The sequence below is a fragment of the Colossoma macropomum genome, unplaced genomic scaffold (assembly GCF_904425465.1).
Source record: "Colossoma macropomum unplaced genomic scaffold, Colossoma_macropomum, whole genome shotgun sequence".
Taxonomy (NCBI): Eukaryota; Metazoa; Chordata; class Actinopteri; order Characiformes; family Serrasalmidae; genus Colossoma; species Colossoma macropomum.
The window spans coordinates 19,973,202-20,104,171 of record NW_023494795.1 but is presented as its reverse complement, the minus strand read 5'-3'; the positions used below and the strand labels follow the sequence as shown (position 1 = coordinate 20,104,171).

At 39.4% G+C, this 130,970-nt stretch overlaps 7 protein-coding genes across 16 annotated transcripts; 4 read left to right on the top strand and 3 right to left on the bottom strand.

The window, feature by feature from the left end:
- Window positions 1-19,064: 19,064 nt before the first annotated feature.
- bmp2b (bone morphogenetic protein 2b) lies at window positions 19,065-24,896 on the bottom strand. 2 transcript variants are annotated; one of them, XM_036581772.1, is made up of 3 exons: window positions 24,433-24,896; window positions 23,137-23,495; window positions 19,065-20,260 (listed from the first exon to the last, which is right to left on the bottom strand). In XM_036581772.1, the coding sequence occupies exons 2-3, from the start codon at window positions 23,480-23,482 to the stop codon at window positions 19,368-19,370; spliced, it is 1,239 nt and encodes a 412-aa protein (XP_036437665.1). In that variant the 5' UTR covers window positions 23,483-23,495; window positions 24,433-24,896; the 3' UTR covers window positions 19,065-19,367. The 2 variants fall into 2 exon arrangements, with proteins under 2 accessions (XP_036437665.1, XP_036437666.1); XM_036581773.1 differs by lacking the exons at window positions 23,137-23,495; window positions 24,433-24,896 and adding an exon at window positions 20,720-21,881.
- A 25,742-nt stretch (window positions 24,897-50,638) lies between these two features.
- Window positions 50,639-64,571, top strand: fermt1 (fermitin family member 1). Its single transcript, XM_036581771.1, has 15 exons — window positions 50,639-50,970; window positions 53,404-53,550; window positions 54,592-54,825; window positions 56,225-56,353; window positions 57,616-57,805; window positions 58,561-58,663; window positions 59,278-59,385; window positions 60,093-60,224; window positions 60,363-60,412; window positions 61,567-61,688; window positions 61,781-61,887; window positions 62,071-62,295; window positions 62,518-62,642; window positions 63,490-63,631; window positions 63,801-64,571. Exons 2-15 carry the CDS (start codon window positions 53,412-53,414, stop codon window positions 63,972-63,974), a joined length of 1,980 nt encoding a protein of 659 aa, XP_036437664.1. The 5' UTR covers window positions 50,639-50,970; window positions 53,404-53,411; the 3' UTR covers window positions 63,975-64,571.
- Window positions 64,572-65,533: 962 nt separating this feature from the next.
- On the top strand, window positions 65,534-75,079 carry trmt6 (tRNA methyltransferase 6). Its single transcript, XM_036581770.1, has 11 exons — window positions 65,534-65,832; window positions 67,268-67,398; window positions 67,496-67,605; window positions 67,716-67,807; window positions 67,898-67,981; window positions 68,215-68,339; window positions 68,533-68,858; window positions 72,182-72,255; window positions 74,056-74,158; window positions 74,262-74,348; window positions 74,606-75,079. The coding sequence occupies exons 1-11, from the start codon at window positions 65,723-65,725 to the stop codon at window positions 74,786-74,788; spliced, it is 1,425 nt and encodes a 474-aa protein (XP_036437663.1). The 5' UTR covers window positions 65,534-65,722; the 3' UTR covers window positions 74,789-75,079.
- Window positions 75,080-75,146: 67 nt separating this feature from the next.
- On the bottom strand, window positions 75,147-80,327 carry chgb (chromogranin B). Its single transcript, XM_036581769.1, has 5 exons — window positions 80,091-80,327; window positions 78,506-78,552; window positions 78,319-78,412; window positions 76,745-78,141; window positions 75,147-75,691 (listed from the first exon to the last, which is right to left on the bottom strand). The coding sequence occupies exons 1-5, from the start codon at window positions 80,134-80,136 to the stop codon at window positions 75,635-75,637; spliced, it is 1,641 nt and encodes a 546-aa protein (XP_036437662.1). The 5' UTR covers window positions 80,137-80,327; the 3' UTR covers window positions 75,147-75,634.
- A 19,732-nt stretch (window positions 80,328-100,059) lies between these two features.
- On the top strand, window positions 100,060-113,995 carry gpcpd1 (glycerophosphocholine phosphodiesterase 1). Of its 8 annotated transcripts, XM_036581763.1 has the most exons (21): window positions 100,696-100,908; window positions 101,041-101,135; window positions 102,259-102,349; window positions 102,455-102,539; window positions 103,946-104,021; window positions 105,091-105,132; window positions 105,253-105,376; window positions 105,505-105,733; window positions 106,018-106,180; window positions 106,642-106,771; window positions 107,523-107,577; window positions 107,677-107,769; window positions 108,019-108,096; window positions 108,246-108,285; window positions 108,388-108,446; window positions 108,693-108,758; window positions 108,850-108,986; window positions 109,320-109,455; window positions 109,823-109,983; window positions 110,828-110,896; window positions 112,428-112,558. In XM_036581763.1, coding segments are annotated over exons 1-21 (1,959 nt in total). In that variant the 5' UTR covers window positions 100,696-100,879; the 3' UTR covers window positions 112,429-112,558. The 8 variants fall into 8 exon arrangements, with proteins under 8 accessions (XP_036437653.1, XP_036437655.1, XP_036437656.1 ...); XM_036581760.1 differs by lacking the exons at window positions 100,696-100,908; window positions 110,828-110,896 and adding an exon at window positions 100,060-100,354 and having other exon boundaries at window positions 112,428-113,995; XM_036581762.1 differs by lacking the exons at window positions 100,696-100,908; window positions 110,828-110,896 and adding an exon at window positions 100,480-100,607 and having other exon boundaries at window positions 112,428-113,995.
- Window positions 113,996-115,922: 1,927 nt separating this feature from the next.
- Window positions 115,923-121,145, top strand: napbb (N-ethylmaleimide-sensitive factor attachment protein, beta b). Of its 2 annotated transcripts, XM_036581757.1 has the most exons (11): window positions 115,941-116,180; window positions 117,455-117,534; window positions 117,731-117,847; window positions 118,192-118,238; window positions 118,691-118,768; window positions 118,889-118,944; window positions 119,053-119,137; window positions 119,229-119,333; window positions 119,418-119,486; window positions 119,578-119,628; window positions 119,830-121,145. In XM_036581757.1, the coding sequence occupies exons 1-11, from the start codon at window positions 116,083-116,085 to the stop codon at window positions 119,929-119,931; spliced, it is 888 nt and encodes a 295-aa protein (XP_036437650.1). In that variant the 5' UTR covers window positions 115,941-116,082; the 3' UTR covers window positions 119,932-121,145. The 2 variants fall into 2 exon arrangements, with proteins under 2 accessions (XP_036437651.1, XP_036437650.1); XM_036581758.1 differs by lacking the exon at window positions 118,192-118,238 and having other exon boundaries at window positions 115,923-116,180.
- A 7-nt stretch (window positions 121,146-121,152) lies between these two features.
- gzf1 (GDNF-inducible zinc finger protein 1) lies at window positions 121,153-129,236 on the bottom strand. The gene is made up of 6 exons (XM_036581756.1): window positions 129,131-129,236; window positions 126,604-127,929; window positions 124,935-125,029; window positions 124,688-124,855; window positions 124,413-124,570; window positions 121,153-123,511 (listed from the first exon to the last, which is right to left on the bottom strand). Exons 2-6 carry the CDS (start codon window positions 127,908-127,910, stop codon window positions 122,801-122,803), a joined length of 2,439 nt encoding a protein of 812 aa, XP_036437649.1. The 5' UTR covers window positions 127,911-127,929; window positions 129,131-129,236; the 3' UTR covers window positions 121,153-122,800.
- Between the last annotated feature and the right edge of the window lie 1,734 nt (window positions 129,237-130,970).

The window sequence follows — 130,970 nt, the reverse complement described above, 5'->3', positions numbered from 1 at the left end:
ATGTTTAGGGTTTCCACTCCGACTCTTCCATTCAGCTATTTATTTACATGGTGCAAAGACATTATTTTCTGTGAAGCCAAGTTTGACAGATGTTGTATTCCACATCATACTTATACTTCAATCCTTTAATCTACTTCTAAACACATGAAATTATGTGTAAGGATCATGACATTTTTAAAGTTCCTAAAATCAACAGCCTTTTGGACCACAGTGATCTTCTGTATATGGATAACACAATCACGTCATCCAACGGCTTTAGGGAACAGAGGGAGGCTTCTTCCTTTGTGAATTTGAGGTTCTTGCCATAAGGCTAAAAAAGTAAAAATGTCACCCAGAGCTATAAACCTGAGCTAAACCCGGTAGTGACTCATGAGGGGAGAGACCAAAAGAGACACTACAAGTGTTCATAAAGTTTCATAGGCCATGGCCATAAACACGGCCAAACCGGCCTTACTCTTCCTTTCTAGGAAGAGAACAGTGAGTCAGCTGCCAGTTGTGTAATGCATAACAGGGTATTGTAGGAGCCTCTTCCTTGTTGGGATGACTGGCAACTTTGCATTAATTGTGACCACAACGTACATTTCATTTTTTCCCCCATAGTCCTTTCAAAATGTGTGTGGTTTTGTGTACCCAAATGGCCATGATTCATTTTGTACATGACCAGTTTCCAACCTGTTTCCCTTGTTCAATTCCCTTAGAATGAAACAAGGTGTTTTTGGGACTCTGCCTTTAACACTGATCTGTAACTGATTGGCTCCTCTGTATTGTGCTTCGTTCAAAAAAGCAGGCCTGGCTGAAATGTACGGAACAAACTGTTCGGACAGAAGTTCTTAGGCTTGTCAGGAAAAAATAATCTTCATCCATTTCTTTCAGATGCGTGAAATCTTTGGAAAGCTGCAATGATGCATTTGCTTTTCAACAGCTAGGAGCAGCACGAATCCTCCACTCTAATAGCTCTTAGACAATCTGCTACAGGCTGCCTGCAGTAACAACACTGTATATCACTTCAGAATAAACTGCTGTTGGCTGAATGGTATGTATGTGATGTCACAACCATGATGAATTCAAAACTGTTTTAGCAGCTTAAGTGACATGCAATTGTATGGTCAAATGTCAAATTCCACGTTTTGTTGATTTTCTAAGTAAAAATACACTATATGGACAAAAGTATTGGGACACATTAATCATTGAATTCAGTTGTATTGAAGTCCCATTGCCACAGGTATATAAAATCAAGCACCTAGCCACACAGTCTGCCTTTACAAACATTTGTGAAAAAGGGTAGTTCTAAAAAGCTCAGTGAATTTGAGTGTGGTACTGTAATAGGATGCCACTGTTGCAACAAGTCAGTTCGCAAAATGTCTTCCCTTCTAGATATTCCAGTGCTCTGCTGACTCAATAACTGCAGAGTTCCAAACCTTCTCTGGCATTAACGTCAGCACCAAAACTGTGTGGTGGGAGCTCCATGGCATGGGTTACCATGGCTGGGCAGCTGCATTGAAGGCTTACATCACCAAGCATAATGCCAAGTGTCAGATGGAGTGGTGTAAAGCATGCCGTCACTGGACTCTGGAGCAGTGGAAACGTATTCCGTGGAGTGACGAATCACTATATCTAATCACTATATACCAATATCTGGCAGTCTGATAAACCAGTCTGGGTTTGGCAAACACCAGGAGAGCGTTACCTGTCTGACTGCACTGTGCCAACTGTAAAGTTTGGAGGAGGAGGAATAATGCTATGGTTGTTTTTCAGGGGTCGGCCTAGACCCCTCAGTTCCAGTGAAGGGAAATCTTAATGCTTCAGCAGACCAAGACATTTTGGACAATTGTATGCTTCTAACTTTGTGGGAACAGTTTGGGGAAGGACCTTTTCTGTTCCAGCATGACTGAGCACCAGTGCACAAAGCAAGCTCCATAAAGGCAAGGCTGGGTGAGTTTGGTGTGGAAGAACTTGACTGGCCCACACGAAGCCCTGACCTCATCCCCTCAAACCTCTTTGGGATGAAGTAGAACAGAGACTGTGAGTCAGGCCCTCTCGTCCAACATCAGTGTCTGACCTCACAAATGCTCTTCTGGATGAATGGGCAGAAATTCCCACAGATACTCCAAAATCTTATAGAAAGCTTCCCACAAGAGTGGAAGCTGCTTTAGCTGCAAAGGGGGACCAACTCCATATTAATGCCTATGGATTTAGAATGGGATGTCATAAAAGCTCCTGTAGGTGTAATGCATAGGTGTTCCCATACTTTTGTCCATTTAGTGTAAGTTAACACATGTTCTACACAGAACTGCATATTTTAATGCAGAATTTGTGCTTATTTTCTGAATTTAAAATAAAAACTTAAAAATGGTCTGTGCAAAAGTTACATCATTTTTGTTTTATTTTTTCCAATATGTTAAACTCAGCAAATAAACAGAAAGTGTGCACTAAAATTTGCAGAAAATGCCATAATCAAGTTTCTTCCCTGTTATCTTATTTTCACTAAGAAAATGGAACAAAACCTCATATCTTCAAACTTTACAGGAGAAGGCAAAAACTTTCTTAGCCTGATATGTGAGTTAATATAAATATATTTTATTCTAGTTAATTTTGGACCATTTCTTTTGATCCATTCATCATAAAATATTCACACAATGTAAAAGACTTTTAAAATTTTGAAAAAAAAACAACAAAAGTCGAGATACAAGGTTTTGTTTTGACAGTGATCTGTTTACATATTGCATCATTTCATTAACAAAAAGCAAGATAAGTCAATTCAGTTTTGTAGTCAGATTTGCTTGTTTATAAAAGAAACAACTAAGCATATGTGGGCATCTTTATTCATTCACGTCAGCTCTCAAACAGGGCAGATAAATAATTTCAGAAACCAAAAGCAACATCATGCAAAAGACTTTTGCTTTAGAGCATTTGCTCGTCTAATTCTCTCTCTTTCTTTTTGATGCTGTCGTTCTAATGTGTTTGTTTTCTGGAATGCGTCCCTGCTCCTCTGGTCAGACAAAAGTGCCATGTTGAGCAAAACCTCCTCTCACTTTTTATGGCTTGTGTGGGTCAGCCTATTTGTACGCGCTTAAACAAATGAGAGGCGCAGCTGTGCAGGCCTGGTGTATCCGTGTTGGCGTTCAGTGATAAAAATATGCTTGGGTAAAAACCAGCCTCTCCGCTCCAGAAATATGAGACCATTTCTCTGGCTTTGAGGAGCATGCAGTATTTACAATCAACTGTTCCTCCTCCTTGACCCTGGAGGGGTAGAGAGAGAGAGAGAGAGAGAGAGAGAGAGAGAAAGAGAGAGAGGTGGAGAGAGAGAGAGAGAGAGAGAAAGAGAGAGAGAGAGAGAGAGAGAGTGAGAGACCACCTATGCAGATGTTTTCCAGACATGGAAAAGTCTTCATGCCAATAAGCACCTGTTGAATTGCTTTTTTTTTACCCTCTGATATATAATTGGCCAATGCTGCAAGCTGTTTCTTGGAAACAACATGCAAAAACACTGCAGCATTAACAGTAATAAAGTCAAACATGGTTTCAACATGAAGTCTTTGCACACAGGTCATGTCAGCCTCTTGTAAATTGCTTCTGATATGTGGCGAGCGACGTGACTCTTACCCTGGTGTAAAGTTACATAGACATGTCGTGTAATGACACTCTTTGGCATGACAGGTTTCATGGCATGCTCATGACGCAGTTCTGAATCAGAGTCGGAGGGCGTTTAAGGGTGTGGACTGAGGTGTTTCCCGAGTTTTGCTCAACATTTCCAGATTTACGGCTCGTTTTCAGCAGGAAAGCTGCATTCCCTCAGCACATGAGGCTCTGAGTGCCATTTCGGGCGGCAGGAAAGATACAGCAGGTCTACATCAACACAGTGACAGAAGCCTCCTCTGTGATGGCCAGCTGCACGTCTGGAATAAAACTCTTCAAATTACATGGAAAAGATGGTCGCTGACCGACAGCAAACAAACAGAATCTCTCTCACCTGTCACACGGCTCGCCTGACCTACTTTATGATAGGAAAATGTTACACTGACCTCAAAAAAAAATAAAAAAAGAATAAATTACAGACTGCTGCTTTTATTCCATTCTGTCATGGCTTTGCCTCTTTCATAACTTTACTGTCAGTCAAAAAAATGCTCCTTTTGCCCATGTAAAGGCATCATTAGATTGATAAGATGTACTGTTGTGGCTGTCAGGGTCTACACAGTAGCTAGATTAATCTCACCTTGATTATACTTTGGCCTATTTCTCTGTTGACTGTGCTATTGTTTGGATCTCTTGTATGACCTGCCTGATATTTACTAAAGGTCCGATTAACACTGGGCTGGTTTATGACGCAGGTGTAGGTTAATGCAGGTTATTGGACTTTGACGTTTCAGGAACTTGATGGACCACCTGCTCAAATTCCATTACAAGGGTATGAAAGGCTCCATTTGGGAGGGAATAAAATTTAGTGTCCTTGTAATTTTGGATAGCACTAATGCTGCTGTTCACTGTTTTACTGTAGAGATGGAGGAGCTCCAGCCGTGGCCACTTGGTAGAATAAGAACTGAATAATGTTATGAATGATTTTTGTGAAGCGTTATGCAATTGCATTCAACAAGACTTAATATAGAAAGCAGATCATGATAAACAATGGAACATTTTGCCGCTGTCAGAACAAAACCTTCTATCTCCATTTTTGCTTTTTCAGCTATTTGAAAATGACTGTAGCCCTTTACACTGTAAATTTCATCATGAATGAACCAAAAGAAATGGCCCAAAATGTCTTGGAAAAATGTCTGGTTTCACTGACTTACAGTAAAAGTAAACTATGTTTTTTCTTTTTCTCATAAAGTTATAATTTTGGAGATACATGGTTTTCCTCTGACAGCAGCGATATGCTTAGCTCTGTATATATAATGGAAATATATTAATCATGGAAGCAAAATTTTTTTAACAAGGCATTTGGTCAACGTGTCATCACAGCAAGGTGTCAGGTACAGCGCAGCTGTGCGTCACTACCAAAGTCCTCCAGCCACTACAGCAGGAGCTCTGTGTGAGCACCCACGCTCCAAGCTGCACGCAGCCCAGTGTGGAAATGTGGGCCACGCGGCAAATATTTGGCTTGGATCAAGAAATTGAATTATATTGGCACCGAGAGCTTGGAAATAAAAAACAGCAACCTTGGGAACCATTATGCAAAGTGAATGGAGGCTTAAAACCAAGTGCTACTGATTTTCATTTTTCGACAGGAAAACATCCCTCAGTTGCAAAACCAATCTGCCTAAAGAAACTATCCCCCGGATCTATCTTTGCCTCAAGAGTTCTCTGTCAGGTTCAATGTGCCTTATGTAGATCATGTGGATTGCGCTCTCCATGTCTGACCAGACTGGAGCTACAGTTCACTTATATAGTCTTCTGGCCCACATATTGAGAGCCTCAACATGTTTTTGGTCATAATTTCTTAAAAAATTAATTATAGTAATGTAAAAAAAAAAAAACCTTCCGCAGTTAAACATTAAATGACTTTTAATTTTATAATGAACTGCATTAAAGGAATGGTTTGACAAAAAATCGAATTTCCACTTACCCCAGACGTTGTTGATGAGCCAAGTGTTTAGTGTCTGTATTTGGTTTCTTTAGTTTATCACTGAAACTACAATGCATATGCTGCTAACAAACACTAGAAGTCAATAGTCACCTAAATCTTTTCCATGAATACATGCCCAAAGCTTCTATTAAGCTGCATCCAGCTCTTCATTAAGGTCATACAGATTTGTTGATGTGGTTTTAGGGCAGGGTTTCTCAACTATTGGGCCATGGACTACAAATAGGCGGCAAAACACCCTTTGGTGGTCCTCGGGTCTATATTGAGGGAGAGCCAGTGGTCTGAAGTGGGCCTTCTTATGTCACATTGTAATAAAAATTAGGGAAGAAAATTGACTTGTTAACAAAAATAAAACATAAAATGTTTTCAAATGGCAATCAATATTAATACAAGCCCTGAAACAAAGGCACACAAACCATGTTGTCTCTTAAACATTCCAGAAATATCCAGAAACATCCTGCTTACTTTGCAACCATACAGCCTGATTTCTGGTATAAAACACGCTAATGTTAGCGTAATCTGACAATATTTTATGTTTAGTGATAACCATTGCCTAGTGTGGGGGTAGGCACACAAACAATTTTCCAAAAAAAAAAAAAATGTCCTCCTTTTTTCTTTTTGTGGGGCAAGTGGAAAATGATGTGCATTTGATTTTTCACTGTAGTATTTCTTTAAAAACAGCACATGCCTAAAATGGTAAAAACTATTTTAAGAGACTCCCAGAAAAATGAAATGTATGACACACATACATTTTTTGCTTTTCCATCTAATCATCTGCAATTGGAAAATACATTTCTTAGGTCAGTTGATGGCTTCTTCATGCTGTTTCTTTTAGATAAAGATATCTTTTGATCACCTCTTAGAATGAGTGTATTTACCCTGTGTAATACATGCAAGTTTAAGGTGAATGTTTGCATAGTTTGTGTAATCAATTCTGCATTGCATCTTTGCCATTTGAAAGTTGAATTGCAAAGTAGTTTATTTTGTGTTTTGACAGTATTTTAGTTACATCAGATATTACATTTAAATGCACCTGCAAGCTCTCTGCTTGAGTTGCAATATAACCGCTAACGTAATATTCAATGCACACATTGGCAAATGGTGACTTTTTGTGATTGGCCTTCAGTTCGGGCCGTAAATGTCAAACCTCTGTGAAAAATAAGGATGAAAATCACTTTTACAATAACGCTAACCTCTTCTAGTGCCTCTCTGGGGTTCTAATAGTATATTAGTGCTAAGCTAACAACATAAGTAATTCACAAATATCTTTAGCTATACATTAAACATGGACATTTGATGCTTGTGAAAGACATTCCATGTTTTATTTGAAGCTTGTAACAGACAAATTAACATATATATATATGACTGAAATGCAGACTAAATTGGCCACAGCCATCATAACTCCAAACATATTTGGTTAATTCCACTGTCAGTTCATAATTATGTTGTTAGTTAATCTTACACGTTAGAACTTCAATTCAGGTCCTGAAGCTCTAACCAATGGCTGAATCTACCTAGAAAAAAAACTTGGATTGGACAATTTCCTTCCAGAAATCAATAGGCCTTTTCTGAAGGCCTAGAAGGACCTGGGGATTCCCCGCTGGTAGCACATAGTTTTGTAAATTAAATGTATTCAGGTCATCCAGTTTCTACTCACACTCTACTCGCATTAGTGACAACACATAAGATGAAGTCAAAATGGCATCCCTTGTAATTGCCGTGCATTCCAACATGGCTAGCTGTGTAGCAACACACAGCCTTGGAGCTCGCTTTGTTTGCTCACAGCTGAAGCTCTGAAGAAAGGGAGGACCATCAGGAAAGGGCCAGCTTTGACAATTCCACACAAAGGGTGCACTGTTGCCTAACAGTGTCCAGTCTGTTTCAGTGGAGTTTGCACTGTTCCAGAGGCGCATTTCATGGAACAGTAAGCAAGCATGGCCAAAAACAGGCCCATTGACCAGAGTGATACCACAGCGAAACAAGGCTAAACTAGGGCCTGGTTCTCCTCCGCCTGCTAGGTTCAGAGGTCTCTAATTGCCCAACAAATCTCACTGTGTTTTGCAGGTGTTCATCCACAAAGTCACATGCTTGGTGCTATGAGGAAGGGACCAGGAAAGGCAGCACAGTGTGGGAACAAAGAGCTCTGTGGTGCTGAAGGCTCGCTGTGACTGAGAATCAGCTGCAGGTGTTGCTCTGAAGATTGATATGATTCATAATAAATAGGGTCAAAAGAGTTTGGTAGAACATAGTCTTAAGACCTGTTGTTTTTGACTGAAATGTCAAAGCCCAACAGTATTCTGTCCTATTATGATGTAATTTTGAAAATGAAAGCGTCTTTAAACTCAATGTTTTGCTCCCTTAACCACACTCCTCACATATTAGTTTCATAGAGATGACTGAATAATTCATAGTAATAACTTGAATCTTAAGCCCAAACTTAGAGTATAAAGGGTTAAATTCATTTGGAAAGACTTTGCAGCTTAGCCTACTGAGGAAGTGGGTACATTCACAGCAGTGGGTGTGAATCCTGAGCTTGACACGTCAAATAGAGGGAAATTTCCTTTTAATGGCTAACCCCTGACCTCAACTGCTAAATCATGTGAACATGTAAAATTCTGTCTCATTACACCTATTACGTTTCTCCTAGGTTAAAACAACATGAAGTGCAGTTTGGTTAAAGGTTCCCACCGTACAGGACTAATTCATTTCACTTTTTTCCCATCGCCATATATTCCTAAAGAGGTTCTTCCAAAGGGAAGTGTAGTGATGTCATCAACGGCCACCCATTGGTCTCAGTGGGGACTGGCTGGTGAGAGAAGCAAAGCAGAGCAGTGGAGAGAAGAGGGCCAGGCTTTGCCACATCAGTCACTCTGCTTCTGATAGCTGGTTTCCAATCCCATAATGACAGAGCAACAGATTGGTATTAAAAGACTCTCGTGCCACTTCTGCTCCGAGCATGACGTCAGACTTATAAATACAAAGATGACAGCATTTGGTCGGAGACTCGATCTTAAAATGTCTATTCTTAATGAGTAGGTTGATTCACAGTAACGAGGTGTCCACTTTTCTCTCACCTTATCATTTACTCATTTACACACTTAAGAAATACAGGAAATGGCCGCAGCTGGCAAACATACTTCACGGAAGATCTTTCCTACGATGAACAGGATCTCTTATGTTTGAATTTTGTGAGCTGGGATACTTTTTCAAACAAAAATAACCTCAAGCGTTTTGAAAGACATTTTTAAAACCTAATGTATCCTGTGCACAAACCTTTGAAACCTCGGGGAACAGAAGTCCACCTCAGTATTTAATTTAGGCTGAACCGCAAAATAAAAACAAGACAGGGGTTTATACACACAGGATGATATATTTAGCATATCTTCCCTATGGCTGCCAATATCTCAGGAAGATGACATGTCCGGTTTCACGGAATCAATCAAGTCTGATGCACTTTGAGAACAAACAGAGCCTTGTTTCTCCCCAGTTTGTGACTGGGCTGGACTGTGGACTGTGAGCGCTGGCAGGCCGGGGCTGAATGACCTCATGGCAGCACCTGCACTGCAGCGCGCTGCCTTAAAGAAAATGCCATGGCCTTTAGTGGCCCCTGACCTTTTGTAGTTAACGTAAACTCATTACGCACTCTAGGCCTTGGGGGAGGCCTGTGCTGAGCCTCTGAAAGGGAAAGCACCGCCACGTCACAATGGCCTAATCAGCGCCTAGTGCGTCCATCTGGGGCATGTAATTGGGTGCAGTCCTTCAAAATCCTCCCCTCATTATCTCACATTTTCAAACGAGTGCCGCCGCAAGGCTGGCCCAGCGCAAACCCAGCGCAGGCCACCGGGGGTCTCAGCGTCCCATACGCAGGAAACGTCAGCCGGAGCGCTCAGGCTCACCCGACTAGCCCCGCAGACAAAGGCCGCCTTTGTCTGCCGTCACTTAGCAGCAATTACAGCCCGTCAAAATAGCTTTTTCTGCACTGCAGCAACGTGTTAATGGGCCCAGGGTTGGGTGTGAGGATCTATACACATGAAACAGAGGTCAGAGGTTAATAGGAGCCCCTATGATGTGGCAGATGAGATTTCGGCAAGCTTTCTTCACTGGAGGATGCTGAGAACAAAGATGGGATAATGTGATACAATTAAGCAGACAGCTACCAGGTTCCGGTTTGTCCTAGATGAAAGCAAAGGAACTGGCAGCAAGCTGTGGAGGAGGTTGAGCCATGGCTGTGTGATCAGGTGATATTTTTGGTGGAATTTGCAAGGACGCACGAGCCATATGAGCAGAAAAAAGAAGAGAATGTGGGCGCTGAATATCTTCCAAAAGGAATATAACAGGCTATGCTCTGACTTTGATGTACCATTATTGAGATTATTTCACTTTTGGTCTTTGAAATAGACCCAGCAAAGGAGCCCTCCACTGATGTGTGGACTGTAAAAGAAAACCATTACAGGCTTCAAATTAAAAGCTGGCCTAGTTAAAGTGCACCTGAAAATGCTCCATGATAATGCTCCTCAGAGAGTCACGGTTATAGCTCCTATTTCAAAGCTGTGAAAGACCTAGCAGGAAGATTAATGTGTTACCATATTCTCTATTGATTTAAGCCCCAACACATTAAGGGAAACCTGGAACCTTTCAGAGATGAAAAGAAAATTTGGCTATGTTTACGGCTAAACCGGATGCCCACTCCACATGCAAAATGAATTCTTTATCAGATTGTGAGTAAAGCAGGCCACTAATCATGGGAGAGATTAAATCACTCCTGGTGTGTTCTTTTGTTGGACCAAGGGAGTGTGGAACTAGTTCACTGTTTCTGCTACATTTGCAGGAAACAGCTGAAAACCTTTTTACCCTCTTTAAGACCCAAGCAGCAAAGTTGCCAGCATCGTATTCCCTCACATCAAACAAATCTGACCACACGATCAATTATATGAAAGCATAAAGGATTTATGATTTATGAAATCTAAAGTCTAAACAACCTCTAGACAAGAAGCTCCCTCAGTCCTTCTTGATTGAATGCCATACCTAAATTGGATTTGTTTCATCAGGAACAACAGTGAATGTAGCTCAAGAGGAGCCATCCACAAAAGACAGTTCCTTCATTAGGCCCAGGCTGGTGGAAAGCCAGGGAGCGGCGGAAGTTAAGGAAAGGGTCACGGGGGTTAATTCCGTTTCTGTTGCCTTCATCAGGAATTTTGACAGTGCGTCTCTGGCAACGGAGACAGCAGAGGAGCTGGGGCTGGATGAGGTCGTCTCTGTGCTTTCACTGGCCCTAATGAGTTTGAGCAGGTTGATTTTTCTTTGTGCCTTTCCCCCAAGCAGGGGTCACCTCTTTTCCCTGGGAGATGACAAGCCTGTTTGCCTCAGGCTGGACGGGCGAAGGAGCAGAATCACTCTGGATAGGTTCTCCTCCCCAGCTCTGAAGTCATCCAAGGAGGAGGAGATGGGTGTATATGCTACATGGAGGCACTTTTATTACGTCTGTCATCATGAGGCAGTTCCAGTCAAAATGAATCTTTCGCAGGGCCAAATTACAAGGGCAAATGTGCGTAATGCACATTTCTGTAACTGGCCTCCTCAAAGTAGTCGGTGTAATTTGTTTATGGTTATCCATTTGATGATTTTCCTTTTTTTTGGTATTAAAACCTTCATACTTAAAAGAAAGAACAAAAGAAAAGAATAAAAAATGACAGTGGGAAGACAACAGAGAGAGAGGGGGGAGAAACATACACAGCCTATTCAGAAGGCTGTCCTCGCAAAGCCATGCCAACACACCTGCTACTATTCACTTCAGAGGAAATGGACACTCGGTGGATGAGAGGCTGTTGGCCAGGGGACAAAACCACCACAGCTCCAAATTAGAAACAGGAAGACATGTGGGTAACGGTCCGATTAAAACCGTCCTCCCCACATGGAGTCAATATACTCGAGCCCAGCTCCCTCTCTGGAAACCCAAAACCCAACAGCACTATTTTATGTCGCAGTCAACAAATGCTTCGTGTTTGAACAGTGATGGCACAGGCTTGAAGCCGAGATGGTCAGAATTGTTTATAACCTCTGCAAATACTTGCCGCTGTTATAAATGTCTGTTGTTTACAAGAAGGTCTCAATTGACCTATAGGATTTATGTTCCCTAATGCCATACACAAGCGTGTCACTCTGGTCTAAATGTTTGCGGGAACGTAAGTGGACCTTCTCAGGACATGATGTACAACTGTTTTACTACTGCTTGACTTGTGGGAAGTCCTGGTGCATCCTACTGTTATACTGAGCATGTACATGAGAAGATCTGTTCTAGAATTTTCTCAAGCAGGAGGTGAAATCTATTTAACTATGTTTAGATGACTCTCTTTAACTAAGTAAGATGTAAGCATGCCTAAATCTTAATACACCGCCTGTGTGCTCGACCTAGAAGGCCTGCCGGAACCTTTTAGTGTTTGTCACCCTCCATCCAAAAAGCTTCCGGAACATGCCAAGTTCACAGGGGGTTTGTCTCAAACATTTAGACACAATGTGCAACGACCACACCGAAAAAAACTAGAATGTTTCAGGCAGTTTGAAAGAGAGAGCCGCTTCTAGGCCCTATCCAAACATTCCTGTCCTTTCTCTCGCACGTCTGTACGGATATGTGATCTTTCAACGGTTCTGTCGAATAGATTTCGGTGTGCGGAATGCCCCGGACACAACGCTTACTTTCCCACAGCAGACTATTAGTGCCGCCCTCACTGTCAACAGGCGCCCAGCGGGAACAAATGGGGCGGAACCGAATGAAAGAGGAGAAATGAAAAAGCGATGCTCTGCAAGCTCCGTGGATGAAGTAGAAGGGAAATGAATGTTGAAATGTGCCCATTGCCCCCTCGTGTTCACCTCTGACCTCTAACCTACCGATACTTTCCTGCTTCTCCACTGACGACCGCTCTTCGGCATTTCCTGCCTGCTTCACGTACATACCCATCGAGGTGTCAACTCGGAGATGTCAAGTTTAACCACCACGCGTCCTTTCGGAGAGAATTATACGGTCTTTATCAGGAGGTGCTGCCAAGAAAAAGTAATGAAAGAACCAAATGTCTTTTATTAAATATACGACTGCTTTTAAACCTGAAAAAAGGAAGAGAAAAGAGTGAAAAAGTATGTTTTTTCTCCCATATGATATTTGCATTTGCCTGTGGGCTTGAAAAACTTCAGGCTTGCCTATTTATTGTGTTGTTTTTGGCAAGCTTGCACTTAAACTGCTCCTACAGACGCAGAAGAAGCCCTTGATGTATTTTTGCACCATTCAGTGTTACAGCAGAAGAAGATCTTACAGATGAGGCAGTCACCAACTCAGCGTAAAGTCAATAAATTCAGGACCAGAATGCAGCAGCTCAGTTGGTCATATTTGGTTTGATTGAGGAGACTGGGTTGGCACTCAGGGCTGGCACTCAGCTCAGGCCTATGATGTTATGGCCAGATGTTTGTGTTCCATAGGCAGGAGTGGAAAGCTGCCATGACATCACCCTGAGGACAGCAGGATTCTGGGCCTGGGACAGGAAGTGACTCACAGGAAGTAAGGTGAGGTTAAGCAGGCAGACGGCCATCCATCTCTTACCTTGCACACAAACTCATTCTAACATTTAACAGGTGAAGCAGACTAACATTTGCATGCATACGCACTTTTATAGTTGACGCTAAGTAGAGCTGAATTGGGCACCAGACTCTCCCAGCTCTCATAACTGGAATCTCAGCTTTTCCCACGAGTGTGATGTTCCTGAGATAATGAATTCAACAGATTAACCTTGACACGATTAACACTGACAGCCAGTAGTTCTTCTTATAAACCGGTGATGAACATGCTACTCAGTAGGCTTACTCAGGTCTGTCTACACCACTGCTTCATTGCCAGATTACTAGATTACTGGACTGGTGACGTACATGGTGGAAGCACGCTAATGGCATGATATGGCATGGCGTTACTTATTCATGGAGAAGAGTGATGAAAAAAGACTTCCACTCACACGCAGTGAATGATGCCATGAACCAGGCAGGGCTGGGATGGCGTGTGTCCCTGACCACCACTGCCTAGCGCTTCATATGAAGCCTGTTAGGCTAATGGAAAACTTGTGGGGAGGGAATTAGCACCGTACCACCCAAGGAAACGGATCCCCCCCAATCCTCCCGGCCTTGCAGCTGCCTGCAACCTCATGCTAATCCATTCTAAGCAGCAGGTTCAAGACCAGACTTTGCCGCTAGGCCACCAACGGCGTGCAGTGTGCTTTATTAAAAGGATTTTTTCAACACAAACTGGACCAATTAGCATTAGCCTATATTAAACTTGCTGCCACTTTGGGAAATGTTTAGCAAAGATATAATTGGTGAATATAATGAATATGTATAGATATGGTTATTGTGTATTGATCTTGCACTAACTTTCTGACAATATTACCTATTTTGATGCTACATATTCCACTAGACTGAAGAGCATTGTATCAGAACCTCAGATTTGCATCAAAAGAGGAGATGCTCACTGAGAGAGACTGGTTAATGCCATCTGCTGGTAGGATCTGTTAAAGATGAGGATTTATCAGGACAAGCCAAAAGCATTAAGTCATAAACAGGCTTAGTATTCTTTATCGTCTTTCAAGCATCAGATTTCAAGTGCTTGAGTCACATCATGATTACAGATAGCAGTACTAGACATTTTCCAAAATCATACCTTAGTGGTACGCTAATCTCCAAACAACTATAAACAAGGAAAAGGTGAATCATTCACAGCTCACCTCTCTCACAACTAACGACCTTGAAACATCCATAAGCAAGCGATGCTCATTTGTTGCTATGAACATACATACAAAGTACTTCAAAGATCTTATAAATGGACTCAGATGCAGCGATGGAGAGACTGCACCCAAACTTGAACTTGTTCTTGAGAGTCCACATATATCACCAAAGCTCTTTTAAAGACACAGAACAGACGCACCAGCTAGACCACCAACTGCGTTTAGTACTGCTCTCCAGCTGCCCTGTAGGAACAAACAGCCCAAAAACTGTATTCTCTCTGGCCATCTGTTTGCGCCCTCACTCAGAGGGACTGTCCTAACAGAGACACGCTCCGCACAGCTTTTTACAAGAAAAGTCAAATTGCTTTCATGCACCAACTCACTGCGCTGCCATGGTGACCATAGACCAATAGATTGAAGGAAATGAAACCAGACTTGACTAAATGGGGTTCTTGGGAAGAGGGATGTGGTTTGTTAGAGAGTTAGAGAGGCCTGTGTCCCAACAACACATATTTAGAGGTATGAGTCAAATTGGATTGGCGCAAGATCAAAGAAAACAGTGCATCTGACCATGAGGGCCTGGGAGAGCGCTCTGACTCACCTCCACCAAGGCACCTGCTCTGTGGGTGTATGAGTGCGTGTTTGCTTGTTTGTGTTTGGAGGACAAAATTACTCTGCTCTGGTGATTAGTACAAACGACACATGTTTCATTGGAAGGTAACGGAGAGCCAAAAAAAGCATATTTAAAAACTGTGTACTCCAAAAACTTGGCAAATAGCACATAGAAAAAACATATGCAGATGTCAAGTTCAACTGCTGATTGATACAGGCTTTTGTTTCAGGCAGTCCATCTTTCCTCAGCTCAACCACACCTGTCAGACACTATGAGGTCAATCCTAACTGAAAAAGTCATTTAGAAGGGCTTCCGAAGCAAAAATGCACCAGGTGACTTCGGATTTTCCAATGACAGTGTGCATCGGCTTAAGCGAAGCAAAGAAAAGCTTTGGTGCTGTCCGGCCTCGGCTAGTGGCAATGAATCCGTCACTGTGAGTTTTTGCTAGGTGAACTCTTAATGAGGGGATAATCTGCTGTTCCAGAGGGAGAAGTGGAAAAAAGCACAAACAAACATTAGACTTGATAAATACTACTGAGTCATTTCCTAACATTTCCCCAGCTTGGCCCTCACAAACAGACATAGCCCCCTGCTACCAATCACCCACACACCCACACGCATCATAAAAACTAATAATGTAATAGAATAATGTGTTCTTTAAAGGGATATAAGAATGAGAACTGTCGTTTCTAGGTCTTTCGGTCACTCTGGAAAAGTCATTTGTGTGTGTGAGTGTGTGTGTTTTTCCTCTCTTACCAAAATGTGGATACAAGACTTTTTGATGTGTTTTGAGCTACTTCACAGATGCTGCGTTTCCAAGTATGCTGGACGTCACATTACGGACGCTTCTGAGAAAGGCGAAGTAAACCACATCTCAAATTAGCGCGCCACTGTGGCATAACAAAGGCCTTCCGGTCGACCGCGGGCCTGGGCCGGACTCCGGCATCCCCGTGGCCTGTGGCCAAAAGCCCTATTCTGCCCCGCTTGGGTTCACTTCATCAAAGCTACATGCTGCATAGTTTCCAAACGTCAACCGCCAGAAATCTGGAAATCTGATTCTGCTGCTCTATGAATCTGGTCAGAAGAGCTACAGATACTTTCGGTGTGGTTTGCACTTAGTGAGATGAATCAAATTACAGTTCCTTTCCAAACTGAATCCAACCCCATCCAGCACGCTAAGCCCTACGTGTGGAAACCTTTACGGTTGTATTTCTTGTAGTCCTTTTTTGATGTTTTAAATAGGAAAGTGGGAAAACCCACTCTAAGATACAATGATTGATATACACATACTGTAGTCGAGGCCATTAGAGTTAAGACAAAGAACCGAACAAATCAAGTCTGAGCCAAGATCAAGACTTTGTAGTTGCTGAAACAAGACCAAGACCAGATTAAGATTTTTTTCAGAACATAATGAAAAAAGAACCACATGTTTGTTCTTCATTTTACATTCATGATACATGATGGACACATGGTAGTCTTAGCCTACTTCTGCATTCTTTTGGAAGTAAATATTGGTAAGATTGAAAGGTATTTCTCTGTACCTTCTTCTCAATCTCAAACTTCAAACTATTTAAAATAAAACATAGTCATGAATAGCTGTCAGAGCACTGACCTGCTTTTTTAATTAGATAAAGTATGCTAATGAGTGCAGATTTTATTTGAATCTATTTGAATATGTTGCTGAGATTTAGTTACTATATAAAAAAGTACACAATACCGCCTTATCCTGAGACCAAGACAAGACCAAGTAAATATAATGCTGAGACCGGTGGTTTCAAGGCTTGACTTGATACTGCAACACTACATTCTACCTGAATTCACATTCATAGAGTAAAATATAGTTTTTCAGCAACTCTCTTCAACAAAGGATCCACTGTGGGACAAGATCTCCTTGGAAACAATTCAAGAAACAAGATTTAATAAGACAGTCTAACATTTTTCCTTAAAAAAACATGTGAAATGCATGCTTCTGGAGTACAATATGGTACAAAAATGACCTCCCATAGGCATAGAACAAAACTGCGCTCAGAAGCTCCACTCACACATTTGTGCTATTATTTCCATGGCAGGATCTTGCACAGAACAGAACATGTAATTCTCTTGGGACTATTTTACTGTTCTGTATTTGTTGGAAAGTTGAAGGTGATGCGTTTCTATTCGTCTCTATGTTCTTTCTTCTCTCTCAGGCGGAGGCACACAGGTATCTGAAGCACAGTACAGCCAGGCTATCAAGAACACATGTAAATAGCAGTTACAATGTAAAAGTTTTTAATGAAAACATTAAAATAACCCAAGGACATAATCTTGTTAAACTGTTTTCATGCTTGAAGTCCCAGATAATTTTGAACCCAGAACAGGATGTAGCATGTGGGAGGTCATTTTTGCACTGTCTTACTTTAGAAGCATATATTTCACAAAATACCTACCATAATCATAAAAAAACTGTGAAAACGAGAACAATATGTTTTTTGAGGAAAACCTTTGGACATTCTTTAAGCCACATGCTTCTCAGCTACTGTTACAAGTTATAAGTTTTAGGCCTATGCCCTTTGGGGCTATCTGTTATGACCCTGACCCCTTCTATGGCATTCCCTCTGACCAGAGAGGGCTTGGAGAGCGGAGGCTGGGCCAAGGGAAATGTGCACTAAATGGGAAACATGGCAGGGGAGTCGTATTCCCACACAACTCAATTAAAGCTTTATGGACTTGGTGCAGTAAAGGCCAGCCATTAAATCGAACACTTTCCCAAAGTACGTTTCCCCTCAGAGAGCCCTGGACGGCTTGGAGGAACGTAAGTTTTTACTGTTGCGTGAAATGTAATTTTCATTAAAGACCTTCACTCTGAGGTTTTTCGAGCAAAACAGTTCCTTCTGGCCCTGAAAAAGGAACTGGTGAATGCTGACCACAGAGGACGCAGTTTTTCCCTCCCCAGTGCTGTGGTTGGCTTTATACGATGACAAAGCAACGCAGACAAAAATACCATGTTTCTTGCAAACTTCAGGTTGGCGAGGCATGAGCAAACAGTCAAAATCAAAGATACCCCAGGCTGGAAAGGCCCCGTGATTTAGTCTTTGAAAAATTATTTCAGGGCTGCAAAATACCTTGTGTGAATATTTGAATGTCATATGTAAGTAAACACTGAACCTGCGGCACAAAACTTCAAACATTCATTGCAGTAATTTAGGTAGTGTTTACCATTTTTTTGTATTTTGAACAGACAAATTATAGTTCTCTCCCACTGAGATAAGTTCTTTCAGAAGTTGTATAATTCCATTTTTCTTGATCCAAAATGCTTACGCCAGGCTAGCATCTTACACACTCTGAATTTATATGTTTGTTGTTGCTGCTGTTTTTACTCTTTAATCAATTGTTTTTCTGGCACTCCATGGTAAGCCAAGGATGGTGGTGCCAAAAAATGCAATATGATTAAACAATGACACAGTAAGGCTGCCAAGAGTAAGAGATGAGTCGAATGTGCCTCAGCATGAACAATCACAGCAGGCTCAATCCTCTCCTTTGTTTGTTTCTGTGATTATTAATAAAGTGCTCATTTATGGCATGGCTCAGTCCTTTCATTGTGTCTTTATCAGCTGCTCACATTTCTAACTGTCAGAATGATAGCTCACTCTCACCACAAGATTTTTGAACCGAGACATTTTATGTTGCTCTGACGTGAACATCAAGGAACTCCCTGTACTGGGTGTGGTGTTTGGGGGGTTAATTTCAGCTAGCCTGTAGGGCCAGCTGTTCAGACATATCTTAAGCCTAGTCTTAGACTAAATAGGATTTTAAACGAAGAACCTACAGTGACAATGCAATTTAGTTCAAGACTAGGATTATCTGAGTCTGAAACTACAGCCCCCAGACAAGGCGGGCAAAGGGCAGTGCTAGATTTCACAATCAAAGCTGCTGAAAGGAAGAGAGAGGCATGACAAAGATATCCAAGAACCACTCAGGAAACAATTAAGCATTGCAGAAGCTGTTCTGAAGCTGACGCACCTCTGACTGAAGTCAGTATGTATCTAATTATTATCACACAAAGTGCAGTAATATATTGTGATACAGTACGTGAAAGGAGATCTGAACTTGTTAAAATAATATATCTCCAGAGCCACGATGGGAGAAGATCATATATTTTCCATGATAAATACACATAATTCATTTACAAATAAAGTGGTTATGATGAAATAAATACATATTAAAAATCTGAGCATCATACTTCATGTGCTATTGCACTGAAATGTACATTGGACGAACATCTTCAAAACCACTGAAGAAGCATTAAAATATTTATTTTCCCATTTTTTCAGTCAATATAAATATTATCATATATATATATATATATATACTTTTTTCCCTCCAAAATAGCTCTTTGAATGTTCGTACATATAAATAAAAGTCTTCATTGGGAGTTTGACTCTCACCGGCAGCCGCAGCCCTCAACGACCATGTCCTGATAGTTCTTCAGCACGACTTTTTCATACTCATCCAGGTAGAGTAGAGAGATAGGGCTGAGCTCTGTGGGCACGCAACAAGCCCGAGGAATGTTGGAGTTAACTGAGTTCACCAAAGTCTGGACAATGGCATGGTTTGTAGAGTTTAGGTGGTCTGAGAGTGGAAAGGGGCATTCGCCATGGCAGTAGAAGGCATGGTAGCCAGGCGGTGCCACAATCCACTCGTTCCAGCCCACATCACTGAAGTCCACATAGAGCGGGTGCCGACGGCAGTTGGTGCGCTGGTGCGGTTTCCGCCGCTGCTTTGGCCCCCGCCTCGTCTGCCGCTTCTCTCTGTGAGGCTGAAGGAGGGGTGCCCCCTGACCGTCGTGGCTGTAAGTGACCAGCAGCGGCCGGGCCTGTGGCCATGAGTCCTCGTCCCCGTGCAGGGAGCGGCTCACCCTCACGTGCCTACTCCTGCTCCTCTCAGCCTCTTCCTCTCCGCTGGCCTCCTCAGGGTGAAGCACCTCCACCAGCAGGCCATGGTTGTGGTGTGAGTGTGCGGTCCAGCGTGCCACTGCTGAGCTCACGTCAAAGCTCTCCCAGCGTGAATGTGAGTCCTGCACCAGACGAGTGTCCAGCAGCCTTGTAAGAGGCTCCTCAGATGAGGACTGAGCTGGCCTGAACACTTCAAAAATGTTTATGCGGTGAAAACCTCCAGCAACACTACTGTTGCTCTTTGTAAAGTCACTTAGCACTTGGTCTCTGAAAATACGCAGCTCTGCAGCTGTGATTAGCTCCTCTGCTGGCACAGAGGTGAGGTTAAAGATGAACTGTTGGGTAGTCCTTCCTTTCAGGCTGGACAGGGCCTCTAAAGCCTCTGGAAAAAAAGAACAGCAGTGTTACAAGTGCATCGATGCTGGGCAGCCACAGTCAAAATCTAGCCCAGAGTCAGATACTTATTTTGAGTACATTAAGCTTATAAAGCAAAGATTCCTTTGCATATCAATGACTAGAAACCTTGCCAGGCTGACCTCTCATAAGTTTCCTTCAGTGTTGTCTTTGCTTGCTTTAAGTAATAGTTGGGCCAAGTGTTGAGGCATTTAAAAACGAGGCAGTTAAGTGGGGGACTGTTTTGAGTGGTTGTATTCTAGGAAAATGCAGGTGCTTCAAAAGTTTCCCTTTAAAATTTTTGCAATCATCACATTAAAAGCCATCTTTTTTTTCTTGGATGACTAAAAGTAGACAATCTTACACCAAAGAACCCTTAATCTCTTTTAAAGTGAGACGTTTTGGAAATTCCATTCTCCATAATCCAACCTATCTGCTTCATAATCACCTAAAAAGACAGCATATTTCATTTGATGTGGGAAAGCCCTGCTCCTTCCTTCTTTCTTTCTTTTTTCTTCCTCTTTTCCCTCTCTCTCAGTCAGTCCCTCCAGAGGGGGAGTAACACTGTGAACGTGTTGGGGCATGTCTGAAGTAGTCAGCCACAGTTATGAGTGTATCAACATTCCTAATTTCTGTTTGTGCATTATGCCAAAACAAGGAGGCAACAGCTAATGACAAGTCAAACGTTTCAGGCTATTTGACTCTCAACGTTACTAGGGGTTATAGAGACAAACTTCCCCTGAAGTCTTTGCAAAACATTTTAGACAGAACAAAAACACAAGATGAAGAAGATATGAATCCAATGATTTAGGTAGACATGCATCTAATTACATTTATATTACACGTAATTTCATAATACAATTTGTGAAGACTGTGTCTAAATCATAAAGTAACAGTGTGTTCTACTGCTAAAGTAAGATGACCTCAACTAAACTGCATGACCTGAATGTTCTAATATGAAAACATAAGACATGGGGGGCAATTAAGTTGAGTGGTGGCACAACAGAACTGGATGTCTTGGAAACAAACAAAAAGTGGATTTCTAACAGTGAACAAATATATGCAGCCCACTGCCAAGACACTGACAAATGATCAAAGCTATTGTTTGCACTATGTCAGCACCACCACTGGGTGTCATCCATGCAAGTCCATATCACTGTGTGAGGCCTCCCAGCAGCCGTAATGACTCACTTTTTTGGACACCTCCCTAAAAAAACTCACGTGCCAACTCTTTTTACTACAAACTAGTAATCAACACACCAAAATGATTATTCACTCTGCACTGCAACAAAACACTAATATGTTGCACAAACCTTTAGATCTGAGTTTCTGATTCAAAATAACAGTTCCTTATTGGGATTTACATTTAATTTATACAATGTTTGCCAACAAGAAGTAGACCTACACATGTTACAACAACTTAAGTTGCCCAAGTTACCCCATCACTTAGCAAAAAGGTCACATTAAAACAGAGCAAGAAAAGACTTGTTGCTCATCACATTCAACTTAGACAGACAACAGTTCAGAAGACACTCCACCTTATACACTACTTCATAATGCTATGCATGGTTAGACATCAACTGACAAATTGGGACATAATCACCCATTAACAAACAAATGCCCCCTGGAAACAGATACCCTGGCAGTCTGAGAAGTCATGTAAAGATAAAAACCATATAAAGCCTACCAAAAAAACATGATGCTGTCAGCAACTAAAGGCCTAAGACATTATGCTGAAATGCTTATGTCAGTCAATGTTAATGGAAATGCCATCATGGACTCATGATAGTACTATGAAATGCACAGATTCTTGGGTAATGCCTGTTGCATGTGCACAGATGTGCCTGGAAAATCATTCTTAGTGCAGATGTAAACACTATCAGCTATTTTTTTCCGAGAGGTTGCAGTCAGGATAGCATTTTTTGCCTCTTTTAATAACAGTGAGCACTGGGCGTGGAATGCAGAGCCAGTTTCTCAATGATTGCATCAGAGAGTCAGAGAAAGAGCAGGACCTTTCTGGTGTTATTTCAGACAGAAATGAACTCGATGCAAGAATCTTTTTGAATTAAAGGGAACTTCCATCAGTTTTTCAAAATAAACATACATCACTCCTTAGATGTAATGCACATCATATGGAGCATTTTAAAGAATAACAGTCTATTATAGAGAATTCATTACAACAATAGTAACAGTAACCAGACGTCATGATAAATGTTTTTACATGCAATGTTTGTAAGCCTAAAATGGGGCTAAATGCATAAAAGTCAGCTTTGTGAAGGTATTATTTTTCTCCCTGGATGATACTAGGATACTAGTTTATACAAAACAAAAATAAACTGTACACTCTAGATAGTTCTAGATAGTCTAAATAGTTAGAAGATAGTTCTTCAATGCTTCTTTACTAAAGACAATGGTTCTATTTAGAACCATGAGTTCTATATAGAGCTATTTGATGCTTACATAGCTTTCTGCATGCTTAAAAGGTTCTTCAGATTGATGGAGAATGTGTTGTATAGGGATCTATATAGAACCTTTTTGAAAAGGAAAATTCACTATCAATCTGCAGAACTATTTAAGCATGAAATGGCTCTATATAGAACCATTGCTTCTACTAAAGATCCCTTGAAGAGCCATGTTTTTAGAGAGTGTAGGCCAAATCCTTATCGTAAAACTATCACAAAACAGTTATCAGGCAATATTTTCCTAACCATGTTTTGTCATAACTTCTAGCTCTTTCGGACACCTGGTTCCTCTCACTGCCACTGTGAACAGTTCTGACTCTAAGTTTCTTTGGAATTCCCCTTTAAGCAGTGAAACCCACTACACTGCGGTTGTGCATAAACAATGCTTGAAAAACGCGCTCACCTTCGTGATGGAAGCTCCTGATGGTGTTGGCCCTGCTGGCCGCTCTGTCCGCGCGCCTCCTCCTCGCGCCCTGCTGCTGCTGCTGCTGCTCTCCTCCGCCACCCGCCGCGTGCATGTGGTAGAGCTCAAGCATGTAGTGGGGCACGACAGCCGCGCCGCTGGGCGTGGGTCTGCGCTTCAGGCCGAACATGTTGAGCAGGCGCAGCTCGAACTCGCGCAGGAAGCTCGCGCTCTGCTCGCCGCTCCTGCGCCGCTCCACGTCGGGCACGAGCGCGGCAGCGACGCCTCCCAGCAGCACCTGAGCGAGCAGCAGCAGCGCCGTGACGGAGCGCACCGCGGCCACCATGCTCACGCAGATCCTGAGGAGGGAGGGAGGGAAAGAAGAAGCGGTCAAAAACACTGCCGCCGCTGCCGCTGCTGCTCCAGAGTGCCATGAGCAACAGCAGCAACAGCTGGAGGAGGATCTGCGGGCAGATGAAGAAGACCCGTAGAATCCCCCCACCCCCCCAAACAGGGACAATCACTTCTAAAGGTGTTTCAGAGGTACAAAAAGTCAGAGATAGCTCCCCCACCCCCCACCCGTGTGTGATTAACCGCAGTGGAGAGAGATTGACGTGAATTTTAAAAACGGACAGGGGAGACCAAAGAGGATGTAAAACAAAGAAAGACATGGGGGGAGAAACGCGGGGAAAAGAGAGAGAGAGAATCAAAGAAAGAAAGAAAAATCGAAAGAAAAGGGAGACATGAAGAGAGCAGACACGGAGTCTGCAATTAAGCGAAGATAAGAGGAGGAGGAGGGTGTGCACGCGTGCGTGCGCGCGCAGCGCGGTGTGTCTGCACGCTCTGTCTTTAGATCACGCGCAGGCATGAAAAGAAACTTCCAAAGAGAGAGAGAGAGAGAGAGAGAGAGAGAGAGAGAGAGAGAGAGAGAGAAAGAGAGAGAAAGAGAGAGGACCGGCACAGGGACTGGTTGCGTGGCTAAAAAAGAAATGTGGTGCGGTTTTAGGCCGAGTTTACCGCTGGATAAAGAGAGAGAGAGAGAGAGAGAGAGAGAGAGAGAGAGAGAGAGAGACCTACAGGTGGTAGCCCTGCCTCAAACACCTTAAGTACACAAAGTAAACATAAAGTGTTATCTGATAAGGAAATAATACAATAGTAATAAGAGACATGCTGTTCTTTGTAGCGGTCGAAACTACTGAAAGACTTGAGGGCTTCAGTCAGACAAAAGTCCCTCACTCCTTCATCCACCCCTCCACTAACAAGGAGCCCCAAATAGTAGCCGAAACGTTTCATTACCAAACGAGGAAGCGCTGCGGTCGGTCGTTGCTCCAGCTGTCGTCTCCTTTAAATTCCTCATCAATTCGCGTTAAAATCCACACGGATATTCAACGGACTACACACAGCAGCGGCAGCAGCAGCCCGGCTCTCCTCTCTTCGTCCTCTCCTTCATACCCGTCAAACAGGCTGCGTGAGTCGGTCGAACACACTACTAAAGTTTTTGTTTTGGTGTTTTCTTTACCAGACAAAAATGATTACAAAGGCAAACGGGGGCATCCACGTGAACATGAGCGGAGGCGGTGAAAGTCTCCTCTCTGTAACATCGCTCCTCTGCTGTGTTTCTCTCGTTCAGGTGAGCTGTTGGCCGGCAGCGCTGCGGAGGCTGAAAGTTAGTTTGAAGCTCCTGCGCTCTGTAGCCACTGAGCTCTGAGGAACGTCATCACCGCGTGCGCCGCGCGCTCTGTTTGAGCCGCGCTGATTGGAGGCGGTTTCGCTCCTCGCGCTCACTCTGCTTTTTTTGTTGTTGATGCTTGGTGATGTCACCAGTGTAACGCTCTCACAGAGTGTCCGTTGGAAAAACACGTTGAGAAAGTTGGACAGATAAGATGGACTTTTGTGAAGCATGGAGGAAAAAGCTTTAGATTTGGAATACATGATATAGTTTTTCAGTCGTTCAGTTTTCCTCTGAACCGAACAAAGGAAGGTTTAGGCATCTTCAGATATATTTAACAGCGCTAAATTAAGCTAGTCAGTGTCAGAGGTGGGCAGATCCATCCGCTCGGTCACCCCTATCTTACTGGAATAGAGCTGTGTGTTTGAATGCTGCTTTTCTTAGTTTTACTTGAATTCAAGCATATTTGTGAGAAAAGTTTTCGTCAGTTCTACTTTCTATTTTCTCTAGTTTTCCTCAGTTCTATTTCAGCCCTTCAGTTGCCAGGCTAATTCTAGGCTAAGTTTTATTTCATTCTGTTCTGTTATTTCAGCTCTGGACTGCTTCACTCTCACTTTTCAGCATTGGCATTTTATCACAGACCAAACAGACAAATACATGAGAATAACAAACTTTTATCCTTATTCTGATAAATGTTGTATTCTGCAGTTCTATGAGGAGCTTAAGACTTTAAGTGATGCTTCACTCCTACTCAGGTTTTTGTAGCTACTTTTACTTCAGTCATAATTTCAAAAATAACAATTTCACTTGAGGCTAGTTTTAGGCTACTCTACCCACCACTGCTAACTGCTCTTTTTCATTAGCAAGCCGTGGGTCAGTCTGGGCTGTAAGCATCCCATACTGATAAGATGAAGTGAAGAACTGTTTTTAGGTCATGATTTCTGAGGTAAATGTCTGCCGGGAGCAGGGGAACTTCACCAGTGCGCAGAGAGACATAACATGACTCCAAAGTTGAAGATTAAGCCAATCGGACAAGAGAATGTGAAGAGTTTTATTTGCCAGTGTTACAATGCTGGCTTCTCTCATGCAGTAGGCCTGAAGTGTTGATATTGTTTATAAGTTGATGTAGCTTATTTGAGTCAATTAAAAAAAGAGTAATTGATCTTTATTTATCCATTTCATTTGTTCACCTGTTCTATTTGACTAGCAATTTGATGGAAACATGGCTATCTGTGATCAGTGCAGCATAATTCTCTTGAATGCAACCTACAATTTACATTCACAGAAAGATTTTCAAACTGGATAAAAACGAACTGACACATTGCTGGTCCTTTTAGTCACAAGGATTAAGGGGGATTAAGGGTGTTAGTGACTGGTCTTTTGTAGTCTGACCACTCTCTTCTAAGGCTTCATTCACTTATCGCTGCAAATTTGAAGACAGAGGTGACTAATTTAAGGTCAGATTATGTTGTCAGTTGGCCTCCAGTGAAGAAAGGGAGGCAGGATTATCTCTGGACACTACCCCCACCCCCAATGTAAGAAATATTTAGTAATCTACCACATTATTCAGCAAGGTCAGCTATGTTCTTCTGTGCATTATCAGTACTAAAGTATAGATTCCTTTACTTTAATTTGTCACAAAAAAGTTATGTAACCCAAAGAATAGGCAAACCCAAAGTGCAATGGTTTAGTTACAAAGAGGAAAGTTGGTCTGAAGCCATTCATATTGAAAACGTACATGAGCGTGTGCTTAGTAAACAGCATTTATGTTGGAGGAATCAGCATATGAAAACCCCTCATTGATTACAGGCATTCATTTCAATTACGTGATGATGGCAGGCTTGTTTTGACAAAAGCAGCTGGGCTATTGGGCTGGGAGAGATGGCAGCAGATGAAACTCCATTGAGATCAAAAGATATCTTTGTCTTCTTCTAAGACAATAATGTCTTATGAGGGATAAGCCGGGGATCATCCACTTAGCAATTAAAATACACTGACGCATTCCATTGCTGAGGTGATGCTGCCACACCGTCTCATAAGAAGCTTGTTTAATCAATTGATTGCTTTGAACTGCATTAATGAAATTACCAGAGGACATCAACAGTTTGAGTACTGACTGACCAACAGGTCTAGACTACACTGATAAAAGTGAGGTCAAATTAAAATGTATAAATCAGGGCACGCTTATGGCTTTACTGACACAGCAGCACGGACAGTTTCCAAAATTTGAATTGCAGTTTTCTGCCTGATCTGTTTTCCAGTAAAGCTTTTTGTTTTCTGCTCATCTGCTGGTTGTTGTGAAAACATCAGGTCATGAACTTGGTGCTCTAAACCCTCCAGTGGCCAAAGGTGTTTTAGATTTAGGGATAACAACCCACAATACGTGTTAAGTAGCCTTAATTACCGAAAACAAGAGGATTAGGGAGAGTGAAAAGAATGTTTATCTTCTCTTTATTGTCTGCTGGCGTGGCCCGAGTCCTTAAGAAGAGAATGTGTCCACAGGGCCTACTGGTATGCGTAAGTGTGTGTGTGTGTGGAGGGGTATGTGTTTGCACATGAGTGTGTCTGAGCCTATTTGTGTGTGTGTGTGGGTGTGTGTGTTTTAATACAACTTTGATACCTCATTAAAAAGCTTAAAGACATTATCTAACAAATTTGTACTTGATGTAATTATTTACTGATTGGATGAAATGTTATCTGGTTTGTCTATTATTTTCTCATAGTCCAATCTGTTGACATTCCTTAATGGTGGCAGAGTTCTAGGCAGTATTCAAAGCCAACTCCTTCTCTGTCCTGGATGCAACTCTGTTTCTGTGGCCTAAAAATGTGAAATGGGGCAACTGACCCATGTAGAGGAAAAGGCTTCTGCTTTTGTGCACATTACTTTGCAATACAAGATCTCTGATCCATAGCTGTGAGATCACTGGCCTTTGGTCATCTTTTCCTTTGAACTTTAAAAGACAGCCCAATAAAGGACAGCAAGGAGTGACTGGTGTCAGGGACGAGACTGATATGTCCATATTTTAAAGCTTAAATAAGAATATAAATGAGTGAGTTTATCACTCCAATATTCTGATCCAATGTCTTTTTGGGTTCTAATTATTTTAGTATTTTGTAATATTGTAATTCCTATATAATTCCATGCTGAATTTGGTTGTTATCTTGAAAAAAGAGGCTTCAATCTAATGCTCTGTGAAAGCTGTTTATTTCACCTACCCTCCCTGAAACTTTTTTTTAAAAAAAGGTCAGGCATCTAATCTAGGCACCCATATTTTAAACCGAAGAAGGTCTAGATTAGTAAACTAGGACTATGTAGAGCATGTGTGATATACAGAAATGAGTTTAAACTTTAAAAAAGTAAATCATCTTTCCATATTTAGCAAAGTCTTTTATATGAAATCATTAATTTATCTAGAAACAATACACCAACATAGAAAATACCTCCACAAAGGTACCACTGTACTTACTTGCTCAGTAATGCTTCAGCCTAAATACATAATTAGCAAAACTCTATGTAATTACCAGCAATTTCTTCCTGGTCCTGTGTTCTGCGGGTTTTGCTGGTTTGAGTGGATAAAATTCGTGCAGGGCGGCACTGCCATAGAGCTTCAGCTGACGGTACGAAAAGAAGAGTAACAAATGCAGTGCGGCTATGATGTCTGAAAACCACAGTATCTTTTTTTTTTTTTTAGATCTAAAACAAGCTTATTCCGTGAAACAAGGACATACATGGGACATTCCACTCCCAAACTGCTTAGGCATCCAATCACATGGGTCCTCAGCAATGCCTTCTGTTGGTCACTATGATTTGATTCCATGAGAAAAACTGAGAGTTTGGTTGGCTACCAGTATGTTACCAAAACATGGCACAACCACAAAGGGATTTTGGTTCCTTTGAGTGCAATCACCATGGCTATTTCAACCAACTTTGAGGCTAAGCTATGTGCATGGAAGTAATATGAGATTTCAGCTCCAAACTCTTCTGTCTGAAGCCCAGGTCTCTGTCAGTGGAGAACACAGACTTTTGTCAGTGATCTTTCTCCATGGCTGAATCAAGCACCATGTTATTGTGCAGTGCAGGTAGCTGATGAAGAGTAAGTATCATTATGGAAGTATCTGAGAGCCAGTGCTCCTCTGCTGTATCCTCCAATAGGCTGAGTAGAGCTCCTGTCATCACCTGCATTCCACACGGCTGTCTGGGAACAAGACATGGAGATGACTCTGCAGACTGAGCCCTCTTACACCGTGCTAACAGTTGTTTGGCTGAGTGGTACACACACATTCCACTGTTCATCAAGAAAGCTCGTGCTGCTCAATCTAAAGCTGACCCAGACCTCCCTCTCAGGTCCGATAAGGGAGTGCAGCACTTATCATACATGTGGTGCAAATATTAAACAAGGCCAGCAGATACTAAAAAATGCCTTGCAAAGTCTGGCCAAGAGTAAAGAAATGGAAATAACTGTGGATTCATGCCATGCGGCCCACTTCTTAGGCCCTTATCATTACAACAGCCGAGACACCCTCGTATAACCTAGTCTTTCATAATAACAAGACTAGATGAGACAAGAATGCACTGATTAGGAGAGGTAGTGTAGCTACCCAGTTGGCACTGGTTTATGATGCATGCTCTTCACTTTACATAGGATGCTTAAATATGTTTACATTGTGCTTAAAATTTATATGCAAAACTTATTACACTCAGGAGCTCCTAAGCCTCTAACACTGGGCAGTAAGGACCGGGTTACATCCACTCCACTCTGCCAAGAATGCTGCCAGATATTTCTCCCTTAAGCGCTGTAACCTTCACGTGGCACATATTGGTTTAGTTTGAATTAGAGGATTAAGAGGGGCAAAAACATTCTTCGGGCTTCCTCTGTAAATTCAGCTGCTACACTACAACGAGCTAGATAGCTTTGCTTAAATGTGTCCCTGATTGCTGGTGCATCGCTGCTGCAAAAAGTTTTGGTGCCTCAAGTAAAGCAGCATTTCTAAGAGATTAAGATGAGAGATGCAATGTACTTCTAGTTTGGAGCGAGACTGGTAAATACAGGGATCTGCCCTTTGAATCAAACTGGCCTCGTAAAGACACCACATGTCACTGAATTATACGTTTGCATGATTAGAAGCTTGGGCTGCATAAACATCCCGCGTCAAGATTTACATTTCACCGCTTAAGCACAAGCAGCTGTTTATAGCCTCCCCCGGAGAAGCGAGGAGACTCTGCTATACATAGAGGCGAAAAACCTTAAAACTCCATCCTCAGAGACTCATTTAGATTAATGGACACGATGTCAAATTAAATGTCAATTATGGAAAACATGGCTACCGATCACCCTTGTTAAGACGGAAAGAGCCGTAATGTTCAACATACATCAAAGTGTCAGTGCAAAGAAAGGGCCGTTAATGACCCTGGGTTTTCATATCATAAGAAAAGGCTGGTGGTTTGTGCTTTGAGGACTTACAGGAGTGTTATTCTTTTTTTTCTTTAAAAATTGGCAGTAGACTACACATCCTTTCTTCGTCACTTTGCTAAAATGTCTGTGAGCAACGAGGTGCAGGATGCTGTTCCTGATCTGCAGGTTTACACTTGAGACACAATCTTAAGTGCACATACCACAGATACGCAAAACCTAAACATGGCATTTGAGAGAACGTCAAACAAATTCAAGTGGCCTAATGTGAAAAGGTTGTGTTATTTTATGGAAAGGTACACAATTTACGATCAAATCTTTACAAATGCGCATCATACTTTTGCATTTTGTCTTAAACGTGACTCAAGAATTTGTTTAAGTTTAAACGGGTTTAAAACTTGCTTGAATCCAGTTCGCTCCAGTGAAGGCAGTGCTTAGGCTACAATGGTTCTTTAAAGAAGTGACCTACATGAATAGCTTTAAGAAAGTCCAGCAAAACAGAATGCATTATTACTGAAAGTAAGTGCAGCAGCTGCCTAAAAAAATATGTAGAAAATCTTTTTCTAAAACCATTTCCTTTATTTCTTGAAAAAATAGTTCAATGCACATACTAAAGCCCCTGTCTTGGACATATCCTAAATGCCCTAAGCCTATGTGTGTCAAGGTTTAGCTGTATGTAAGACGGAGAGCAGTTGTGCGAGCTCTGGAGGGAGGTAAAGAGTAGACGTGTTTTGGCATCCACACAGCAACATTAAAAGTGTGTGGTTTCACAATAATAATAATCTCCAGAGCAGCTGTGTAAACATTTAACTGAGCACGCCTCTTGTGGCACGATATGGGATCCTCATGTGGAACTGTGTCTTTTGCTTGATGCAATTGTGTGCGCATATCAACACTTATCTCCATGTGTATACCTTTCATCTGCTATTGACTTAACCCTTGACCATGATGTTTTTACAAAATTGGATTTCGGAGCTGTGATCGACTGACATTCCCTTGCAAATGCATCCTATTTCAGAGGTTTGACCTCCTAAACTCCACTTTCTTGTTGTACATACATAAGGAACTTCAGAGCAAAACGTCATAATGTTTGTTATTAGGCCCTCGGCTCAGGCCTTCATGCCTGTGCCTCATATGAAGTGGTCTGCGTATGTAGTATCACTGGAGATTCAGCGCTAAGTAAACGGCTGTGTGTGCGCCGACCCTCCAGCCTCTTTAACTCATGCGACTTAATTGCCTGTTTCCTCTATTTATCTTCGCGAAAACTGGTGCAGCAGCGCAGAGTGTAATGAATAATCAGCCGGATCAAACGCAGCCTTAAATTACACCAGAGAATCAAATGGAGGCTGATGCTCATTCATTCGCATGGGTAAACACTGTGCCTGTAATTCACTCTCTCTCTCTCTCTCATCACACACTCCATTACCGTGATGTGCCACTACAACTGTCGTAAACAAACACCAGATGCCTCAGTATACACCTCTTTGATCCAGGTTCGGAGACCCCCCCTGCACTGGTGTTCAGTAGTGAGGAATTTTTCATAGAGAAATACCTTGCTACTGGTTAAATCCTTCAAACGAGCTTCAAGCTCATCCAGACTTAAGGGTAAGAGCACTGATACACATTAATAAGTCCCAGGGAATATTAGAAATCTTTGCATGATACTGAAATTGGGTGCTACGTTAAAAATTCAAAAAGCAGGTCAATGAAAAAAATGTATGAAAAAACAGTACAGTAAAAAACATATATATACAATATTATATATATACAATATTATAAAACACAACTTTAAGATCACTTATTAGACCTATCTGAGATCTACCTGGGTGTGGTTCTAATATTCTGATGAGCACCCATAATTGACAGCCCTCTGTCCAATATTCCCATCCTGCAACGCCACTGAACTAAATAAACACAAAAGTGCGAGAAATGAGTGAAACAGGCTCTAAACATGCAGGTCTTACTGTAGACATGATTTGGCTTTTGTATGGTGATGCCTTATTAAAGGTACAGGTATAAAAGGTATAGGAGGTAAAGTTCTTGTTCACTTTACTACTGGATGTGACCATGCTGGTGTGGCCAGTTGAACTAACAAACTGATGAGTAGACAAATGGCAAAGTGAGACAAGCTAACTTGCTAGCTCAGTAAAGTCTGCTAGCTTTGTGATGGGTGATGATACTACTTACGTATACAATGATTAATACAGTTTACATCGAAAGAGGAGAACTTTGGCAAAATAAACTGGCTATTTAAGCAGATATTGGAAAGTTATTCATAAGACATGCATTATACTTGTAGCCTATATTTTGTGCAGACAAAAACAAAATTAACTTAACTAGAAATACAGATTTAGGTTTAAGAAACATATTAAAAAGTTTGCAGATAATCACCAAGTAGTATTTTTGAAATTAGCTTATAAGCATTTTCACATTCTGCACCACATGTGTTGGAGTTTCATTGTTTTTTAAGGAATTATTCAAATGAAGCAAACTGTACACTGTGGAGTCCAATACTGGAGATTGATGAATGACTTGGCTGGCTCAAAGAAAACCACTGTTCCCTGCATTAATCCAATATTTAAACAGAACACAACGCTGTGCAGCAGTTCTGAAAGTACAGGATACACTACATCAGAAGAGACAATTGTGGCTTTTTTAAAACTCTTTAAAAACTCTTTAAAAGAATGGACTCAGAAAACTTTACTCAGAAAAATTAACATTTGCATCTTCCCACAAAATGTTCATTCACATTTAAAAGCTGATCTCTCTACCTCACCCACACAAGCACCCCACCACACACACTGTGAGAGTTATCTCACTGAAGAAAGTGATTTGTTCCTGATTTTTTTGCCGTTCCCCTGCTCTATGCTGAGAAGCAGAAAAGGGGGTTCCTGCTTGGCTTATGTATGGATCTTTGAGGAACACTGGGCTCCTTGTCACCATGTCAAATTTTACCTAAGAATGAAACATTCTATTTTCCTAACCTGGTTAAGTAATCACATTACCTAAGGCTCTGTAAAGTGGAACAAACAGTAGCATAGAACTTCAGCTTCTTTTTATGTGCCTTGAGTGACAGATTGGCTTTCATCAAAGAGGCCAGCGTCGAACTTGTGGAGTCTTTTTGCTACACTAAGAATACTAAATTGATCCTCATATGCGGAACATCTGGTGAAAAGCAATTTCCACCCAAGTGTTTTAGTATTTCCTTATAATTAATTTCATATGTACATGACAAGAGCTACTGGCCTCCCAGAACAGGCTCACAAAAGCCAGCTTTGTTCACTCCTGTCAAAAAGTAAGCTGTGGTTCCTCGTTAAAGCTTGCTCTTGCTTTGACGCTCGAATCGATGATGAAAGGTCCGCCTGGGAGAGGAAAGTCCCATCTTCCACCTCAGAGGCAGTGAGGTCAAGCTTTGTGCGTACATTCATTCTGCTGGTCAGTTATGCATCTACCACAAAGACAAACGAGAAAGGTTTACTGAAATGGTAAAAAATTGCATCGTCACCACCAATGATTCAGGAAGAGTTGTGTGGAGGTCCATTGGATAAATGGTAGCAGTGGGTGAAAGGTAATTTTTCAAGGAAATTCAATGCGTCTAAACCAGTAAATCCTGGCGAGATGATGCATTACCCTGGCAATGATTAACACAACCAGAAACAGTTTGAAACTTATCATCATAATCAATTATTTTATGTTGACCAAGAGCTTAGATTGTGTGCTGATACTTCTCTTATATGTCTGATACATCAGTAATATTTATGAAGCCTTACAAAATTCTGGCACAGGGAACACAGGCCTGTAAGGTGTGAAATATAACAGCACCTGTCGTTACTTGTACTGAGCCTCCTCAGATAAAAGTCAGTCTCCATCAGATTAATCATTAAAGAGAGTGATGTGCCAGCAGCCAATACATCACACTAAACAGCTTGTGTTTCGATCAAACGCTGCTGTTTGGATAGGGTGTCTGGGACCACCTGCAGGTACATATGTACTGTAACCGCCGTTTGGCAAAAAGCTGGTGTTGCTCTATCATCTGAGAATGTTTTCTTTCTAAGCGGACTTCCCCCTTTTCTCTCTTGCCTCAAAGCCAGTGTTTCATCCTCAGCGACTCCTCAGACACCTCATGTAGTGGAACATGAATGGACTGAGGCTGCTATACACAAATGAACAAGAATGGAAAATATGCTCCCGCGTTGATACTGAGCACAGATAAAAGCAGGTGTTTCAAGTGTTTTGGATAACTGCTGTATTTGAAGGTACTGTATGAAACATCCTGTTTGTAGACTGCAGACTCAAAGGCACACCGTCCCTGTGTTCTTCTCAGAATCAAAGTGCCTCATCTCTCCTTATCTTCTCATTTCTTGTGCTCTTCGCTTTGTGTCTGCCAGCTGTTTTCCTAGTTCCACTTTTCTTTCAACTCAAAAAAAAAAGAAAAAACATGACATATTGCCATTCCGAACATACTCCATTTCCCCTCGTTTGACAAACTGTGACAAGAAAATGAAGCAGTGCCTTAAAATAAAAAAGGCTCCCTTTTTAGTCCTTGTACAATTCAGGGGCCCAATTTTGCCAAACTAATCAGGTGACATGTATAGATGTCTATCTTTCTTCCATTTCTTTTATCTTCTGATAGTATTTCAGAAAGAATCACTGAAGAAATGGCATTGATCATTTAACCCTGTTGACCCTGCTCCTGATCTCCGGAAGGGATAGCATGACTGCTGAGTGATGAGCAGACAGCGAAAGAAGGAGCACTACAGTCACCAGGGATTCATGTCACCAAGGGGTCAAAGTCACCATTATCTTGGTGAGCCCTCTTGTTTGTGACTTCAAAAGCATTTAAATACAACAGTAGACGTCCAGAGAACCTTTTGTGACCTGGCTTCTTTGTTTGAGGGTCTGGAGGGTGACTGGCTTCACTCAGGGTTGTGACAGGCCTGATGCGTCGTGCCTTATGAAGGGTCTAACGTTACACTGGCGGCTCCAGTATTAGAGGCTGATGACGAAACAAGAAAAATAGAGAAGCTGCTTCATTTACTTCTAACAAAAACACAAATACGAATAAGTGGAGGAAACAACAGTTAAACAGTCCTCAATCTGAGCCCTTGCTATTGGAAAATAATAGGTTTGAGAAAGAGGAAGTCATCTCAAGGGCCTTTAATCAATTTCCCTCCGAGATGAGCAATCGAGATGAAAGGCTAGAGTCAGGGTCTCGAGCTCCAGACATTGTGGGCTGGTTGGTATATAGGAGAGATGGGCTTTAATTTGTCTTCTCTGGGTGTCCAGGCATCTTTAAAAGCTTAATTGTTACCAAAAGCAGCCTCGGTGCCATGTGTGAATGGAAATGGTTTCAAGACCCGCCGCTGTAAACTCACACATCCACAGTGACCACGAACGTGAAATGATGAAGTTGTAGGTGGCTTCAATCATTCATTCCACGCCCAGAGAACAAATTCACTACAGCCTATCATAAAGTTTCAATTTACAAAAGCCATAGAATTACATTGCCAGAATTACACAGGCAAACCCAAACCAATAGCAAGTAACCCAAAAAATTGTGTGAAGGGAAATGGTTTCAAGACTCATTGCTGTAAACTTATACACCCAAAGTGACCACAAACTTGACGTGATTGAGCACTAGGTAGCCTAAAGCACTCATTCAATGCCAAGTGAACAAATTCAGTAGAGCCTATCATGGGTTTCAGTTTCCACAAGGTTTCAAATAATGTTACACTGGCAAAACCAAAACCATAGTAGTGATCCACAATAAAAGTCTGACATCAGCTTCCTCTGTTACAAAGAAATAAAAATACTAGACCTTAGTAGTGGGTGGTACGGCCAAAAGTTTATATGACAGTAGTAGTGGGCAGTATGGGCAAAACTTTATATCACGGTATAATTAAGATCACTAACTGTTTTGGTATGCATCGCAGTATAGTGTAATTATGTACATGTTTGGATGCTTAAGTAAAACTGTTTTTGTAGATTAACAATGGAGTATTATTCTGGATGTCCCTTCACTTTTAATATGAACCATATTTAACAACTGAAGTCTAAAATATTTTTAATCGGGCGAAACAGTAAAAACAGAAATGAACAACATATAGACAGATGTCAGGATTGCTTTCTAATCCTGATGTGATCAAGATGAGTGTATGTAAAGCCCACAGTGGCTTCTCTAAACGCTGATGAATGTTGTTTCACTTTCGAAAGTCATTTGTCTCATATGTGCGCTTCTCACACTCGAGCTTTAATGTACGAGCATCAGACAATGCTGGAAATTAGTAAATATTACAGCCATTTACACTATCAGTTAAAGCTGAGAAGTTGTGGAGCCTCTCGGCTCAAAGGCCGAGACTGTGGCTTTGCCTGAAGAAGCTGGCTGAGTGAGGAGGGCCATGGGTGGCGCGCACGGAAAAGCCGGCCAGTCTCCACGCTAGGGTAATTAGCTAACAGCTAACCCCAAGAGACTGGCTATTCCTCCCAACCTCTTTTCCCTGTTAACTCGTTAATTCATTACAATCTGACGTCACTCCTTTGACAGTAAACTGGACTAACTGACCTCAGACCTTCTCTTAAAAATAATTCAAGCAATATACTGGATTAACCGGTCTATCGCCCACTACTGTATCACAGTATAATCAAAATTTCATGACAGTTTCTGTATATATCGCTGTATATATTCACATAAAACCATTTTAGATGCTTAATTAAACTTATTTTTGTATTTTATTAGTGGCTTCTTCTTCTGGGATGCCCTTCATTTTTAATATGAAACAATTTTAACAACCAATGTAAATCTGAAATATTTCATTGTGCAAAATAGTAAAAACTAAAGTAGGCATAAATAGAGAAACCTATATCAGTATAGCTTTCTAACACTATCCTTGCAACCCTGGCAAACACTTTGCTGAATGTTTCACATCTGAAGGTCTACAAGGCTAAAGTTGGCTTCTTATTCAGCAGCCTTTTGTCGAATTTTTCGTTCTACCTAGAGCAGCAGTTACATTCTGGCACCTGTACAGGCACCTGAAAATAACTGCACCATTAAAGGTGGAATGGGAAACTTGAATAACTTTGGTTTTGTCGAATTTCTCAGGCCATTTGTCTCCCATGTACTCGTTCATCTGATTTTCAAACACTGCCGGAAATTGGAAAATATTAGTTATTTGGTCTACAGTACCATCTGGTCCATAGATTGTTTTGTGCACAAGGCCCTGACCACAGCATTGTTTGATTCAGCTGACCAAGTTAGGTAGCTCTTCAGGTGACACTAGAGGGAAAAGAAGCATAGCAATCACTCTGGTGACCATGCAAGGCTAAGGCTAGCTCCAAAAGACTGGCTGTTCCTATATGTCCGCCTCCTCAAAAAAAAGACTACTTCAGTTTAAACAGACAAGACAGCGGGAGTTGATCGAAGGTCTGTTGCATTTTTATTTTCATTTGAAACGACCTGAAACGTCCCGGACTAGTGTGGTTTGTACATCACATTATCTGTACTTATTTGTGGCATACTGACATAACAGTTATGACAAAACTTGTACATGTGGAAGAATTTCACTGGAGGAACTGGTATACCGCCCCCTACTACTAGACCTGCCACAATTACTGTATGATAACACTTGATTTCAATTATCTGTTTTCCACTGTTGTAAGCATTCACAATCTTATGCTTATGTTGCAACATAAAAGATGTGAGCTGGGTTTGTTTTCATCCATTAAGTTAAGGTAAATACATGTAAATAAAAGTGAGCTGGGTGTGTTTCCATCTGATAAGTTGAGGTAAATACATGTAAATAAAAGAAAGCAGAAAACATATTTTTTGTGACACTAGGTTCTACTTTCTGACCTGCTATAACACCTTTAGAGGGCAGTGGTGAATAATGTTTGTTTATTTGAACTTGAGCTGTTTCTGTCTTTAATTGACAGCTAGGAAGCAAGATAGCTAATCAGCCAATTTAGCCATGCTAGGCCTGTACTTAAATAGTTGCATACAATGAACAACATCATTTATATGACAAATAATCATCAGCATCAGATAAAATTTAATTATCATGACAGGTCTAGAAAATGCTAATCAAAATGTATTGAACTGATATTAAACATGTCATGAGAGAACCAATCAATTCCCCCTTAACCACAAAATACAAAAGCTGTTAGTCTGTACATGATAACCTTTGGTGTAAAGTCAGTTTAACAGGCATTTTCTTTCATTGTTTACAGGAACATCGTCTCCTTCGTGTGGCCACAATGTAGACTCCCACTATAGGATTTCAGATGCAATGGTGAAACAGGCTATCAAGCGCTTAGGGGGAACTCAGCCCATCTTTGTTCTGCTCACACAGGAGTGGTAATCCCTGCACCTGAGGCCGTTTTTCGGGGAGGTTCCTGTAAGCCGAGAGCTATCCAGGACAATCCTGGAGAAGCAGCTACAATGCAGATATGCCCTCTTAAGATCCATTACCTGCTTGAGCTCTAGCAGGAATGTGAGGAATTCTGCTCTTTCACTGAAAAAGAAGTTCCTTATTCTATTGTCTTCCTTCTGGACTTGGTATGAACATGACCACACTGAGATACAGCATTTTTGGCAGTGTAATTACACCAATGCTTTGCAAACAACAGCATTCTATGACATGATTACTCGACGTAACTGAATAGCAGTCAGTAACAAAGCACTGCACTGAATCTTTCAACATGTGTGGATAGGCGAGATTAAGTCATTTCCCTCCGACAAGCCAAAGACAACATCCCATCATCAGAATATACTGTAGACATATTTCTTCTTAAAAGGACATTCAGAGAAGAAGTAAATTATGAAGTGAAATGGCGCCAAGAGGTGCTAAATCGCTTGAGATGGGTTCAGCTAGAGGACACCTGTACCTTTGCTTTTAATTGTTCTTGAGGTGAGTTTGAGGCAGAGTGAAGCCTGATGGACAGGAGCTAAAAAGAATGAGCAGAAAACAGTAGCTTCTCTGTGCACTTGAGAAACATGGCTTGATCATCACTAATGCGACAGTAATTGCTCCTTGATGCCTGGCCTGCCAAGACCTTGCTGCATTGAGTCAAGGCAAAACAGGCTTGGAAATGGAATGTCAACGGGATAATCCCTGTGTTGCCGCCGACAGATCCTCTTGACCTTTGACTGCTAGATGTAATGTAGAGAGTGGATTTGAACTAACAACTTTGTTAATGATGCTGAATTAAAGTGAATAACTAAAGGCTTTAAGATTTTCACGTAACACATTGAAACACAGGAGGACATGCCGGAGGCACTCAGTTCTTTGCAAATGACCACAAATGGTTCTGGCATGCCAGCCAGCAGAAGCATGTGGGGAGTCTTGCTATAGGGCTGCTCTGAGCATGTGGAGCACACTTGAATATATATATAAATATTTCATCTCAAAACAATGGGAGCCAAGGATCTTTCAATAGTCTGAATTCCTTTTCCATGTGTGAGAAACCAGCCTCCCTTGCCGTGAACTTAAAACTGTAACAAGTTTATTCAGATTAGCCGTAACCATGGCTGGAGACACAGGAAGAAACGGATTTACGGAACTGCAGTGAAACACTGAATTAGATATTTAGAGAAGTCAGCATTGTGGTCTGATATTGAAAAGGCTACTTTTGTAAGTTGCGCGTACATCTGGTTCTTACTGAAATCCTTAACCTTGCCCAAAAGCAAGTGCTGAGATGAAATACCACTCGCAGGCCACACTGCGCTTCATAACACAAGGTTGAGCATAAAAATGCATATCATCGACACTCTTATATACTCTTAAAAAATATAATGCATACATAACCAGCCTTATAATAAAACTTCTCAACACTTATTCTCTATATCTAGGCCTCGGTTTAACCTGCAATAAAACACCTTTTGAGATGCATCACGGCTCAGTACAAGGTAAGCAGGGCACTGGCTGTTAAAACATTATCTTTAGCACATTTATCCAGTATCTCTGAGTTGAGAGGACTCTGTCCAAGTGATCCACATTTCAGCAAGCTGAAGGGGTCAGGGAAGTGGTGCCAAAAAACGTCAGGGGCCTGTCAACAATCCCCCTGGTTTGTCATCGGCCTTATCAGATTCTGCTTTGCCTCGCGCAGTATCTCCTTCCTCGGCGTGAATGGAAAAATGGAATTCATTCAGCCAGGAGAGCGTATGGCGGCTAGCCGTATGTGTGTCTTTGACGCTGGCTAAACAAAAATGGATTCTGAAAAATGCCAGATCTCTTCCAGATGGTTTCACACGCCACCTCACAGTGCCGTTTCAGCACCGCATTTATGACCATCGTGCCTCAATATGGCCTTTCTGTTCACAGAGCTCCCAGGAGATGCAAAAGATAACAAATCATTTTTTCGTGTAAAGAGCTTTTATTAGCACTAACGCGCTACTTGTGTATTTATGTGTTAACTGCGCAAACTTACAACTGAATGCAATAGGTCATATTAAATGCCTGCAAACCCAATAAGCTTATTACTGCACTATAAGCTTATTACTGCACTATTACAAATGGCCATAAAACTTTTGATTTTTAATAGATTAGCATGAAAACTGCATTACTAAATGTTATTGAATCACCCTCTTTCTGGTCCTGTCTGAAATCAGTAGTCATTCTGAAGCACTGAACATTAGATAGTGCCCTCTTTAGCGTTTCAGGAGATGGCCTAGAACCATGTTTGGTGGAAAAGGACAGACTCTTCCCTCTTCCTCTTTTCTTGGGGCAAATTACATGTTTAAATGGACTTAAAGGCTCCAGTGTACATGTGTGCGCAAGTCTTTCCATGCATCTATTCTTATGCATATGTGTAGTAAAACAGCGATATATGACCAGTAAGAAAATGCCTGATATGTTCCAATCTGTAAGCAGGTCATCATTATGTTGGTAGCCTGTTCTTTCTTTCTTTTTTTCTTTTTTTTTAATGGCCTCACTGCTGCACCAACAATTTGGAGGACAAACATGCAATTGGCCCCAGTAACAGACAGCCCCTTTAGTTAAAGCAGTGCAGTGTGAATTATGGCAAAGCTTTGAATTATGGGGGAGCTACAGTGCTTCTTATCTGCAGGGAGTTATTTCTCTGACTTTGTTCCACAGCACTTAGGCATACAGATGAGCAATTGTTAAAGCGGGAAAAATAGCAACCCTTCAAACAAGAAAAAAATGCACATTTGCAAACATTCAAACCATGGTATGTGCCATAATCGAGCCAATGTTGGTTTGGTTGCCTGGGGGCACTGCGTTATACAGTCGGCCTTCGCACGATGCCACCAGGGCATGAGCGCTGTACACACACACACACACGCGTGCACAGACAGCGTTACACACATTCCTTTCTAATTGTACATTTGACGTCTTTCAAAGGGGAAGAAGTGGCAGTCCAGATACAAGGAATCCAGGGATAAGACGATATGGACCACATCCGTCCCGCGTCTCCCGTGGGCTATTTAAAAGTACAGTAGGCTGTATTTTCCGCTGCAAAGCCAAGCACCCACCCTTCCGTCTTCGCTCCATATTGAAAACAGATGCTGCTGGATGCAAGGCCCTGCTAATTTAAGTGGACAGGGCATATGGAGTAGAATCATTGCACACTACCCCCTATTGGCTTTCATTTCAGAAGCTTTCGGAAACTTGCTATATGAACAGGGGTCTGTAGCGCAGCAGTGAAGAGCTTTTTTACTTTTATGAATGTGATCCCACGCAGAAGCGAGTCCAAGCGGGCAGACGGTTCCCCAAATAAGCCCGTCACACGTATGGCCTTTCCACGCAAGTACACTCCTCTCTGAAGGCAAAGTTCACAGCCGGCAAGCTAAACAAACATTATGGATGTGATGATAACAGTATTTCTACAAACACACATGCGCGTGTGCGCATGCACAATATGATTCAGTTCTTCTGAGAAGTAGAACTTTACACAACTATGTTTTGTAAAGATAAAATCTTTTTTCTTTTTTTTTGAAGGAACTCAGTACCCTTGAGACTGAGCTCACGTGGCTGAAACTCAATACTGCTGTGAATTACAATCATGTCGTTCAATGACACACACACTTTTCTGCATGTCGGTGAGTGCATTTGTGCCAAACAGACAGATAAACCACTCAAATTGCTATATGTGGGTGGTTGCGTTGGTGAATATCAGTATTTTTTAGCTAGTGTTTGCAATTTCTGCACTGTGGTAGCTGGAGCTGTGCTTTTTTTCACCCATATTGACTTAGCCAAGCCTGATCAGCACACACAGGTGAGCTGTTGCCTAAGCTATGTTGACACGTTCGAGTTGTTATTTGCATCCAGACTATAACAGAGTGTAGAATACAATAGCAAGAGTAAAATATGTATGAAAAAAGCATTATAATATTTAAAAAAGTACTGTAATCCATTAAAACTGCTTTGTCCTGTTAACTCTCTGAATTGCAATACTCCATATCTGCCTATACTGTGCTGTGAAAAAGTATTTAATTGGGAATTTGGCTACACTGGAGGGTTTTCGAGCACGAACTGCCCAGTTAAGGTCTCGCCACAGCATCTCAATGGGATTCAAGACAGGACTTTGACTCTGCTACTCTAAAACCTTAATTTTGTTTCTTTTGAGCCATTCAGAGCTGGATTTGCTTGTGTGCTTCAGATCATTGTCCTGCTGCATAACCCAGCTGTGCTGGAGCTTTAAAGCACAAACTGACGGGCAGACATTCTCCTTCAGGATTTTCTGATAGAGAGCAGAATTCATGGTTCTATCAATTGTGACAGGTCCAGGTCCTGTGTAAGCAAAGCAGTCCCAGATTGTGACACTACCACCACCATGTTTGACTGTTGGTATGATGGTATGGTGGAATGAGGTGTTAGCTTTAGGCCAGATGTAATGGGACCCAAAAAGTTTCACCTTTGTTTCATCAGTCCACAGAATATTATCCCAAAAATCTTGGGGGTCATCTAGATATTTTTTGGCAAATGCAAGATGAGCCCTTGTGTTCTTTTTAGTCAGCAGTGGTTTGCGCCCTGCAAAATCCCCATGGATGCTTTTTGCCCAGTGTCTTATTGTGAAATTACATTCACTGACCTTAACAAAGGCAAGTGAGGCCTGCAGTGCTTTAGATGTGTATCTGAGTTCTTTTGTGACCTCCTGGATGAGCTGTCTATGTGCTCTTAGAAATTTTGTAGGGAAGGGTTACCACTGTTCCAAGTTTTCTCCATTTATGGATAATGGCTTTTACTGTGGATCACTGGAGTCCCAGCCTTAATATTGGCTTTGTAACCCTTTCCAGACTGGTAGATTTCTATGGCTTAGTTTCGCATATGCATTTGAATCTCTTTAGATTGTGGCATCATGCGCTGCTTTTTGAGACCTTCTAGCCTGCATCACATTGCCAAAAAGGTTTTATTTAAGTGATGTTTAGATTCACCAGGTCTGGCAGTAATCCTGGGTAATGCCTGGGTGTGGCTAATGAAATCAAACCCAACAGTCAACTGAATTTGGTTAACTGGTTGATTTAGTAGCTAAGGGGTCGATTACATTTTCACATAGGGACAGATTTCCTTCAATAAATGAAATCATCATTTAAAAACAACATTTTGTGTTCACTTGGGTTACCTTTGACTAATATTGAAACTAGTTTGATCATCTGAAAGTGTGACAAATATGTAAAAATAGAAGAAATTAGGAAGGGGCAAATACTTTTTCACAGCACTGTATACACAGACCACATGCTTAATATGGCAAAGTTCAACAGTGAATGTTACTGTATGATACTAATATCAGTGTAAATACTTCACTGATGACGGTTTCAGTAAATGAAACTGAAAATATCAGTTAAACATGTTTCCTGTCCAATTGTTTTCACTATTAGAAAGACTTCACTGTACTACTCTGCCTTTACAGTGCTGTGCAAAAGTCAGACAAAACCCTTTCATTTATGTTCCAGTCAAAATGGCCATTAAGTACATATTATTAATTTTTCAGTGACAGGAAAAAGCAGAAATAATATTTAACAGGAAATTACACAGAAACTTGGAACACCTCATAGAATTTTTAACTGTTTCAATATTTAGGGTGTCCACACTTTGCCTTCATTAAAGCTTCCATTCTATTCAGGTAACTTGCTTTCAGTTTTTTCAAAGAAATCTGCAGGGATATTTTTCACACCTCCAAAGTTCAGTCTCAGAAGTTGGTTGCATTTTTTGCTTCTCGTGATTCAAGTAATCCCAAACACATTTAATGAGGTTGAAGTCTGGACTCTGGACCCCGGACAGTCCACTGTTCTGAGAACACCAACAGCTTCTTTGTTTGATTTTCAAATTTCCTTCTTTTTGCCTATTTCCTTTTCTCAATAACAACTTCTTGACAGCTACACATCCTTTCAGACTCACAGTGTTGAGCAGTCTTAGCATGACCTATTCCTTCCTTATGGAAATGGATTATCTTATATCTAATCTCTTAAGAGATACCTCCTGAAAAACGACTTTGCTGACTTTTGCATAGAACTGTAAATTTGACAGATTTTCTAATCTGGAGCAGCATAAAAAAACAAAACTTTCACCAGCAGAAGGCAAAGTCCACAGAGAATTTGATAGGATTCATAACCTAAAGGACACGAGACGTATCCTACACTGAAAAGAAACAGTGCTTCAGGGATCCCAGGTGGTGCAACCGCGGTGCATTCGATCCCCAGCATTGCTACAACCATTCGTGGCCAGAAGTCAAGGAAAGCATAATTGGCCTTGCTCTCTTAGTGCAATGCTAGCCAAAGCCTTTTAGCTAACGTACTGTTAGCAGCAGTTTGAAAAAGATGGGATGGCTGGCCACACATGTCTCAGGGGAAGCATGTGGGCACTGGGTGATGCGAGAGTACTAGTCAGTGGGTGCCAACTTGCTGTCACTGAATTGGGGACAAAAAATGGGCATAAATTACAAAAAAAGTGCTAAATGCTGAATTTTAAGGTTTCAAATGTGTCAACCGGTTGCCCACAAATAAATCTGTCACATCGAAAAAATTATTTGCCAATTTTACTTCTTATGGCAAGAATTGTGTTGATATAACATATTGTAGTTGATAATTATACTCTCAGAAAAAAGGTCCGAAACTGGTACCTGCCAGGGTACACCAAAGTACCTTTAGTCAGAGAACACTGTTCCATAATCCATTGAAATTACATTTTGTAAGATGTATTGACTCCAAACACCCGGTCTCATCTCCAGGCTTCTTATTGTATTGTTTAGTTTTAAAACATCAGGTTATAAAAAGGTACAAATACATACTTTTACACAGGGAAAAAGTATTTCAAGTAATTTGTATGGGAATCTTTACTTATAAACAGCCCTACTTATAAAGAGTATTTACTCATAAATAATAATCTGAGAGGCTTACTTGTGTCTCCGTTTCTTCATTACGTAAGGCACCATTTTTAAATACACCCATTCGACCTCTTCAGATGCATAAGACCACCTTTAGCCACAATCAGAAACTGGCAAAAGCATTTCAAATTTAGTTTCTTGTGCAAGACCACAATGAAAAAAAGTGATGCTCTTATGTTATTTGATTAAAATGTTCACACTCACATTAATAAAATATGTTATGGGTTGGTTTCCTGGACATGGATTAAGCCTGGTCCTGGACTAAACAGCATTCTAAGTGTAAACGACACTAGATGTCCAAAGTTTGTAGACACTTGCTTATCCAACGTTTCTTCTGAAATCTTTTGAAAGGACTTTATAGTAAGTTTGTCCCCTCTTTGCTGCAGTAACAGCCTCTAGTCTCCTGGGAAGACTTTACACTACATGTTCAAACATTGCTGTTAGGATTTGATTGCATTCAGCCACAAGAGCATTAGTGAGGTCAGGTACTGTTCTGACTGTTTGATGATTAGTTCTGGATCACAAACCCCACCCCAACTAATCCCAAAGGTACCTCCACCACTCTAGAGAATGCAGTTCCACTGCTCCACTGCCCAATGCTGGGGGCTTTATACCCCTCTAGCTGACAAGTGGCATTGGGCATGGTGAATTTACTCCTAAGTGTAGCTGCTCCAGAGCATGCCATTCTACTGGGAATGTTTTTCTTTACACTACACACAATGAAATGAATTAGAAGGTGTGTCTGGATACTTTTGAACATATAGTGTACATAAATAAATTACTTTTGACAGTAATTATATTGATGTAATATATTTTTATTCATGTGGAAATTAGTACATTAAAATACGTTAAATAAATAACTTTTTCAGTGATTTTTCAATGACTTATTACTAGCTTGTTTTGTGCTACGTCTACACTTCAACTTTCAGAAATGAGAAAGTTCAGTGATGTTGTGAGCCCTCTGTCGTCCCGAAAATCCCTAAATTTGGCTTTCATTTGCTTCTGTGTTTATGAGTAATAGAAAATGAAACTTTCAGAAGAAGTATTAAATTCCCTGGGACAAAATATCTCTTTAAAGGCCAGAGGAGGAAATCAAAGGGCTGATGTACAAATGGCTTGGCATCCAACAGCCCCTGAACTTTCAGGTTAAGAGGTTGTTTTGTTATCTCCCGCGTGCCCTTTGGGTATGATTAGGCGATGTTTTCCCTGTCCACCTCGTGTACTTGTGCTTAAATGTCAAAACTATGGCAGGAATGCTAGCGAGGGGAGGTCAAATGAGGTCATGTGGAGGATGTAAACAACAATGTTTTCTTTTCTTTTTTCTTAATGGCCTGATCCACTTAAGGAAAAGGCGCACTATGAGCCTAGCCTGATCCCTCTGGCCTCCGTGTGAGGATTTTGAACAGAGATTTAGGTTTTAGATCGCAATCGGACCCGACCTGAGTTTTTACACCAGCTATGGAAGGATCCAATAGTCCACACAATAGACCCTCTATTTTCCGCAAGGATACCGCTGATTGGCTGACTAAAGTATAACAAACATAATAATTGGTTAAGTTCAGGGAAAGGTTCACAAATTCAGTACTGCTTTCCATTTCCCAAGGCTGTATATGAGATTTCACGGTTGCAGTAACTGGCACTGCTGTCGGAATCCTTTAAAAAAAAGGTGTCAATTTTCTACCTGTTTGGGTTGACTATGCAGAATTTGCTCTCCAGCAGAGAAAGTGAATATGGCCATGGATAAGCTAAGCACCTGGTTTGAATTAGCATAAATTTACGGGAACACTTCTCCCATGGGAGTTGCTTTAATGATGCATATTTAGGATCTTTTGACAGAACCCTGACACTTAAAATTTTGGTCAAGTCCACATTCCATGTTACGTTTACCAAAGCGTAAAATGATTTCTTAAGGGACTTTGAGCTGTGAGAGCCTTTGACTGGAGCCCCACCTAGTGCCAAGGGGAAAAAACAACAGCTGCAGAATATGGATGAGAAAGTAAAGAAAAAACTGAACTAGCGAGGTACTGTTCATCTAAAAAAACCTGCTTTCCTCTGGCTACTGCCGTTCTGCTTTAAGACTGACAAACATGTATCCAGAACATATATTTTCTCAGTGTTATTACTACTGAAAAAACAAGCACCCATACAGAGCATCATACAAATGTGTATTGAGTTGACTGAAAAAGTAACTTACTAGCTTATTTACAGTATTAATGGTAATAAAAGGTGACAATGATGATAAATGAAACTGACTTGTGTTGAATAATTGAATAATTCTTATATATTATACAATAAAAATATTTGTTGTGAATGTTTTTGCAATTTGTGTGTTTCTTATGTTTTGAGAATAGTGGTGATGTACAGAAAGAGACAATGCAAGATAAGTGAGCTATAGTGCTCAAATACAGCAATTATAATTAGAGTTTCAGTTACACATGCTGTCAGTCAAGAACAAACATCCAAACCACGACTATTATACTACACATACTACACTAATGAACAGACGTCTATTGGTTCGTGTACTATTTTTGACATACTTTTTAGTACGGTAGTATGCAGCTTTGGATACAGAAGTTTCAGTAAGCCTTTTCTTCTGGTGAATTCTTATCCTTAGCTGCTCTGTTGAATGATTCTACCCTCTAGTGGCCAACACTGGCTACAACACACCCTAATATTTAACACCAGTCACACAAAAATAGCAGACTTATACAGCAACTTACTTTTATACAAAAGCTTGACATACTAATACATATATTTTTTTGTATAAAAAGCTTAGGTGCTGGGGTAAAAGAAAGGACTGCAGGATTTTATAAAAACTTTTGGTCACTACTTTGGTGACATTTTAACATTTGTTCAAAGGGCCTATATCAGGGAAAATTTAATCTTCCTATTTTTTTTTTTAATAAAAAAAGTTTGATATAGTATGCAAACATTTAAGTTTATGTTTCAGTTTCAAAACATACCATTTACTCCCCACTCCACACAGTCCATTTATGCAAACTAAGCTGCATGAACATGTTTTAAATTGTGATGTCACAAAAACCAATACATTTACATACATCCACCTTATCAACCTACAGCAGTTTAGCTTTGCCCATTAATGCTGAAGTTACACGGATTGTTTCAGTTCAGACAGCTTTTTGAATAAGGCACAATACGGAGCAACCAATCAGAATGGAGATCAGTCTTAAAGGCTCAGTAACAAAAACACTCTGTTTAACTGTAAGAGATAAAGAAAGATTGGAAAAGGGTCATATAAAACTAAGTATGACAGACCTCAATGGAAAAGATAAAATGTAAGAAGTAGGATACAGGCCCTTTAAACTCTTGATTTAAGAACTCTATTATGAGAGAGCTCTCTTATAAGCATGTTTATAACACTTCCATTTGACATGATACTGACTTCAGTGTTAAACTGTTTAGATTCCTAACTTGTGGCACAAATCATGTCACAATTTTTCCTATTTTATACAGGCTAATAATATGTTTATAATACATAATTTATAAATTATATATAAATTAATGAATTTATAATTTGTAATGTAGTATAGCTGTTACTGCAACTATTCTTGTTAAAAAGAAACCTCTGCTCAGCCTCTGATTCAAGCATTCTCTTCCCACTGCTGCTGTTGGTTAATTGTTTCTGTAAACATTGAAGGAAATTGTACTTTAACTTAGAATAAAATGATTAAAATTAACATTTAAATGCTCATAAAACACATAAGATGTCTGCATCCACCTTTAATATGGTGATTTTGCACTGTCTTACCCCACTGACGAAATATATTCATTGAACTCTTCCAGTAACCTGATCATTACAATGTTATTTGGTTAATTTTCAAGCAATTTAATGTTAAAAATATTTTTAATTAATTTAAATGAACAAAAAAGTCATTTTAACCTGTGTCCCACATTTTATCTAAAAAAAACTGCACATTCCATTTATTATAATTTATGCAGGAATTTGCATTATCTTCTTGTTTTCTGCAGAATGACCATAAGCCAAGAAGATATTCTTGTTCTATGTTTTCTGACACTTTAAAAATGAATTGGCTGCTAATGTAAAGCATGATCGTAAACTCTGTTACCAATTGTCTTTTTAATTTATGTAAACTATACGGTTAGTAGTATTTAGCGTACTACATGTGCACCCTACCCTGTCATGCTCCTGAACCACTCCTGAAAGCTTATTTTAGGCTAAATTCACAACCCTGTTACCTATTTTTAACCTTTAATTATTTTCAATGAAAATGAAATTAAAATGACTTGAAACTAATATTTTAATGAAAACATTTTGATTAAAATATTTTTTCAACTTTTCCTTCTGCTTCATATTGTATACTTTATGTGTTTTCTACCGCATTAATATAATCTTAATGGGCAACATAATCTGTGTTCGACCCTGTTACTCGCTTCAACTCTCTTAATCAGTTACTTATGGTGAATACAACTCATATATATCTGATTTGACAGCCTGAAGTGGAAATATAACATTTTGTGAAGGTTAAGCACTTACTTTGATTAATACTTTCTCAAAAAAACACCAAAGAAAAAAGTACATTTTTACAGAGTTTCAAGGCAAAATGTACTCTTTTCACAGAAAGTGGCAAAACTTGATTAACTCATGCTGTAAAGATAGCATGGTTACACTTTTTTCTTTTCCTTTCAATACCAATACTGACACTTTTTTTCCAATTCTTTGGCTCCACATTTCAACAAACAATAAAATGAAAAAATAAGTGTTAACCTACCTCAGTATCAAAGTCTGCTACGATTACCTTAGCTAACGTTAGCATGGCCGGTTAAATTCAGAAGGAAGTATCTTAAGTTAGCATATCAGTACTAATACTGATAATACCACTTACATATTTCTCAACTTCAGTTTCACTTCTCTTAAGGTGAGCATCTAACAGTGGGCTACCATGCTCAAACTACTCAAACTCTCCCCTACAGAAAGAAATTCACATTTAACATCACATAATGTGAGTGTGTGCTGTTTCAGCAGAGATTTGTTACAGGACTCGATATCTGGCTCAGCATTTTCTACTGATATAGGTCCGATAGCGATACCGTTACATCATATCTTAAGTTAGCTAGCTAACAGTGCCCATGCTAACAGGACACAACATGTGTGTCTACGTTTAACTTAAGTAACAGTTAGGTGTTTAAAGTACTTCATATCAGACCATCTTTCTGAGCTGAGACTCGATGACAAACAGTGTCTGAAAGCTGACTGTTTGACTAGCAGTGAGTCAGTACGGGTCCCCTGCTACTCCAGCCGTTAGTCACTTCCTCAGCGTGGCCTACCTGACTGGGCGGGTTCTTGTCTGCATACCTCCACCGCGGCTCTGCTGTAATCTTTGTAAACTGGACAAGAAAACGGAGCTTGTGGCGGAGAAGGTTGAACGTCCTCCGGTAAGTAAATTTTAATATTTGATACATTTGATTTTAGGTCCATTTTTATACGTTTTTTTTGGGAAATCCGACATTATAGTCGACATCTTTGTCCGTTTTCTGAAGCGCCCTTCACCTCTTGAGTTCGCCTGCGTTTGAAATGTAGACTCCAGAGTTGGAGCTCAGTGTGGCTCAGTGAGGCGACTGAAGACCCCGAAAAGCGTCCGTTTACATCAGGTTACTGGTGTCTCAATTTAGTCAAAGCAAGAAGTTTTAACTTTAGTAATACATTAAAGGTTTTTGTTGGCCTCAACATTATCTTTAATAACGCTTGTAATTCCATTATGAAAATACCCCGTTTGTTGCCCTTTTCAGGCGGGTTTGTTGGGCTTATATGTGCTAAATTATAACAGACTTAAATCTTTTACCCTGTGAAGTGATATACCTGTTTGCTGAGGGTGAATGCGTCGCAGTAAGGGAGTTTCCTTTTATTTATCCCTGAAGGCAGTATTTACTGGCTCAAACTGTAGTTGTACCCCGTGGCTACAGAATAGATAAGATGTCAGAATAGGTGAGAGTGCTTTACCAAAACTGTGGTGTTGTCAGTTATGTGTAAACTATAGCAAATCCTATAGAGGTTTCAGTTCAGTTATCTTTGTATACATAACCCAGTTCTTGTGGGCTAGTATGAGCCACACAACAGTGGGAGTTTTGATAAGGTAGGATGAGGAAGAAAAAAAACCTCTGCAGTGTTAACTCATCTATAAAACTCAGGCCTTCGTCTCTCATGTTCTTTGGTGCTTTGTTGTTTCCGAATCTGAACCAAATCACATGAGAAGAGAGCATACCTGGTTCATGTATTTGTATTCTCTGCTCTTGGTCATGTCTCTGCTTGTCAGGAATGTCAGGGATGGGGTTGTAATCTTCTTTTTTGACCACCAGCCACCTCCTATAGCTACTTCTCAGACAGTAAAGTCTAATTCTCTGTCTTTTTGATCTCCTTTATTGTAAAATTTCCTAATTAATGAGTGTCTAAGCCAGCGTTTCCCAACCCTGGCCCTGCGCTGTGTAGTTTTGGGTTTTCCATGTTCTAACATGCCTGATTCAGCTCATGAAGGGCTTGATCACTCATGAATGTGACGAATTGTGTGCGTTAGAGCAGGAAAATGTAAAACTGCAATACAGGAGGACCAGTTGTGATTTGAAAACACTGTTGTCGCTGTTCCACAAACAGAAAAAAGTGTATTCGTCTACCATTTCCAAGACACTACCATCTCTCATGCATGATATGTATATGAACACAAATGAAAATACCTAGGTGACACATGGTAATAAAACTTTGGGGTGGGGATCTTTAAGTGCCCCCTGATGCGATGTTATCACAATAAATCATAATAAATCTTTATGATTCTAAAATATTTCTGAAATAAAGATTTGTGATTTACACTAAGTAAATGGCATATTGCGATGTGTTGTGATAACTAGTTTTGTCTGCACATCATTCCACCAAACGAAAACATTGTTTTATCATTGTTTTATCTTTTTATTGAAGTGAAACAGAACTGTGAAGTAAACCAATATCCAAAAAATCTTTGTCCTTATATTCACATATTTAACAGGTTCATTTATTTGTGAAGAAGACAAACAGCATTTAACAGAAGGATTTGTCTTTACATATTGAACAGATGCTCTTACTCAGAGCAGTTTACAGTTGCAGGAGAGTGCAATGTCAGGAGTCTTGATCAGTTTCTCTTATAGATATTTTATAGCAGTGTTTTAATGACTCAGCAGTGGAATTGAATCCCTTTCTACCATGTCCAGACCAACTGTGGTATCCACTACACTGTCTAACCGTTTGTAACAGTGGCTCTGTTGACAGAGGCCTTGGTCTCACTAGAAAGAAATAACTTAATCTCTTGGTTTGTAATGTTACTGTATTAGCTATGAATTAACATAGCAATGAGCTTAATACACATTAAAAGTATTCATGCTTAAATCATAAATATGACTACTTCTTCTTACAGGTCTCAGTGCATTTTTTTAAACCTAAAAGAATTTTATGCTGTATATTTTTTCTCAAACCCCCAAAAACATTACCATTTTAGTAAATAACATTAAACCATATGTTGCAAATACATTTTATAAATGCATAGTTCTATAGTTTTCTTTGCTTCATGATTTTTGAGATCTTTGAAAATAATTTTAGAACTATGAAGGAGCATTCTGATCATACTGATAAGTTCAATGGGCTTCTTTCAGTTTGTCTACTGCCTCTGTATTGCTTCATTTGTAATCTGAGATGGTTTACACAGCTTAAGCATCTTGTGGTTGCTTTAGGGTGAAATCTGCATGAAGAGAGAAAAATGACACTGATCTCAGGGTTCAACTATGGGTAGGCTGAGAAAGGAATGCATTGCCACAGTGTTGAACTGCCCTTTTATTCTGTTGATATAGGTGAAGCCATGGCTGCTACTGAGCACACGTGGGAGCTGTCAGTCCAAGTAGACCAGCAGGAAGGAGAAGAGACCATGAAGTTTAAAATTCGGGTTAAGGGAGACCTTCACGTTGGAGGACTCATGCTCAAACTCGTGGAGAAGATTAGTGAGTGCTTTTATCTTCTTTTTGCCTGAGGGTTCTCTACAGATCAAGGCTCCTCCTTCATATACTGTCCAAAAGCTATTACATCATACAGACAACAAAGAGTGATTCACTGACTGAAGGTTTAAGTCATTTCAAAATGCCAGGAGTCAAACAAACAGCCAAAACAGAAGAAAATAAAGCCATGGCCTCTACCGTTGTTCACACTGACATCAGTGAAGAATACAGAAATCATTTTTGAGGTTCTGACACGGCTCACCTTGGTAGAGCTGTTTCTAAAGGCTAAACGTCTCACTTAAACACTTGGGTGCGCCCATGTTTGCCTTGCATTCCTTTCAATTGCCCCTGGCTCTCTGCCATTGTTCTTCCACCGTAGTATTATTTGCAGCCACAAGGTCTGAAGTTCACCTCATGAGCCAGCCTGAGAGAACAGCTCAGAGGGGTAAAAACCAAACATTATGTGGAAATTAAAAGCAACAAAACATGTTGAATGTCCATTGAGTGTCTTTATAGAAATGTTACCTAAACTTTAATACAATTTGCAGCATAAATGTATTTATTACATAAATTCTCAGATGGATTATATGCATTTCTAATTGGCAGTACTGTTCAATAAGGTGGATTGTTTTTAGAGTTTCAGAGCTGATTGCTGAATGAGTTGGCACTTCCTTTGGGAAGGTTGAGAGATGTGACTAAAGGAAGACTCATCAGTCTGTGCTGTGATATGATGATATGATTTAATAACTTCATCAGAATCATCATTGTGCCACACCTTTTAATCTAGCACCTTATTTATGAGGTTGATGATTTATCTAAGTTGTGCATCCGATGATTGAAAACAGTTATCCATAAATATTGTAAATAAATATTGCATAATGAAATTTAGACATGAAATTATTGCAAGACATGTGGTGTCATTCTTTATTGTACAACGCTGTGACCATCCATGATAGACCAAACATTAACTGCCTGTATTCAGTGTGATCCAGCGGTAAAATATAAATAAAACACAAATCAAACTGAAACTGCTTTTTGCTGTGACAGAGGCCCCTCAGAACTGGTCAGATCATGCCCTGTGGTGGGAACAGAAGAACTGCTGGCTGCTGAAAAACCACTGGACGCTGGATAAATATGGAGTGCAGGCAGACGCTGACCTGCGCTTCACTCCCCAGCATAAGCCACTGTGTCTGCAGCTGCCCAACATGAAGACCATCAAACTGACCATCAGCTTCTCATCAGTGGTCTTCAAGGCCGTAGAAGAAATTTGCAAAGCGCTCAGTAAGTGTGGGAATATCCCATATGGTCTGATTTTACTGTCAGTATTGCTTTGGTGCACTGTAGAAATTATTTACAGAACTCAAAATATCAAGGCAAGGTGATGCATTAAAGGGCCCATATCGTACATTTTTCTTATTTTTTTCTTGAGATTCGGTAGAAATGTTTATATATGAAACATCAGTCATAATTCATTTTTACATGACCCTTTTTCCAACCCCTCTTTATCTCTCAGAGTTGAACAGGCTGTTGTTGTTACTGTGCCATTAAGAACAATATATGTAAATGACCTCTGTTCTGTTTGGCTGCCCTGTATTGTGCCTCATTCAGAAATATATGTACGTTAGTTATTTTTTTGTGACAAGGAATTAAAAATAGTTTTTGCAGCTTAGCTTCCATATGTGCACTGTATGGACTGGGAAGTGAATGATGTGTTTTGAAATGTTAACAGTATTTAAGTACTACATCAAACTGTTTTATTTAAGAAATAATTAGGAAGATGTAGTTTTCAGAGATAGAGGCCCTTTTAGGATTTTTGAGTTTTCTTAAATTTATCAAGGTTAATTTGTTAAACCAACTTAGATTTGTTTGTTCATCCACGGTTAGGCTGAAAATAAAATGTTAATGAAATTAATTAATTAATTTGATTTTTTTTTTCTTGTAGTGCTGAGTGCAGTGCAGGGGAGTCTGCCACAATTATTACATAATTGCCTGATTGCAGTTATTTGAGCTGATCACAATTATTTAAGCTGGCTGCAGTTATTTTCCACACTTGTTAGATTTCACAATAATATGTTTACGTCACAACAAACAGGGTCATATGGGAAACAACAGAATGAAAGAGAACAAACTAACACTGACCGTGCTGTAACATGTTTAGAGGGCAGTGGTGTGTAACGTTTGTTTATTTGAGCCCAAGCTGTGTCTGTCGTCAGTTGGAAGCTAAGAAGTAAGAAAACTAATGAGCCAATTGGGCCACTTTACAACTGGACTATAACATTTGCATACAGTAAATAAGAAAGACAGTTAAATGGTGAATCACATTTGCAATCATTGGCAGTTAAACGTCTGCTAAAATTCCATGATTGTGACAGGCCTAGTAGGAACTTGTTATCTCAGCTAATTTATTTTTGAAACATTGAATTATGGTGGTTCCCAGCTCTTGTCCTGAAGTACCCCTGTCTTGCACACTTTGGTATTTTCCCTGCTCTCACACACCTTCTCCAACTAACCTGCTAATTATCAAGCCCATCGTGAAGCTGCTGTGTTAGCAGTAAAATGTTCAGGATTGTGAACCACTGCGCTTTAAGAAATGTTTTGGTTAAATCTGCTAAATAGTGCATTGTGTATTGAATTAAAGAGTTAAATTCATATGCTGTATAAATTGAATGATTCCTCCTAGACATAAGAAGATCTGAGGAGTTGTCCCTGCTGAAACCACCGGATGATCCAAAAAAGAAAAAGAAAAAAGACAAAGGAAAAGGGCAAGCTGAAGATGACATAATTGACATGGACAGTATCAGTGGCGTGGGTAATGTACCAAGATTAAAATAACCAATTTCTACAGCTTTAATTCCTGCTTGGTATGCAGTGCACCTCTCAAGTAATTGGACAGTGACTGATTTTTTGTTGCATTTTGTCTCTCCTCCACTGCACTGGATAAAAATTAAACACTGACTGTTAGTCAGAATGTCAGGTTTAATTTAAGTGTATTTACATCTGTATTAGGAGAACATTATTGGATTGCAGCTCTTGTAGCCCTTGTACTTTCAGGACGCCAATAGAAACCGCAGAAATGGTCATAATTTTACACAAAACTCTCATGTTTAGGGCATGGTTGCAAATCCTTTGCATTTAATGACTGTGTGAAGTCATTACACGTCCTTAGACGCTGGCTATTATTCTAGTTATGCTCTGCTATGCTTGTATTGTGAACACTTTCAGTTTCTGCTTGTGTTGGGGCTTTTTTGGCTTCAGTCTTGTCTTCAGGGAGTGAAATGCATCACTTGCAATTTCAGTTGGGTTCAGATCAGGTGGCAAAACCTCATGGTTGTTTTGAGTCACTGCCCTGGTGCAAGGTAAAGCACAAACCACTGAGGTTTGAGCTTAAGATGGCTTTGTATGCCATCATGAGTAAAGATGAATTACAGTGAATGTCATACATCTCCATGTTGCCATGTTAAACAGATGAGATGGTATATTGTAGATTATTACCAGTTTTTTTGCCACTCTTTTCTACTTCTGACACACTAGTAAACTGTAACTGTCTAATAATAATAATGTAGTGTTGTTATGCTCTAGCATACACAGTCATTAGGGCTGCAACAATACAGCATATTGTATTGTATCGAATTGTATAGCAGCATATTGTATTATATCCTTGTTCACTCACTGTATCATGACTAGCATGTTAGCCTGTGGCTAGAGCAGTAGATTGGGACACAAAATGTAATAATTTTGAATGCTGTAATAAACTGAAATATAAAATATATTACGGCACAATTTAAGCCATTTCAATTTTGTGATTTTGTGAATAGTTACACACATACTTTATGTAGAATAGACATTTGCTTCTGATCCTGAGGAAGGAGATACAGTCACCAGCTTAATGACCTGCTCTGGGACCTACGTTTGGGCCTACATTACACAGCTGTGATACACCACATGCCTAAACTGTGGCATTTCAATACATGTATGCAAGAAAAGCTGGTTGTAATAATCACAGTGTTTATGTTAATGAATTGTGGGACATGGTCATTTCAAATGACTATTCTTCATTTTGACTCTCTGTAGCTGGAAACAGTCTCTACAGTAAAACCATGACTGCGACCTATGACCCTGAGAACGGAACCCCAGCCTCAGCCACCAGCCTGTGGTTCGGGGATAACCCTCTGACTTCCAGCCAGCCCAACGTGCCTGCAGAGGAGTTGGCCAAGATGTACCAGCCTCTCAGCATGGAAGATAAAGCTGTTATCAATGCAGGGTGAGAGTTTCATAAGAACTGAGTGATTCAGAGAGAGAGTGCAACACAGTTAGCTGTTTAGTGTTCAAATGTGAAAATGTGAAATAAGAACTAATGTTTTATTAATGATTTATTACAATGACCATATAATAAACATATTAGTATTACTATTCATAAATACCTGCATGAATTACTGCAACTACTAGGCTTGTCATGTTGCAACAAATAGAATATGAATTTGAGTGTGGTGGATTGAGGCAAATAAATGTAAATAAAAGAAATCAGTAAATGTATTTATTGAGACATTGTAAGACTTATGAAAAAAAGCTAAAAAAAACTCTAACTTTGTGATCTAACATGTTTAGAAGGTGCTGATTAATGTTTGTTTTTTTGCTAGCTATGTAGCTGATTCTAACAGTTTTAGCATGTATAGCATTTAGCAGAGTGTGTTTTTTTTTTTGATTGGCTCCACATAATTCTTTGCAATTGTAGATGTTTGTGTGAGTGTGTGCAGTATTGATTTGATGGTGCAGTCAGTGTTAACTAGTAAGTACACACAGCTAGCATGTAAGGTGGCTGTTCAGCCACTTTGGCCACTTTAATCTTGTATTCTAATAGTTGCAAATAATGAAGAAGAAAAAACAATTATGTGGTTTTTGTTTTATATGACAAGTAACCGTCATCTAAAATGTAACGACCGTGACAGCCCTAGTAACTATAAGACAACCTGAAAATGCCTGCTGAGATTTCCTTATAAAAATAAATGTATTTGACAGGTGGCTGGACTCCTCAAGCTCTCTGATGGAGCAGGGTGTCCAGGAGAATGACAAACTTTTACTGCGATTCAAGTACCACTGTTTCTTTGATCTCAATCCAAAGGTAAGATATCTTTAACATTTTATGTACAATTATAATTCTAGAATGATAGTGCTGTTTTTCAACTTAATCTTGATCTGTCACATCTATATTGCTCCATTGCTTACCATGGATAAGTGTTTTTTGTACTTAGAGAATAACGGAAAACTCACTGAGTTAAAACTCATTTACGGTAGAAGCCACTGGACAATTATATAATGTACATTCAAATCTACAACCATTACACTCTAACAATGCAAGTCTGGGAATGAGAGCTGTTCTCATAAGGTTTGACCCAATTATCAAACACTGGAGCAACACAGTAAAGACACAGTTCCAGTTACTTTTCAGGACAGAATTCAGTAACTACCCAGTAACATCTATTAAAAGACTATTTTGGGTCAGCAGGTTTTCTGTTGTTATTTTAGTGTGGGAAAATGGGTCAAAATTATTCTTCATGGTAACTGACTGTACTCTACAGGTGCAACAGATGGAGATCAAGTTGAAAAACACTGATATGTTACTTTTAAAAGAGGAAGAGCTTTTATATTAAACAGTTTTGTTAGCAAACAGAAGTTAACAGATAACTGTGACTACAGGAGAGTGTGCTAATACACTATACGCTGTCTCTTCTGCAGTATGATGCAGTAAGGATTACACAGCTGTATGAACAGGCACGCTGGGCCATTCTGCTGGAGGAGATTGAGTGCACTGAGGAAGAGATGCTGATGTTTGCCTCCCTGCAGGTACAGTACTGCCACTCTTATGGATGACCAGATGAGATTGAAAGCTCTAACATATGTCATCACGAAGGGGTGCGCATTTCATTCATAACACTAAGGCCAATATTTATCCAGTGAGTACAGATTTTCTGTACCATACATTTTGTGTGCTTATATGAGGTAGTGAGGTATTGTATTGGCTTTTCTTTATCTCACAGTAAATGGTGAGATAAGACACACAGCGCTTTGTGTTGCTGCAGGCTCAGACTTTTCATAGGGCTGAGAAGACTGCTCTCGACTGTGGAATGTGATGGAGCATGTCACAACAAAGAGAATAAGCAGGAGAGATTTCTACGGCCAGATAGAGCAGGATTCCTAAGACTGGCTCAGGAGGGGAGCAGTAATATACTGTAGATAAAATCTGAAATCCCATGGTTTTCTTTTTCCCATTTTTCCTTTGTCTTTGTTCTACCTTTTTTGTTAACTTAGTTTCCTAATATTTTATGATTTTTATGGCTTTAAACAAGAGCATTAAGCAGCTGAGAAAGCCAAAAGCGTCACTATTATAACAAAGGCTCATAGCCTTTCGTTCATTTTTTGTCTTCGTATTTCACCATTTGAAACTACTAGCTGCCCTTGTGTTGCGTGAACATTTCATGACGTATGAGCCAGTAGAAATGGTCCAAAATTACCTTTTTAAATAAAATCTGCAATATCTGCCCTTCTCTTAGTATCACATATGCAAACTGACCATGTCCACCAAACCTGTGGACCTTTCGGACGAACCTGAAATCGATGAAGTGGAGGCAGCTCTCTCGCATTTAGAGACAACACTAGAAGGAAGGAGCACGGACAGGATTCTGGTATGCATCAGGTTTAATGATTTCACTCAGTGTTCAGTGGTAATAATTGCTCTTTATGGTTTTTGTATCTTGAATATGATATCATTTACAGCTACTCAATACATAGTTAAATTGTATGCCATCTATTTGTGCCCTCAGGAAGATATCACAGACATTCCAAAGTTGGAAGACACTCTCAAACTGTATAGGTGAGCTACATTGCGATGTTTTTAAGATAGGTTTATCCCTGGCCATTTATTAGCACTTGGAATTCTTAGCTTTTTGGAATTAGGGAATTGGGAATAAAATGGGAATTCCACTGATTTTTTTCAAAAATTGTACATAATTTAATTGCAAAGATTTAAAGAAAGTCATTCAGTGGTTTGATGTGAAATGGTGTTGTAGAGAAACTTATTGACTAGATTTCTTGACAGTGCTGGTGAAAGGAACCAGGGGTCATAGTGTCCAAAGTGTAAATCTTGCCATTTTATTTACCTTACAGAATGACCAGTGAACCTTTATGTGTCTTCTGAGTTTTTACATATAATGTTGATATTAGTAAAATAGTAGTAAGTAAGTTTTCTTTGGGGGCTGTACTTCTGTTATGAATACATTTTTACATTTTAGACCAAAACTTAGAAACCTTGGTAAGCACTTTAGACTCACAACAGTGGTAAACAATGACATATTTGTGGCCAGGGGTGTTTGCTGGCCATGTAAAGATCTGGGGCTCATTTTTATGTACACTGTAAAAACTACTTTGGATTTTAAAAAAGTAAATAACTATAGAGTTAATAAATAACTCTTTTAAAATTTGAATGTTATTTTACTTCAAATAATAAGGTAACAGAAATAAAGACACATGATAACTCTTTTAATTTACTATTTGATGTTGACTGAACTTAATAGTCAAGTTAATAGTTTATATGTACATATATATAACTCTCTATTTCTCAATCTATGTTTCTCTCTCTGAGTTTGTGGAGGGGGTGAACATGCCCCTCTGTAACATTATAAGGTTAAAAAATATTCAGGACTATAGCTCCACAGGCCAGGCAAGGCAGCACCCCTGTTTGTAGCCATTTTATATAGTACTTTCTGCGAAGTAGCTTTGTCTGGTTCCTGTTAGCACCATGAAACAGTTCTGGCTTGGAAGGTTTCTATGGAATGGAGCATTTTACATCAAACCACTCTGAAGGACTTTGTTTACAACAGAAAAATTAAATCATCCAGAAATTTAGAAAAAATAGGTGGAATTCGTCTTTAAGGCAGTGTAGTTATTGAAGTCTACTGGAAAGCTAAGTGCTGTCTTCCATGACTCCAGCACACAGACATATCTCTTTTTACCATCTGTGCTTTGCAGGCCTAAGCGACTACTACGAACGTTCAAAGAGTACTGGTTTGTGTTCAGAGACACCAGCATTTCCTATTACAAAAACAAAGAGTCTGCCAGCGGGGAGCCCATTGAACAGCTCCATCTGCGAGGTGAGCATCACAGGCATTTAGAATGCATCTAAACGATCTCCTCTGTGGTTTAATATTAATGCATGTTGTTTGATTCCACACTGATCATGCAGGCTGTGAAGTCGTTCCAGATGTCAATGTGACAGAAAAGAAGTTTGGCATCAAACTTTTGCTGCCTGTTGCAGATGGAATGAACGAAGTGTATATTCGCTGTGACAATGTGAGTTGAGTAGTTTGGTCTGATTTCAGTCTAAATCTTTTGTGTAGATTTTTTACATTCGCCTCAGTAAACTATACATATGTGTGTCACCATTTAAACATTTCAGAAGTTCTGCAGCTTCATAATGTATCCGTGTATCTCCTTTCACACATTCTGTTTACATATTCATATTGCTTTTTAAAGGAGACACAGTATGCCAAGTGGAAAGCTGCATGCATCTTGGCTTCAAAAGGCAAGACGATGGCCTACAGTTCCTACAACACAGAGGTCAAGAACATCCAGTCTTTCCTGCAGATGAAGAGTTTGGCACCCCCACCTGGCCAGGTGGCACCTGACGTGGAGTCTATGGAGATGAATGCAGAATGCTTTGTGTCTCCACGATATGCCAAAAGATATAAGAACAAACAGGTAAAAAGGCTTTATCTTGAAGTGCTATGCCACAAGATTAGAGCCATGATATAAATAACTCTATAAAGCTGATTATGAAAATTACAGATGTGCACAGAAAACAAAAAAAAACCTTTGTGAACTTAGCCTCCAGGCTATATTTAAATGAACTGTTGCCTAACTGTGATTTATTGTCATGACTGGACATTCTGACATGAGTTTCTCCTGTGTTTTGGATTTCAGCTGTCTACACGAATCTTAGAGGCTCATCACAACATTTCCCAGCTTACTCTCATGGAGGCTAAAATGCGCTTCATACAGGCATGGCAGTCTCTGCCAGAGTTTGGCATCAAGTACTACATAGTCAGGTATGGGCTTTTTATCATTCTGCTAAACAGCTTATTACCCTTGCAGCCATCAAATAAACCACCGGAACTTATCCCTCTCCATTTAGTATGCATAGATCAATGCGATGATTTTTTTCATATTTGAGAACAATAAGATTGTAAGAATTTAAGTATAATATGAAAATATATATATATATATAAAAAAAATTAAAACTGTATCATCAGGATGCCCCTCTGTCTCATCAGAGCGTCTCTCATTTACTCCTCTTTCATGAAAAACACTGTCAATAATCAACTCTAAGCATGTCAGGCTAATATGAGACACGCATTCACACTCAAACAACTGGAGGTTTTTTTTCTAAAGTCACTTAGAGGTTGTAGGCATTAAGACTTTTTGGTTTATTTTGTTAGAGGCTTGAAAAAGGTTTATTTGAGAACTTTTATTCATCCGAGCCAAACTAATGTGTAGTGTATCATTAGAGGTCCGTAGGATAAACTATTAAAAATTTACCTGAATTCTGACCTCAGGATCAAAAATTGTACCTAAAATAGATAAGATAAGATAAGATAAGATAATCCTTTATTAATCCCACAACGGGGAAATTTGCGGTGTTACAGCAGCACAGAAGACAGAGCAGCAGGAAATATACAAACAATATATAAAATAGAATAAACAATAAAAGTATAAAGATATATATGTATATGTACAAAGATTACAAGAAAAATATACAAAGTATTAAATTTAAATTTAGAAATGTAGAAATGTATGTGTTAGACATATGTGTTGGACATATGGTTCTCTATGGTTCTTTAATCTTGTTGTAATCTCTTTTTGTATTAAACTACCTTGTGCTTTGTGTGCAAATAGATTCAAAGGGTGCAAGAAGGATGAGATACTGGGCATCTCTTACAACAGGCTAATTCGTATCGATATGTCCACGCGCCTGCCGGTGACCACGTGGAGATTCTCCAACATGAAACAGTGGAATGTAAACTGGGAGATCAGACAGGTGAGAAGAACTCTGCATGAGAAATCTCCTGGCTTTTATCAGATTTCAGAACTTTCAATATTTTCAGTACCCCAAAGCAGCTTCAAAACTTATAATAAAGAGCCTAGACTGTCATATCTCTTATAGAAATGCTTTGTTTCTCTTGTCTTATTTATGTTTTCTGTTCCAGGTGGCCATTGAATTTGACCAGAACGTGTCAGTAGCTTTCTGCTGCCAGAGCTGTGACTGTAGGGTGGTTCATGAATACATTGGAGGCTACATTTTCCTCTCAACACGCTCCAAAGATCAAAATGAAACACTAGATGAAGAACTGTTCCGCAAACTTACAGGGGGGCAAGAATGACCATGCAAACCATTGAGAAACTGAATTAGTATACAGCTGTGTGTCAGTTTCAGGTTTGCCTACAGATTTCAGTTCAAATGTAGCCCTTTCATCATGTCAGTTTTATGCTTGTTTGTTTACATTTTGTTGTTAGGAAGGTACACCTAATTTCAGCAAAAGCTTGAGCCACATGCTCACAAAGAAGACATCTGTGATGAAATGCCATGGTTAGGCTGGTGATGCATATAGGTATTTGCTTACTCTTGAGGATCATTTCCCAAGCTTCAGAATAGATTTCTTCCCAAGCCTCACAGTAAGACAGGTCACATTTGATGTGATATCACTGACATTTAATAGAATCATTCAGATTTATCTAAGTGCTCCAACTTTAGGACACAGGGAACCGCAGAGACCATGGCAACGGATCTTCCATCGAATGAGATCATTCTTTGCTTTCATTTTTAAGGATGACTTTTTTTCAAATAATGTTTGTTGTAATACATTTTTCAGGGAAATTCAGTTTACACTGTTACATTGTTCTGTGTTTGCTGAAGAATCAAAAAGGCAACCAAATATGAATGTTTGCTTTGTGTCTTAATAAAACCTGTCCGAAAAACATTGCAGAACATGATTTATATGGCCTGAAGTAGAATATTAAACTAATTGTGATTAATTATGAATATATTTCAGATGCAGTCTTGTTTATGGTTATATCCGAAAGTACTACTATTTATGTTGCGTAATTCAGTTTTCTTAGCAGTATTTGGCACTTACTCTGTCACTGTTACTATACTTTTCGTATTCAGCTATTTGTATTCATGGGCTATATATGAAACTCATGTTTAGAGTGAGACTGAAATGTACATGTGAAAAGTATAAAATATTTTCACTAAAACATTAATGAGATGAATAAGCCTATTATGTTCTTGTGTGCTCTGAAAATCGACAGAACAGCATATCTATGCTAATTATTATTTTATTAGCTTTCCACTGGGGTAGAAAAACAGTACATTAAAAAGCGATACTGATGTGAAAATATGGCTACTGTATCAAAGAAAATTGTATTCAAGTAAAAGTGAAATTATGGAACCGAAATATGTTTGAATAGAAGTAATTTAACATTCTCCCGTATATTAAAGTAAAATAGTAGGTTAAATGCGTTTTCTGTTTGGTGGTATATGGCCTTTGCACAAAGGTAAATTAACATATATATATATTATATATATCATACATATATATATATATATATATATATAGTATTATTTCCATCCTGATATACGAATCTGGTTAAATGTTTAATAAAAACAATAAATTCACATGTACAGCAAGTACACTGATGGAGAGAAATGTTTGGCTTTTGCGATTCGTACTTTATACTTTGAATGTCTAAATAAAAATGCGAGGAGTAGATTTTTTCGATTTGAATATAATTGAGTAAAATTGTAAGTTTTTGATTTAATAATGCTCTACTAAAGTGCAAATCCACCGTGACTTTTATTTTATTAAAAATGTCCACAGCGGTGCACAGTCGTTGATCGTTGAGCAGTGATCTGTGAACAGCTACTCTTCCTAGCTGTGTTGCGGGGCGCTTTGGATCGATTAGTAATCCTACGGTTAGGGAAGACGCTGGCGTACACGTGGGGAAACACGGACACCCGGTTTATGTCGTTTCTCTCTGTCGGCTTTTTGGTGTTTGTCTCGTTCACTGAAAGCGGCTGAAGCTGAAACATTCGCGCACAGATAGGCCACCCAGTCTGTGAGCTGTAGAAATGGCGGACCCGGCGGTGGACAGCGATGAGGAGAGCAGGATAAGTGAAGGGGACTATGTAGTTCTGAAGAGAGCAGACGTCTACAAATCCGTGCAGATTGAGAAAAGAAAGTGAGTTATGTTGTCGTTTTGCACAGGGCCTGAGGTCATTCCTGACCTGGAAACAGCTAGTTTGGTGTCTAACTTGCTGTGTTTTTCTCGTCTAGTTAGTCCTGCTAGCTAGCTAAGCTAACTAGCTTGCTCTGGCATTTAATGAACGTCCAAACCAAACCTGGCTACCTTCTTTGTAGAATGATCTCTTAAAAGAGAATACTGTTGTAGTACTACCTAGCGAAGTCTGTGACTCCAGTTAGTTTAAAATGTGAGAATGTTGTGGCGAACTATAGATTTATGATGATGTCCATCAAGGTAGTCAAAGAAGATGATAAATACAACAGTTGTAACGTTATTTCTCAGTGAGGATGCTCATGTTCAAGGCTACACGTAACTGCTTAACTAGAAGGCGTTGTAAACCTCCTGATCTAACCCAAGGACATACTGTACGCCACTTAAAGGGCAATGCCACCATTTTTTAAAGATTTCTGAATAAATCAGTCCTTGAGATGTAAATAGTCATTCCCTGTTGGTATAGTGTAGTGGCTAACACCTCTGCCTTCTACGCTGTAGACTGGGGTTCAAACCCCACCTTGGTAAACACCCTACACTATACCAATAAGAGTCCTTGGGCAAGACTCCTAACACTACCTTCACCTACCTGTGTAAAATGATCAAATTTGTAAGTCGGATAAGAGCGTCTGCCAAATGCCGTAAATGTCATTCAGAGTGGTTTGATGTGAAGTGGTTCATTGTAGAGACTCAGATTTCTTGACAGTGGTGGTGATAGGAATGAGAAGGCACAATGTCTACAGCACTAATGGAGCCATATTATCTGCCATCCAGGTCCATCAGTGAGCCTACACATCATATGTAATTTCTATGATGGTAAAATAGTCATAAACCTGAAAAATAAGTTTTCTTTGGGGACTATTTTGCCCCTCCTCCTCTTTGGATGAATTCAAATTTATAGATTAATAATATTTTAAGCAAAAACTATCATAAAACAATGTGTCAGACATCAAGCAGCATACATCTAACCATTTCGTGTGATAACTTTCTGTGAGGGAGCTTTCAGAGGCATTAAACTCTTCAGACGTCTGGTTCCTATCACAACCACTGTGAACACTTGGCAAATTTCTCAAGTTAACATCTCTACAGAAAGCACTGACTTATTAACATTAAGACTATGAACACTGATCAGTTGTGCTCCTACTTAAAACGACTTCTGAAAACTGGGGGTGCAACAGCATGGCAGTTCTGGGCCAATGCCAATATACTTATGCATAAACATCTGTCAGTGCTGAGGCCAATATGAGCACTTCTTACATGGTATAGAAATTGGGACTAGATCTACCCAGATGATCTGCATTACAGTGAAATGTAACATTTGTATAGGACTAAAAGTACAGTAAAATAAATATAACCGTTCTGGATTGTTTTCCTTTCTCAGGAAAGTAATTTTTGAGAAGCAGTGGCTGTTCATGGACAACGCCATTGGGGAGCTGTATGGCTCCACATTTGAAGTGGACGGTGGTGGGAAGCTGACTTTGCGAAAACCAAACAACACAGAAGACCCCACAGGTGAAGGAGAGATATAGCCTGTACATATTTTACATTACCATTAATCTGTGGCATTATAATGGGCCATATATGGTTGATGTTCTTTCTTTCTAAACAGACACTAAAGGAGCAGGCTTGGATAACAGACACATTGTAGATGATGGCAAATCACAGAAACTGACCCGAGATGACATTGAATCACTGAAAGAGCAAGGATTGAAAGGCCAGGTATATATTCCTCTTAAACAGTGATCATACTGATAAATAATCATTTAGTTTTACATTTTTTTTGCGTTGTTTTGAATTTATATTGTGTTCATTTCAACTCTCTGCTTTAGGAAATTATCCAGCAGCTTATAGACAACAGTACAACATTCAGGGATAAAACTGAATTTGCTCAGGAGAAATACATCAAGAAGAAAAAGAAGAAGTAAGTAGAATTGATGTCATTTCTTTCTTGATAAGCAGCACATGTAGTTTCCTTATTTGTATTTATTTAAAGTACATAATATGTCCGCAGGTATGAAAGCAAAATAACAGTACTGAAGCCTACCTCCCGTATTCTTGCCATGATGTACCATGGCAGAGAACCCGGAAAAGTATGGTATGTCATCAGCTGTATAGCTGCTGCTCCATTACTGGTATTGCTCTTATGGGCACAACTGTCTTTATTAATAAAACAAAACTTAAACCTAATTTCTTGACTCTGTTCTTGACCCAACAAAGCTGTGCTGCGCAGTACAGGTTATAACATTACTACAGAGATATTTCTTGAAATTCTTGGTTATTTCTGTCTTTCCAGATTTTGTCTGAATAATAATTCTGTTCTTGTTGCAGTCACTTGCGATACGACACCTTAGCTCAGATGCTCACCATGGGAAACATCCATGCAGGCAGTAAGATCATTGTGTTTGAGACCTGTGCTGGTCTCGTTCTCGGCTCTGTTATGGAGAGAATGGGAGGTATGAGTATGTTTCATGTAACTGATAATGCCAGAAAAATGCTTCATTGTGCTCTTCATAAAACCAAAATGGATACCGTAGTGTGAATACATTAGGTATCCGTACTGTCTATACTACATATAACAAAGTATATGAAATGCAACTCTCCTACTTGCTTTCGGTCTCCTGCTCTCATTCTTGTTCTCTCTTCCAGGCCATGGCTCCGTGATCCAGTTGTATCCAGGTGGAGGTCCAGTCAGAGCTGGCATGGAGAGCTTTGGCTTCCCTTCACACTTTCACAACACACTACATGAGTTTCCTTTGTGTAAAGTGAATGCACTGCTGTCAGGAACACTGAACGTCGATGAGAAAGACATGGACTCTCAGAGCAACGGCAGATCGGATGAGCAGTGTAGCTCCTCTCAGGTATCCACGGGCGAGGGTGATGAGAGCAGCTCAGAGCCACAGAAGATGGAGGTGAGCGCAGACCCAGCCGAGGCCAAAAAGAAAGAGGACAGGGAGAAGTCGCGGGAGCAAAAGGTGAGCTTGGACAACCTCTAATATGCATAAAAAGTTTGAAATTTTAAAGTTATGCTGCTTAGATTAAGGGTTTCCTCTCCTATCTGCAATGGGCTGATGTGGCTGCAGGTTTTTTTTTTATTACAAACAAGCAGGAGAACAACTGGTGTTACTTGTTTAATCTATTGGTCTGTCTTCAAACCACTGATTATTTGTGGTTCTGCTTTGCTGGAATGAAAACCTGCAACCGCACTGGTCCTTTGCTGTTCAGATTGGACGCCCCGACTTAGACCTAATTGTGTCTGAAATTTTAGTCTAAACTCATGGATGACTTCAGATAAAGTTATGCCAATTAGTCAGCCCAGTTTTTGATACCAAACCCACTCCAACAAAATTCTGTTCATAGGTGGCTTGGCTTGCCGAGGGGTTACGCAGAGAAAATGACTGCTGTTATCAATGCCACCTACTCTGATTTACCAAGACTGATAGTACATACTGACTGTGCATTATTTATCGTCTATGAAAACCTTGTTCTATTTTAGGCACTAACATGAGTGTCATTGTTTGTTCTCAGAGAGAAAGACAGTTTTTCAAATACATTTATTTTTGATGAATGTCTGCTTGTAAGCATCTGCTGTGCATTCCACATTACTCTTAATTAGATGAAGGAACTAAAAACCAGACAAAATAGTTTTAAACTGCTTTTTTAATAGCTTTGGTATATTTTACAGCACTATTAAAGAGCAGATTTTACTTACATAATGATCTGTTTTCTTTTTCAAATGATGAAGTCTGTTGCCCTGCAATCCCTGCTTTACTAAAGCTATTCATTACTTTGTTATTCCTGCTGTGGCTTCTGTACGCTGTACTTTATGTTGTGAATGGCAAAAATGTCACAGACGTTATTTGATGTACTGCATGTAGCTAAGAGTCTCAAACAACCTGGGTGCGCTCAAGGAAATTAAACAAAGATTTTACAGTATTGCATGGTTTCCAAATGCACTTGGCACAGAACTCAAGTTCAGCTCATCCCTCCAGCCAAAAACAAACATGTGTTTCAGAAATGAAATGTAAAAATGAGTCACAGTTTAAGCTTGAAACAAAGTAGAATTCAAAATCACTTTTTATCTTACCTAGCGGAAACAACTTTCACATCCCCTCTGCGCTCATTGTAAAAGTATCTGGATAACTTTTGACTGTATTAGGTGTTGTTCTTATGCCGACACCAGCCATGACTGACTCAAGTGTGCACGATTTTAAATAAATAAATAAAATAAAACTTATTTAAATAAAATATGAAGGTAGAAAATACAGGCCAAAATTTAGTAAGATCGCAAGATGTGAAACCTGAATGTGAAATCTGAGCCTGACATATTTGAGGAATGATGTTTGAGCCTAACATGGACCATTGTTAAAGCTTTGAGTAAGTTTACATTCATCCAATGAAATAAATGATTTTTGAAGCACTGAAAGAACCACAGAGCTGTCAGTAATCTGCTTTTTTATTCGTCGCTGGGGACTTTACTCATGCTAATCTTAAGGGAGTGCTGCCTATATTCTATCGGCATGTTGATTTTGCGATGTATGGAGTAAACATATTGGGCCATGTTTACACCAACATTCACAGCTAAATAAGGCTACACCCTGCCGCTACCTCTGCTGCTCAGACAATGTCTCTGTTTTGCTAATTGTAGCAAACAATCCTTTGTTCAAGCATGCTAAAACGGTGCTGAAACTGGTGAGGACCTGGTGTTGGGGAACCATCTCAGCTTTCTGGGACTGTTTTGAGTGCAGAGACTGCATCATTATCAAGGAGGTTGCTAAATGTAATGATTCAACTGATTTGCAGGTATATAGAGCATCTGTGATTGGCTACATTCGAAAGTGCTTAGATTATGAGATTTCCCCATACGCTAACCAGAAGCCACGGAAGACTGCAGGGGCGCCAAAAACCCAGAATGCTGCCATGAGATTAGACAAGAAGGTAGCCCCTGGCACAGCAAGATCCAACCTGTCCTGGGCTATCGGAGACATGGAGTTCAACTTTGCACAGAGAATCCATGGATAATTTCTAGACACCAGAGAAACATGACATATGTGTCAGGGCATTCAGGCCATCACTGACTACAAATTGACCTTACGTGTCTGTGAAGCCTCACTCCCAGGTGCGTTAAACAATTTCTATGTGTGGTTTGAAGCACAGAACAAGGAGCTACCAAGGATGGCCACCCCTCCTTCCACCGACCAAGTACTTTTTCTGCCCACAGTACACGTTAAGACAACCCTTTCCAGAGATGACCCAACATTGTGTACATTGTACACAAATGCTGTTTAAAAGTTTACAGTTCTATGTTATTTTAGTATTTTTTATTTTATCCATTATTATCTTATTTCATATAGATAGGCACCAAAGCATATTTATAGATGTTTATTCTGCATTTAAGTACAAATACTTTAGGAACAAAGACAAAGAACTGATAAGTAACGTGACAAATTATAGTAATGAACAATGAAAAAGATAATATACTATAATTTGCATTTGACAAATTATTATTGAGAATAAAAAATGTAAATTTTCTTCCTTGTGATTTGTTAATTTTTCAAGTTGGTGTTCTGGAAATTAATTTTATAAGAATTTAATTCTCAATGTCCTGCAGTGTTTCCAGTCATTATAAAATCACCTTCAGCTCTGCTCGTTGTTCAAAAAAAAAAAAGAAAGAAAAACAAAAAAACAACAAATACGAAACATTCCAGCCTGTATAGTGGACACAGTCCTGCCCCGGTGAATACCCTTTGGGACAGTGCTTGTATAATTGAAGCATCGGGCAAGGAGTGAGATCAGTTTTGTCTATTTCATCCATAATCAAACCCTTCATTGAATAAAAGAATGGAAACGTAACAGGAATTAATGAAGATCTATCATTTTTAGAGACTGTAAATGAAACTGTTATTCTACAATAAGGTTGATACGTTGTCACAGATTCAGGGTTAGTCACGTTGTATGTTTGGTGGGGTTACCTCACTGCTGGCTTTTCCAAAATACTGATTAAAACCCATTTTCATCCCTTCCTGTGTACATTTATAATTTGGGTTCCTTAAACCATTGGTTCTTCTGTTTTTGCTGTGACCCCGTCCTCTTGATTCCCCCTGACACACACTAAAAGGTAAAATAAAGAAGAACCTTATCTTTTTCAAAGGGGAATTCTGTAGATTCATTCAAAGGGGTTTGATGTGAAATTGTGCATTGTAGAGAAATATAGCAAAAATGGCAATATAGAGGAAAGTAGATTTGGCGCTCTGATTGTTAGTGCTGATGTTAACCTGGGGTGCTCTTTCTTTGGCAGAGAGTGAGGATGGAAGAGAAGAGAAAGAGGCTTGCTGCGGCTGCTGCCCTGCTCGAGGGCCGAAATGCAGATGGGTAAGTTTTACTCTTGTGGTCCTGTAGATCCAGGCAGTGCTTTTGGCTTATTAAAACAGTATGAAATGGTTTATATCTCAGTGTGATGGATTTTGGCATGTGGAGATGGGGAGAAAGCCTTATTTGTGAATTATTGTTGCCAGTATGGCAGTAGTTCATGAGGACAGTGAAGTTCTGGCCCTACAAATTATTGTAGCCAGTCATGATCAGGAACACGTTTTTTATGGATCTGTAGTCATTTTTCAGTGATACAGACTACTAGGGTTTTCACGGTGCCACAATGTCACAGTTAGTCACAGCATGCAATTGGATGGTTACCCTTCCATTGACTTTTCTAAAATACTGAATAAAACGCATTCCCATCTTTGACCATGTATGAATTACAGTTCCTTAAACCAGTGGTTGTTGGTCTGATTTTGCAGTGACCCCTTTCATCTCAACTCTGAGCGGCCTTTTTCATGGTGTTTGCACGCAGCGGCTACCAAACATACAGAAAACACAGAATCAGCCATTAATAAATCCAAAAAAAGACTTTTCAAACATATAAACCTATAGCGCTTTTGCAACTCAGTCATTTTAAACAAAACATCACATGATGTTCATTAACCTTAAAGTGAAGTTAGCTGCTTGTCTAGGAGTTGCAAACTGACAGCGAGTGCACTTAGCTTGCGCCTTTACTCATGCAGCTGCTTGCAATGACAACAGGATATCATCAGACTGGAAGATTTAGGCTGCGTTCACATTACAAGCCTCATTGCTCAAATAAGATTTTTTGCCCAAATCCAATCTCTATGACATGATGGTTCACAATCATTTAGGTATGTGATTCAAATCTGTCATTAATGTGAACGAACCGGTGTCCTGAAATGACCCGCATGCGCACATCCCGCTCAGTAACATCACACGAATGAATGGCGTATGTCGTGCATCATCAGCAAACAAACTAATGGGCCGAACGAGCCCTCACTGTGAAGATAATTAGCTCTGATAAGCTCTCAGCTGTTCATTATTAGAGCAAGACGAAGACGAAAAAGGATGAGATGTATTGCTTTTCTATGGTTAACAGGCTTTAACTTCTGTTCGGTGCTGTTGCCGTGGTAATGCTGAATGATGGCGCACGCGCAGTGGTAAAACAGCACATGAATTCCGATCTGAGAGTTCACATTAAGGTCGCATGGCCACGATTCGCGTATGTATCCGATCTAGGAACATATATGAAAGTGGCTCAGGTCAGATTTGAAAAGATCAGATTTGCGCGTCCAGATAGCCCTGAAAACATCAGATCTGAGTCACATTAGGGCAAAAAATTGGATTTGTGCCACTTCAGCCTGGTAATGTGAACGTAGTCTTATTGTCAAAGCCATTCTCAAAAATATGTTGTCATAAATGCTACATGTACTAAGTAAGCCTTCTTTCCTTACAAGTTTATCATTGTAGATTTGGAAACATCTCAGATTACAGTCTTAGGGCACGGTATAGGTCAACAAGGCTGGTGGCAGCCTTTCAGCCTTGCTTCCACAAGTCTATCTGTGTTTGGTTGTCATTTAAAGGTAGAAAAAAACACTATGCTCTTCTCTATTCTTAATAAAGTACTCATGATCAGAGTGGAATATTCTGCTGACTTTAGACACCTCTATGAGGTATGATAAGATCAACAACGCCTCTTATCTCTTCTCATGTTATCAATTTATTGGCTGTTATTCTGTTATGTGAACACTTGGTTTGCCAGACCTTTAAAATATGTAAAGCGTGCAGTGCTGAACGGAATGAATTAACTGCTGAATGGTTTGTTTACTATAGGTTAGTGATTGCCAGCCGCTTCCACCCCTGTCCTGTGCTGCTGGGCTTGTTGAAGTTTGTGGCACCATCTAGACCATTTGTAGTTTATTGCCAATACAGAGAGGTACTAGTAATGAAGTTTCTGCCACTTTCCAAAATAGTCAATACATACTGCATTACAAAACCTGATGATTGAAGTGTAATATTTGCCTTTTTGTTTTTGCTAGCCATTAATTGAATGCTATACAAAGCTCAGGGAGCAAGGTGGAGCAGTCAGTCTAAGACTGACAGATTCCTGGCTCAGGCATTACCAGGTGATTTGCTTTATGATTTTCCTCAGGATACAGTACCGTTTTATGTCATTGCTGATATACACACACACAGTCACACAGTTTAAGTTGTATTTTAAGGACAGAAAAATTATCTTTATTTAACTGTGAATATGATTAAAAAAATACCTTTTTTTTAACTAAGGATTCTAAAGATTGCCATTGCTCATTTAATGTGTTATGTTTGAATGAGAACATTTGTCATTTTTTTTCTAAAGTTTCCTAAACTTTTTTGGCTCCAGGTGTTACCCAATAGAACCCATCCAGTGCTGCTGATGAGTGGGGGAGGAGGTTATCTACTCTCTGGAATCACGGTCAGTGCTGATGCTGCTGCCACATCAGGAGCTCAGCAAAAATCAGGCGAGCCAGCTGCAAAGAGGATCAAACTAGATGAGATTAAGAGCACGAGTGACAGTTCTGCCTAGGCCTTCTGTTCGGTCTAACTTATTTTAGTATGAATAAACCAAATTAGCCTCTCTCCTTGGAGAAATCCTATATAACTAAGTTGCTTTGCTTTACTGTACAAAGTCTGTTATTTTAACCTTGTTTCCCCAGAGCCAGTCTTTCACCAAGCAGCACAGGGCTTTTCACATCATGCTTTTTTATTTTGTATAAGCACAAAGTGCCAATTAGGAAGCAACTTCCACTTTGTCATCTAATGAGTATCTGATGAATTGCATTAGTGTGATCATGGTCAATAAAATGCTATTCGAATGGAAAAATATCTGCCTGTTTTCTTCATTGTTTAGCCATAAACCAAAGATTAAAACACTTGACCGCTTGTTTTGGTCCCATCATAACACATTTTATTAAATGCACACAACAATGCAAACTTAAGAATATTTAAGTAGTTATACAGAATGAACAATAAAAACTTTTATTAAACTATCATCAAATAGACAGCATGCTTTTGGGTTTTAACATCAAATTCCACAAGTATGTAAGATGCACAATAATAAACAGGCATATTTTTGTGCTTTTTGTTCATTCCAAAAGGTTGACCTACTTAATACTTAAGCCATTCAGTAATGCAAATATCTAAAATAAGGCCTCCACTATCAATAATGCTTCACATAAAAAAACATTAACATGGTCCAGTGCTATAAGCAAACTTTTTAGATATTTTTTTTTAAACACAGAGTTAAAATGCATGAATTAATCCATAAGCAGCCCAAAGCAGCAACACACACAGCCTCTGGAAGGTCATAATAAGGAATGTTAACTGATGCCTCTTGTCTGGTTGGCTGGTTCGCTTCTGAATCTGCAGTTGTTTAATCTAGGTGCTTTAGTTGTTGGTCCATTGAGGCCAATTTCTCCAGTTCTTTTAACTGAGGGGAAAAAGAGAAAAAGAAAAATTACTAGCACGTTCATTTGATCATAGCAATTATAGCTTTTCTTAAAAGGTGAAACGCAAAGAACGTCTGGAAAATGCAGCCATTGTTTAAGAACAGAATGTCTCCCGTTTGCCATGTTTTTTCCTCAGTGCAACATCCATTGCAAAAGTCCCAAGTGGTGGGAAAGTGCCTGAAGCTATACAACAGTCCTGTCAGGATGAGAAATTATACTATAAGCCAGCTGTGGAGTCCAGCCATCTATCCTTGCCATTAAATCTTTGGAGAACCGGCCACACAGTATGATCGAGGGGCTGCACAGGTTGGCAGTGGGAGAAGGGATGATAACTCTAGTGTCATTTTAATAGGGATGGTTTGACACAAACCCCTCGCTGGGGAGCCGTTGACGCTGGGATATAATTAATGATTTTTGGTGCAGTCGGCACTGCAAGCTGTCCTGGAAAGGGAATGGCTTCCCACAGTGCTCTCGTTTTTCCTTGGATTTATCAGTTTCATACAAAGACTCACCCAGCACAGCTTCATGTCCCACTTTAAGCGGTAGTGCTTTGTTTACTCTGCTCTACCCTTTGAAGCTCTAAAGCACCCTTTGCAAAATTATTAATGATTTTGTCAAGTTTTTTTTTGCAGGCTCGCAAGGTGTTGATATCTAGGCCAAAGTTTATAAACATAGTTTTATACATTTGATAAATTCCGTACAAGTGGTAAAAGCCTGTATGGAGTCTGTTGACATATTCCTGCTGGAGGAATTCTGGGAAATTGTTTATATTCATAGTCATTTTATCCCATTTCGTTGTGGCTCAGTAATAGTAAAAAAAGGAAAAGAAAAACTTATCTAAAAACTTATCTAAACTTAACTTATTAATGTAAGTTACTATTATTCCATTGATTATGGAAATATTCGCACAATGAAAGGGGCAACTAGTGTTTTCAGTTCATATGAAAAAAATGACAAAAATGATGACACAAGGGATTGTCCCTTCAGCAAAGTTGATTGATTTTGGGTGAGTCACTTATAAAATATGTGCTTACCTCATCTGGAGTAAGAGCCCTCTGATGTGGTCCAGCCTTTTCTCCCTCAGATGAATCTTTTTCAGACAGGAGACCCCGCTTGTATCGGATGGTGTTGGCAAGCTCCTCTAGTTTCTGTGAAGGATGCACACCTGCCAATCCCTCATTTTCCTCGGAATTCCGCTTGTACCAGGCTGGATGATAGTAGCCTCGATAAATCCAGGGATTGCGCTTCCCATAAACTTCACCCTGTTTCAACAGACGCTCCTCCAACTCATTCTTCTTCTTAGTCAGGTATCTCAGTGCTGCCTCCTTCTCTTGCTTCTCCTCTTCTGAAGCAGTGTGGTGCCTTTTCTCCTCCTCTTGGCTGGGCAAATGGTGTTTGTTTTCGCTTATCTCACGAGCAATTAGCTCCTCCTCTTCTTCTTCAGGTGAATGGTGCTTGAGGGTCTCTTCCAGTGGGTCGTAGAGATGGTGCCTTTTCTCATCTTTGTTTGTCTCATCTTCATTCCCACCACGCTCGTGGTAGTGCTTACTGTGGTGGATCCTTTTTTCCCTATCTTCACTCTCTTCAGTGTCCTCATATCTCTTCTCAGGTGGCTGCTCATCAGAATCCTCCTCAGATGATTCTCCACTACGTTTGTGATATCTTTGGTGTTGGAACCAGTGACTGGGCCACCAGGCCCTCTTCTCTCTCTCCTCACTTTCCATGTCTTCGGACTCTTCTTCAGAAGCATCACCATCTCTTTTGTGATGTCTCCGCTGGTGGTGTTTATCAGGCCTCCAGTGTCGTTTAGCCCTCTCTTCTTCTTCTTCTTCCACTGATTGCTCCGACCTCTTCTCTTGAGAGCTCAGTCCGGCAAGATCTTCATCCGATGAGTCATCGTCCCGCTTGTGGTGCAGCTTTTTGTGATGGTACCTGTGAGAAGGCTTCCAGATTCGTTTCTCTCTCTCTTCACTCTCCTCATCTTCCTCGTGATGCCTTTTGTGGTTAAAACTTGGGAACTCTTCCTGGCTTCGGTCGTAGTCCGGTTCATCGCGCTTTTCCTTGCTTGTTAGGAGATGGTGCCTTTTTTGCTCGTAGGCTGGAAATTCTTCTTGGCTTCGCTCCTCATCTTCATCCTCGCGTTTCTCTTTGGTGTAGAGAAAGTGGTGCCTCTTTTGAGGGAATTCCTCTTGGCTCCTCTCATCTTCTGGGTCTTCACGTTTTTCCTTGCTTGTTAGAAGATGGTATCTTTTGTAATAATTTGGGAATTCCTCCTGGCTCCGTTCCTCATCCGTGTCCTCGCGTTTTTCCTCCTTTGTCTTGAGAAGCTCATCAATGGCTTCCTCTGCCCTGTCATCATGTCTCTTCTCCTCTTGCTCTGGAGGCAGAACATCTTCCTCACCTTTTTTCACAGGTGAAGAGTGAGTGGAACCTGTATGAAGATCCAGAATAATGAGTACTATGTACAGTCTATTCAGACCTGTACTGTATGCATAAAGTTCCAAACTTACGATTAAAAAAACATGCAACAACTTCTTTAGTCTCCTAAGATTCCATTTTTAGAGAACGCAGCAAACTATCAAGATGAAACAACGTAAGAGTTACTTGCCTGCCTTAAGAATTTCTTTACATTCCGGTTGCAGTGGAGTGGCATCTTGTTTGGACAGTGCCTTAGAAATGATCTGGACCAAACAGTGGGTGAGCTAAAATGAAAGGTGGATATTTTATTATTTTAGGGAAATGCTTTTGTCTTTAGTGTTCGGATATTATATTAACAGAGACAATTTGAGGCATACCAGGTTTTCCCTTCTACCATCTTGTCCAACTGGCAATGACTTGTTGTCTGTGATTTTCAACAAAGAGTTTGTTAGAGTGAGTTAGAGTTCAAGATTAGTTTCAGCAAGATTCACTGGTTTAGTAACGTGCTATAATGACCACATTTGCAGAACTCGCAATCAGGAAATCAGCCTTTAGAGAAGAACAAAGTAGCCGCTTCACTGCTGAATGTGTAAAGCAGGGGTGTCACCTTATCTGCAGAGGGCCGGTGTGGCTGCAGGTATTCACTCCAACAAAGCAGGAGGTCAACTGATGAAATGTTTAAAGACTAACACCAACTGAATAAACAAATAGAATCAGGTGTGCTTCAGCTTGTTTGGATTGAAAAACCTGCAGCCACACTGGCCCTTTGCTAAAATTGGACACCCCTGGTGTAAAGGGTCAAGATATGGTCAGAAAATACATACAAAAATACTGTAAGGACCAGCAGCACATGCTATAACTGTTATTTTGCCTGTTGATGATAATGCAGAATATCGCTGTCCAAAGAAAAACATGTCTCCATTTTTGCTGATTTTTAGTTTTCTGCATCATCTGAACACAGCAGCTGCCCCTGCTGTTTAAAATTTAATAATGAATGGACCAACAGAAATGCTCCAAAATAGCTTGGACTAAAATCTCTTTACATTAACTTACATTAAAAGTAAATAACATTTTGCCTTCTCCTGTATATGTGTATATATATATATATATATATATATATATATATATATATATATATATATATATATATATATATAAAATACACATAATATACAGGATTTATATATAATGATAGCTTTACAGGAGAAGGAAACAACATACTTTACCTTTAATGTAAGTCAATGGAACCAAACTTTTTCTTTTGGTCCATTCTTCATTAAATTTACACACAATGTAAAGGGCAACAGACATTTTCAAACTATGTCAGACACTGAAAAACAACAAAAAATGGAGATACAATGTTTTGGTCTGACAGCAGCAATGTATACATATATCGTTGCTGTCCAAAGAAAACTCTGGATCTCCATTTATGTTGATTTTTATTTTTCTACATCACTTCAACACACCAGCTGTCCTTTTTATGTTGTGTAAAATCTTATGATGAATGGACCAATATAAATGCTCTAAAATCACTTGGAATAAAATATCTTTACATTGACTTACACCCAACCCTAACTAGACTGACTTACACTGAAAGGTAAGAATTGTCTTCTTCTGTGAAGTTACTGTTTTGGAGATACTTGTTTTTCTTTGGACAGCGACGATATATACAGTAACGTGTTATAACGACCACATCTGCATAACTCACAATGAGGGAATCAGCATCACTGCTGAGTTGTCTATAGGATATAAAAATATAGATATATATCCTAGATATAGATATATATATATAGACATAAATATAGGTATAGATATACTATAACCGCAACGCGAACCAAACGGCTTTAGAAATGACTGGGTTTCGCACTGCTTCAAAGTGTCGTGCCGCTGACCATGGTGCTGAAATTTGCGCTATCGCCTGTGTAGTAGTGAAATGAAAAAAGGAAAAATCCACTCACTCACCTGCAAAAAGGGACAGAGACACAACGAGAAGACACAAGAACTTCATGACGATGTAAATTGTGCCAAAGGAAGACTCTTCTACCCGAAACGGGGAGAAACAACAACAAAGCGCTGCTCTTCTCCCACTGAGCGAGCGCCTTGTTGCACCTCTGCGCGCTCGCTGCGTCTGTTTTGAGGGCAGAAGAAGAATGAAGTGATCGTGGGCTGCACCGCCAAGACTTGCGTCATGTCCCAAGTGAAGCGCTGGTTAGAGCCCGTTTTGTACAGGAAACAATGGTAATGAAAAAACCGTAACTATTTAATATTCATGAGCTTTTGCTTCCAATGAAAACGAAGTGTCAAAGCACATTGATCGTTCGGTTGTTGAGTATGTCGAGGCGTCCGTTTAAAAGAAGAGACGTGACATTTCAACGTTTAATGAATGAGGGGTTTGTCGGATCCTACAGATTTGCCATTACTCTGAAACAATAGAGCTGTGGTGCCTTTTCAAGTTTCATGACTTTCATGACAGCAAGACAGCTAAACTAAATGGGTCATTGTAGTGCAGTGGTGGTAACATGAAAGATCTAAGATGTGAAAGTGTTTTATGTCTCTTCTGCAGCACTTCTCTTACACGCTCTGCAGATTCTCGGCTTTTATATTCATCAGTTGTCTCTTATGTAATAACTTTTTCCCCATGTGGGTTCAGCATGACAAGAAACAGAAGAAATATGAAGACAAGACTGCATTCTGTGTCGCCCTGGGGAGCCACTCGCAATGAACAGATTATAATTTCTGTTTCTCTTTGTGCAAACCTCGGTTCCAAAAAGTTGGGACTGTATGTGAAATGCTAATAAAAGTCAGAGGGCAGTGGTTTGTAATCCTCTTTGACCTGTATTAAATTGCAGGGCAAAAACACAATATTTGATGTTTTGTGGACTTTATTTGTGTAACTCTACCCTCATTTCAAATTCGATGCCTGCAACATGTTCCAAAAAAGCTGGGAAATGAGCATGTTTACCACTGTGTTACATCACCTTTCCTATTAATAACAATTAATAATCATTTGTGCACTGAAGATGCCAACATTTGCCAACATCAGTTGCACATTTTTTGCATGTATTCATTGTCGTATACTGTGCTTTGTTAAGTGCTACATTTTGAAATAAGCTTGGACATCTCTGAAAGAGACATCATTCAGAAGGCAGCATATGTTACTCTGTGTGTGAATATATCTTTCTGCGTTAATGGTGCCTTTACAGATCTGCAAGTTACCCAGGCTGTGATAGGCCCCAGTTTTTTAACTTTTCACTGGTAACGATCTAGATGGTCCATTTCTTCTTTGGTCTGGAGAGCACAACATCCATTATTTATATAAACATCAGAAATGTTGACTTCTCAGACCACAAAACACATTTCCACTATTCAAACCATTTCAGTTAAGCTTGCACCTAAAGAAATCTGCATAATTTCTGGACATTGTTGACATATGGTTTCTGCTGTGCATAGTACATATTACTTGCATTTGTGGTTGCAGCGACAAACAGTGTCTACTGAAAACGGTTTGGCAAAGTGTTCCTGAAACCAAGTGATGATATACATCACAAAAGCATGCCACTACATGCATGGAGAGGGTGAAATACCTAAAATTCTTTCAATTGCTTATTGAGGAACATTTTTCTTAAAAGGTTGGATTATTTATTGACAGTTTTTGGCTACATGTCAAGTCTCAATTGGTTCATAAAGCACCATGCTTTTCCTGAATGCTCCTTTTATACCCAAGCATTATTGAATCACCTGTTTGATGCATCTTTTCAATATTTCACAATGTTCCTAATCTTAAACTGCTCCTGTCCCAACATTTTTATAACTGAAAGGCACTGATTTCAGAATAAGCATGTATTTACAAAAAACAATGAAATTGATAAGGTAAATCATTAAATATGTTTGTACTGTTTTTGTTTAAATACAGATCAAAGTGGATCTTCAAATCACTGCTTTTTGTTTTTATTTGCATTTCATGTACTGTCCCAACTTTTTTGGAATTGTGTAGATATGTAAGACGTAGGCGATGTGTGTGGTGTGAATGGAACATGCCTGTGTCAGAATGTGTGAAGTCATGCTAAGCCCATCTTGGCTGTAGTCTTCTGTTCTTCAGTCCCACACTGTACAAACTCCAGATATTTCAGCCCACAATGGGATATGAATAGTTCATCTGATGCCCTGCGTGCATCAAGTGATTTCATAGTCTTGATGTTCATTCCACAGCTTTGAAACCAAGTGAAATACATTATATATCAGAAACTTTGCAGACACCTCATCCAATATTTCTTCTGAAATCAAGGGTATTAATAGGGGGTTTGTGCACTGTTGCTGCAGTAACAGCCTCTACTCTTCTGGGAAGGCTTTGTTGGAACATTGCTGTGAGGATTTGATTTGCATTTGGCCACAAGACCATTAGTGAGGTCAGGTACTGATGTTGAATGATCCATTCTGAATCACAAACACTTCTCCAGCTCATCCCAAAGATACTGGATGGTAATCCTTCACTTCAGAGAACTCAGTTCCACTGCTCCACAGCCCTGTTCTGGGGGGCCTAATATTCCTCTAGTTGACACTTGGCATTGAACATGGTAGCCTTAGGCTCGTGTCTGGCTGCTCCAGAGCATCTTATTCTATCAACAATGCCTTTATGGAGATTATACAATCTGTGTGTGTGCCATTGAAAGGTACTATTTAGAACCATTTCTAAAGATAAATAAATATACAGAAGGTATTTCAACATAGAGAGGAACTATTTACATGTTACACATTCTATACGTGACCACTGCCTTTACTAAAGTAGGCGTGTCTGGATACTTTTGGACATATATGTTGGCATGCATCCTAAAAATAAAGGTGCCAGAAAGGGTTGTGATGCCATAGAAGAACCTCTTTCAGTTCCCTCAAGCACCTTTCAATGGAAGGCTCTTCGAAGAACTGTTCATGTGAATGAGATGCATGAATCTCAAGAACCTTTTTAGAGTTAAAGAACATTGCATAATGTAAGAGTTCTGCACAAATTCAAGTTTTTTCCTAGAACTGTACAAGCTGAGATCCAAGCCATACTGTTTAATTGTGCCTTTCTGGTGAGTTTTGAGGTTATGCAGTTAATATTCATTTCACTTGCTGCTTCAGACACTGTGTTGTATAATTAATCCCTGTTACATAATTGCCAGAGGCTGTACTGGGTTATGAGGAACAATGCACTGGTGCAGCTGACTGTAAAAATGCTGTCTCTCCAGAATCATGACACAGAGCCCAGAGTTGCACATTTTGTAAACATATCTGTTGGTCATATTTAGACTAAGTTCATAGGTGTAGACTGTGTCGGAGGTGTATTGGTTGCTGTGGTAACATAGCAGCAGGTGGGCTAGTTTTACCCCAGCTGCAGCTTTTGAAGAAATATTTAAACTCAGCTGTTTGTCGTCTTGTGTAGAATTGCCTTATTGGTTAAATAGTAATCTGACACAAAATGCAGAATAATGTCAGCTCATGTTTGCTAAAATTGGTAACATATGCTCTGCATAATGCTGAATATAAATAAGCTACTCTGATGTGTGTCTGCATCTTATAATGCAGATATATGGTTTTCATTAAGCTGTGAAAGCATAACTTCCAAAAACATGTATGATGAATAGCACTTGCTGTGACCCATTTGCCCTATTAAATGTATGACTGCCCACTTCTGATGTCTGCTTTGGTCTGGCCTGGATCTGGGAGATTATTTAGTATACCCGGTGATCAACGCTACTGCCTGGCTCTGTTCTACACAGCTCTCCATCTTCAAAACTGGAATGCAATGAATTATACAGGTGTCATGTCTTCGATGCTTGGGTTTCGATTAATATTTCATCCAGTCATAAAGATGAGAGTTTTAGAACACCACCGTGTGTGAGCCTGAGTGTGTGTGTGTGTGTTAGAGAAGCCAACTGTACTTCGACTGGCTAACTAAAATGAGCAGGCTTTTGGCTTTCGAGGGGTCCCCAGGACATTGTATTGCGCGGTTGGCTTTAATCAAAGTCATTTGCATGCAGGAACAAAGGGATGAGCCACAGAACAGAGAAAAAGTGAATTCTCAGTAGTCTTTGGTCTTTGATCTTTGCTACAACATAAAACAGTACTAAGCCGGGGCAGACACATCATTTTTATAAATTACATCATTTTATACCACCTAGTCAGTTTCCAGTTACGTAGGCACCCTGTATATCCAGCAGTATCCAGACACCCTTTCTAATGAGTGCATTCAGTTACTTTGAGGTGCACACATTGCAGACACAAAACATTGCCAATAGAATCGAACACTATAGAGCAGCCACACATAATCCTAATGTCACCAAGCTGGTGAGCATTGGATCTGTGTTCTCTGAAGGGATGGAACTCTATCCAGTCTCTCTGGGATGAGTTGGAGTGCTGTTTGTGGTTTAAAGCTAATAATCCAACATCAGTACCAGGCCTAACCTCGCACTCACAGATTCCTTACACAATGCTATAAGAAAACCACTTTTGGTTCTCTAAGAACCCTTTCAGTGGGAGGTTCCTTGGAGATCCATTTCTGTAAATGAGGTGTGTGAATGTGAAGAACCTTTTTTAAAGTTTAAAGCACCACAAATAGCAACAATCCTCCTCTTGGAGACTTTTCCTGCAGAGTGCCAACCTTCTGCCTCACACCTTACCTAACACTCCAGCCTATGAGGGACTTCTGAAGAACCTAACTAGGTGGAGCAGGGTTGGCAGATTATGGTTCCACTCTGCAGGAGGGTGGATCTCCAGGACAATTGATGACCACAGTTTTAACCCTTTATGGGCCAGGGCTCGCAGGCAGGCCCAAACTTTTATTATACACATCTATACCCTAAGAATAACTCAGCCAGTTTGCATTGAAGTCTGTGTAGTTGCTGAATAATAAGCCTTAGTATGTAATAAGCCTGGGGTTTTAAGGGGTTAAAGGTTCTAGGATGAACATTTGTAAAGGAAAACTTTTCTTGTCTGCCACAGCACTTCTTCTTTCTGCAACTGAACATTTTTGCAACAATAGACAGTGGCCTGCCTTGTGAACCAGTAGGTTCTGAGGCTATAGCTCTGTGTGTTCTCTTGATTCTGAGTTGTGAACTGTTCAATAAATTCTCCAGGAAGCCTATTATATCATTGCACACTGCCTCTTTGGGGATGCCATGAATTCAAATATTGTCTCTGCAAGATTGGCCTTGATTGGTTAGCTTAGCCTTTATATCCGCTTTGTGAAGGCATTTAAGTAGCATTGCTGCTGCTTGGGGCATCATTTCTTCCTCATTAATCTGCTCTTCTGCTTTTTCTAGTCTGATATTTGTTCTACTCAGTTCTTGGATGATGTTAGTGAGTTGTTGCCTGTTGTCTTGTCTGAAGTCCCTGAGCTCGTTCAGTATACTTCACAGACTACCCGCTGCCTTGTTGTTCTTGGCCTGGAGAGCCGCTGTACTGTCGAATCTTCAATAATAGAAATGGCAGTTCTGTGTCTCATAACATCCCCTTTATTCACTATTCAGAAATGCCATTTGAAGTTACATTTGGTGTTTTGTTGAGGGTTGTATAATATCAGGAGAACTAACAATTAAGGTGCCATGCCGACTTCTGGGGAAGTAGAACCTAGAACCCTTAAATAGGGATTGAACCTTTACATTATGTGATATTTCCTAAACCTTTAAAAGGTTCAGACTCACACATTTCTTTTTTAAGCATAGTTATTTAAGAAACCAAAAGTTGTTCTTCAGTAGTTTCCTACAAATAACCTAGCATCTTTTTATGCGTGCAATAATGCTCTCACAGCTGAATGCAATCAACACCTTACAGCAATATTCTAGTTAGTGACTCCAACATCTAGTGTAAAAGCTTCCCAGAAGAAAGCAACATAAATTCCCTTTTAATACCCTTGATTTCAGAAGAAACCTTGGGTCAGCAGACATCTACAAACATGGAAATTTAGAGTGTGTTATAGAAAAATTGATGCTGCTGATTGAAAGTCTATGTGTCACAAAACATTCTATGATGTTTTGACACCTTATAATGTTTAATACTGTCCCACAAAGTTCAGAATGTGTGGGTAAACAACTTGCATATGTTGATTCCCTATCCTTTAATGAATTATTCAATGAAAAAATTCAGAAGTGGTCATGAAATTATGCTATTTCATTGCTGGGAGTTTGATTGGAACTGGGTTGTGGTTAGTTCCTCCCATAGGACTGCACCTCCAAATCCACAAAAAGTAGTTCACTGGCCACAGAATCATGCTTTTACAAGGACCATACCAGTCCTTTCACTTACACCCTACTGAAATCCTTTTTGAGGAGACATGGCTGCATATGAGTGCCAAAGAGTCTGAAGGATCTGGAGAGATTTTGTATGAAGGAACAGTCTTTGATCCCTTTATATGGGTTCCCCCTTTTCAACCAGCATTATAAGAGGATTTGTGCTGTTATTTTTTGAAAGGGACAGTGCACTAAGTGCTAGGCTTAATGCAAGGGTGCCAATAATTTTGAAACATACTTTTGAAAAAGTGGTTGAGATTGGATTTGTAAATGGATTTTTTTTCTTTGAACATTTTTCCCACTCTGAAAGGGTAGATCTCCCTCACATTTCCAGTATAAGATTCCATTTATAAAAAGTGATTTTTTAGCCCCTTTGTACTCATCTTTACAAGTGTTTGCTAAAAATTGCTTGTCTTTGACAGTAATCATGGAGGACGCTGTGTGTGAAAGAGTAGACACTATTTCTATTCAATTTGACACTCAAAAACACCCCGAACAGAAATGTTGAAAGTGTCCTTTAGTCGTTTATTCTTAGAGAAGAAGATGCTGACCATCTAATGAACAGCCTGTTCTGTGCAAGTTTGTGGTAGTTGCCATGGCAGCCTTGAAGCTGGGATGGACTTTTTTTCATAGTTGTTTTAATAAAAGAGTAAGTGTGAAAAACTATACTTAACAATGACTATTTTCACTGTTTCACTAACATTCTTACTGTTTACTGTAGTATAACAATACAGAGACCAGCCTTCATTTACCTAATTTCCAGGTAAAACATCCATAATAAAGGCCCACAAAGTCACATTTTTAACACACAGGCCTCAACAACTAAATATGATTTTTTAAATATATTTACTGTGTACATTCTTTTTGAGGGCACTGCCTTCAGTTTCTCAAAGAAGGAGTCTTAGGAGATTTTCTGCTTCTTACTATCCAAGTATTCCCAAACACATTCAGTGATGTTAAGATCTGGACACTGAGGTGGTCAGTCCATTGTTCTGAGAACACCAGCTTTTCCATTTGACCTGCAAATATTCTTTTTTGTTTGTTTCCTTTTCTCAGTACCAATGTTTTGACAGCTACACATCCTTTCAGACTCATAGCATTGCCTTCTCACAGTGAAAGGATGGACATCAGATCTAAAGCAAGAGTGAAGCTTGACTTTCTCCTCTCTCTCAAAGATGAAAGCTTTAAGTGCTGTTTATCTGATGGTCACAGCTTAGGTGGTCTACCAGGAATGGTGCAGTTGTTAAGTCCCTTTTTCTCTACTTTTTAGCCTACTTTTTGGAAACTTCTATTATTTCACTTATCTTCCTTTAACTTTAAACTTCATTGTGCAAGTCGGATATCTGAACTGTATCCTTAGAAATATCTCCAAAAGAATAACTTGTGCTGCTTTGATTGGAAATTAAATAAATGAAGGGTGTTCTCTGATTTTTGCGCAGTACTGTGGTATTGCTTTTATCTATTATCAAACTGCTGTGCAAATTTCTTTCAAACCCTCTGAACCTCTCGGTAAAGTTTACAGACCTTGATCCTGGGTTTTGTCACATAGCTGTAGACAGGTCTATTGTTCCTGTTCATTCTACCTGTGTGGTGCTTTTGGTTCAAATTAGCACAATAAAACATGGTTTAATTCTGCTGATTTAAATGAACTGCTGAAATTATTTAGAGCTATAATTGTCTGTGCCCGGTTGTTTTGAGGTGTTTTTGTGTACTCTTTGTACATAAAGCTCTTTTGATTGGAGACAGTAGAGAGGGGTGGGCACTGCCTGTTGTCACGGTCACAAACACTTTTCCAGGTGTTCAGTGAAAGCAGTCTGCTAACTTATGCATTCAGGGCTAAGAAAGGCCACAACACATTGTGTGTGGCTTTTTCATGTAGGTGGGTCTGTGTTGTACCTCAGCTTTCCTGCCTTCAATCCCTCTCTTTAAAATAAAGGTGCCGAGTTCTTTGGAGCAATGCCATAGACTACTTTTGGTTCCCTAAAGAACCTGTACTTACAGTAAGTGAGAAGGATGTATGTGAAGAACACTTTAAAGCTTTAAGATCTTCCAAGTCATGTAAAGGTTTAATACGAATTTTAGAGGAATTCCACTGATTTTTCAATTCAATAATTGCGGTATGAATAAAATCATTGAGTGTTTTGATGTGCTTTGATGTGCATTGATGTGCAACTCACCAAGCTCAGATTTCTTTACAGTGGTAATGATAGGAACCAGGTGTCACCCTGTATCACCCTGCTTGTACCTCTCTGCCATGAATGGATTTTAAAAAATACATTTCAGGCCAAAATGTTATCTAAAAACCATCATAAATCAAAGTCTCAGGCACAAGCCAGCATTTCTGTAATCATTTCATATAATAACTTTCTGTTAGGTAGCTTTCAGAGACATTAAACACTTCAGATGTCTGGTCCCCATCACCAACAGTGAGATAAATTCTAACTCAATAAGTTTCTCTAGAGCATTTCATATCAAATCACCCTGAATGACTACTTACTTCTAACAGTTTAATAAAAAAAATCAGTGGAATTCCCCCTTAATTTTTTTCCTAGAACCACAAATTCAAGCAAAAGAACCTTTGTTTTTTAAGAGTACAGTGGGAATCTGCCACCCAGCTTTCTTTAACACTAAAGTGTAACTTACTGATACACCCACCACAACACAGAGCTCACGAATGACAGCCCTTAATTAATTAGTCCACTGCCTTTGCAGAGTGAACTGTGGGCAGTGTTCAAATCTGATTAAAGTTCTTTTTAATCCCCCCAAACCATCTAAACAACCACTATGTATGAAATACTGCTAGAGTTCTGCTCACTAAAATTATTATATGCACATTTCATACACAACTGTGATAAATGTATGCATGCTCTGTTCGTCCACTGTAAGACGAATCATCCAAGCGTGTGATCTGTTTTTTTCCCCCAGTTTTTCCAGCAGCATTTTCATTACAAGAGCCCAGGAGAGGGGGATGAAAACTCAGAGAAAGTGTGTTAGAATGAAAGCGTCTGGAGAACACTGCACGGATATTCACACAGCAGAAATTCTCTCTATTCCTCTCTGCAAAGGCTGACTTCAATAATGCATCTAAGCCACTGAGACAAACAGCTGTAAGCCTGGTGCAGTGGCTGTCACACTCAGACCTGCTTGCTAAGCGTGAGAGAGCAGCAATCTGCCTGAGTACTCTCCGTTACGAGGCGTGTTACACAGGAGCTGACATCTGTCTTTCAGTGGTGACAGGGAGAGAGAGAGAGACAACATGTTAAAGGACTGTGAATATCATTACAGATACAGTACAGCTACAGCAGCATTGTCATGAGTAAGCAGTAATCGCTGGCCTGCTGCTGTCCACATGACGCAGTTTGTCAAGACAGTAGAACAGAAGTAACTTCCAGTTTTGCTCAACCAAGAAAGATATCTTCCAAATTCATGGACATTTGTAATGTCTCACTACTCATTACTGTAATATTCAATAGTCTGCACAATTACACAGAAGCCTCAACTAAATATAATGGCAAATGTTTCAGTATGTGGTGTGTTCACTCTTTGCCTTTATTACAGCTTTCATTCTTTTCAGTAAGAAATCTGCAGGGATATTGTTCCACACCTCCGAAGTTCAGTCTTAGAAGATGGTTGTATTTTCTGCTTCTCATGATCCAGATAATCCCAAACACATGCAATGATGTTGAGGTCTGGAATCTGGGATGCCCATTCTATTATTCAGTTAACACTTTGTGTCTGTCCTCCTTGCTCAGTAAGGGCTTCTTGACAGCTACACATCCTTTCAAATCCATAGTGTGGAGCCATCTTCTCACAGTGGAACAAAGGACAGAAACACGTGGATTTTTTTTTATCTGAGGCAAGAGTAGAGCTTGATTTTCTCCTCTCTCTCAAAAATGGAAGCTAAAGTGCTGTTTATCTGATGGTGACAGTGTTGGTGGTCGACCAGCGCACCAAAAGAAAATGTCTGGTTCCATTGCCTCACATTAAAACTAAAGTATGTTTTTCTTTCTCTTGTAAAGTTACTATTTTGGAGATACGAGGCTTTGAGATATATAGGTAATATATATATATATAGGTAAGTGTGTTATTATTGAAATATAATAATAATAATAATAATAATAATATTGTTTCAATCTTTCAATCTTTCAAAAATCACATAAACATACAAAACCATAGATTCTAAACTAACACAAGGGCACAGAATCAGAGGAATGCACTCTGTGGTTAGACTTAAATATAGAAGAGTCTTTAGTTCAGGATGTAATGAGCTACCATGCAAAATTGCCCAGTGCATTCATCCAGACACCCTCTTAATTAAGTAGGTGTTAGAAGTTAGTCTTCAACAGATCATACTGGCAGGGCAATTTATCACTACAACGAAGTTATGCCATTAGAAGACTGCCATGATGGAATAAAATGCCATTAGAGCACTGTGATAGAGGAAAAAATCATGTCAGTGTGTGGCAAGTTTCCAACTCTTTAAAGGGTGATTGCACTTTAATTTGAAGCTAATAAAGATGATTAATAAGTTAACACAAATTCTTTTGAGATCAGCTTTGCCCTGCAACTGCAAGAAAGGAGTGATAAATGATATATGACATGATATATTTCATAAATGATATATCTGCAAGTAAGACTCAAAGCACAGGAGACCTGAATGTTTAAGATGTTTTAATTAGTTTTTTTTAACCCCTTAAACTGTGGGCCTATTATTTTTTCACATAAATCATGTGAAGATAGACAGCAGCTGTAAGAACTGCTACAAACCGAGGCGGCATCAAGAAGACATAAATGATAACAGCACGTAAGGAGGATGAGGACATATTCGAGCAGGTGGGTAGTGAGAATTGCTGGCTTTAACTTAGCTAACCTAGCATTATTTGTAGCATACTGACTGTCATAATCAAGTCACATTTGAAATAAAAGCTTTAGCACCAGCTAGCCAACTTGGTTATCTCGGTTTAGCATGTGAATAATAAATTAGAGTAAGAAATGGAGAAGATGAAAATGTGAAGATTTTAGAAAATGTTATATAGAGCAAGACAGAAAGTAGACCATGATTCCATCAGCATGGCCACACCTCACAAGCATCCAGATATTGCGGAGTTATGAGAGTTAGGAATTAAAGAGTTTGCCACACACAGGCCCTTAGAGTCACTGAATTAATTGTACTCTAGCAGGCCTAAAGGATATGAGAGGCACCACAAAAAATGACATTTTCTATTTAGAATGATGTAAGTTTGAACCACCAAGCTGATTTCACATGGGTCTCACTTCGTGCCTGGTTATCAGGTCTGATTACCTCTTAAAGTGCTGCAGACAGACATCAGATAGGCAATCAGAGGAGTGAGATGTTCCTCAGCTTTGAGCCTTTTTCCTCCCTAATCTAATCCACTTGCAGCGCTGCTGGGAGAAAGGACAGGCTGATGAATTGAAGTTGCTGGTTTCTGTTTCATCCCTACTGATAACAAATGCAGGTTCAGTCTGTAGGCTAAATGGAGCTTTGGCTGATATGTGCTGTCAGTTTGCTGACAAATAATTTACCTAATGCCAATAATTCACCAATATTGGTGACCTTACCTGACCTTATGAGCTTAATCGCATTAGACTTCTTAATTCTATCAATATAGTCAGTTAAGGAGGTCAATGTCTATGTTGAACACGTTCTTCAGAGGTCATGGCGCAAACATAAAGATTGATGCTAACAGCATTTTAATTAAGGAATTAGCTCCAGTGGACCTGTCTGACCTGACTGCCCAGAAATTGATCAACAACAATGGTCTGAGAAGAAAACTCACAGTGACAAAGGTGCTTAACAGGGCAGTCTGACCTTTAAGCGAAGTGAACTCAATTGAAATAGATAGCGAAGCTGTTTGTTATGAGGGTGCTGATGTTCAGCAATCTTAAGGTTGTATATGGGAGAGAGTGTGCAAAGCATTAAGCAGCTATATCTGCATGACCCAGGGCAGCTGCAGAAGCTCATATAAAAAAGGCAGAAATTAGATTGCTATGTTCAACATTGCTCTTTTAAAATATGAATGTTGAAGGGGTGGCTGTAATACCAAGTCATATGCACTAAAATTCATATGTGTATATCATTTCCACAAATTAAAAAAAAAAAACATTTGCCAAAATGCTGCCTTCCTTAGTTATTGTTGCTTTGTCCATAAAACTTTCTCTTTAGGCTACATGGTAGAATGAAAAAGCATGAAATGTACTGTAGTACAGTAAAATGTAGAAGCAGCCACATGAAAACTGACAAAATAAGAATGCTGGCCAGTTTAAAGTGAATAGAAAATGTGTTTACATTATTTGAACTAAGGAAACTATTTAGTTATTGACATTAAGTAGTAGAATTTCATATCTAATAATGAGTAGGTTTTTAGTAACTGAAACAGATTTTAGATGAGCTAAAGTTACACTGGGCCTAATCAGAGCAAAGTTAGAATGGCTAATGAATGGCCTGTCTAAATATTTAATATTGATCTGATCTTAACATTTTCTGTAACATTATTTATCATTACATATCATATTAAAATGGTTTTGAGAAAATATAGTAATGCAGATCAGGTTTAAGCTTAGTTTACAGACAGCATTAGAGTCTGCCTCTTAATAGTGTTGAGCTGTAAGTAGAGTTGCTGTCTCAGCCCTGTAAAAATCCTAGACGTTCTATTAGTAGCTTGATTTTTTGGCTAAATACAGTGGATGTGTAGCTGTGCTCACAGATCTGTCTAAAGTAGATAAATGTCAGTACAGCTACAGAACTGAATTTTGCATAAAATTGCTGCCTGTTGTTTTAACATGTCACCAGTAATGTGCATTGCCTAAACAATTTTCCGTATGCTGAAAATAATCTGAACCAATCAAACCTATTTTCAATATACAAATAGTTTTTGGTTAAAAAAGAAGACATTTAAGCTTCATAACAAATGCTAACACATACAATTTTGCATTCGTGGACATTTTGTGTCCAAAATTGGAATTAATTTTTTCCTGGACAGCCAAAACAATACGTGGACAATCTAAGGAAATCCTGGATGGGTGACAACCTAGCTGTTCACCATATAAATTAATCCAGACCTTTTTCAGCTTCAGCAATGAAGTAAAGCCCTACCCTCCAGATTATCAGGATATAATGTGTCAGGTGCTATAATTTCTATAACATATTTCTACAATTTCTTAGTATAATTTAGACCAATTTACTGCCAGCACCGTTCTCACTGCAGGTTTGTTATGAACAGTTTTGTCATAACTTTTCTTTTGCTGGACAGAGGAAGTGGTGTTCAGAGACGACTGTGATTGGCTGAGAGACATGTCAATCATAATTTTGCAAACAGCCAATTGTGTTGACGATGTACACATTTCAGTGGTGTGAGAAGAATAAAACATACTTGTTTTATTCACATCTACGTCTATATCGTACATTATGGACTCTAGGCTAAAAACCAATGGCAAATATAGTGGCCTTCCAAGTGAATGTGCAGTCATACACAGAAAAATGTGATCTAATGAATTTACTTGATTCAGTCCTGTATACATTACATCAACACAGGTTTGAGGCAATGCTTTCATTAATACGCATACAGTATAAGTATTGAATTTCTCAAAAAATGTAGTTTATAGTTCCTGCCATATTCTCATTTAAAACTTCCTCGCCTGCTTTCTGCAGTATCCAGATAGCACACTCTAAGTTGCTCTCTTGCCTTCAGCAGTCGTTGTGTAAACCTGCACTGACAGATTGGAACAGACATTTGTTTTTTCCCAATCAGACACGGTGCCTGTCCTAGAGGGTTATCATGTTCAGCTGCACATTACTGTCTAAGCTGACTGGTTTAGAGCAGGATTCTGGCTATTTCTGATCCAATGAACATCCACCTTGTCTTAGAGCACACCTGCCAGTCATTCATTACCATGTTAGCTTGACTGACCTGGTATTTCCTTCCTTATGCCCTGGGCCATCCACTCACACTAGTATGAAAACACAGCACTACTGATTCACTTGTTGTATTAATAGTGTTTGGTATTTTATTCTATATAAAATAAACAAACCAGGCATTGTTTCTAGATATCTTGTTCAGTATTTCACAAATTCCACAAGACGTTGATATAATAAATAAAATACTGCTGTTATAATTAGGGGTGGAATGATACATTCAGCCCACCATTCGATTTGATTCATGGGTTCACAATTTGATATTCTGAACCAAATTCAAATGAAGAACAATGAATGTATCCATGTTGTTGCACAGCTCACTAATGAACATGCTGGTGCGGGTTGTTTAGCAGTGCTGGTTGTTTGTGGACTTTGGTATCTCTTACCTGTTATGGTCATACACTACCAATCAAAAGTTTGGAATCACTATTTTCCACTTACAAACCAACTTATTCTACAGTGATGCTATGCTCAGAATAATGGACAGAGCCGTAGATAATTCTGTAATAATGGAAAAACCTGTACAACTTTAAAAATGAAGTTATAGTAAAATCAACATCCAGAATTCCTTGCATTTTAACAATATTATTACAGTATAAGTAATCATTTCATACCTTCTTGCTGTTCCTAATGGTGCAGGGGTGCCCAAACATTTTGTCTTGCAGGCCATAAGTTTTACATCAAGCTTTTACATTTTTAATAACATTATGCTATTTTTGTTACTTTAACAATACAAATTAAAAAATACTTGTTTCTGCACTTTGTGCCCTGTTCTAGTATGTATTTTATAATATTTCGATCTACACACTTTTGTTGTGAACATTATTGTTGAATAAAATAACAGCAATTATTGATATTATGAGAGAGATTCCAAACCTTTGAATGGGAGGGTAGACATACTGCATGGGTACCTAAAGTGACTACCAAGGTGTGTGTGTGTGTTTGTATGTGTGTGTTTGTGTGTGTGCGTATGTGACACTTAAAAACCTCTTCCTTGTGTTCTGCTCAGACTCATTGAAATGAGATGGTCACACATAAAGCCTAGTCATCACAATGCACTTTTTGATGTGCAAATCAGCTATGTACTCTGTGAGCAAGCCATTTTCAAATGCAAATTACTCCTGAGTGCTATCAATAAGGCTAGACCACTTTTAATGGTCATCTGTTTTGCACAAGAAGAACTATGTTGTTATGCACATTATGATTTTCCTGGGATTCTACATTATAATTCCTGCTGGAACATATGAGTGATCAACATGTCTTTTGTGATCAAAGTTGTAATCACAGTTCCTCCAACACTTCATAAACTTTCACTGAACTTAGTGCAGGGCTCTTTTTTATTGTTTGCATTGTGATCTTTTATTGTAATTATGCTGTCATAATAAGACTGTAAACATTATATATGTGTCATCTTTACGAATGATTGAATTATGCTATGTATTGAAAAGTATCCAGATATTCCTTCTAATTAGTGAATTCAGCTGTTTTAAGGTGCGCACACGCAGCTTGTATAATCTCCATACTAAGTCCCAACAGAATGGGATGCTCTGGAACAGCCACACGTCAGCCTAAGATCACAATACCCAGTGCCAAGCAACCAGATGTATATATCACCCCCCACCCCACACCCCCCACCCCAGCATTGGGCTGTGGAGCAGTGGAACTGTGTTCTCTGGAGTTATGGAGCACCATCCAATACCTTTGGGATGAGCTGGAGTGGTGTTTGTGATCCAAAACTAATCATCCAATGTCAGTACCTGACCTCACTAATGGTCTTGGGGCTTGGTGCAATCAAATCCTCACAGCAATGTCTAGTGTAAAGTCTTCCCAGCAGAGTAGAGGCTGTTACTGCAGCAAAAGGGGACCACCTCCTTATTAATACCCTTGATTTCAGAAGAAATAATGGATGCAGGTTAACATCTAGTGTTGAATTGGCTTAATCTCCACAACTGCTTTACACTGGTGTGGATTCATGGAGCCTGATAACATAAAGTCTAATCACCCAGAGCCATTTTAGCAAGCAAGTAAATTCTCCCTGACATTATCATAAAAGAAGGCACATTCTAAATGCAAATTAGACACACAACTACTGTTTAAAAGCTTTGCACGTCGAGCCGATTTGTTAATCCACAGAAACATTGCTGAATATATCACTGCGCAATGAGAGACAACAGGGCAATATTAGACTTGTTAGTGTGAGCCAAACTCAGCCAGACCTATATATCCTGTTTGAGCCTGCAGGGATTCATTGGCTTGCAATGAGAACAATGAATTTGCTCATTAGGGCTGCTGGAGGAGCAGAGCGGCCAACACCAGTGTGAAGACCGGTGTAATTCTGAGAGAACTTATTGCCTCATCACTCTAGAAATGAAATTACATGGCTCAAATGGCAGGTTACTGTGACCAGGTGACTTTTAAAGGTGTCAGGTTGTGCCTGAGCCTTACCAGAGGATGACTTACTGTATCTCAATTTATTTGAACAAAGAGAAACAGTCGATGAATGTTATGTCATTGCAGTACCAGAACAAAATACACAGTAAAATCAGTAATAATAAAATATATCATGTGGTCTGCTATTGTTGTTATGCTTCAGTGTCATTTAGCAAACCACAGAGAAATATGCAGTAAAATGTACAGTAATATACAGTAAAAATTCTGCTGTTTGGAAGTCCTTATACAGCTACGTCACCTCAAACTGCTAATGTTTAGGGGCCCATATCATGGAAAACCAAAAGTGTTTGTGGTAGTACGGAAACACTGTTAAAGGTTTTAAAATGTACCACTCACTTCCCTGTCCATACGGTCCATATATGGAAGCTAAACTTCAGAAACAGCCTGTTTTGAATTAGTTGTTTTTGTGATGTCATAAAAACCAGCACATCTGCCAATTGGGCCTACAGCACAGCAGGTTAGGCCCCCTTTCACGTGTGTGTATATATATATATATATATATATATATATATATATATATATATATATATATATATATATATATATATAATTTTTTACTGTACCTTTAGGACTGATTAATGTGTATACGTCTTAAAAGTGTGTTAGTTTTTAAGGTACAGCATGTTTAATTCTAAGGGATAAAGAGAAGATGGAAAATGGTCATGTAATAAAGGAATTATGAATGTGTCAGAGAAAAGAATAATACACAAGAAAAATCGATATGGGCCCTTTAACAGCAAGAAGAGGTCTTCATGCAAACCTGCAAAACAAGCAAACATCTGCACATAAATGATATCAAGCTAATATTCAAGCCTCCGTTAGCTTTCATTCATTCTTTGTCATGTTAGCATTTTGGGTATACTGGCCCTAAAATAAGTGAAATTTTTACTTATCTGTTTATCTACATCATGATGAGTTTATCAGAAGGTTTTTATTTTAAGGTTTTAAGAACCATCATTCTGTAAGAGATCAAACAGTTCGGCTGAAAGATTCAGCTGCACTGCGGCAGAGGCCTCAATGTTAAATTAGTCATCATCTTGTCATACTTACCAAAAGTACTACTACTGAAAGAGCACCACAGAGAAGCATTTCTACTGACTAACTGCAAACTGAGAATGCACCTTGCCATCTCTCAGCTCCAGTATGCTGATGCTGAGGTTGTTTTAGCCTCATGGGTCCATAAGAGTGCTTCTAGAGCTGTATACAGTTGTATGTTACCACTGGAGCTATTAGATATGATGCAGTAAAAACTTCTGAAGGGCCGCACTGGTATGTCTGATCAATATATTTGATAGAAGAAGCAGAAGTCTATACACCAGACGCTGAAGATAGTCATCAAAAGAACAGGAACGATCAAGGCATTCACTATTAATGCTGGTCATCATGACTCCAGTTATCCACAGTAGGTGGCTTATATAACAACCAATGTATTTATCGATTTCTTTCTCCACATTACAAAAACACTGAACCACACTTGCCGACTCGAGCACCCTTTTATCAAATGTAAGCTGCGTAATATTTATAGCATGTTTCTGATTGTGGAGTAATTAAAATTCAATCACTATGTCAGTAAAGGTCTAATAAGCTTTGCTGAATAAGGCTTGGACAATATAGCCTTCCACAAATGAGCAACTGAGTCAGTTTCAACATGTTACTCACTGTAGCATTATTTCATGAGGCTTACTAATGTCAGAATAGGCAGTAACCATGAAGTGACTGGGTAAATGTGGGAACATTAAGCATTAGCATCACTGGGCAATATGGCGATATATCATTGTCTTGATACATTATGTCATAATACAATACAATATGCTTTTCTGAGCATATCATGTATATTGTGAATACTTGTAAAACACTGACAAACTGCATGTCATTATAAAGAGAGCTAAATTAGTCCAGTTGTTCTGGATTTAGTGCAACATAATATGCCAAATATTGAATAAAAATAACTGTATTCACAGTTTTTGATCATATTTTTTAAAAGTTGCACTACTGTTTTTTTTCTGTGTTCCATCCGATCAGACGTCTGAAAAAAAAAATATTGTGACATATCATGTATCGTGAAAATTTCTTAAAGTATTGCAATATTATATTTTTGCAATATCACCTACCTCTAGTCTGCAGTCTCATAGGCAGTTAGCTCTAAAACTGTTTTAAAGCCCCCTCAGTAATTATTTCCCAACAACAGACTGCACTTGATAATCACATGTATCTCTCTTCACGGTAGGCAGAGTAGGGAGAGAGAGAGACAGAGAGAGAGAGAGAGAGAGAGAGAGAGAGAGAGAGAGAGAGAGAGAGGGTGAGAGAATATTAAATATTTATAACACTGCAGTATCAGCAGTTCCATTGCATCTACTGGCAGATCAACACTCTGCATTTAAAAGCTTGCTTCGCCTTGTTTTCCTCACTGCTATCAAGTGATATGATGGTACATTTCTGTATTTATCATGATAGAGAGTGGCAGAATAGAATGAGTTCCTTGTAGAAGAGTGCCTGGGCGGACCGGGTCAGTTATGACCACAAGAGGGAGCCAATGCTCTGTAATGCTCTGTTTTCGCTCAGGTCTGTCTTTTTCAATTAGCTCTAAAGGCTCAGTTCAAGCTTGTTTATTTTCTGACAGATTTCACCCAAATCATCAGTACCAGCCTTAACGGATGCAAATATTTTCAAATAGGGTATAAATGAATTTGTTTTCACCTATATGAAAAACGACATTACAATTACAGAAATTCCTACAAAAGTTTCCTAATAAATTGGTTCAGTTATTGTAGATTACTAAGAGACTACACAAGCGTTAAAGATCACAATAAAACAGTACTACAGAAATATTATATGGGGCGCAAATATTATACATTTTTCTAATATTATACAGAACTATAGAAATTCTGGTTTATTAAAGTATTAATCTTGTAAGTGACGTTGGCAAACAGCAGAAATATGGACAAACGGCACTGAATTACAATAAAATAATCATTTAACGTTTGCTTATTTGTTTATTTATTTATTTTAGAATGTAATTACAGCTTTGGAAGACCAGTCTACTTTTGGCTACACCTCTGAAGCTTTTGGCTGCAGGTAAACTGGATTGATTTAGGTATTTGGGAACATATAAAGAGACACTGGAAGGGAGGTCGCGTTTAAAACTACTTGAACACGACTTGATAAAAACATGTTCCGTGTTTTTCGGTCTGGGAGCCTTTGCACCGACTGACCTCTGCTGACGCAGCTGGGCGGGAACAGGCTCTTGTTTACAAACGTGACACAGATATGTGGGTCAGGCTCCCACACTTAATTTAACTCTAACCTGTCTGACCTCTAGCTACATTTTAAAGTTAATGCTTTGGAAGAAGTAAACGAATAAAATTGTAGTTAAATGTCCGGTTCTGGTGTTTAAGCTGTCTACCTGTGTGTTTTGCGGCGGGTTTGGGGAGTGGCCTATCTTCAGTCATCTATAGCCGCGTTTCGGCGATTTCCGCTCATTATTCTGCATGAAAACATGGGGATGTCAACACTCAGCTAGCATTCAACAGCTGCCGACTTTCTGTAGTCTGGCTATGAATAGTTCATTTTGATCTGAGGTAACATCATGAACTTTATTTCGAGCTTTCCGTGTAAGTTATTTGAGGTCTAATGTAAGACACAGTCGAACCGAACGTCAGCTAAGCGGGCTGCGGTGCTTTCAGGGCGTGTTGCTAAAGGCTAAAGTGCCAGCATAGCAACACTAGCAAACTGTGCTAACTGCCGCATTGCTTTTAGTTGTGGGAAACCGGTTAGTGCCGGTTTGAGTAGCCGGTGGCTAGGAAATGTGTCGTTTCGATTTTTTACAGTAAGGTTTGTGTAACCTTAAGTTTTCCATTTTCATGTCATCACAAAAGAGCAGTGTTGGCGTCTGCAGATGTATTTTAGACCCTCTTTACGGCGGTTTCAGAAGAAGGCTAATGTTAGCTAGGTTAGGTAACTTGTTATGTTTGCTGTGCAAGCTGCGGTGTATGTCAGCGCGGATTACTTCTGTAGTAGCTAACCTACATCTAGTACAAAATTGTGTTCAGACTGAATCTGTGCATTAAATAAGAAATAACCTGGGATGGAATGAACTGCGTCCAATGTTACAACGTCAAACATCCACCAGCCGGTAACTAGTGAAGTCAGATACGCTGCAAGATGTTATTGGAGAAGCGAGGCGCATGTCTCCTTGTTGGTGCTTTTTTTTTGTAGACAACCTACATCTGTACATTTGACCACTGTGTGTTCATCTTTATTTTAGGTCCTCCGTGCTCTCTTTCCCCCTCAGTCGTCCCTCGGTAGCGACCATGGACTGTGCTCAAGTTACACTTACTGTTAGGGGAGCCACATCGCTTGGTAAGTAACATGCTTTATAATATCGAGCATTTGAAGTGGATTTCTACATTTTCTAAAATGTCTGCATAATAAGGCGCAAATGATTTCAGTAGTCATTTTGGATAGCAAATAAAATTGCTGCCTTTGTGTTATGGGTATATTAGACATCGTGACCCCTGGTTTCTTTCCCCACCGCTGTAGAGAATCAGTTTCTCTACAGTGCAGCATTTCACATCAAACTCTGAATGACTTTATTTACAGCTCAATGATTGAACCATGCAGAATTTTTGAAAATTGGTAGGATTCTTCTTTAGGTCTCCTTGCAGGCTAGGGAGACTTTCTGTTGGAAACTAGAAGTACTGGAAGTTGTTTACTAGTCGGTTGTGAAGGAGAAGGAAGTAATGTATTTACTTTCTACAACAGGTATTACCAGTAATACTTGATCTCATTCCACATGTCATCAAGAAGCAAGACCAGTAATTAAACCACCCTTCTTTTTCAGCATCGTTAGAATTATCAGTAGAACAAATAAACCGTTATAAAGTTTCCTATGATTTCAGTAAATACATATTAGGAAAGCTTTTGCACTTAGCCAAAGGTGTTTGTAAGAAAAAAAGAATGTACAGCTTTTCTGAGGCCCTTTAACATAAATGGACTATGTGAACTTTAGTCTGGATTCCAGCTGCACTGAGTTCCACAGGGACGCATAGCCTACTTGTTTACGCAGCTTTACTATGATTTTGAGTCAGCCTTGTTGGTGGCACTCAGCATGAATGTTGGAAGAAGACTAAAAGGAATGGAAAACGTGCAGAGAAGCTGTACTTAAATTTGGGTACTGTGACAAAAGGGTCTCAATTATAAAGCCATTACTGTTAAATCATGTAATTTAAATTTGTAATCTGAAATTTCACTTGCCCTACCAGTGCTTGGAGGCAGTGGACTCATGCCCAGAAGGCACTGACATCTGTCTGCATGTTGTTTAGCGTAAAAACAGGTCCATTAACAGCGTGTAATGAGTCAAAGGGTTGTAGGTTGGCTCAGAGTAAATACATAGTGGTTATGTTTTATCCAAGAACAAATTCCCACAGCTTTCTTACACTGGAACATTTCCACAGATTCAGCAGGTTGCTGTTTTTGATTTCAGGTGAGGTGATAGCAGTAGTTGGCAGCTGTGAGACACTTGGCAGCTGGTGTCCTCAGAAGGCAGTGCCCCTACAACCATCAGAAGATGATGGGTAAGTGTACGCTTATTTTCTTGTTATATGCTATTTCTTGTTAAGCTTAATTAGACGCTTAACAGTTGATTAAATTTGCCTTTACAATGATTTGTCTCATCCAAGCACGATTTGGAAAAAGACCATCACCGTTCCAAGTGGTGTAGAAACCAAGTATCGCTATTTTACAGGATTCTTTCTGGAATCTAAGGTGAGAGCTTATTCTTTCCAAAAGCACAAACAATACTTAATTGTTAACTATTCAAATTGACCACTATTCTTAATTAAACCAATTTCAGACTAGTTTGATATATGAAATTATTATGTTCATTGTTGTTGGTCTTTCATTCAGTGTGTCTTGTATATTCAAATTAAACGTACTGGCAGTTTTAATTTTTTTTTAATTTTCAGAAAATATGTCCATATTTCTGATTTTATATTGTGACATCTAAATGATGTAGTTCTAACAGCAGATTGTTAAAGTTAAAAGCAAGAAGCTATAGCATACTGTTACTTGTGAGAACTGTTAATTGTTTTCCCTTTTTACTATTAAGGTGGCTGATAAGTTTTTCTTGCCTAAATATCCAGCTCTGTTTCTTTGTGGAGCAGGCATTTCACAAAAGACCACACTCTCTCTTTTCTCTGCAAATATAACTTTATATTTTGCTGGTTGACTGTTCCAGGTCATTCTTCTCATGTTGTTTTATTTCTGTACAGCTGACCTTTGTTTGGATCTTTGTAGTTTGGTGTTATTAAATAGGGCTGCATAATTATGAAAAATGATAATTAACAATCATTTTGACAGAGACTGTGACTGTTAGGTGTGGCTGCAGCTACCTTTGTGAGAATGCCTGTGCTGTGTGAACAGATGGACACCTCTGGGTCACAGGCTGCTCAAAGAGCACATGGCAGAGCCCATGAGATTAGTGTGCAGGCTGTAAGCATGCTGAGTGCCAATTTCAGTGTAGTTTTACGACACACCTCTTTACCTTTTGTCTTTGTTATTAGAGCTACTTGGTGTTGATGGTGCAGCAGACATTCTACCACATAAGTCTTTAATTCCAGTCTTTCACATCAGGATTGCAGTATTGATTGATGTGTATGATTAATTGTGCAGCCCTGTTATTGGAAAATGCAGGTTTAGTGCAGTGGATTACAGCCAGCTAGCTTCCAGCTAAGTGGCTTCACCAATCTCTCAGGCACTTTTCCAAAATCACTATGTTCCAATCTGTATTTGGATTTCAATTTGTAAAGAAAATATTAGCATGATTTTGTACAATCTTCCCACTATTGTAGTCAAAGCACTGTGGAAAATCAATGTCAGAATTGTAATCAAAGAGAACTGGTAAGTATAGTAGCTTTTAGATTCTTAGTAAGCAGGAGAGCCAATTTAAAACATCAAAATAATCATGTAGCATTGTGATGCCAGTGTATTTCTTTTGACTAATGAATCCACTTTTCAGATGTCAACCAACCGTGACTGGCTGGCTGAGAGAGTGGTGAATATACCAGCTCAAATTACTTGTTTTGTAGTGTGGACTTTGGTTGAGACCAAAGTGGGCTTTAATTATTTTTTCCCCCATAATCTTAACATCATGTTAAACATTGGAATTACAGAATGCAGGTGGTCCATGTCAAGCGATAGTCAATAAATGGGAGACCCATCAGCTGCCTCGATCATTGAGCCCTTCAGGTATATGAATCCAGAATAGTGCACGATTTGGTTTAGTGTTTCAGTACCCTGTAGGTTCCTTCCCCTCCTCCACCTACTCTTAAATCCTAAGACACACTATTTTCTCCTAACCACATATTGGTCAAATACACTGACCCATTATTATTGGTTCAGCTGATCCCATCACTTTTTTCTTTTCCCAGGCAAAAAGCAAGTTTAGTTGAAAGGGCATTTCAGTGGCACTAAGGTATCAGTACATAGAAACAATATCATCCTCTTTGCTGTTGTCCCCCATAGTCAAACACAAAGCAGTCATGGCTGTGGAATTGCTGGGTTGTTTGCCAGCGCTTATGAGCTTACTTTTTGCCGTATGCCTTTTTGCCACTTTTACTTAAGTCAGCTATCCCATGTAATTCTAAAAATATTTATGTAACCAGTAATTGTAAAAATATTTACATTACCAGTTTACTGACTCTTTAGAATCAGATTTTTGAAATTGACTAGCAAAGAAGTCATTGATCACCATATTTCCCCTTCTTGTATGGACTAGGCAGATTTAATTTCTTTATTATGGATTTTTGCTGTGTGATTTGTTGGTTAAAATGTTTTGCTAAACGTAGGCTCATGCTGTTCTTGTATGAAGCTACTAGCTTTGATCGTGCTGTGAGATGTTTACCAATGCTAATTACCCACACCATGTAATTCTCTTTGTCCCCTTATTAACACTACCTGGGGCTTTGGAAAATGTAGAAAAAGACTTAAGGAGGTAATATAGTTGTAACTGCTATACCATGTGCATTTAGAACATAATATGCCTGTTTAGAGTTTATGTGCTGCTTGTGTGGTATTGTCATCTACAAATCTTAGGAGGCATAACCAGTGCAGAGCATTTAGTAAAAATGTTAAATGTTAAATAAGGACTATGGGTTACTTTATTTTCCTTTGAAGTGGAAAAATGTAATAGTCACAAAAAATATTAAAACTGAAAAGTGTTAAATACATGGTATTGCTCTGTCCTGGTGACCCTTCTTTTGTAGATGTGCTGTGTAAGCAGGTGAAAAACAATAGTAACACTAGTTTTGTCTTGCAGAGTCAGACCTAGAGATTGACGACGGACAATTTGGATCTCATAGTAAGTTGCTATATGTGTCACCATGTTCACCACATCCACCATATTCAACAAGTTTAATGTTTAAACTGATTCAGTCTATTATTTGTAGTGAAGTGTCTGAATATATTTGTTACCTTGCAGATGGAATTAAATGTGTAGATTCTGGCTGGTTGACTTTCCAGACAGAAATTCGCCTCCGACTCCATTACTCTGTGAAACCTCCAGTATCCATTACTAAGATGAAATTCAAGAAATCTCGCTTCAGGTAATGCTGTTTTCCAGAGTGAGCGTGTTGGATATGTTTACTTAAAGTTATTAAGTGACAGCAGAACATTGTTTGTAGAGCTTTGTTTGAAAAGCATGTTTTTGTAAGGCTGTTAATGTATATTATAGGCTGAAGCTGATGCTGGAGGGTATTGAAGAGGAAGATGATGAGGAGAGCCATTCATCCTGGCACAAGATGACCACCACACTGGAGATCAGTATGATCAGCGATGGTGGCTATAAGTCCCGTCATTCCCAGCCAGAGTGTGGCTATGCCCTGGAACCAACACAATGGATAGAGTACAGTATTCACACCATGGACCCTGACAACCTGGAGCTTATTTTTGAGTTCTTTGAGGTATGTGTCTTGTCTACTAAGCAGCTTCTAGTGTCACTATCAGAATCAGTTAGAACTCAGTAAAACAGTTTGTCAAATGGTGCAAGGAAAAGGAAAGAGTAACCAGGACGATAGCAGGAGGGCAAGACTTTTTCCACTGTAAATCTTACTGAAAATCTTGAGAATTGAAAATCTCGTTAGCTTTTTCTGTGTTCAGTGAGGCTAGTAAAGTCACCGAGGGTAAGATGTACCGGTGTTGGTGCCAATGTTATGTGACTGACAGTTTTATTATGTTTGTCTTCTAGGAGGACCTGAGTGAGAAGGTTGTTCAGGGTGATGTTCATCCGGGTCATGTTGGCACCGCCTGCCTCTTATCTTCCTCCTTCGTGGAAAGTGGCAAGGACAATGGAATTGTTACCCTCCCTATCATGAGCAGAAATTCCAGGCAAACCATTGGCAAAGTTAGAGGTATTCTTAAAAACATTGTGGTATCCCTCAAATCCAGTTCCACAGTACTGCACAATGTAGCTTTCTTTTTTCAGAACAGTAGAAGCAACATGCAGCTTAACAATTAGCTAAAGAATCAGATGATTTTTGACAAAATCATGCTGTTCTGTGACCTGCTGGGAATGATCTTGAAGGATCTTGTCCTGTATCCTGACCTCACTCACATTTGTTTGCCCAGCATATGGCTGTAATGTGTGTTGACAGTTCTGTTTGTGACATTTGCTATGGATTTGTCCTTTAGTTGCATTTGTGTATTTTAACATTACGATCTTATTATGTAAACATATAAAGGCAATGAAGTAGAGAATACTGCAAGGAGACCAGCAGACCAGATTCACTGTATCTTAATATCTTTTACAATCATCATTAGGTTCTGTTCAGCCAACATCATTTTGTTAAATATCATGTTGTATCGTTTTCAGTTGACTACCTGGTTATCCGACCCATCCAGGGCTTTCAGTGTGACATGCACCAATCCTTCAGTAAGCACTGGCGGAAGAGGAGTGCTCTGGATGTGGGCCACAGAGGAGCAGGGAGCACACATGCTGCCAAGTGAGTCTGAACCCCATGCTCTCAGCTTGAAACTTTATCTGTTATCTGTCTTATTGAAGTCATCATATCTGACCTATGCTCTACTTTAGTCCAGATGATTAGTGTATGTCAAAATGCTTAAAATTGAACATTTAATCCAGTCTTTTCGTTACAGTAGTATAGAATGGAGACATTAAGAAATCCTATATATTCATAAAAGTGTGTAATGGCTTCATTAAAAGTTTTCTTATTTTAAAAATAGAACATAGCAGTGTGACCATACTTAAAATCGAATATCAAAGACTATTTCCCTACACTGATTTGCATGTTTTCTCTTGCATCCACGCCTAGTAATAGCAATGGAAATCCAGCAGTACATCTATTTATACTTTGTTTATGTTGATGGTTGAGCAACATGTGTAACTTGATTGGGGACTTGTACTTTCCACTGGAGTAAGGTCAGAGCTTAGTTTTACTTTCAAAGACATTACAGGTACATAGTCAAATTCAGCGGTTGTGTGGGGTTTTGAACTAGAAGCAAATTTGTTTTTTTGATGGGAATATTAAGTGCCACTGTGAACTCTTTGAATTCTCAACTAAAGACTGCACTTGGTTGAAAGTTCAGGGGGAGGTCAGATACTGGACGATTATGCTGAAACACGGTACTGAAAGAGCTTTCCTGCCCTTGTTATACAGGAAGTGAAAAAAAGAAGAAGTGCATAGATTTTACTTGCATGTCTTGACCTAACTTTTCCTGTGTTTATTATTTCAGACATCACAAGATCAGGGAAAACACAATTGCCTCATTTTTAAGTGCCGCTAGTCATGTAAGGGCAATTTATCAAAGTTGCTTAACTAATGTATACATTAGGTTGATCGATAGTTATTTATAACTAATTTATACAATACCTTATTCCTGATCACAGGGAGCTGCATACGTGGAGTTTGATGTTCATCTGTCCAAGGACTTTGTTCCAATCGTGTACCATGATCTGACATGCTGTATTTCTACTAAGAAGGTGACTAATTTGACATAGCTGAAATCTTAACACTCCCTATCTAATCACTTCATTTTATTTCCACTAAGTCAATGGCTCCTACCTTGTCCTTCAGCCTGAAGTTTATCAGTTGGTCAAGTTTGTTTTGTACTGTGTGACAAACAAAAGCAAAAGCCAGTGTTTGTATCACTTCAAATCTGTGTGGTAAACAGTGATAAAATGACTGACTGTGTCCTCAGCCCTATGATTCCTGGTACTTATCTTCCATAGAAAAATGACAAGCACTCTATGGTGTTGTTTGAAGTTCCTGTGAAGGATCTGACCTTTGACCAGCTTCAGCTTCTTAAGGTAAACATTGCATTCTGACTTAGGGATTTGTTTTTTCTCATTGTTATTATGCTAATAAACACATTGTATTGGCCACAAGTCTTAGTGATTAATTTTGTGCATCTGACATAGATGACATTGCCTAAAAACTTTTTCTGTCTCTTTCATAGCTAGCCCACACTACAGCAATGAAAGTGCATGATCACAAAGGTATGTCTCATCCACCACTCTCACAACTATAGAGCCCTTGTTCTTGCCAGTTGTATGAGAGACATGTCCAGATTTGACCTGGTTTGTGCATTCTTTTCTTAGATCTAATGGATGAGGAGGAGTATATCGATGAACATCAGCCTTTCCCATCACTTTCTCAGGTACTCACTAACAGGCTAAACAACCCCCCCAAACAACCATCCATTCATGTTATCAGGGTTACCACAAGGACTTTGCAGTCACAAGGCATGTAGCTATGTCTGTGTTGTCATGCAGTGGGAATAGTATTACTTCTGCTCTGTTGAGGTCTTAAAAATGTATTGAATTTGTTTTTTTATAATTGTGCTGGAGGATGACTTTTACAGCATATTTGTGCTTTAACAGCTGTAAATAATGTTTTACTCTAGATATTTCAGGCCGTTCCAGAACATGTGGGATTTAATATTGAACTTAAGTGGATATGTCAGATGAAGGTTGGTGTTGTCATTATATACAGTGTGTATGCATTTTAACACAATGATTTTAAGATGCAGCTTCTTCATCATTGTCTTCGTTTGGTGCTAGGATGGCTCCTGGGATGCAAACTTGTCCACTTACTTTAACATGAACCAGTTCCTTGATATCATCCTCACATGTGTACTCCAGAATGCTGGAAAGAGAAGGATAATCTTCTCTTGTTTTGACCCAGATGTTTGTGCAATGTAAGTTCACCATTACAATGAATAAAAACTCCTTTGAGATTCCAATAATCTAGATTCTTTGTTTCTGGAGATTCCTAAGTTTCCGAAATGTGTTTCTTAGAGTCCACATAATCAAAGAAAGCAAACAACTCGGACATGGTCAAACAGGCCACAAATGAAAAACTCTGGAATCAACATATCTCAATTTACCAAACAGTAAACAGACTTTATCAGTGTTGCTTAAATTCACAATCATACTCTGTTCATTATTAATCTCCATCTAAGAAAATGAAGTTTTGAATGTTGTATGTTTAAACAAAATATGGAAAAAACAGTTTGTGTGCTCTGCCTCAGGGTGCGACGGAAACAGAACAAATACCCTGTCCTGTTCCTGACTCAGGGCGTGTCGGACATCTACCCTCAGCTGATGGACATCCGCTGTCAGACCACTCAGATCGCTATGAGCTTTGCTCAAAGTGAAGACATTCTGGTGAGTGGTGATTGAGTGCGGTCCTTTGCACATGGCTCTGTCATTCACTTGTGACCCTGTCATATAGGGTAAAGGATAATATTATCAATGCTGCACTTAAGGACATGCCAAGTGTGCATTTTCTGCTCTGGGTATTGCGACACTTGTAATGAACTTAAGAATCTCACAGGGGTTGTTAACTAATGCTTGTTCTCTCATTTTGTTTATTGACTTGGTGTGCGTAAGTTGTATCAATCCCTTGTACGCGCGTTATGGTTTGTATCTAATATCTGTAAGCATACAGATGCAGATGGTAACTAAGGATAAAAGTATGTGGCAGTGTGTTCTTTCATTTATAAAAAGAACTTAACCTTTTTCCTGCTCACAGGGTATCAGTGCTCACACTGAAGACCTCCTGCGCAATATGGACTGCATCAAGGTGGCCCAGTCTAAAGGCTTGGTAGTCTTCTGCTGGGGAGATGACAATAATGACCATGAGAACCGGAGGAAGCTCAGGGAGCAAGGCATTGATGGCCTCATTTATGACAGGTAGTCATGAACCACATGGTTTAAGAATTATCCTAACAGTGAAACTGGTGTTATTTTTTAGCTTTTAATGTTCTCTGGCTTTGGAGAGATCTTCACACTGAAAAGAAGAGTAAGAGCTTATGATAAATTATTGAGTGATCATAGCCTCAATATTAGGTAAGCATTACTTTTGTGTTCTAGTAGTTTTTTGGCAGCCAATGACTGATCATGAACTGCAGCTGGCTGTAGAAAGTGAGTGGATTTTCATGCCCTTCACAGCCTTTTCATGTCAGCCAGGGTAAAGGTTAATGTAATCAATGCTCTTCTGCTCTTATGCAATCAGGGCCGTTGCTGTGTGTGCATTTTCTCTTCTCCCTTCTACTGGTTTTCACACCCTCTCAAAACCCCCATTATGCAACAATGCCATGTGCATTACATAAAATTCTTTTTGGTGTTATTGTATTAGTAGGTTATGTGCAACTATTTGTAGGACTGGCAAACGCTTTCATAATAATTTTCTTTTTGCAATAGCTTGTTTAATCAGGCATTTTGCTCACTAGTGTGTATTTTGTTCTGTGTAACAGTATGCAGATTGCAGTGGCTGTATGGTTTATATGATGAATGTCAGGGGAAAAGTTCTGATAACAAAAGGTTACACTTTTTCCCTTAATTTTTGCCACATATTCAGTTCCCTCCCAAGTTTTTAGAACAATGCAATGTCTTATGAGAAACGCATTTCAAATTATAGTAAATAAGGCAATGGACTTTCCTATGCTGTTTCTACAAATTGTGCTCATTCTCTCTTTACCATCTCTTTCTCAACTCTTTAAGCCTCTGTGGTTATAACTCTACCTCTTTCTTTCAGAATTTCTGAACACTTGGTGCCAAATATCAATGGCTCAACTACCTCTGATGCCAGTCTGCCGGGTTTCTGGTTGTGTTTGGTTTAGTTTCTGGCCTTTCTGGTTGCTGCCTGAAAGAACTCTCTCACTGACTAGCACTATTACAGCAATGTAGCATTGCATAGCAATGATGTCGAAGGCAGTCGAAATGAAATAAATGATAATTTAATCAATTAGAGGAGTAGAATGAGGGCTTGCTGATGACTGTGTACAATTACATCCACGATCAATTTTCAAGGGATTTCTTTAGATATTCCACTGCCTATTGCATCATTCTGAGAACTACCCCAACCCACAGTATTTAAGTTACCTCATGCTTGTTCCCTTTACCACAGCATTACACAGCTTTCAGCACAACAGAGTTAGTTTTCAGTCACAAAGTGTTCTTTTCAGTACTGGCCTAGTGACAAGTGCATGGTTTAATTCATCTCTACATTTTCCTTAGTTTGGGAATGAATGGTTGCTTTGCTTTTAATCCAGCATGGTATAGAAATTTGGTTCATAAAGCTATAGCTGTCTGTGGAATGAACTTGTAGCTGAATGCTGTCTTTATTACGTTTTTACGCTGTGGTTAACCTTGCTATTGAAACCGATAGTTCCACCCTTTTATCTGTTACATTCTAATGCTTTGTTTGCCTGCTCTCCAAACTACTGCTATGGCAGACTGTTATAAACATGCATCACATTTATATGCACCAGTCATAGCTTACATTTTTAGTAATAATAGGAAGGTAAAACACATTTGCACTGCTGACCATAATGCTGTGAATTAAGCTTGTTTGCATTCTTTAAGACATCGATCTCAATATATATTAATGTCAGAAAAAGTATTGTAATGATTACAAAGGAAATGCATGAAAATATTGGACAGCTCATATAGCTCTTGTGAATGTGTGCAGTGTGATAGTTTTTCTTTTCTCCCTTATCAGCACAGGATTTTTACCGTAGATTTACAGTACATGCATTACGTTCTTCTACCTAATTCTTGCTGTTGTTGTTTTTTTTTTGTGGCATAATTGTGAGTATACAGTCTATGCAAAAGTTTGAACGCTTCTGGTCAAGTTACATGTTTTGTTGAGTTTCTAAGTGAAAATACACTTCTGCACATTTCAATGTATAATTACTGTTTTAAAACAAATTAAAACAAATGTGGTCTGTGCAAGATTATGGCACAGTTGTGTTTTATGTTTTCATTATTTTCAAATATGTTTGATAAATTCAGCAAATAAATAAATTGTGCACTAAAATTAGGGATGTGTGGGCTAATTTTCACTTAGAAATGAAAGAAATGTCACTTGACCAGGGTATTCAAACTTTTGCATATGTCTGTAAATCAAAAAGGAGAATGACATGTAATGACAGTATTGCAGCTCATTTAACCTTTTTGATATAGCCATTTTTAGTTTTTATCTGAAATCCTTTTGTGATTGCTTTCCAAACTAGCTTGCTTGTAAAACAGTTCCATCACTTGTTGATTTCCCAAAGAGTAAAGAGTCTTTTATTTCCTGTCTCTGAATAGCTGAGATCTAAAATCACTTTTTTTTTCCCTCTGTCTTTGCCCAGAATCTGTGATGATCAGATTGAGCAGCCCAACATCTTCAAAGTAGAAGACAAGGTGTCTCTGAAGGAGGTGATTCCTGAGGAGACACTAAAGAGTTGTGCCTGCTCCACCTACAGTATCCCCTGCTCCTCAGTGCCCTGCTCGGGTAAGGCTCGGGCAGGCAACGGCGAGTCAGACTCAGGCCTCAGCTCATCCTGAGCCCAAAGCCTTCAGGCAACGTTTCCACAACATTTCTCTAATTTTTCCATAAAGCAGTATAAATCACGCACAGACACTCCTCATCTCCGGTTTTGACCTAGGCAACATTTTTGCCAAAACAAACTTGATTTAATGGTGTACGCTAAAGTGTATGACTAGGTCAAGAAAGATGGTAAATATAATTACAAAATACTAAATATATCTAAGCTTTTGAATGGACATTTGTTGCTGCATTTATGGTATGTAATAACATCTTGTGATTTTTGCTTTAGTATAACACCACTATTTAATTTTCTCATTCCTCTCTTTACTGTAAGTATTTAACATTGTATTCTAGATGTAGTTTTAAGATTTCATGAATCACACATGGGTATGTCAAATACCCTGTCTGAATGCAAATGACCAATGCATTTCATGTAAATATACATTCGTATGCAAAAGTTTGGGGGCCCCTGGTCAAATTACATGATTTGTTGATTTCTGCACATTTTAATGCACAGTTTATGCCTATTTGCTGAATTTAACATGCTGGGAAAAATAGAAACATAAAATGTGGCATGTGCAAATGTGGCATTTTATGCTTTATGTTTTTAAAAGAAGTTAAACTCAACAAATAATTATTAAGTTTTGCACTAAAATTTGCAGGAATGTCTTGTTTTAGTTTGCTCTCTGTACAGTGTTAAATTGTTCTCACTTAGAAATTCAACAAAGCTTGTAATTTGCATATGAAAAAAGATCTCCATCTTTTTAGCTTTGCAAAATGTCAAATAATAAACTGCAGCAGAGGGCAATGTGCTTAGTATAATGCAAACAAATTTTCTGTTCAATTTTGGCTCCCTGCCCCTCTTGCAGTACCCCAGACAACTGATATGTACTATTTAACTTAAATTACATATGATCATTGTGTGATCATTGAAATTGCAAAATTGTTGGCCTGTAAAATGCAGGATTTTGTTTAACATATTCATGCACAAAACTTGTCTGACTAAATAGATCTTAAAATATAGTGCAGTAAGAAGGAGGAAATTTAAGAGTCACACAAAACAAAGTTCAACAAAACATATAACTGCAGTACTGTTTTGCTTTATAGAAAATAATGTGCAGTTGCCTCTGAACACTGTTTCTGTAAAACTCACTGTGCTCTAAATGTTAGCTTGGCTGTGTTTCTGTGTTGAGGTGTTAAGTGAGGAGGCCTTAATTTATCTCCCATTTTGCAGAGCAATGGGGCCATGCATGTGTGTTACATATGCTGCATAAAACTTAATGACTACAAGTGATGTACTCACTGTTCACTGTAGGTAATTCTCATCATTGTTACCACCACTGAAAACACAAGACTTGGAAGTTAAAATAAAAACATTATTTAAGCAAAGTTACATGTGTTCTTTTGTCCAATATAAGATTCTGTGTGCAAAATAGTTTTTGGGATTATCAAAGGAAGTCCTTTTCAGAGCATGCTTTCTACCGATTAAATATTACAGTACCTGTTCGTGTATCCATTTATCAGACCGGTAGTCTGTAATCACACGTGGCTGCTCACATTCATGCACTCGTGCACTCATGTTCACGTCTGTCTAATGCCAATGTTCACAATTAATGTTCAATCAGCATTCTCCCTCAGGTTATCTGCCTGTGATTTAATCAGTGCTTATGTAGGTGTCTGCTCCAAATGCAGTGGAGTATCCACCCAAAAGTTGTTTGTATCTACTCATGCACGCACTTTACACACCCATAATTGTGTTGCTGGGTGCAAGTCATGGTGGAACAAAACAGTTTCTCTCGTCTGCTTACATTGTTCTGTCAGCAGTGCTTTGAGGAAATGCTCACATGACAAACTGCTTTCATGTCTGTTTGGTCTGCAGTAAGCAGCTCTATTGTTCTCATTCTCACTTTGGTTGTTCTTTCAGCTTCCATGCCTAAAAACTAAGCTCTGTTTGTTATGTGAAGCATGTTTTTGTTTTATTTTACATGACTGCAAGATTTCTTTTAGATGGCTTGTGCATTTTTTGTATTATTATTATTGTTATCATCATTATTATTATTATTAACTGCAAAAAACATACATAGACAGAAAAAACGGGGTTCAAGTAAAGACAGAAGACGGGCATCACGTTATAGAGGTGTATAAAGTTCCGTTTGAATTTTCGTAACTATATTGGTTGGCTTTAATTATCAATACACCCAACAACGGCTTTTGATTTGAATATTTATGTTCAGGGATTAATTGATTGAGGGGATATCTTAAAAAAAAAAATGAAGACAAAAAGCATCCCCCTGGTAAATAAGATCCCCCAATCCCCTTTGCATTAAAGCCATTATATCACCCAGGATTTCTACTATTATCTACAATTATCTCATTTTAATTCCATCCATATTTGAGATTTACATGAAATTAACACAGCTGAAAGTCATTGCAAGATTGTCATAAGCTGTTTATATTCATAACTGGCTGCATCTGATAATCCAATATAGGTACTAACACAATAGTATTTTAAAAAATCGGATTATTTTTAGGCAGTCTCACCACAGTATAATATGATAACGGCTTCTGAAAAGGCTTTTTGTTTTGTACTTAGAAAAAGGTAAAAAAGTATACAACTACCTGACCATTCACCTTGCTAATATTATAAAATGAATAATATTACTCTGCTTTGTCAAGGGCGTAGTCAGTAAAGCAAAACAATACATATCCAAAGCTGAAGGGGAATATTCTGGATATGGCTTATTGTGCACTGTTGTAGCATTGCGAGGCTCCACTGACAGACACCCGACTGTGAGAGGCTCTCCGTAAGGCATATATTGCCATCTGCCGTGCAATAGTGCAAGTACACTTTATTTATTTATTTATTTATTAATTATGGCGTTACTGCAGTGCTGTGTGTTGCATGCAGCTATAGTTAGCAATGCGCAGAAGTGATGGGGAAAAAAACATCTCACTTTATAACTCGAAGTGTGGGCTCCAAAAGCCAAACAGAATGAGTCTGCAAAAAACTCAATACATATAATTCTGACATATAGTCTAAACATACAGCCTTCAAAAAAAAATAAAAAAAAAACTGCCGTGTTGTTTTTTCCTGTACGCGCTGTCTATGATGGTAATCCCTAGAACAATGTGTGCTGCCATCAAGTGTATTGCATAAAATTAACATCGGGATTAAACCTCTTAAATACAACATACGAGCTCTTCGTACACTACAACTGTAATATTACGTAATGGAGTTTTGGTCCTATATGGGAGTTGTAGTGCGTTTTGATTTGTGGAATACTGGCGGGTGGAGGGGGCGTGACGTTTCAGAGAACTGCAACTCCCATGATGACTTTCGTCGCGAGCTCTACGCCTACGTAAAGTAAAACCGTTGCCAGTAATCCCCTGCTACTGTAGTGCTACGTAGCGGGTTAAAGAGCGCTGCAGAAAATTAAGTTTACTGGCGCATTTTTCTGCTCGTTTGTTGGTGCACAATGGACAATTCCGGCAAGGAGAAAGAGGCCATTCAGCTGATGGCTGATGCTGACAAGAAAGTGAAGTCCTCGGGGTCTTTCTTAGGAGGAATGTTTGGGTAAGATTAGCTGGAGTGGGTATTTCTGGAGCGGGATTCAGGGTTAATGTTATCCGGTCAGGTCGATCAGTCAAGTTTCGCTTTTTACATGTATAAGCCCTGTCTACCTGTGGTTTAAATTGGCTAAGCTTTCACAGGACCTAATGGTTTTACCATTAAGGCATTTAGAAATGCAGCTAATATCGGTGGAGATGGTTGTGTTTACAGTGTTTTGGTGACAGTTGAAAGTGCTGCAGGCTAGTTTTGCTTTAGCCAGCTGGAGGAGTCGTGAGCAGACCGCTGTGTTATTGTGTGGGAGGATTAATCAGGCAGGTACTTCATATAAAAGAAAGGCAATGTGAACCACACGTGTGATTTTCTTCTTCTAACTTGGCTCTCAACTAACACAATAAATTGTTTCTGAAACGCTCAAGGTAGTTCGTACCATTGCTGTGTAACGTTACTCGAACGCTAACGTTAAACCGTTTTAATAGCAAGTTAATAACTTCAGTTTATCTGTAACTAATCTGAGCTGTTTTAATAGCTGGCTAGTTAGCTAAATATACTATGCGCCCCTCTTTCTCCTTTACGCAGTATTGGCGCAGTTTCACTGCGTTTCACTGTAAGCCGCACCGTATATAATGGTGTCTTAGAAATGAGCTACACAGACAGTTGGGCTTATTACCTAAGAGCAATGAGGCACTCGATCACATAGCCATAACTCACTGTCGGCTTATCAGGTCGTTGGTCAGCAAGGCTAAAATTTTCCCATTTAACTTGAGATTCCACAGTAATAAATACTCGAATTAAAGCTTAAACGGTCATTTCATGGCTACTGTCCAACCTACAGCAACCCAGGCAACATCAGGACAGCTGGACCACCATTTGGTTGTATGTTAGGTCCCTGTAAGGCCTAAATCCAATCATAAACCTTTCCAGTCTAACTCCATGTTATGTACAGCGTATATATAGAGTTTTATGTGGTAAACCTCATCTTTGGTTTGATTGAAGCTTGTGATGGCCTATTTGAGTCTTCCCAGGAGTCTACAGGCCCCAGTCTGGGACTTGCATCAATCAGTTGACAGTCACCAGCAAGTGCAGACTCTCAAAAAGCTTAATGTATTTAGACCAACACACAGTCCTCATAGCTGGCCTATTTAAAAAAGGAAACAGTGCTTTGATGCCATGATGATGATGATGCCATCTAGCCAATGCAGATATGCCATTTATCTAAAACAAATTTTGAACATAAATGTGAAAAATGTAAATTGTGTGTCATCTGTTACACTTTTCAGTGGGAACCACAAAGTAGAGGAGGCCTGTGAGATGTACGCCAGAGCAGCCAACATGTTCAAGATGGCCAAGAACTGGAGTGGTAGGTAGCATCAACTTTTAATCCACTGAATTCTTATGTAAACGGTACATGGGATATCTTGGGGCATTTGATGACAATTTTACGGGTACGTTTAAACAAAGATGGATGTTTAATCAGTGGAAGTCTAGTATTGCTGCTTCTTGTCTTGTCGTATAAGCACAATATAGTGCATAATGCTGTCTTTAACGGTTTCCAGCTGCAGGGAACGCCTTCTGCCAGGCAGCCCGGCTTCACATGCAGCTCCAGAACAAACACGATGCCGCCACCAGCTTTGTTGATGCCGGAAATGCCTTCAAGAAAGCTGATCCACAGGGTGAGGGCAAATACAGCTTGTTCTCATGGAGCTCTCCACACCTCTCACTAACACCTGCCCATTTCACTATGACTCAAACACAGTTGTGCTTGCCTGTCTCTCTTGGAGGAATTTTGTACATTATGTATGTGTGAATAATTTCTGCATTAACAAAATGAGGCAAAATCATTTTCCTCATTAGTCAAGTCAGAAACCAAGGTTATTAAGGATTTTAAATGCAAAAAGTCTTACAGCTAAATCTGTGTAGTTTGAGTGAATCCCCCCTTTTTGTGTCCTGTTTGGTCCTGCATGTGCTGCTGTGACTGACTAACTTTTCCTTCCCTTCTTTTAATGCATAACCATAGAGGCTATCAACTGCTTAAATGCAGCCATCGATATTTACACAGACATGGTAAGGTGAAAGTAGACTCTGCTGTCTCAGTGCAGTTTGTATCAATATACAAGATTAGCCATGTTACCTGTATATGAAAATATCTCTTTCAAATGCTTAGTTTCTACTAGGGCCCAATCGATTATGGAATTTTGTGGTGTTCTGATACGATGCTCATTTAGAGTGGCTAAAAATTCTGATCATTTGCAGTTTTGGTTTCTGTTTATTTCCTTATTTTTCTTTAGTTCTCTTTATAAAAATGTGTTGTAAAATGTGGTCATTTGGTTAAAGTTTTGTCCTGTCGTCAGGAGATTGCGAGTTTGAATGCTGGAATTGCGTAGTTATTGGTGATGTTTTTGCCAGTGATCGCAGAGCATTGATATCAGCCAATATTATCAGCCAGCCAGTATATCAGTAAAGTTTCTAGTATATAACAATGATCTAAAGCAGTTATGACCTTTTTCTCCCCCCAGGGACGATTTACTATTGCAGCTAAACACCACATCACAATCGCTGAGGTATATGAGTCAGAGCTGGTTGACATTGAAAAGGTACTGTGGAACTTTGCGTATAACCATTTCCCTGTAATCATAGCAAATGCCTGCAAAATTAGCAGAATGATAAAGCCTAAATTAGGCAATCATTATAAAAATAATGTTTCCTCCTTTTAGGCAATTGCACATTATGAACAGGCTGCAGATTATTACAAAGGCGAGGAGTCTAACAGGTAAGTCATGCAGCAGTATTGCTCATTGACGCAATTTAAATTTTACAGACCCAAAAATGCATTCAGAGTTTTTCTGACTAATTTTGCTATTGCATTTTCATTTGGTAGCTCTGCGAACAAATGTCTTCTCAAGGTTGCTTCATATAGTGCTCAGCTGGAGCAGTATCAGAAGGCCATTGAGATCTATGAACAGGTATCAAACTTACGACACCTGAAAAGATTACATAAAATGGCTAAGTTTAACCACAGTGAGTCTTTACAAGTTCTTATTTGAATGCTTTTAGGTTGGAACGAACACCATGGACAACCCCTTGCTGAAATACAGCGCCAAAGAATACTTCTTCAAAGCCTCCTTATGTCACTTCATTGTGGATGAGCTGAATGCAAAGGTTAGTCTTTTTATTAAGTAGTCAAGAACCATGAAAAAAATTGGCATCAGCTCTAATGGGTTTGTGTTTGTTCAAAACGTATAGCTTGCTGTGGAAAAGTATGAGGAAATGTTTCCAGCGTTCTCCGATTCAAGAGAGTGCAAACTACTGAAGGTTTGTAATCTCAGCATCTGAGAGGATATTTATTTTTATATATTTATAGAAGATGGTTTTACCAAACTCTCCTAAACATTTCTCCTTCCAGAAACTTCTGGAGGCCCATGAAGAACAGAACGCAGAGGCTTTCACAGAAGCAGTAAGACTTACATTTACCTCATGCTTCTGAATCTGTCTTAATATATGGAGCTGTTGGGTTTTAATTGGATAAAGTCAATGATTGGACACCATGGCTTGATTTCATGGAACAAAAGAATTCACATTATATTACAAAATGTAAATAATAAAGCAGATTGCTAATAAGAGTCTCTGTTCTTTATATTTTTCCTTTCTATACTAGGTTAAGGAGTTTGACTCTATCTCACGCCTGGACCAGTGGCTGACCACCATGCTTCTGCGCATCAAGAAGACCATCCAGGGCGATGAGGGGGACTTAAAGTGAAATGTAGAGTTAGGGGAAACCATCCAAGGCATGCCACCCCCTCCCCAGAACATTTCATATCATTTTTGTGCAATGGCCAAGTCCAGGTTTCCCAGTACAATATGTCAAATTTATTGCTGCAGCATTTATAGAGGATGTATAAACATATATTACATTTGATTTTTGGATATTATTTGTGACATGTAATATTTAGCTTTCAAACGTCAGACCGGTTTGGGTCCGCTAAATCTCAGACTCCCTGTTTTTATAATGAATGTTGTTCTGGATGCACAAAGTGGTGTAGTTCAGTTTAAAGGAAAGCCAAGGATAAACTAGGGACCTGGGAACTTGGCATTGGCCCTGCTGTTTAAGTAATCACTGGAGTTTGGATTGCTAGTGCTGCATGACATGTACAAATGTAATTATGGAGTTAGAAGACCAGACATTTCACTTAAGTTATCGTTGTAATTTTATTGACTTATTCTTTATTTTTATTTGTGCAATTTGTACTCAACCCATTCCTGTTAGTACGTCTACAGGTGTGTGGGTCTCATGTCTCATTATAACTATATTATGTGCACTCTGATTCAGAACACTTATCATGTTGTTCACTCTGGAAAGAGTGAACAGTCGGTCGTAGGTGGCCACACTGCTGCTACTGAGTCCAGGAATGTAAGTCAGACTTGAACTAATTTTCATGATCATTGTAAGTCTATACAAGTGTAAGAACAATGGAGCTGTAATTTCCATATCAACCTTTATTTCTTAATTTCATTCAGGTTCATTTCTGTAGTGAGGTTTCTTTACATTCTGAGATGTAATTTTCTTATTTTTACTGTATCTCTATTATCTCTGCTTGCAGTAAGTGGTTTGCACTCCAAGTATTTATACAGTTAAAAGATAACATGTTGCTCTTTGTTTGTCAGCACATTCAAATTATGAACACTTTGTGAGCTCCCTGTATAACCTGTGTCAGTGTGCTATGTGTCGTGTTGTGATTTCATACTTCACGCAGCACTTAGGCTAGTGCACTCTCCATACTTGTGGTCCTTAGCAGCGCATGTCACTGTGTGTATTATTGTTGATGTGTAGTATCTCACTGTGTCTACAGTTTTTAAAAAGCCATCAAAAGAGGCTAACTACATGCTTATCTAGGTTCTTTCTGACTGAGTAGTTGATCTCTTGTTGAATGTCTGTATGAAAGTACAGAAATAAAGGTCTAATATTAAAAGTTATGTTTTTGTTAAGGCTTTAACATATTGCATCCTTATGTTTCAGTAAAATATAGAATAACACTAGAAGTATCTGATCCATTTTTAATTCAAGCTTGGTGACTTTTAAAATGGGTGGAGAGCGATACTCTGCTGTGTGATAAAATCAACTGCTGAATTATTGGCACTGCTCAAAAATATGAGCAAGAGCAAACATGCACAATAAGCATTATAACTAATAATTCAAATGTTCCTCAAAAATGTTTAGACACTCCAGAAACTCCATTAGTGTCTGTGACCATTTCTTGTTTCCCTGGGGTATAAATATGAGGTTACACACATGTAAAGTAATTTTGTCCTCCACCAACATGGGTAAAACAATCACAGTGATAATGAAGTTTGAAAAGCATGGAACAGTTGAAAATTGGCTAAGAGATGCAAAGAAGAATTTGGAAAGAGCAACAAAGAGGAATCTAAACATCACAGTTTAGTTGCATTTTGGGGTTTTCAGTTTTCAAAATTCACTGTCGGATGCCACCTCCATGACCAGGAGCTCCACAAAGAAACCTTTCGTAAGAGCAAACCACAAAGTGCAGTGCCTATACTTTGCAAAATGTCACTGGAACTACAAATGGAATCATGTGATGTGGTCAGATGAACATGAAACCATCATCACAATGAAAATATCTGATACCCACTGTCAAATATGGTGGTGGATCATTGAGACTTGAGCTTGTTTTGCTGGTGAAAAACAATGAAAACCAATGGCACAATGAATTCCATCAATACCAGAAGATTTTAGCCAAAAATCTGTCTGACTCTGCCAGAAGGCTGAAACCTGGCCATCGGTGGACCTTCAAGGGATCTAATGACCCCAAGTACACATCAGAATCCACACTGAAATGGTTGTGGGAATACAAAATGTTGGGTTTTGAAGAGGACAGTCCACGAGTGAAGACCCAAGAATATCTAGTAACTAGACATGTTCTGCATGGAAGACTGGTCCAAGATCCCCCTACAAGTATTCTCCAACCTTGTTAAGCATTACAGAAAGCAGCTCAGTCTGTTACCCTAACCAAAGGAGGCCTCACCAAATATTAAAAATGGGGAGGCCAATATTTTTGACAGCTGTTTTCCCAAAAAAAAAAAAAACGTTTTAGTTCCAAAACAGTGTAAAAATAAAAATATGCAGCTTACTCATTTATTCAAGCCCACAATATCACTCACTGTATGTGTGCTTTATTGAATATATTGATTTTACCTCATTTTTATTAAGGGTGCCAATAATTCTGGAGTTGATTGTAAGCTGTATAACTATTGTGTCCAGATAATTAAAAAAAAATCATGTTGACAGCTTTCCCAATGAGAAGGATATCTTCAGGCCACACAGCATAACGCTGATAGACAGAGGTTTAAATGTTTTAACAGCTTACTTTTGATATCCTCATTCTTATCGGACATTAAGTATGATTTAACAGTTAAAAACCAGGCAAAGGAAAACTTCATAACATTTTATGTACATGAAAATCATAACTGTGAGAAATAAATCTCTTGTCTTCCTTAATCACTCTCTACAAAAAGCAGCAATTAATGTATATACACATTAAAGTAGGGAAAAAGATTAGTGAGCCTATAGATATAGTGTAGAAAAAGTGTTGACCACAAAAGAAGCTTCAAAATCACTCTCCACTATCTCCTGTAGAGATCTCCATGGCCTCTACTGTTTCTGCAGTCTGCACATGCTCAGTCGTTTCCTGATGGGAGTCTGAATTTTGTACCTGATGAATCTGTTCCACTTCTGACTGTGCCGTTAAGCATTCAGTAGAGGCAGACAAAGTGACTTCAGCTGGAGCCAGAAGGGCTTCTGTGACTGCGTCTCCTGATGTTGCTGATGTGACCACTGGAGCCAGCATGACGTCAGAAACTGTAGCTGGATCAGAAAGAGGGACTGAGCCAGACAGCGGCGCTGACTCAGAGATGGAATGTGCAACGGAGATAGGAATGGAAAAGGGGACAGTAACAGGGATGCCAACAGCAGAACTATCCAGAGAAATGACGCTGGCTCCATCAGCCGTGACAATGGGCTGCAGTTGCGTACCAGCAGGCACCTCAGTTTGAATAACTGTTAGGCTGCCCAGTGCTCCATGGCTGACCAGCGCTATGGTGCCAGGACCAGTCCAGTCCCCAGCGATGGTCACCGGCTCTTCTGACACAGTTACTATTTCCTGGGGCTGAGGTTCACTCTGCTTCTCCACTGCCTGACGTTCCTCTGCATTCGCTGCTGCCTTGTCCTTCTTCAGAGAGGTGCCCTTAGGCTTCTTGACACGACCCTCTACATTACCCTGCAGCACAACCAGATAATTCTTCCAAGGAGTGTCCTTGTCATGAGTCTGTGAATGATATTTTGAACAGAAAATGAGATGCATTTCTTTTCATATCTCAAACATACACAAACATCACTGCTGTCATATTAAATTTTTATATACAATTTGATAAGTCCAGGTGCTACTTTAATTATGTGAATGTTTCATGACAAATGAAGCAAATGGACCAATACAAATGGTTCAAAATGACCTGGAATAACATTTTAATTTCATTCATTTACATTAAATTTAAGTAAAAGTTTTCCCCTTTTTCAGTAATGTACCAATTTAGAGATACAAGGTCATGTTTAGAAAGCGACCATGAGCCATGGGGTTATAACTGATATTAATGATTACTGCGGTAAGTTAAATAAGTTCCAATATTATGCAAATTATTGTTCTTTCGTTTTCTACATGATTTTTTTACATTTTTTATTGCTTTACCTTTATTTACTCATTAACTTTGTAAAATCAGTCTTATCTATGGTTAGTTCAAAAATGCATACATTAGAAAAGAGTACTTCATTATATGATATACAAACAGAACACCACCAACTAATTAACTCCACACAGCTTGTCCAATCCAACGCAGAGAACCAAAGGATGTAAACAGTGTTACATGCCATCTCTACAGAATATAGTTGTTAATATAAATTATTAAGTGATATTAGAAGCTAGTCCAGTTTGTAACAATACAGTAATTATATGACAATTAGTAAAAATGCAGACTATAGGGTAAAGCTTTGTAATGCTCACATGTGATACTTCGAAACTAATTTTGGATCATGATTATATTGTGCGATAATTCTGCAGAAGATTACTGTTAGCCCAAATTTACACTATCGTCCAAGCTTAGTGACCATGCTTTACATCATGTTTAGTTATGAGACTGATTTATGTATGATCTCTTCAGTTGCTTACTGCTTACCATGGTGTGTCTGCGGACAGTAGACTTGTCTGTAAAGGTTCGACCACACATGCTGCACATGTATGGTTTCTCTCCTGTGTGGATTCTCTGATGCCTCTGAAGAGCGTTCAGCTGAGTGAACTGCTTATCGCAGTCCTTACAGTGGTAAGGCCTTTCACCTGAACAGAGCACAGTAAGACAGCAAAGGTCAGTGATCTTATTTATGTATTGTCTGAGGGAGACTTTATAGATTAGATGAATTTGAGCTGCTGGTAATATATTTCACAAAGGAATACCTGTATGGATTTTCATATGCTGATGAAGTGAGTTCCGTTGAGCAAATGCTCTTCCACAGTTTTCACACTTGTAAGGCTTGTATCCAGAGTGAATTCTGGCATGGTGTTTCAGGTATTCTTTAGATGCAAAACTTTTCCCACAGTTTTCACACATAAAAGGCTTTTCTCCTATAAAGAGAAACATAATTAATTAAGAGTGGTCCATGTGAAATATCATGCTATCAGTAGAGATTATTGATACTCTTACCTGTATGGCATCTCTTATGGTAAGCCAGCATGTGGTTCTGAGTAAATCTGGCATCACACATGTCGCAAGCAAAAGGCTTCTCACCAGTGTGGATCCTATGAAGTACACCAGTTCCAGTAAACCATGAAGCACTACAAAACTGGTATGTCTCCAGCCTTCTGGACTTCTGTTTCAAGTCAAACACGGAGTTGCCAGTTTGCCAGGTACACCTACTCTACATACCAGCGGTTCTCAGTCTGGTCCTCAGGGCCCCTTAAATGGTCCACAATTCCAACTCAAAACACATGGAGATCGCAAAAATTTGGACAAACTGGGGGGCCATGTGGACTAGTTTAAGAACCACTGATGCACACTACACCTGTGCCCAGTCGAGGAGATATACCAACCTGGAGAGCTCCGATGCAATCTTCAGATGTCCATGAAGGCCTTCAATACCTGAATTAGTTGTGTTTAAGAGTTGGAGCTAAACTCTGCAGGGTGATAGATCCCCAGGACCAGTGCTGTGCACTGCTGTACTACACTCACCAGCCACTCTATTAGAGTTATTACACCTGCTTAGTCATGCAATTATCCAATCAGCCAATCGCATGGCAGCAGCACAATGCTTAAAATCATGCAGACGCATACCAACGGCTTTAGTTTACAATGAAATGCAATGGAATGAGGAAGAAAGGAAGGATGACTCTGACTATGGCATGGTTGCCGAATGGGGTGGTTTGACTATTTCAGAAAATGTTGATCCCTTGGGATTTTTACACAGAGTCTCTAGATTTTACACAGAATGGTGCAAAAAAGCACCCAATGAGCAGACAGACTTGTTTGAGAAGGCTACAGTAACTCGAATAACCACTCTTTACAACAGTAATGATCAGAAAAGCATCCCTAAGTTCAGTGCACTTCAGTGGCCAGTAGGGCACCTCTGGGATGTGGTAGAACAGGAGATTCACAGCAAAAATGTGCAGCAGACAATCCTGCAGCAATTGCATAATGCAGTCACTTCAACATGTCTAAGGAATGTTTCCAGTACCTTGTTAAATTCATGTCACAAAGAATTCAGGCTCGCTGTTCTGAGGGCAAAGAGGGTCATAACCAGTATTACAAAACCACCCCATCTGGCACCAACAACCATGCCACCGAGTCACTTCTTTACCCATTCCATTGCTTGATGTAAACTGTCACGTCTGCATGATTTTATGCATTGTGGTGCTGCCACACTGATGGCTGACTGGATAACTGCATGACTAAGCAGGTGTACTGGTCCTCCTAATAAAGTATCCAGTGAGCATATATACACTGATTGTAGCTATAACTACAAAACTTGTCAGCCACATCTGACCCCAACAGTCTGTGCAAACGGATAACTACAGGACCCCAGCTGATCACATATTATTTGGTTAGTGGATTATGCTGTGCATAGCAGTGAAACTGACACATTAGTGACATCTGACATAATGACATGAACCACAGTGTGTGCAGCAAGAAATGGGCTACAATCAGGAACTGTATCCCTACAATGTGCACCTATATGGTAAGTGTACCATATAGTAGCTGATAAAATGGTGCAGTTTAGGTGCACCTAATAAACTGGCAACTTTGCTCTTTAGATAAATGGTTCTCAAACCAGTCCTAAGGACCACCTGAGAACCACTGCTTTAGATGGCATTCTTACCTTTGATGTGTTTTGAGAGCAGAGCTTTGGGAGAACCTGGCTCCACATTCATCGCAGTTGTAGGGTTTGTCACCTGTGTGGGTTCTCTCATGCAGAGTGAGAGCTGTTTTAGAACTTAGAGATTTACCACAGACGGGGCAGAAGTGGCGCTCAGTTCCACCCTCGTGAACTTGCCGCCTGTGTCGTGTCACATCCTTCTTGCGTTTGAAGGCCTTGCCACACACGTCACATGGAAAGAGCCTCTCATCACTGTGCACATGCCGCTCATGGATCTTTAAGTTGCAGCGGTTGGCAAACGTCTGCTGGCAGATGTTGCAGCGGTAGGTAGTGTCAGTCTGGATCCCATGACTAACTCTGACATGCTTCAGGTAGCTCTTCTCATAGCGAAATGAACGGATGCATTTGTGACAGTCATACTTTGCACTGCCTGTCTTGCATTCTTTTTCAGCCTCATCTGTTTCATCCGTGGCTTCAGCTGGTACGAAGTCAGGGCCCTCAAGAGTTTCATCTGGCACATCACGGTTCAAAGTGCAGGCTGATTCAGAACCGCTGTCAGCGAGAGCCTCCTTCTCAGAGAAAATCTGATCACTAGGACCCATGGATTCTGTTTCACAAATCTGCAGTGGTGCCTCTTGTGTTATCTCTGTTTCATCTGGGCTTAATGAGGGGTCATAAGCCTCAGACTGAGGTCTTGCTTTGCGGCTAGTCTTTTTCTTGCTGAAATTCACTGAGACTCTGCGACCTGCTAACCTGCTGCTACTCCTCCTGCCCTGTACCTCTACCTTTCTCTCCCTTTGAGTATCCAAGGTTTTGAGTTTCAACTTTTTTCTCAGACCTAATGCTTTTTTTGCATGCTTTTCAGACCTCCCCCTTTTTAGTTTCACTCGTGTTTCAACTTTACCACCATGCATGCTTTCTTTATCATGATCCAGAAGCTTTGCATCACAAATATCAACTAGGTTTTGGCATTCCAGCAGCTTCGCCATCTGCAGTATGTTGAGAAGACAGCTCTTTTCCACTTCCATTTTTCCAGAATATGCATATTCTAAGAATTTGTTAAAGGCTTTGGGTGAAATTTCAGTCAAGGACAATTTTTTTACTTGTTTATCTGCCAAAAGGTGAGTCTTAAAATAGCCACTAGTTGCAGCAAGTACTACTTGGTGGGCCTCAAAATCCCCCAGCTCCCCTTGAAAACTGACTTGCACTGTGATGTCACACAGGTTCCCTGTGGCTCTTAATTTCCACATTGCCTCAAGTAAATTTTCATGATAATGGCTGGATATGAGCTGAACCTCTTGATCTCTCATCTTTATTCGTTTTTGAAAACTGCAAAAAAAAAAGCAAAGAAAGAGAACACATGTAGATGTTTTATTCATTTACTTTCCTGCCCAAACATCCTTATTTATTTTACTCTAACAAAGATTATTTACAACATTATAACGAATAGGACCTTAATGAAATGAGAAAAGTAAAACATTCTCCAACATTTAAGTATTACTTTCCATAGGAGATGACTGTATGTTAGGTCTTATTGCGCTAGGGTAGTGTTAGTGACAGTTAGCTACGTCAGTAGTAAAACAAGGAGTATTAGCGTTTTTGTTAAACCTTGAATGAATCGAATGAACAACAGATCATTTGATTAATTCGCTTTCATATCACCTTATTTTACTCTAACTGATATAATGTACAACCAATAGGACCTCATTTAAATTAAAAAAGAACACATCCTCTGAACATTAGCTAAAGTATTCTTTTCAACAGGAGAATTTTGCATGTTAGGCTATATGATATGATAGTGTAAGATTTAGATTAGCTAGGATAGTTTGTCAGTTACGTTAGTCATAGAAAAAGCGTAAAGTGTTAGACCTTGAATGAATCAAATGAACAACAGATGCTCAATGTATTGCTTGTTTGTAGTTAGCTAACGTTAAGTAGCCGGTCAGATCACACAGTGTTTAGCTACGTGGCCACTGTGTTATGTGATTAACTAGCTGGTCAATAACTCTATCTCAATGATATCGGAACAACGCACGTTACTGACTGGTAATCATGACTGTGTCGCTTGCAGACGACGTTTTCTAACCTAACCAGCTTCCTAAAACCTAGCTAGTTAGTTAGCTAGCTAGGTTAGCTAAAGGCCATGCTAGCGCAGCACCTCAGGGAACACACGGTGCAGTTTTGTGAAAATGTTTTATTATCCTGCTGAAGTGCTCGGTGATGGGTCGGATGAGAAACGAATCGGTTACTGTTAAGAATTTGTATTCTTTGCCTTTTACGTAACTATCCGGCTACACTTTTAGCCGCAAAACAACTCAGACACTACCCAATTATAACCTACAGCTAGCCAAACAGTGAACGTTAGCATGCACAGCTCCGCTTTGGTGAGTCTGAAGGAGACCGAGAATAACACCAGGCTAACGGCTTCAAATAAATAAACTCAAGTCGCAAGTTTGCTTGGCTTGTGTAGTGCAGAGTGTACGGCAATGCACTGAATGGATGATTTACATAGTTGTTAGTAATGTCTTACCGTAAGCTCGGTAAAATGGCAGCCCTTCACAAATTCACAGCCATGTAAAAAGTATTTCCTGTAGAAATCGCACCCAGCGCTCAGGCAGCCATGTTGGAAATGAATCAAGGGATTTGAAGTGTTAGCCTGCGGGATTCCAGCCCCCGGGAAAATTAGAGCCCAAGCCTTTACTGTGAGCAGGAATTAAACTGTCGTTTTTCATTGCATTACATAAAGACTATTATTTCCATACGCTGTTGTTCCTAAGAGCCGTATATTGCTGTGATTTTGGACTGGACTTTCTGGAACTGACTTAATTTTAATTTTCCTTCTTTTACAGGGTGAAAAAAACGAATGGCAATTCATCAATGAATGGCTAATGTGTAACCGTGTAAGTTATAATGTTTTCATCACTTCACACACCTTATTCACTTTCCTAAGATAACAGTCGTATGCCTTTTATCAAAGTTTATGGCTATATGTATTCTTTCTGATGTTACTCTAACAAACATCATTTACGACCAACAGGACCTAAATGAAATGACAGAATGAAATGAAAAAAGCAAAACACATTCCATATATATTTGCATGCCTTCCTTGCTAGAAAAAACAGCATTGCTGGTCACAATGAAAACCAGCATATGTTGTGTTTTGGATGCTGGTATGCTGGTCATCCAGCATGACCATGATGGTTGACCAGCCAAAGCAGCATAGACCAGCTTAGACCGGTCTGTGCTGTTTTTTTTTCAGCCAGGTTAAGGAGCAAGCATAGTTTGACTAACTTAAGTAATAGTAGTAGTAGTAGTTGTGAATCTTGTAGTGAATCAACTGAACAACAGTTGCCCAATGCACGCATGGAATTTGTATGACCCTCCAGGTCCTGACAGCGGTCAGAAATGAGGATGAATTATTTAAAGGGCCCATGTCATAGAGCACATCATTTCTTTTTAGAAATACAAAAACAATTTGATGTCATATAAGACACTGTAAAGTTTTAAATGTATTGTACACTCCCCAGTCCATACAATATGAAAACTACAACCTACAGCCATTTAATCCCACTTATTCACGCTGAAGTAATATTGAGTGTTTCAGCCTGAACTGCCTTTAGAATGATGAACAATGCAAGTCAATGGAAGCTGAGGGCGTTTACATACATCAGTCTTAATCTTTTCAACTCCGCGGGACCACCAGTGGTTCCAAAACGCACTTCATCATATTCTTCATAACTTTCATATTTCATAAGCTACATTCCGAAGGTGGGTGTCATATGAGAGCTGTGACTGTCTTCGTTCCAGTCAAACAGATGGGTAATGTAATTTTAAACCCTTATAATAGAAGAAGCTGAATTTTTTTGTCTACTGAAAGTCGACCCATTTTTCCACAAATCCGGGCTATAAACTATAAACAGATGGTGTATCTTCAGTGATATACTTGTTAAAAAATATTTTTATAAAAAAATACAAAGAGCGTCTAAGATTTTTGGCTTTCAGCAGTAAATTGTAAGCATATGGCAATATGTGTATGGTCATAACACATTTTCTGTTAATTTGAGGGGAGCTTTTACAAAATAAATAAATAAAAATTGACATTTATTTCATGCAGTTACTGAATAATTTGCCTTACAAGTTGGACATGTAAATTCAGATGGAAAAACCAAAATATACCCTGGTGAAATAATAAAAACAGCCTGTTTAATTCTAAGAGAGTTATAAAGAGAGATAAAGAGAATTTGAGAAAAAAGTAATATACATGAATGATGACTTTTTGGTACATAAAGGCACGCAAACATAAGTGGACCTCAGCGTACAAGAATAGAATAAAAGAAAAAAGTAGGATGCAGGTCTTTTAAAGGCAGAAG

What these genes read in the sequence shown, in the direction of transcription:
- gzf1 (XM_036581756.1), bottom strand. Translation starts at nt 127,910, where the DNA reads ATGAGAGATCAAGAGGTTCAGCTCATATCCAGCCATTATCATGAAAAT. An exon ending in GCTCTCAAAACACATCAAAG is followed by an intron (nt 125,030 to 126,603) that starts GTAAGAATGCCA and finishes TGTACTTCATAG; the next exon opens with GATCCACACTGGTGAGAAGC. An exon ending in CCATAAGAGATGCCATACAG is followed by an intron (nt 124,856 to 124,934) that starts GTAAGAGTATCA and finishes TTCTCTTTATAG; the next exon opens with GAGAAAAGCCTTTTATGTGT.
- fermt1 (XM_036581771.1), top strand. Translation starts at nt 53,412, where the DNA reads ATGGCTGCTACTGAGCACACGTGGGAGCTGTCAGTCCAAGTAGACCAG. An exon ending in GGAGCACGGACAGGATTCTG is followed by an intron (nt 60,225 to 60,362) that starts GTATGCATCAGG and finishes TTGTGCCCTCAG; the next exon opens with GAAGATATCACAGACATTCC. An exon ending in AAAGATATAAGAACAAACAG is followed by an intron (nt 62,296 to 62,517) that starts GTAAAAAGGCTT and finishes TTTGGATTTCAG; the next exon opens with CTGTCTACACGAATCTTAGA.
- chgb (XM_036581769.1), bottom strand. Translation starts at nt 80,136, where the DNA reads ATGAAGTTCTTGTGTCTTCTCGTTGTGTCTCTGTCCCTTTTTGCAG. An exon ending in ATGGTAGAAGGGAAAACCTG is followed by an intron (nt 78,413 to 78,505) that starts GTATGCCTCAAA and finishes CTTTCATTTTAG; the next exon opens with CTCACCCACTGTTTGGTCCA. An exon ending in GGGCTCTTACTCCAGATGAG is followed by an intron (nt 75,692 to 76,744) that starts GTAAGCACATAT and finishes TTTTCCCCTCAG; the next exon opens with TTAAAAGAACTGGAGAAATT.
- bmp2b (XM_036581772.1), bottom strand. Translation starts at nt 23,482, where the DNA reads ATGGTGGCCGCGGTGCGCTCCGTCACGGCGCTGCTGCTGCTCGCTCAG. An exon ending in CAGGAGCTTCCATCACGAAG is followed by an intron (nt 20,261 to 23,136) that starts GTGAGCGCGTTT and finishes CTTTTTTTCCAG; the next exon opens with AGGCTTTAGAGGCCCTGTCC.
- gpcpd1 (XM_036581759.1), top strand. Translation starts at nt 100,880, where the DNA reads ATGTTACAACGTCAAACATCCACCAGCCG. An exon ending in GATTCTTTCTGGAATCTAAG is followed by an intron (nt 102,540 to 103,945) that starts GTGAGAGCTTAT and finishes TTGGAATTACAG; the next exon opens with AATGCAGGTGGTCCATGTCA. An exon ending in GACCCAGATGTTTGTGCAAT is followed by an intron (nt 108,987 to 109,319) that starts GTAAGTTCACCA and finishes GCTCTGCCTCAG; the next exon opens with GGTGCGACGGAAACAGAACA.
- trmt6 (XM_036581770.1), top strand. Translation starts at nt 65,723, where the DNA reads ATGGCGGACCCGGCGGTGGACAGCGATGAGGAGAGCAGGATAAGTGAA. An exon ending in TGTTATGGAGAGAATGGGAG is followed by an intron (nt 68,340 to 68,532) that starts GTATGAGTATGT and finishes TCTCTCTTCCAG; the next exon opens with GCCATGGCTCCGTGATCCAG. An exon ending in TTTATTGCCAATACAGAGAG is followed by an intron (nt 74,159 to 74,261) that starts GTACTAGTAATG and finishes TGTTTTTGCTAG; the next exon opens with CCATTAATTGAATGCTATAC.
- napbb (XM_036581757.1), top strand. Translation starts at nt 116,083, where the DNA reads ATGGACAATTCCGGCAAGGAGAAAGAGGCCATTCAGCTGATGGCTGAT. An exon ending in TTCTTAGGAGGAATGTTTGG is followed by an intron (nt 116,181 to 117,454) that starts GTAAGATTAGCT and finishes TACACTTTTCAG; the next exon opens with TGGGAACCACAAAGTAGAGG. An exon ending in TGGATGAGCTGAATGCAAAG is followed by an intron (nt 119,334 to 119,417) that starts GTTAGTCTTTTT and finishes CAAAACGTATAG; the next exon opens with CTTGCTGTGGAAAAGTATGA.